The sequence below is a fragment of the Urocampus carinirostris genome, chromosome 8 (genome assembly GCF_059441175.1).
Source record: "Urocampus carinirostris isolate Australia breed hairy pipefish chromosome 8, RoL_Ucar_1.0, whole genome shotgun sequence".
In the NCBI taxonomy this organism is placed as follows: domain Eukaryota; kingdom Metazoa; phylum Chordata; class Actinopteri; order Syngnathiformes; family Syngnathidae; genus Urocampus; species Urocampus carinirostris.
The window spans coordinates 539,555-683,733 of NC_142356.1; the positions used below are offsets into that span (position 1 = coordinate 539,555).

At 41.1% G+C, this 144,179-nt stretch overlaps 3 protein-coding genes across 4 annotated transcripts in view; all 3 read left to right on the forward strand.

The window, feature by feature from the left end:
- Positions 1-16,692: 16,692 nt before the first annotated feature.
- Positions 16,693-80,178, forward strand: mxi1 (max interactor 1, dimerization protein). 2 transcript variants are annotated; one of them, XM_088341217.1, is made up of 6 exons: positions 16,693-16,973; positions 20,415-20,517; positions 36,025-36,054; positions 68,479-68,593; positions 70,297-70,477; positions 71,879-80,178. In XM_088341217.1, the coding sequence occupies exons 1-6, from the start codon at positions 16,772-16,774 to the stop codon at positions 72,040-72,042; spliced, it is 795 nt and encodes a 264-aa protein (XP_088197343.1). In that variant the 5' UTR covers positions 16,693-16,771; the 3' UTR covers positions 72,043-80,178. The 2 variants fall into 2 exon arrangements, with proteins under 2 accessions (XP_088197343.1, XP_088197344.1); XM_088341218.1 differs by lacking the exon at positions 16,693-16,973 and adding an exon at positions 19,757-20,326.
- Positions 80,179-107,650: 27,472 nt separating this feature from the next.
- Positions 107,651-119,604, forward strand: dusp5 (dual specificity phosphatase 5). Its single transcript, XM_088341219.1, has 4 exons — positions 107,651-108,156; positions 113,377-113,516; positions 114,573-114,792; positions 118,226-119,604. The coding sequence occupies exons 1-4, from the start codon at positions 107,793-107,795 to the stop codon at positions 118,606-118,608; spliced, it is 1,107 nt and encodes a 368-aa protein (XP_088197345.1). The 5' UTR covers positions 107,651-107,792; the 3' UTR covers positions 118,609-119,604.
- A 1,458-nt stretch (positions 119,605-121,062) lies between these two features.
- Positions 121,063-144,179, forward strand: part of smc3 (structural maintenance of chromosomes 3) — a 26,880-nt gene continuing 3,763 nt past the window's right edge. Inside the window, exons 1-26 of the mRNA XM_088341220.1 lie at positions 121,063-121,372; positions 122,089-122,164; positions 123,945-123,983; positions 124,057-124,124; positions 124,198-124,269; positions 124,335-124,414; positions 124,492-124,570; positions 125,587-125,704; positions 126,967-127,142; positions 127,252-127,332; positions 128,148-128,312; positions 130,049-130,170; positions 131,931-132,144; positions 132,250-132,353; positions 132,498-132,597; positions 133,719-133,879; positions 134,993-135,134; positions 135,205-135,355; positions 135,423-135,573; positions 136,736-136,889; positions 136,991-137,149; positions 139,128-139,235; positions 140,678-140,786; positions 141,763-142,010; positions 143,868-144,080; positions 144,158-144,179. The exon at positions 144,158-144,179 is cut by the window's right edge and continues 167 nt beyond it. Coding sequence (XP_088197346.1) covers positions 121,358-121,372; positions 122,089-122,164; positions 123,945-123,983; positions 124,057-124,124; positions 124,198-124,269; positions 124,335-124,414; positions 124,492-124,570; positions 125,587-125,704; positions 126,967-127,142; positions 127,252-127,332; positions 128,148-128,312; positions 130,049-130,170; positions 131,931-132,144; positions 132,250-132,353; positions 132,498-132,597; positions 133,719-133,879; positions 134,993-135,134; positions 135,205-135,355; positions 135,423-135,573; positions 136,736-136,889; positions 136,991-137,149; positions 139,128-139,235; positions 140,678-140,786; positions 141,763-142,010; positions 143,868-144,080; positions 144,158-144,179 — 3,127 coding nt within the window. The 5' untranslated portion in view covers positions 121,063-121,357. The remainder of the gene's footprint in view (positions 121,373-122,088; positions 122,165-123,944; positions 123,984-124,056; positions 124,125-124,197; positions 124,270-124,334; positions 124,415-124,491; positions 124,571-125,586; positions 125,705-126,966; positions 127,143-127,251; positions 127,333-128,147; positions 128,313-130,048; positions 130,171-131,930; positions 132,145-132,249; positions 132,354-132,497; positions 132,598-133,718; positions 133,880-134,992; positions 135,135-135,204; positions 135,356-135,422; positions 135,574-136,735; positions 136,890-136,990; positions 137,150-139,127; positions 139,236-140,677; positions 140,787-141,762; positions 142,011-143,867; positions 144,081-144,157) is intronic.

Genomic DNA, 144,179 nt, shown 5'->3' on the forward strand with positions numbered 1-144,179 from the left:
CCTATGACCATAGTGATTAAGGGATCCAACCACCCAACCATCTCCTAATTATCAGTTATTGAGGTAGTCCAGGGACATATCTCTACTAATAGTGTTTGATGAAACCTTTACACATTGCACTACAAAAATAACCAGAATGCATCAAATAAAGTTAAAACCTTGCACACTCTATTGCTCATTCCAATGATTATTTTTGTAGTAAACTAAAAATAAAGTTTTAAGTATTAAAAAGATATTTCGTACCACTGGCTGATAACTTTTGTTCATTTTGAGTATCATTTTTGCTATTTAAAATCAAAAACAATTTAAAAATAAAGCTGTAGAAAAATGAATAACCTGTATTACCTCCTAAGCCATGGAGACCATAAATGATGAAAATACTTAATAGAGTTAATTTAGGCAAGATAATCATTCAGACTTTTAAAAAAAAGTGTTTCCCTTGGGTCGCATCCCTCAGCCGAGGGATAGGGAAAAGGAGCGTGGCTCGGTTTCGCCACGTTTCCTGGCTAGGGAAACGAGGCTGTGGCTCTTTCGGGTCACCGTTGTCTCCGGGCAGCCGAGGCCAGCAAGAGATGAGAGAGATGCAAGTCGTGAATATCGTGTTTATAAATGGACACTTTGGGGTTTTAAATCTTCATTATACAGCCGGAGAGTCTGGTCACTTCTGCGGGTGGAGTCGGCTGGGGCATAGTCTCTACACTACATACTGTATGTCTCGTGATTTGTATCAGAGTGTCCAAAAACACCAACTCGATCTCAATGAACAAAACATGAAAGTCAGACCCCAGCTTATAACAGTAGCCACTCAAGTCAAGCCGTGAGTGGCGAGAGAAGGAAACGGTGAAAAGAAAGCAGATCGTGCCTTCATCAAAATTCCACTGAACAACACATTAAAAACAAAAATGCAGGATATTTTGGAATACAAACAAGTTTTAGCTGAACAAAACACGAAAGGAGGGGACACAGGGGATATATTCACGAGTGGATGTTCCAACACCAACTCGCTCTAACAGAACAAAAGGTGAAGAGGAAACCACATGAACCATTCCCACTCATGGGCAGAACGAGAGTTGAAACACGATGTCGGAAAACACAAAACGGCACAGGATATGTACTGTTTCTCGTTAAACAAACATGAAAGTCAGAGGAATGTGCTACATGTTGGTTCAACACCAACTAATTCTCCGAGAACAAACATGAAAGAGAGACGATGCAGAAAAGGTTGGAATTGAACTTCAACGGGACAAAACATGAAAGTAAGACCACACAAGAAACCCTCCTAAACTATATAACTATGATATGCTGTGACTGAACAAAACCTTTAGGAATACATGCAGAACATACTGTATTGGTAAACTATCTTGCTGTAACTGAACAAAACGTGAAAATTAGACAATGGAGGATATGTACCCTAACGTTGAAAGCACAATAACAGGAGTGCCATGACGGCGAGGCCGTGAAATACTGAAACGAGAACATAACATGAAAGTTTGATTGAAATTGTCCAGAGTGAATTGACGATCAGGTGCGTTCGATCATCGAAATTTCATGTTTTTGTCTTTTCTGCTTAAATCAAACTTTCTTCCCAAACCGGTAGACGGCTTTGACCGTGCATTCTTTTTACCTTTGCAACTGTGCATGTGACGTGGTGAGGAAGGGGGGGTGCGAGGACTAGTTTTCTGGGGGGTTTCATCATCTTTAAGGCTTTATGTGAGACCCCCCCCCCTCTCTGTCCCCGACCCCGTCCGTCCCGTCTCTCTTTAAAATGAACTTGATGGGAGGGCAACGTGGCCATCTGCGCCCTTTGTTAAAGGGGGCGGTCCAGGGGGGGGCCGGGGGCATCCTCCTCGTGCACAAGTAGCAAGTGAGTTGAGCATATTTCTCATCAAGTGTGTTTGCTCAATGACGCCCCCCCCCACGCGCCCCCCTCCCTCGGTGAGGAATATTCAACGGGGTCCTTTTTTTCCCAGAAGGAGCGTCCGCCTTGTCCTGGGAGTCGCCGAGTGACTCGGCGGAGCTCATTGTGTCCGCCCGGACCTTTTCTCTTTTTAAGATGGGGAGGGGGCCGCAAGAACCAGACATATTACCCCACCCCCTCCCCACCCACACACCCCAGATATCCCCACACTTGGTCCGATCATCAACGGGAACGCCGTGACCCTAAAATAGAACGCGGGCACAAAAAACTCGCCGAAAACACAAGTTATATTGGAACACGAGCTACAACGGAACAAAACATGAAAGAAAACCACAACACGAGAAGTATTCCCACGTGTGGACTGTTAAACAACAAGAGTGCCGTGGCAAGATTATGATGGATAGAATAGTCACACGAACTGGTGTTAACTGAACAAAACATGAAAGAGCGAAGACACAGCCTGTGTTGGAACACGAGTTGTAACCGAACAAAAAAAATATATAGCTAGGACCCTTAACGCGTTAGTAACTGAATCGAAAAATTAAAACAAGAAAAATTAGGATATATTGGAATGCTTGCTCTCACAAAACATGAACGGTGATTTTGACACGTGGATAGAGAAACAATGGGAGTGACATAACGAGACCATGAAATGCAATGCACGCACTCTAACTGAAACATGAAAAAAAGGCAACGCGTGTCGGAACACCAACTCCTTCTAACGGAACAAAACATGAAAAGAAGAGGTGGTCGGGAACCGACTCACTGAACAAAAATATTCTTTCGATGTGTAAAGCCAATAATGCAAGATATATAAGAACACGAGCTCTAAATAACAAAACATGTAAGAGGACGACGCAAGACACATTTCCACACATTTAAGATGATGAAGATGGATAGGAACACTAGCTTTAACAGAACAAAACATTAAAAGGACACAAAACAAGAAATATTTCCACACATTGGCATAAGAACGGGAGTGGCTCGGCAAGACAATGAAGTATAAAGCAGACCCACTCACTGGCTTTAACTGTACAAAACATGAAAACAAGACGGCGCATGATATATTAAAAGACCAGCATGAAAACATGAAAGAGAGAAGAAACTGCTTAACAGCTGGAACACCTGTTGTTGCTGAACAAAACATGAAATACAATGCAGAAACACGAACTAGTTAGTAACTGAAAAAAAGATGAAAGAAAGAGGACGCAGGATACATTGGACTCTAACGCTAACAAAGGAAAACCTGACATGAATTTGCCGTGACGAGACCCTAAAATAGAATGCAGGCATACTAACAAAAACGTTAAAACAAGATTACGCAGGATATGTTAAAAGGCTACAGCTATAATGGAACAAAACACGAAAGGGGGACAACACAAGACACATTTCAACACTTGGAAAGAACAACAGGAGCGCCCTGGCAAGACAACGAAGAATAGAGCTGACGCACTCACAAAACATGAAAAGGGGAAGACGCAGCCTCTTTTGGAAAACCTGTTGTAACGGAACAAAACAAGAAAGGATATAACTCTGCAGACTTCTTAGCATTATCTATCCAAACGGCTAATGTGGCCAGCTAATGCACTAACTGCCATATTCATGCTTTTTCTGGTTATGTTCTTTTCTTTCTTTTCTTTTTTGTACTGTAGCAATGTGAGAATATCAAAGGTGGGGCCCCTCATTGTCTGCGTGCAGAGCAAGTGGGTGAATGGAAAACCTAGTTTAGGGCCCAGGAGCCTCCGGGCCGCCATCCTTTTGTTGTTCTTCGTCAGTGGGGGCCCCGGTCTGGCTTCCGGCACGTCTCGGACCTACTTAGCGACAAACCGGCGAGGTTATCTTTCAGATAGCATTTCAAAATAAAATACTTTTTGAAATATGCTAATGTAATTGGGGGGGGGGGGGTAACTTTATTTTGAAGTCTAAATACGTTTTGAATCTTATTTTGAGCAGGTACAAGCGGAAAGTGCGAGAATTAAACATCACCGATTTTCTCCACGGTTTCCTTCTCCAGCCGCAGAGCTGCAGGGTCTGGCTCGCCGCTAGAAGCTACTGTTATCGTTGACTGTTTTTGCTTTGTCCTTCAGAGTCACTCGCCTTCCACAGTTGCAAGGAAATCTTGTAGTTTAAACATCAGGTGCTTTTCTGCCCACCCTTTCCTTCTCTAGCCTCTCATGTTAGCCAGTTGGCTGCCAGCTATGGCTCGCTGTTAGCTGCTATTGTGATAGTTAGCTGATCCAGCTTCTCCCTTGAGGGGCACAACCCTTCCACAGCTTCTCATAGAAGAAAATGTCACTGAGTTCCACTCTGGCATCTTCTACTTTTTACCACTGTTTCCTTTTTTAGCCACTTACATGAGCTGCCATTATTAGAGTTAGCTGCTCCCGCTTCATCCTTTAGTGTCACTCGCCTTTTGCAATTTCTCATGCAAGCGAAAATTGCAGCGTTTCACTTGGGCTTCTTCCACTCCAGAATCTTCCACTTTGACATATTCCACTTTTTCCTTTTCTAGCCACTCACATTAGCTGTTATTGTTAAAGTTAGCTGCTCCTGCTTCATCCTTCAGTGTCACTCGCCTTCCACAATTTCTCATGTGTAGGGATTTTTCTAGCTTTAATTTTGAAAATCATGCAGGCCAATGTCTTCTGTAATTAAGGCATCTTCCACTTGTTCTCACTGTTTCCTTCTCTAGCCAATCATGTCAGCCACTTGGCTGCGGGATATAGCTATTGTTTATGTAATCTGCTCCTGCTTTTTCCTTCAGGATCATTTGCCTTCTGTAACTTGTCATGCAAAACACTGTCTCTGAATTCTGTGATCAAAGCTTCTGGCGCTTTTTTCTGCTGTTTCCTTTCCCAGCCACTCAATTACTATTTTTACTGGTTGCTTGGTTGAATCCCTGAACCACTAGGGTCTTTAGGGCACCACTTCCTGTGGTGTGTCTTGGTGGCGCCCATCTCTCTCCAGGCCAGTAGTAACTCCTCCAGCTAGCCACTAAAGGTAACCACTTCCACCAGCTCTGACCAACTCCAACTATTGTCTCTTTTCAGCCGCTGCGGATGTCTCCAGCTTGTTCAGTCTTTTGTTCTTTTTGTTGAAGATGACTGGATTTCATTCTATAGTGTGTCTTCTTCCGATTCTTCCGCTACGTTCTAAACGACAACGACCTCTCGGGGTCAATTCTTACACACTGTCTCTTTAACGGATTTTCGACTCCGCCCACCAGTCGTCGGAAACAATATGTTGTGTTTTTTTCCGTAGCCGTAAAAAGCGGGATTCAAAGATCGCGACGAACGACGTCGAGTTGTGAATCGTCGCACGCTGTCCCTTTAAAACCCGGCTCAATAGAAAGTCCCGCCCCCGCGATGTTGCGGTGGGCGGGGCCGAGCCGGTCATGACACGATGTCCTCCGATTGGTTGCAACGGCGACGCAGAGTCAGGCGGTCGATTGTATTTTAAGAGCCGAGTGGGTGCAAAAAAATGACAGAGTGGGAGCTCTTCTCTGCCGAGTTGAGTCATTGTGGCATGAGTCAGTAATGCATTGCTCCAATTTTGAGGACACCTTGTACTACTTACACAAAATAAGCCGTTTTTAGGAGCGTTATGAAGAATATTTGCAGTTTTATAACAGTACTTTCGTGTGTTGTTTTTATTATTTATTATACATTTATATTATTTTATTTTACCAAATCCCAGGTATTTGAAGTCACTATTTGGTACTTCACTGTTTTTTGCTGTTATATAAAAAATGACATAGATAAATGATTGTAATTTTTCCGATATAAGTAGTATTTTTTAACATTTATGAGTGTTTTTATTTTCATCTAAATACACTTAAAACAATTCATTTTTATCTCATCTCGTCTCATTAGCCGTACCGCTTATCCTCGTTAGGGTCGCGGGGGGGCTGGAGCCCATCCCAGCCATCTCCGGGCAGTGGGCAGGGGACACCCTGAACTGGTTGCCAGCCAATGGCAGGGCACACAGGGACAGACAACTCATTCGCTCATTCACACCTAGGGACAATTTGGACCGGCCAATTCACCTCAAATGTATGTTTTTGGAACGTGGGTGTTTTAAGTCATTATTTTTCTCTTTTTGTTTGTTGTTTATTTCAGAATTGTAAGTCATGATTTCTCACTTTACTTGTAGCTTCAACTTGTTTTTCCATTAAAAAAAAAATAAGAATATTCATCTGGCAGATATAGATAATTGTGTTAATTTGATCTTTTTTTCTGTCATAAATAGTTCTTCAAATAAAAAAAATCCTTAGGCACTTGCATACATTTATGAAAATAAATGATTGAAATGAAATCCAAATTTTCTGGCGCAGATTCCTCCATTAAAAGATACAATTGAGTGTCATCTGCATAGCCATGGAAACTGATATTATACTTGCAAATAATGTCAATTTACGGAAGCATATAAATGACAAACGGGAGCGGAGCGACTACTGAGCCCTGCGGAACGCCAGATTGAATTCCCCCTGTGTAACTGCTCGGAGCCTTCGCTCGGAAAATGCTGCTTCACTCGTGATCCCGAGAGCCAAGAAGAAATCCTTTCGGGCCCATGTGCATTGGAATGCTCTGCCCTCTAAGATTCCTTCTGCAACTCTTTAAATCTAGGCCATTACCTTCGGTGTGTCACTGGCAAGTACAGCCTGGTGGTGCCCATCCCTTTCCAAGCCAACAATTGTTTCCTTCCGGTCTCGAACCGGGGACTTTTTGCGTGTCAGGCGAATGTGCAACGGAACTTGTGAATAGGGGCCAATAAACGATTGGTTTTTCAGTAAATAAGATTAAAATATACTATGTATACTTATTGTTTCATATATATCAGTATCAGTAGGAAAAACACTATTATTATGCGTCCCTACCGGTAAGGTTTTTGCGGTTCAAAAGGAAAAGTTGATTAAAAACGGGGCAAAATCAAGCGGGGCAAGGCAAACTAAGAGGTTTGGATGTTGAACCCGTGACCATATGGGAGCGTGGAGCCGACAACCCCCAGACAGGGGCAACATAACCCCCCGACTGTGCTCCGTCTTATCCTAATGGGATTGCTACGCCGCCAGTAGCCCAATCGTGAAAATCGTGAAATCGCCAACAACCCAAAAGAAAAGGTTTTGGGGGGAGCGGACCTGACCCGGCACTTTTCGACCCCCACCCAGACAAAAATTCATGCTCCTGGGGCCACAGTCCCCGTACTGGACCTAGGAGGGTCTTAGAATACTTCAATCCAAAACCATAAAAGTGAGAAACTGGATTCACAAGTGCGTCACAATGGATAGCCACTTCATAGCAACTGACAAAATATTCTCAACAGGCATAGCAACTAAGGGAATCATCATGAGGTTATAGTTACTGCATAAGAACTGGTAAGGTCCTCATAAGGGACATTACTCCTGCATGTAGATAGAAACATCATTTTGAGGACTAACTGCATAGCAACTGACAAAATATTCTCGACGGGCATAGTTGGTGTATAGCAACTGAGGGAATCATCACGAGGTTATAGTTACTGCATAAGAACTGGTAAGTTCATCTAAAAGGGACATTACTCCTGCATGTAGATGAAAACATCATTGTGAGGACTTACTGCATAGCAACTGACAAAAGTCATTCGCAGCTGGTGTAAAATGCTAATAAGTGTCCAAGAAAATGCATAGCAATTGCTTGTCAATGGCCAAGGCGATGTCGAGAGCGAGGAAAAAACAAGTCGATGGCCGGGACGGAGGAGCAAAAACGTAAACGGGTTCAGAAAAAGGTCGGCAACGGGAATCAGACGGAAAACAGAGCAGGATAGAGTCAGGAGTCACAAAAGCTTGCCTAGCGTGTAGCGTAAGTTCGCAAACGATCCGAAAAATGATGACAGGAAGGTGGGGGTTTAAAAAGAGGCAGGGAGCCAATCAGCGCCAAGGAACGGGCACAGGTGCCTTGCATCAGTAATCATGACACAAAGGACACTGCAACTGCATAACAATGGACAACTTCAGTCAAAGGACCCAGCAGCTGGAAAAACCTTCATAAGGATCATAGCAACTAACAGTTTTGAGGGAATGACAACTGCATTACAACTGATAACTGCATCAGAGGGTTGCTTTAAGCAACTGCATAACAACTAACATTTGAGTTGGATAGTTGGAAATGCATTTGCACGTAAGGGACATAGCAACTATACATTAAGAACAGAATAAAATGATCTTTAGGGACATGCAACATAATGACCGCAAAAACATAATAACTGTTTTTTCGGTGTGTGGAAAAAAACTCAGACATCTGGCAAGGACGCGACGGACGGGAATCTTCTACAAGATCTTCCTCGTACCTCCCCCCCATTTGACCCCCATGATTATGCCACCCCCTCATAAGTCCTTTGAAATGTCTTGCTCGTTCCTCGCCCTCTTTCCTCTGCTCTTTCATTTGCAAGCGGCCCCCAGGCCACCAAGAGGGGGGTGGGGGGGTGGGGGGCGCAGTTCAGTTGAGAAGGAATTTCTGCTGCCGTTCATCCGACAAAGCTCCGTACGCCCGGAGCGGCTGAAGAGAGTCAATCGTTGGGGTTGGGCAGATCTGTTTTTTTTTTTTATCCAATTTGTGTTTACTTTGAGCATTTTGCTATGGAGTTAGGGTCGATCAAAATCCCTCGGGACTCTCGAGTCCCAACGAAAGAGATGGACTTCATAAAAGCAGAAACGGAGAGCTTTTTCATTGCTTCCCGCGAAATCTTCCGTTTTCATCAATGTCAAACACTTGCATCATTATGAGACCGTCTCGGATTTTCTCCGGTTATTAGGCAACGTTCATCGCAAGGACTTTCCCTGGACGGACAGAAGCTCAAAAGAAGAAAAAAAAACAAAAGAGATCATCAAAAGAGGAGTGGTATTTCCTGAAATGGGCTTTTCAAAATAAAATATGCAACACATGTTATTTTGTCCGCGGTCCGAACCTGGACCGCAGTCAATACAGTATATAAAAAATGTCTTCCTTTCATGTTTTGTTCAGTTAGAGCTGTGTATTGCACCAGAGTTATATTTTATGGTCTTGTCTTCACGACACACTCATTATTGTGATATGTAAGTGTAGGACTGTTTCTTGTGTTGTCCCCCTTTCATGTTTGGTTCAGTTAGAACCTTTTTAATATTCCACAGTTATATTTTATGGTCTTGTCTTCGGGACACACTCATTATTTTGATATGCAAGTCTAGGAATGTTTCTTGTGTTGTCCCACTTTCATGTTTTGTTCAGTTAGAGCTGTGTATTGCACCAGAGTTATATTTTATGGTCTTGTCTTCACGACACACTCATTATTGTGATATGTAAGTGTAGGACTGTTTCTTGTGTTGTCCCCCTTTCATGTTTGGTTCAGTTAGAACCTTTTTAATATTCCACAGTTATATTTTATGGTCTTGTCTTCGGGACACACTCATTATTTTGATATGCAAGTCTAGGAATGTTTCTTGTGTTGTCCCACTTTCATGTTTTGTTCAGTTAGAGCTGTTTATTGCTCCAGAGTTATATTTCATGGTCTTGTCTCCTTGACACACTCATTATTGTTATAGGTAAGTGTAGGAATGTTTCTTATGTTGTCTCCCTTTCATATTTTGTTCAGTTAGGGCTATTTATTGCTCCAGAGTTATATTTCATGGTCTTGTCTTCACGACACACTCATTATTGTTGTATGTAAATGTAGGAATGTTTCTTGTGTTATCTCCCTTTCATGTTTAGTTCAGTTAGAGCTATTTAGTATTCCACAGTAATATTTAATGGTCTTGTTGTCATGACACTCAGTATTGTTTCATCTAAGTGTAGTGCTGTCTTTTCATTTTTTGTTCTGTTAGAACTGGTGTGTATTCCGACATATACTAGGATGTCTCGTGTGCATGTTTTGTTCATTTAGAGTCAGTTAAGGTTCTGATATTATGTTTGATGGTCTTGTCATCGTGCTACTCGTTATTTTTTTTTTTTTATTCACACGGGGGCATGTTTCTTGTATTGTCTTCCTTTCATGTTTGGTTTGGTTAGAACTACCTCTGCATTACCCCTCCCTTGACACGTTGTTCTGTTCAAGCCACTTAATGTTATAATATTGTGTTGAATGCCCTCGTTACAGTTCCACTCCCGTTATTATTCTATCACAAAGAGGAATTTCTAGTCGTCCTCCTTTCATGTTTCATTTGGTTAGAACCGTTTTGTACTGAAAAAATGTTGCATTGCCTTCATTTCATGTTTTGTGTAATTAGTGCCAATTAATGTCCCTACATTATGTTTCATGGTGTTGTTATGATGGCACCTTCTTTATTTTTAGATCCACATGAGGGAATATTTATTGTCTCATCCATATTTTGTTCTGTTAGAAATGGATGGTATTCCAACACACCTAGCTTCGCCTTGTCTTTCATGCTTGTTAGAGCCCTTTAATGTTCCCACACTGATTTAGTGTCTCGTTATTGTCAATCCACATGTGGGAATATTTACTGTCTTGTCCTCCTTTAACATTTTTTTCTGTTAGAATGGCTTGGTATTCCAACATATCTTGTCTTTATTTTATGTTTTGTTCTGTTTGCAGCCAGTCAGTGTGCCCTTCATTATATTTCATGGCACTCTCAGTCCTGGTATATATAGGTCAAGGATTGTTTCTTGTGTTGTTCCATTATTATATTTTGTTTCGTTATAATCAGTTGCTATTCGAACAGATACCCTGCATTGCCTTACTTTCATGTTTTGTTGAGGAAGAGCCATCTTATGTTCCAACACGAGTTCATGGTTTTGTTATCATGGGACTTGTAGTATTTGTCTATCCACATGTAAAAATGTGTCACGTCTTGTCCTAATTTCATGTTTTGTTCTGGTCTATTCCAACATATCCTGTGTTGTCTAATTTTATGATTTGTTCAGTTGCAGCAGTTTTAGTGTGCCTGCGTTAGATTTCTTGGTCTTGTTGTCATGGAACTCTTGTTGTTGTATTGTCCTTGCATGGGAGTGTTTCTTGTGTCATTTTTCTTCAATGTTTTGTTGCGTTACAGAAGGTTTGCGTCGGAATATAGGGTCATTGCTCTGTCCATACGTGAGGAGTATATTTCCCGCATCCTTTTAAGTTTTGTTCAGTTAGACATGTTGGTATTTCAAAATATCCCGTGTCGTTTCTCTCTCTCGTTTTGTTTGATGCAAGCGAGTTGGTATTCCAACACATCGGCGTCCTTACTTTCATGTTTTGGTCATTTAGATCGAGTTAGGGTTCCAACACGATGTAGCAGAGATGCATCCTCGTGCCTTAGATAGGGTCGCTTGGGTGTCTTAGAATTTTGAAGATCCTTGAAACTTCCTTGTTCTGTTTCTGGACACTATCCGATACAGATTCCTTTTCTGTCCATAAATCTTCTTTATGGGATCCACTTCTCGAGAACTCTTTTGTTTTGGCCCGTGCGTTAGGTGACAGCCCTGTGTCACTAACAAGGGTCGTCCCAAAGTGGCCCCTAGTCCTTAACCCTCAACTGCCCCCACCCCTTTCTTTTGTTGTCCTTTTGCAAGCAGATGATGTCATTCTTTGCCCCCGATCGGGCACAATAGAGGCTACACGATATTGACGCCGCGCAAACAAGTCGAGAACAAGCGCAGGTGCTCATGAAGCTCTCCGCGTTTCCATGTTTTGACGACTGAAATCGTCTTCGTTTTCATCGATGACATTATCGTGTATGTCGTTTCGAACTGGATTAGATGAACCTGTCATACAATCTAGCAACGTTCTCCAGACTGGGCAAACAGCAGCCCATGATTTTCTGGGCTGTGGTGATGACTCCCCGTAGCGTCCCCTATCTGCTGCCTGACATCATGATGTTGGCCTCTTACTAAAATGTTCCTCTCTTGTTTTGTTCCGCTGCTCTGTTGAAGAGTCGGCAGACCAGGAACTTCAATTTCAGCATGTCAACACGATTGGATCCATTTAAAGGTTTTGGGGAGCCCCCGGAAATGGCCTCGTTACGACATTAAGAATAATGAGTCATCTAAAGATAGTAAATCTTCCAAGGGCATGAAAATCCTCGCAAATGGAAGATCAGTTTCATTTTTAACCCCTCGTTCGGCATCCACCCAGTAACTCCTCTCTACCAACTCAAATAGCATCGCACCAAAGGTAAAACTAATATCGTTTTTCTTGAAGAGAACATTCAAAATAAATACACATGTAATTGAATACAGCGGTACCTTTACTTACAAATGTCTCTACATACACATGTTTCGGGTTAAAAAGTACCTGAATGTGGAAATACTGCCTCAAGTTACAAAGGCATTTCAGAACATAGACTATAACATCAAAAATACAGTACAATATGCGCTGCCCTTCGCTGGTCCCAGAGTTCTACCCGGCAACCCAGTGCATATAAGTGAATCCTGGCATGCTGTTCGTGTCCCCTTCTGGCTCTGTAAACGGTCTACAGTATGGTACCGCTACAAAGAGCTATCATTTGCAACAGACCCCACCAAAGACGTGCCGAAAAGTGGACAAGAAGAAAAGAAGAGGAAAAAACTTTTTCTGGCCGTCTAAACAAAGAGAGATAATAGAAAGGTATGAAAACACACACCGCCCTGCAGGAGGAGGACGCAGCCGTCGTTCCATTAGCCCCAGAACTATTCCATGAAGTCTCCGAATTTGTGGAAAAGATTCACCCAGAAAAACCCGACTTGGGCTATCGCTCATTACGATGATGTCTGCCCGGCACGTTTCCCACAGATTGTCAACAGCCGGCAAAACAGACATCGTTGGATCAGTTTTTCAAGAAACACTGCTGTAGACCAGTAAAAAAGAGGCCAGTTAAAGGGACAATCAAAATAATTTCCTTTATTCTTTGTTTTTTTTTTTTAGGTGACGTGCCTCTCGTTTTATGCTTATTGTGCGGTAATCTGATTTTAACGGGTATTTGTTTCATGTTCTGATGCTCTTTTATGATTTATTCAAGAAAAGATGTCATTTTTTGCGGGGCTTGGAACGGATTAGCGCATTTATATTCAAAAGGCGTCTCAACTTACAAACGGACAAATTACATTTCTAAGTAGAGGTATCACTGTACACATATGTTACAAATAAATAGTATTTATTTGAATGTTTTGAATCCAAGGTGGTTTGGAAAGCTTGAGCTAATAAGCAACGGCTTGTATCCCGCGCTATACGGCAGTTTCACTCTGCCGGGTCCATGTTCTGGGATAATGGCTAAACAAATAAACGCGACTTGAGGAGGTAACCCCATGGCTTCTTTTTGCCCGCTCAGCCTTTTCTAACGTAGATTGCAATCCGTCCGGCATCATGATCCACTTTATGCTTTTGTTCGGCCCCAAAGTGACTTCCTGCTTATTATCTCCGTTCCAGGATATTCTCGGCCCTTCCTCTTGATACCGTCTCCAAACAACACATTAGACGACCGCGCCACACCCACAACTCCATTCTCACCTTCACGTTCCCAGAAGGATTCCAACGGAGGAGGGTAGTAACGTGCTACATTTACTCCATTACATTTACTTGAGTACATTTTCGGAGTATTTTCAAATGACTATACTTTTGACTTTTACTTGTGTAGATTTGCAAAGAAGAAGCTGTACTCTCAGTCTGCTACATTGAAGCCGTTACTTAAATCCTCTCCACGTAAGTACACGTCTGTCTGTCTCTGCTAAGGCTGTTTATTTTGTCAGAGACCTCTTTTTTAAGTAAGACTTGACCAGTGACCCAAGCAACCACTAGGTGGCACTTGAGAGCAAGGTTAGAAACGTTTTTTTTATAACTGTACTGAATGTTTGCCCGCGTCCCTGCGTCCTAGACGCATGATTTTTGCTGGGGACACATAGTCTCAAATCAACGTGCGTCCCCGGGACGCAAATTTTTTGACAGAAAATTGTCATTATTACCCGATTACATTTTTTTAAACAAATATTTACCGCACTCCAAACTTTTCGTCAGGTAGATCCGGCAGATGTTGTTTTGGTCTCGCGGTTCGAGTTTTCGTCTGCACGCCAGGTTTTCTGTTTTCTTCTTGGTTGGGAAATTTTGTTTGCTTTGTGCCCACTTCTTTCTTTGCTACTACGTTCTTGGTGTCGTATATAATACCGTCCTTGTTTTGAGCATTGCTGCCTCTAGTTTCCGCCTCCCCCACATGGGTCCATCGCCCTAAACTTAACGCACACTTTGAAAACATGCTAAAGTTGCTAATAGCATACCAGACAGCATATGAAATACTGGACTTAAAATTAAGTTTCAAAACATTCATAAATAGGGAAAACATATCATGCCCCATGTTTTTTATATTTTACGATGATATCATTATTTTTGTATTCTTTTGTTATTTTATTTTTCAACACAAGGATATTGCTGGCAATATGAATTTCCCTACGGGGATGAATAAAGTATCTATCTATCTATCTAGACATCTATCTAGACATCTATCTTGACATTTAGACATCTATCTAGACATCTCTCTAGTCTTATATCTATCTATCTAGACATCTATCTAGACATCTATCTTGACATTTAGACAGCTATCTAGACATCTCTCTAGACATATATCTATCTATCTAGACATCTAGACTATCTAGACATCTAGACATCTATCTATCTATCTATCTATCTAGACAGCTATCTATCTAGACATCTATCTGTATAGACACCTATCCATCTATCTATCCAGACATCGATCTATCTATCTAGACATCTATCTATCCATCTAGACATCTATCTATATAGACATATATCCATCTATCTATCCAGACATCTATCGAGACATCTATCCATCTATCTAGACATCTATTTATCCATCTAGTCATCTATTTATCCATCTAGACATCTATCTATATAGACATATATCCATCTATCCAGACATTGATCTATCTATCTAGACATCTATCGAGACATCTATCTATCTAGACATCTATCTAGACATCTAGACATCTATCTAGACATCCATCTAGGCATCTATCTATCTAGACATCTATCTAGACATCTATCTAGACAACTAGACATCTATTTATCTAGATATCTATTTATCTTTAGTTCTTAATAGTGGGAGTGTGCCGTTGGAAATTATCCAATTTGTGTGCCTGTGCGGTCTAGCGTAGACTATCATTCATTCGGATTTAGTTTTACCGGGTAGATGCAACGACACTGACTGGTGATTTTATCAATGAAAGAAATGTGATTTGGCTCAAAAAAGGTTGAAAAGATTTCATTAGCGAGTACAATTCGAGCGAGGCCTAAATAGTTGTCGGGGGGGCTCCAAACGATCACCTAGGGGGCCGTGAATGAAAAAGGGAAGATTGCCTAGAGGAAAGAAAAAGAAGGAAGAAACAAAGACCGAAAACTGGCCCGATTCTGCAAGTTCCGGTTCCTGTTTTCCCCAAAGGTGTGTCCCCGCTTAAAAGTCGGCGTCCGAGCGAAGCCGACATGAAAGCAAAGCGGCCCGCTTTGAAGTTTCGGCGATCGGCAGCGGGGCCTGCCCGGACCGCTTCCCTTTGAAAACTCTTGGCTTAAAGGTCCGGCCACACCCGAGCGGGATCAAGGCTTCGTCGGCTCCTCTTGATCTCCAAAACCTTTACGGCGAAAACCACAGGAACTTGCTAGATATGAAATACAGCGGCAACTGGTGCAGTAGACCCCCAGGATACGGTGACCCCGCCTTATGACATGCTCACTTTATGGTGTGGGATATATATTTTTTTTTCATACTACATTTCACCCACTATATCACATCAACAACAAATGATTTTGCCTGCTCAAAAACTTAAAAATGACATCCGTTTGTTTGATCATAAAAATGCCGAAATGCTGAACTCCCTCCCATGATGCCTTTCTCTTCATTCATCACAGAATCTCGTTTGCTTGTTAAAGACTTTGCATCTGGGCGATAGAGTACTATATAAATGATATTATATTTATTAGCTACGAGTCCTAAGGCTTGGTGTGATGCTAAAAGGAGAAGCAAGAACATGATAACTATGGAAACGAAGCTTGCCATAGTCCAGAAAAATGAAGAAGGCACATGGCTGAAATGAATTGACGTGGGTGACTACTATTAAAGCCCCAATGTCTAATATTTGACCACTAGAGGGCACTGTGTTGTCTGGTATGAGCGAGAGCCTGTAATACAAGACACAGCGTTGGGGCATCCTGTCTGACAAACATGGCGCTGACCTTAGAAAGTATTTCAAAATTCTCGACCTATTACATTTTTTTCATGAAAATTAACAATGGTATGATCGTTTATGTATTTCTACCTAGAATTTGAATCAAAGTTTTTTTGTACCACTAAGAGGCCCTAAATAATACACACTTTCCCTTTAAAATGAGGAAGCAATTAAAACAAATGAATTTGTGAGGGAAAAACATTCCTAACAAGTGGAAGTATCAAAATCTATTTCAATTTTAATTTGTCATCTTCTACCTCGGCATCCACCCGGTCACTCCATAGTACCACCAGGTCAAATAACCAAAGGTCAATTAAAATGTATTCATCTTTGTTGTCTTTACTATTTTGTTATCTGAACGTTTTTATCTGGGGTACCAGGGGGGTTTGGATTGCGTGACGGCTGTTATTCGGGGGCCACCTGGCGCCCGCCGGCACCACGTTGATGACCCTGCTCGTGACTGACGTTCTGCTCAGGACGTTCAGCATTAGGACCATGCGGAGCTTCTCGACTGAAAGGGGCGGGACTAGGTTTTCTCACGCACCCCATTGGCTGCTGTCCACAAGAGACAGCCCGCATTCATAAAAAAAAGAAAAAAAAATCAGAATCCATCTGACACGAACAGCGTCCACTGGCACAAATCTCACATTTCTTTTCTCGAGGAAAGGAACGAAAGATACACATTTTTTTACATAAAATGTCGAAAAGTGAGCGGAGAAGTTTCAAAAGCGAGGACTTGTTTTTCTTGGATTCCGAAGCGTCCGTCTTAGACCAGCAAGACTTGGACATGTCCACTTGTCCTTTCGATGACGTCTTCCACTCGGACCCTATCGACACTTTTCTCAAAAATGTGACAGTTTTGCTGGAGGCGGCTCGATTTCTGGAGAAAAAGGACGGAAGTGAGTTGCTTTATGATTTTAATTCCACGCGTGGGTCGTCACGCCACGAGAAAGAGCCACTTGCTTCCACCGAGTTCGCGGAAAAGTCTAATGACAATGTCATTACAATGCAACAGCGACCTAATCACTATTTAATCATGCTGCTATCCACGCTGGAGCATTCACACGTGCACATTTCCACGCAGGAAAGAATCTTATTGATCCACGAAGAAAGTCAGGCTGCTTTGTTATTTGGGGAACATTGACAACAATGTAATAGCAACGTCATAACATCACTCTCTGCAATTCACGCAGGAGCGTGCACGCTTGCACGTCCCCGCGGTCCCAAACTCGCAGCCCGGGGGGCAATTGCAGCCTGCAGGATAACAGTAAGACATAGACCCCCGGAACTTTTTTTCCTGTGAGGGTCACGTACAGTCTCTCTCCTCTGATATAAGGGCCATTGCAGGACTGTAAACATGCATTGTTTTCCAGAAAGCCACAATCAAATAGTCCTTCGGGATTCTTCACCGAACAAAAGTCAGAAAATAAAGAATTGCACTATGTATTAAGTTATTCATAAACAAATGTGGGTTAATCAACTTTATTTTGGCCCGTGCACCATCCCTAACAGGTCCAAAATCATCTGAGTTTTCAGAGCCAGGGTTTTGGATGACCAATGATATAGATGACTTGAGAAAAGGCAGTCGATTTTATCTCATTATCACACTATTGTCATGTCACGGTATACAAAGGACGCTGCCCGTCATTGCCGTGGTCTGGGCTCATCTCTGAAGAGTGGGATGATGCGTTGCACCCAAAAACAATGGTTACCAAATGATGCAGGTGCTGTATCTGAGTGGGGAAGCGAACCCCTACCTAAAACAACGGCCTGGAAAGGGACGGGCAGGACACACCACAAGAAGTGGTGCCTCTAGTCATGCACAACAAATAACAATGTGATGACAACACCGTATTCATTGCAAAGCCGTGCTTACGCGTGCACGTCTCCACGCAGAGAAAAATCCGTCAAAGCTCCCACGGAAACATGTCATAATGAAATAACATAGTTCTCGTTGCAAATCCACGCAAAAGCGTGCACGACTCCCCGCATGCACGGCTCCGTGATCGATCCACGCGAGCTAAATGTGATGTATTGATTGCGAGAGTGCGTGCACGCTGGCGCCCACGCAGATGCGTCTGTGCACTGCGAGGCACTTTTCAGATGACGTCATAACACCCACGTAGAATAAAAGCCTCCAACACGCGTGGACGAACGTGGAGGACGAAGTGAGATAAGAAATTCATATTCAAAAATAATAGTAATATTAAAATGGTGTTGTGCGTGTATGTCATGATTTTTTTGTAAAAAAAATAAAAACGGGGAAGCTTCAAATGTTCTGAAGATTCCCTTCCCGGATTGTTTGTTTCCTGTTATTCGTGGGCGTGTCTTTCTGGCGTGCACATGGCGCAAAGTCGCTCTCTGGTTGGACGGAGGCGAGCTCAGCCCCCCAAGTCTATCAAAGGCACTCGCCAATCACAGACCCGCTCCGCTGTTATGTCACGTGTTGCCAGGCCTGGCTTTGTTTGGTAGCCCCGCCCCCTCCTCCTGCTGTCTTGTGGGATTTGTAGGATTTTCATTCGGTTAAAGATGGAGGTTTCAAGTTTAAAAGATGGGAATTTATTCCAAATAACACGATTTGTTCCCTATACATCACGGGTCTACGACAATTTTCAAGCTGAGAGCTACATTTAATACTTATTAGTGAATTAGTGGATAGATAGATAGATGTCTAGATAGATAGATAGATAGATAGATAGATGGTTTATTCATCCCCGTAGGGAAATTCACACAATTTGATATACATTTCTAAAATAATAACTTAACTAGTATTAGTTTTAATGTTGTTACTAGGTTAATTATTGGAAGTGGAAAGACGAAAGAGAGGATAAAAAATGAGGAAAAACAGAGGATAAAAGGGAAAGATAGAGAGAATTAAGTAACAAGAGAGAGAAAGCTGGGGCGGCAGTAGCTCAGGAGGTAGAGCGATCGTTTTAGGATTAAGGGATCCCAGTTCGAATCCCGGCTTGTCCGTGTTACATGTCGAAGTGTCCTTGGGTAAGACACTGAACCCCCAATACCCCCAATAAGCAGGTTAGCGCCTTGCATGGCTGCACAGATCACGGCCGCTATTGGGAAATGTGAAGCACAATGTAAAGCGCTTTGGGAAGTCAGTGACTTGAAAAGCGCTATAGAAATGCAGATCATTTCATTTCATTTCATTTCATTTCATTTCAAAGCAAGAGAGAGGGGAAATAAAGAGGAAACGAGAAAAAAAACACAGAGAAAGAAAGAGAAGGACAGAGTGAAAGGGAGAGAGAGAGAGAGATATGGAGAGAGAGAGATAGACAGAAAAGGTAGTAAGAGAAAGAGAAAAAAAAGGAAACAGAGACAGGGGAGATAAAAAGAAAGCAAGAGAAAGAAAGAAAAGGGATAAAGTAGAGAGAGAGAGGAAGATAAAAAGAAAGAAAGAAAAAGAGAGAGAAAGAGAAATAAATAGAAACAGGGTCAATATAGTAGAACAATTTTCATCTAATTATTATTTTTCTAATAAATATTTCTTAAAATAAGGAAAATAATATACTACCTTGTTAGATAAGCTACTTTTTGACCCTATTAAGATGATTTTGTTGCAATGTTTATGTTGTAAAAGGGAATGACTTACAATCTTTCCACAGATCAATTAAAATGTCAGAAAATGTAGCTCATTCTAAATATATATATTTTTGAAGAGTTGGTGATTTCTCACGTCAGTTTGAAACCACGTTTCCGAGAAAATCACAACGACCGGTGAGCTATTTTCAGAAGTGGTCACCGTTACCCGTGAACAGTAGCTTAAACGTCATTACCCAGAATGCCTTGAGTTCTCCCATCCACGCCTACTCGTTGTCCCCGCCTCCTCGTTGGCCAGTTGTGGAAAGCAAACAGAAGCGGAGAGGAAGAGAGCGCCAGTCGCTGGCTCATGTCAGCCTACCAAGATTGCATTTTATTTTTTTAAGTTATTTATACTTCTCTATTTTCTTAAAATATATATATCTCTCGCTTTTCAAGAGAACGTTTTGCACTTTGATACGCCACTTTGGACGTTTTCTATCGAGCGGGCAGAGGAACGGCGGTGGCTTGCTAGCTTGAGGTTTTCCCTGTCGAAGAAAACAAGATTTTGAAATATCGATCAAGTATTTCGATATTGCTTTTCTATCGCCGCTGTCGATGTTCAACGAGAGAAAGTGAGGTCAAAGAATGACGGCTGTTCAGCTTATGAATATTCAGCGACTGTTGGAAGCTGCCGAATATCTCGAAAGGAGAGATAGAGGTACAGTCATTGAAAGAAAGGAGAAGATGATTATTCGTGTGCATTTATTTTTGAAACATGACATAAACGTCTTCTTTTTCTTCAACAGAATGCGAACACGGCTACGCTTCGACGTTTCCTTCGAATCAGGACACAAGCTACACGAGGCAAAGAAAATTCCGGAATAAAAAGTTCAGTAATAACCACAACAGGTACGTGATGTCCTTTGTTTCCTTTACCATCAAACAACTGTGACTTGAACTCAAATGACGTTAGTGTTTGCACTTTAAAAGCTTTGATGATTTTTTTCTTGCGTCAACAACAGAAGCTTGCGAGGGTCACGTGACTTTAAGCGATCGCCATATTGAATGTCAAGTCATTTAAATTGGTATAGCTTTTTATCATAAGAAGTTTCAAAGGGCTGTACAGACTATTCATGACACCATCCCCTGATCTAAAACCTACATGAGTGCAAGGAAAACACTGCACGGCATCAGCAGATGTCATCAAACGTGTATAAATCATTCATAATCTATCGAATAGAAGTGTGTTTTAAGCCTAGAGTAAAACCGTTCTACTGAGGTTGTTGATCGAATCTCAGTGGGCAGAGCATTCCACAGCACCGGGGCCCGAATGGAGAACGCTCTGGACGATGGCAAGCTTCGTTTCCATAGTTATCATGTTCTTGCTTCTCCTTTTAGCATCACACCAAGCCTTAGGACCCATAGCTAATAAATACAGTACCATTTATCAGACATGGGGACTTGAGACTTAGTGACTTGGACTCGAGTCGACTCGAGTCGCTGTTTTTATGACTTGTGACTTGACTTGGACTTGGCAATCTAAGACTCGGGACTTGACTTGTGACTTGACTTGCCCAAGAAAAAAATACTTGGGACTTACTTGGGACTTGAAGGTGAAGACTTGAGACTTACTTGAGACTTGCACATGTGTGACTTGGTCCCATGTCTGCCATTTATACAGTACTGTATCGCCCAGTTGCAAAGTCTTTAACAAGCGCGCAAGGTCACAAGAACGTCCTCGAACCTCCGGATTTCTTCTTGGCTCTTGGTATCACTAGTAAACCACAGAAAGGAGCAAGATGCAAAAACAAATCGATCAGGGTTCTTCTTAAGTCTAGAATGGTTTTATAACCATGCCAATTGGTATATGATTTCACTCCCTCAATCTGCCCCTTAGGTTGAATGTTCTTTTATACAGCAGAGCCCTGGCGGCCCTGACGGCGTTTCCACTTTTAGGCGTAGAACATGAGTTGGTATGTTGGAACCACGCATTAAATGAAGAAAAGTCTGCTTAAAAATGCCGCTTATAAGCCTGCTCTTTAATTTTTTTTAAGGGGTAGAAACTGTAGTCTATCACTTACAGTGTTAATATTGGCAGCTATGCATCATTCATGTTGGTGGGATACCTAATAATAATAATAATTAATCAATAATAATTATTTGTAACAGTATAATATTGTAATGCATTTCTTCTTTTAATTGTACTGAAAATTGTCTTTGAAAGTCCTTCAAATCTGTGGTCTGTGTAGCCCTTTGAGACTCTTTGTGATTAAGGGCCAAACAAATATACATGACTTGGCTTGTACTGTCTTTATGTGGGCTCCAAGGCTTGCAGTGATGCTATATAGAAGGCACATGAATCCCTACCCTTGCAAATTTGCACGGCCATAACCAATTGATAAGCAGGACTATGATTAAAAATAAGAAGACTGTTATTGTTATGAAATATTCTAAGTGCATGACAATTTTTGCAGGTTGAAGGTTTAAAATCAGTTTCTTTTTTAATCCGCTGTCCTCATCTCATCCTCTTTTCTGCATTCACCCGTGAACTCCACTGTACCAGTTGAAAACTTGGACTAAAAAGGATTAGGGCTATAGTTAGAGACTAAGGTTTAGGCTCTTTATTTTAGGGTATAAAACTGAATTTATGTTCAGAATTTGTGTTTGGGCTAGTGTTACAGCTAGAGTTAGGTCTAAGTTTAGTGTTAAACCTATATAACCTGTATTTTTTGTTGACAATATCTCTGTACTATTTGTACTTGCGACATCCATTGCAGCCTGGTCATCCCTAAGGGGGATTGCCACGTGTGCGGTCCCTTCTCAGGGTTTCTTCATTTTCCTTGTGCTGAGGTTTTTGAATTTTTCCTTGCCCTCATGTTGGTTTCAGATCAGGGGATGGTGTCATAATAGTCTGAAATAATAGTCTGTGCAATAAACTGTGCAGCCCTCTGAGACTCTTTGTGATTAAGGGCCAAACAAATAAACAGGACTTGACTTGTTAGGAGTTTGAGCTCCATATTTAGGTTTATAAACTAAATGTAGGGTTTGGAAATACGTTTGAAGCTAGGGTTAGGGTTTGAAACAGGATTAGGGCTAGGGTTACAGGGAGGTGTTGGGCTAGGATTCAAAGCTAAGCTTTGGGCTGTAAGTTAGGGTTTTAAACCGATTTTAGGGTTCCGAAAGAGGGAGGGTTTGAAACTAAGGTTCCCGTTCTTTTGATTAGCGCTAGATTTCTTCTTTGAATGGTCTGCAAAAAGGAGCTTTGAAAGTCCTTAAAAGTTGCTTGAATTTGGCAATGAAAAGGGTGTACCAACCCTGGTTATAGGAGCAGTGAGGTTTCAATCTCGCATCTCACCATTTTCTCGTCTTCGTCTTATCGTTCATAAACATGCACGTTTGTTATTTGAAGACAGGAATGATGACATTGAATCCATTACGTTGCATTAGATTCTGCCTGTCTGTAACAACCCGTGAAGAAATAATCCATTCTCTCCCATTTTTTCTGCGTGCATTGTATGAGCAATGGATGAAAACACAAATTGAGGAGCCATCGGCGTGATGTTCTTGGGTGCTCAAGTGAATCCCTCATTTCATCACGGCACATCAAACGAAGGCCTCTCGCTCTCCACGCGTTAATATTAATGTGAGAGCGAAGCGCTCATTACTCATCACCGGCACACGATGCTACCCGCTCTTGCATGGCAACAGTCCTCAGTGCTTGTAAATGCTTGAAATTGTTGCCATGTTTATTGACTCAGACTCAATAGACATGTATTAAATGAAAAAAATGCAACTTTAGCAGGATTGACGTTCTTTGACTTGCATCCACCTTAAATACAATGTTAGCGTCAAGGGGGACAAATATAAATAATGAGAATGAAAATTAATAATTATTATTAACGATATGATAATGTATTATTTCTTCTTTGAACGGTCCTGGAGAAATTGGAAAAGTGCTTAAATTTGACCATGCAAAAGGTGTATGAACCCCCCGGGTGTTGATATTCAACCATGCCGTCAAATAGATACAAAAGTGGGTCGTTGGGCAAAAATATATCACAATTCTTAAAATCAAAATATTGAGGTTATCGCCATTTTTACAATTTTTGCAACGTAATAGCACATTTGCGACCACCTCCCCGCCCGTTCATGTTTTACTCAAAGAAAAATTTTGGAAATTTTCAAAAACAGATCTACTTTCAGACGGCGTTTAATTGATTTTTTTTAATCGAAATAAAACCGAACATAAGGCTTTAATGCAAAGACACTATCAATAGTCAAGTCGTGTTTGTTTGTTTGGCCCTTAATCATAAAGAGTCTCAAAGGGCTGCACAGATCAAAGACTATTGCAAAGTACAGACTATTATGACACCATCCCCTGATATTATCATGTAACCAAACAGTGAATAGTGAATGTGTCCTTAATGCTGCGACCAACTATGTAAGAATTTCTTGCTATAAGTGTGTGAAATATTAAAAAATATATATGCAATCAAACACTGTAGAGTAAGGGTCGGGAACTTATGGCTCTTTTTATGAGTACATATGTCTCGGAGATCAAATTCTGGACATGCAAATATTTTTTTTATGGCATTCCGATTCTGATAAAGGTAGAAACAAGATTAATGCGTTTGTAGCCGGCTTAACCCTAATAGTGAACTAGGTTCGTTCTAGTATGTAAAGGGAACAATCCAAGTACATTTTACAGCCAAGATGTCACATCAACAGACCCCGTTTTGACTATACAATGCTAAAGAATCCTGTATATGGGAGATCAATAATTAATGTATTTTCACTGTTGAGGCGCTTCGAGATCAAAACCCACAGAACAAACTGTAAACACAAAAAACACTAGCTGACCACATAAATCAATTTGATTGGGTGGAGCTATGCGCACAGCGCCGTCTGCACCGATGGTGAATACGCCAATATCCTCGTTTACAAAGTTTAATGTCATTTTTGGAAAAGAACTCTGCTTGCACCTCTTTTTGAAACCATGACAAAAATGAAGGTGAAAATGAGCCTCAATAATCTTAAGTAACTGGGAGAGAGACAAGTTTAAAGGGGTATATTTGTTGATTCGGGATACTGGCTCTGGCATTGTTTTTATTTCATGAATTTTATCAAATCCCCAAACGTGAAATAAAATGCACGGATAATTTCGATTTTGTCTGAAGAATGGATTTGGAGGTTTCGCTGAATTTTGTCTGAAAATATATGGCATGGCTCTCTCCCTAAAAAAAAACAAAAACATGATTTTACTGTTATGGCTTTCTGGGTCAAAGAGGTTCCCGGGCCCACTACAGTATTGATGTACATGGTATTGGTCCGAAATTGCAGGACGTCATTGAGATTTTTTGAAATCAATATTTAGATGGTTTAAAATTAGGCATCGATGCAAATTAACGAGCAATAACAGCTAGCGGCCATGTCATTGATTCCTGTATCAGCATGAGCAGATGAGGCCCATAAAACTGATGAAACTAGTTATCATTAACTTCTAAAGAACGTTAGCCACTCATGAATTGGCTAGCGGCTGTATACCGAAACTATGCTCTCCTTTTTCTCACATGCATGTTTAAGTCTTTGCCTTGCCATTGCGTTTTAATTTTTCATCTATCCATCGATTTTGTTATTTTTCTCAGTTTTTCCTCACATCACATTCATTCATAACCTGGTTATTGAAGTAATATTCATGACTCATGATCACGTTGTTAATGCTGCATGTTCCAAAGTCGCTTACAGGACACTTTAAAAATGGAATCGATGAGATAAGAAATGCTTAGTTGTGTTTTGCACAGTCATCTTATTCTTTGATTATAGTCTAATTATCAATATGTTTACAGTACCTTGGGTTGTTTTCTACCTGTGTGTAATAATGTTGCCGTTTAATATTTACATACACAATACATCCATGCATATTATCTTTTAATTTCAAGTTTCTCCAAAACCCATCATTTTGACAAAATGTTCCGCTACAACAAAAGTCTTTCATTTTTATAATAATTGTAAAAAAAAATAGTTTCAAGTCAAGTCGTGTTTATTTGTGACGCCCTTAATCACAAAGAGTCAAAGGGATTATTGCAAACCACAGACTATTATTACACCATCCCCTGATCTAAAACCGACATGAGGGTAAGGGAAAACTCAAAAACCTCAACATGAGGAAAACAACATATAATATATTTAACTTAAAAAGATGAAACCTATAATACAATCCCAAATGACAGCAAAATTATTAACCAGAATGAATACATTGGTTTACCTCCTGACCCACGGTGACCACAAATGATGATTAAAAATGTTAATGTTAACTGTACAGTACTTTATTTACACAGCCCTTTACAACGGTCCTTTTAGTGTACCAAAGTACTTTATACTGTCATTTTGGCAACATGATCATTTAAGTAAAAAATCAACAACATCAAGCTGGTCCTGGCGATTCATCTTTAAACATTTTCTACGGATGGTGTGCCTCAATTTTTTTATGAAAATAAGTGTGCCTTGTGTCAAAAAGTTGAAAAACACCGATGTAGGGGTTTAAAAAAAACAAAATAACCCAAAGAGCCGTTTGAGACCCAAAAGAGACGGCTCTTTTTAGTGAGCCGAGCCAAAAAAAACTGAAAGGGTTTTCTAAAAAATAAATAAAATTCAAAGTCTAATTGCTTCAAGTTAACTCCAGTCAAGGACGTCCCATTTATTTGTATAACCCTTAATGACAACATATCTCAAAGGACTTCACAGGCCACAACTCCACCATCTCCTGATCCCAAGTTTCGTTTTTGTTCATTTTTATTTGTGACGCCCTAAATCACGAAGAGTCTCAAAGGGCTTCACAGATCATTACACTATATTACACAGACTATTTTTCAGAATATTATCATACATTCCCCTGCTCTGGAGCCGACGAAAAGAGTAGGTTATTCATATGCTATAGACTAGAAGTGAAGTGAGTGAGTATTGTGAACTGAAAAATCTGAAGTGATAACTGATATGTATTACCAATAAACTGTGATGATTAAAACTGAATGAATATATAGATTTATTTGATATATTTGTCGCCGATTTACAATTTCAAACTCGATAAGACTAAATTTTGGGGAGCCATAGATCTCTGTTAGGACCCATAGATTTTTGAGCATGCGAGTCCCCGGGACCCATCACTTTTCACAGCTCTAATGAAGACTGTAATTCCTTTTTTTAAAGTACTATGCTCACCACTGGTCACTAAAGAAAACGCATGCCACGATAGTTAAAGTGACCTAGCCTATTATTAAGAGTTCAGAGGAAGGTAACCCCCCGGATACAACACGGTTCACTGTATGATGTCACAGAATCCACGACGATAAAATCATGGTAAATGACGTGTCGAGCAGAGCCCATTTAAGGACGGCGTCGTGTTATAAGTGGCGGCCTTATCTAACTGTCCTCACTTGACTAGCGCTTTATCGCATTGACCCACTGGTTGTTGGTGCGTGTACGTGCACGCTCTTGCACGGATAATGTAAGCGTAGCGCAGTCACCCGTGGCCCCCGGCCAATTCATTATCTGCTTTGCAGTATTGTTACGCCGCAGACACGTCGCTATCTCGTTCGGGACGAAGGGAAAGTCTTTGAGACCAGAAAGGACCGTAGGACTGCGGAGCCACTTCGATTGATTCCTTAATAGAAAGGACGCGGAGTGGCGGCCTTGTGGCATAAAAGGCCCATCTCTCAGACCAATAGAGACTGTGGTGGGACATCAGTTGTTGCTCCAGTTCCTTTTCCCAATGTTTTTTGTTTGGATTTGACCCTGGGCCATTTGTCGTCTCTCGCTTGATTTATTGTTAACAAAACGGAGCGCGCGGGAGATTGAAAGAAAGTTGATGTTCCGAGCAACCCCCGCATATAATAATAATAATAATAATTTCCTTGTATTGTCATTCTGTGTAACAATGTACACAGAACGAAATGTCGATTGCACCTGACCCGTTGTAGCGAGCCGATGCAGCCGCAGCCAACAGAGGGCGCCGCCGACCACTTTTTAAGTCTTAGGAATGACTCGGCCGGGGCGCGAACCCGTCTTAGGAATGACTCGGCCGGGGCGCGAACCCGAACCTCCCAGTCTCAAAGCGGGCGCCTTACCATCTAGGCTACTGAGCTGGTATATGACAAATACAGTGGAACCTCGGTTCTCGACCATAATCCGTTCCAGAACCCTGTTCGAAAACCGATTTGGTCGATCACCGAAAATTGTTTTTCCCATTAAAAGTCATGTAAAATCGTTTTAATCCGTTCCAACACCCTGAATGCTTAGCAAGAACGTAAACATGAAGCTAACCCAGGCTAATCGTACGAAAGATGACGCTAACATGAACGTGTAAAAATAAAAAAATCAGGTCGTTTACACGTCATTTAGCACTGGGGTCTCCACAACAAGTGGTGAGCGGTTCAAGGATAAAGAAAAGATTTATGAAAAGGATTTCTTACCTTCTTGTGGTCTGCAGAAGCCATGCTCTATTCCCTCAAAAGAAGGGAAACTCTCACACCTTCTTCATATTTTGCTATTATCTCTTTCTTAAATGCAATAGTTGTACGCACTACTCTTCTTTTCTCACCTGTAGCAACTTTGCTACTTGCACCGACCTTCTTCGAGGCATAATTAAGGGTTAAAACACTCCCTTCACTGCTTTTGAAAAACTAAAACAGAAAAGGAGTGCACGCTCACGTGACAACAGTTCTTCACGAGGGGTGGGGGCAATCTACACCCGTACGCCGCTCAGCATGGCCCCTAGCGTACCGGCGTTCGAACTCCGATTTTTTGAACGAAAAGCGAAGCAAGAATTTCTCGAAATTTTTGGTCGAGAACCGATTTGTTCGAACTGAGAGGCGTTCGAAAACCCAGATTCCACTGTAAATGAAAACTGCATTGCAGACGCATGAATCAAACACCTGCCATTTGGGTGTACCTACGTTATGGAAATGAAACATCTTTTCCACCCAAATTCTCCCTCCGGTACTCTTATGTAGGGGTGGGCATTACATTGTGAAGGACTTCAACAAAATTGTGATTCCCAAAAATTGAAAGATGGTTAGATGGTTTCTGGACCCTGACCTGGTTTTGCTTCCTGTTTTCGCTAACTGCTAAACAATTTGAGCCAGGTTTATGTGCATAGCCTTTAATTAGAAAAAGTCTCAATGGGCTGTACAGACTAAACATTACACTATCCTTTAAAACCGACACGAGGGCAAAGAAAAACTTCAAGTAGTTTGTGTGCGAGTTGAGCTTTTTTATAAAACGCAATGAAACAATGTTAAAGTCTACTCTCTCTGGGCACATGTTTATGATCATGTTTGATGGTTCAGGTGACTTTTTTTGTATTTGGTGCAAAGTCATTTGTTGTTCCCTTTTGTTAATTAGCGGTTGGGACTGTTTTTTTGTGCTGTGCCCACATAAACTGCATTCTTTCATTTCACTGAAATAAAAAGTAGCTCATTATTTAGCTATCAAGCGAGCGACCGGAGACTCACGTTTCCTCACTTGATCACTTGTACTGTGGCCGAAAATTAAAAGTTGATGCTCAAGCTTTGCACCATTGTCTGAAAGTAGATTTTTTATGAGGCCTAATTTCACACTGCTCAAGATGATTTAACTGAAATAAAAAGTATCTCACACACACGCGTCATTAATTGGCTAAAAAGCAAACTCCTACATCAGCTAGCTACCAGAGACAAAGGTAAGGTTTCCACTCTCGAAATCGCAAATAAACGCATAAAAACCACACTTACCCTTCTACTGAGCTCCTTCCATCCTCGTTGCTGACTCCATGTTTTGGTTTTAATGGCTGCCTCACCATGGCAGTGCTCCCGTGCCATATCACTTTTGCAGAGCTCGCAAGCGAAGCACCTATTTTGTTTGGTGAAGTGTGGAGTACTCACACACTTTTGCTGACTCGGGTCGATCCGTTTTCTTCGTTTCCGTCATGTTTCACGAGTTGTATTTACCCTAGTTTTCGAAAAGAGCGCATCGGTTCGCACTCTACTTTGTTCTGTTATATTCGCCGACTGCCGCTGCGTGTGACGTCTTTGGTTCGGTGACGTGCTTGGTTCGGCGACGTGCTTGCTGACGCATTGTTAGGAATTAAATATCAAAATGTAGCGTTTACCAAATTGTTCAAATGATTTATCTGACTCCATTAACCAAACACAACCTACATTCACCAAACAATGGGCGCTCGTTTCTTGATGTGAAAAGATGGACAAGAGACCGGCATTTCCACACGGGGGCAGATTTCATTTCTTAAACAATTAAACTAAGTGAACTCCATCGAATATGGCCGAATTAGTGTCGCTCGAGTGTCTGTCAAGCCTCCTCTCTCGATATCCCGCTTCCTTCTTTCGGCCCACATTTTTTCCGCAAGCTGGTGTGCCGGCTCCTCCCACGGCCGTGCCAGGAAAGCCCCCGCGTGGGGTCCACCTCCTCGCCTCGATGTCTTGAAAAACTCAAAACAGCAGAGCGTTTATCAAAACAATGCCTGCCGTCCTTCGTCAGAGTCCTGTTATCAAATTCCCCAGCCAAAGCATTCTGCATTTGGAACAGCGTGATCTGAAGCCCACTCAGTGAAAATCTTCATCGCACCCCTGCCCGCTGCTATCAATTAACAGCAGCTCGCACACCCCAACGGAGCTTTTATCGTCGCTGGCGACTTTAATCGGGCATGTTTATGGACTGTACTTCCCAAATCCATTCATTACGTGGACTGAGCAATTCGGGAAAAAACACTGGACTGTGTGTACTGTAAGATCAAACATCCAGTTGGATCCCCCATCTCTGTTTGTCCCTCACCCCCCTCATCACCCCCCTCCGGAGGAAGCAAAGCCTATTTACAACGAAGACAGTTAAAACATGTTCTTTGTTCCTTTATCTCTTTGTTTCCTTATCCTCACTGTAAATGTGGAACTGGAGTCGTCCAATTTCGTTGTCACAATATATCCCATGTTGTAACAATGACAATGAAGGCATATTCTATACTATTCTATTCTAAATGTAACTTGTATTTAATCGTATAAAATCCTTTATAGTAAAATGTATAAAATTCTTCAGTCTAAATCGTGCGACAGAAGAAATCGATGAACTCATTTGTTGCTTTTGATCATCAATTTTATTGATTCTTTGTGTTGCAGCCCTAATGTATAATATTAAAATTAGAAGCTGTTGCTTGTTTGACTCGTTATTGGGAAACCCGTCAACGTAAACAAAGCCTATTTCCTTTATTTTTGTTTCAGGTACAAGTACGGTCAGTACAGGTACGGGCTGTTGTACCTGTTTGATTCTATTTCCGAAAGACAATTGTAACCCCAAAAAGGTGGGCGGTGCCTTCCTATTTGTCTACTCTTAATAACTGTCAGTCATTGTTCTGAGTCTGAGCACAGCGTTGATGGCATTGTCATTTGAAATGCTCTCCCCTGCTACACTTGACTGCACAGTCTCTCTTGCATACCTAACGTCATGAAGGCTATTGGGGACATATGCTCTTTTCATTTCTCAATAATTCATATGGAAGAGATCGTTTCTTCGGAGGTAGACTCTTAAAATAATGGCACTCCTCTTTCTTAATGGTTGCAATAATCACTTATAGAAATGCACATTTATGAGGCAAGGCAAGTTGATTTGTATAGCACAATTCATACACAAGGCAAAATCAAAGTGCTTTACAGAAATGGCAAAAGGACAGGTTGAAAACACACAGTTAAAACATAGAAGAAAAGACATCGAAAATGTAAAATGTGTTTTTTTAAATGCATTAAAACCACAAAAGTGAAGAGTGCAGATAGAACCCTTTTATTTATTATTGAGCTGATAGTTGGTGTTCTTTCATCATCTCAAATGAACACATTATAGAGAAGTGCTTTTCACCTGACAGAACTTAAAAAAATGGGCACGCAAAAGCCTCCTGAGCATTTGGACACCCAGGTTTAAACTATGACGAAAACCTAGAAACAAAACAAAAACTACTTAACGCTCAAAGTAATCCCAAGAGAAAGTCAATAATAAAGTGATGGACAATTTACTCTTGCTGCTTTAATGTTGCTTGCTAGACTTTTGTGCTAGGCATATTAGAATTAGAATTTCTTTATTGTCGTCGATATCAACGTTAAATGGGAAATGGTCTGCATTTCTCTAGCGCTTTTCAAGTCAATGGAGACCTCCCAAAGTGCTTTACAATGTGCTTCACACTTACCCATTCACGAGTGAGTCCTCTGTCCCTGTGTGCCCTGCGACTGGCTGGCAAGCAGTTGAGGGTGTCCCCTGCCCACTTTCCGAAGATAGCTGGGATGGGCTCCAGCACCCCCGCGACCCTACTGAGGAGAAGCGGTGGATGGATGGAGGTCTCGTGTATTTATTTAATAAAACAAAAAAAATATATACAAAATGATGTAGTATGGCTCTAATTATTTGCCATCTACTATATATAATCTGATTTTATTTTTCAAATTTTGTCTTTGAATTGAAAATAAAAAAGAAAAAGGCAATTAGGTAAGATTAAAGCTTAATAGAGGGATGGATGTACCAAAACATTCTTACTCTACTAGAAGAAAAGGTTTGACATGTCAAGTATAATTCGAACGTTGTAAAACATCGTATGCAACGAGATTAAACGTGGCTCTGAAGGGTAAAACATGGTAAGACTTTAAGCAGAAAAAGAAAGATGCTAAAAATGTAAGAACAGCACGTAAAATACAAAGAAATATACATACACACTTTTGAAATTAGGGATGCATGATAACAATCCCGCCGATAGTTATCGGACCGATAACAGCCAATTCTGACATCACAGTTATCAGCCCGATAGGAAAAAAAATGATAGTCATAGTCACTCGACGCCACATTATAATCCTCAATCAGCCGACACAACTTGTTAGAAAGATTCAAAGCATTTCTGTTCCTCATTTGAATATATTTAGATTTTCTTAGAATAGCACAACTTGGTTGTGTCACCTCTTCTGGTAATGTGCACGAGGAACTGAAGAGACATGACTCACTGTTATCAACGCTACAATATTTCATCACACTATTTGTCAAAAAGAATCAAAGCATTTGTGTTCCTTATTACAGTATATTTTGGTTTCATCTAGAAGCAGTTGTACAAGTTGGTCGTGTCTCCTATACCTCTTGATAACGTGCGCAAGTCACTGGAGACACTCAATAAGTAGCTTTTAGCCACTCTTAAATATTCAATCAGCCCACACTATTTGTCTGAGATATTATAAGCTCTGAAGGTCCTCATTCGAACATATTTTGATTTTCTGAGAATAGCACAACTTGGTTGTGTCACCTCTCTTCTGGTAATGTGACATGACTCACTGTTCGTCACGCTACAATATTTAATCAGCCGACACTCTTTGTTAAAATGAATCGCCTCGTTGGAATATGTTGGGAGTTTTTCTATAAGTGGCAGCACGACTTAGTCATGTCTCCTCGCAACCTCTTCATTATGTGCACGAGGCTCTGAAGAACTCAGCCACCATTGGTCGCATGGCTCAGGCTTTTGTGAACTTTAGCCATGACACAGAGTTTTGTCAGGTCGATTTTCCACCCCTGCTCTTTCTTTCGATGTCCGCAAACAAGTGTCTTAATGACGACACGTTGACTTAATACACAACGGGTACATATTTGAATGTTTTGTACTACATTGCTGTAATATATCAGTTTCACTTGTAACCCTACAAGAAACCTCGACGGCCATTATTGGCCAAACCTTACCTCTGCCTGTAGCATTTGCATATATATTTTGATTTATTAGATGGATAGATAGATAGACAAATACTTTATTCATCCCGTAGGCAAATTCACACTTCCAGCAGTCTCCTTTGTTGTTTATGAACAGATGAACAGGATGGCCTCGGGGTGCTGTGTTGTAGTTTAGCCACAGCGGAGTGGATGAGGTCACACGCTAGGCCAAAAGTTGGACGTCCCTGCGGCAGATGGAAATACACCGCCTCGTGTTCACGTAGATAGCGAGTCCACATCCTCTCCGCTTCCCGCAGGCTTTTGTGTCTCTAACAGCGCTGAAGCCGGTAGCTTCGGGTAGCTCCACGTTATGGCTACATGGATACCGCTTACATTATTTCACTAGTTAAGAATAAGTGACCTATTTGTCTTCGCCAAGGCATGTGTGACATCACTTTCGTCATGTTTAGAAGTGACATGATTCAATCAACAACACACAAAAAAATCATATGGGCTTCCTTAACTCTCTGGTGCTCATCACAATATTTTGCGAGGATATTTATTTCTTACAAAGCAAGAATTGAGTCACGCTCTCGTCCCTCCAACACTTCTTGGAGACATGCTTACCTGAGCTGTATAATTTGATGGTGGTTGAAAGTGAAAACGAAGACGGACATCAAAAGAAGTGGATTTTGTGTATATTTTCATGTAAATGTAAATGGTCTGCATTTCTATTGTGCTTTTCAAGTCATAGATAGATAGATAGATAGATACTTTGTTCATCTCCGTAGGGAAATTCACACTTCCAGCAGTTTTCTTTTGTTGTTTATGAACAGATTAACAGGATGGCCTCGGGGTGCTGTGTTGTAGTTTAGCCACAACGGAGTGGATGACACGCTAGCCCAAAAGTTGGACGTCCCTGCAGCAGATAGAAATCTTTGTGCCCAGGGTTACACCACCTCGTCTTCACGTAGATAGCGTTTTACAATGCGCTTCACACTTTTCCCTTTTACACACTAACTAACCGATAGCAGCGTCAGCCATGCAAGGCAACTACCTGCTTTCGGGGGCATTAGTGGTTCAGTGTCTTGCCCAAGGACACTTCGACATATAACACGGAGGAGCCGGGAATCGAACATGTGACCTCTTGATCCCAAGACGAGCGCTCAACCTCCTGAGCTAATGCCGCCCATTTTTTTGTACGTCGCGTCGTAAAAAAAGGTTATCGATTGCAGTTATGGTGTATTCCTCCATAATTTCATCATGCATATCCTGTTTACATGCCTAGGGCAAATGACACATGTCACCACTCCTAGTTTGAGTGGATGGAAACTTGGAGACGGTGTTTTGTCTCCTTTCACTATGTTGTCCCACAAAGACCTTGTTAAGGAGCATCTCGTTCACATTGCATTATTAACGGTGCACCGGACCATGCCTGTTTCCTGCACATGTTCCTCACAAGAACATCCTAAAAACACACTCATGCGCACTGTCAACTTGATTCAAGTCACGGTTTGCTGTCCACTGAGTACTGTTGTGTATTATTGAGGAGATGATAGTGCTCTCCTTCTGCTTGTCGCATGATGTTTGATGACTTCTTGGTGCTCCACTTGGACTTTGATGAAGAATTTTTTTTAATCATCTTGATCTTCTTCAATGGGGATGTAGGTTATAGTTTATAGTCGTTTTTACGACTTACTTTTCTTGATCAAACCAACCTATACAAAATTCAGGTACCCCGTTAGTACCACTCGTATCGGATGCGATGTGAGGATCGCCAAGTGAAATTGCGGTATAGTGGAGGTACAAACACATGGTAATTAACTGATGCACACCAGATAAAAACAAGAAATAACACATTTTTTTATTGTATCCCCGGGATGCTCTGCATAATATTACACTGTACCTAAGGGACCGTTTAAGACTATCTTTCTCAATTATTTTCTGTCAACGAAGGAAGAAAATCTTTCGCCCGCCCCCAAGATCCTTTTTCCTTTATATTGTGTAAATTATAACCTTATCTTCTTTATTCCTTTATCTTCTTTGTTTTCTTTTATCCTCACTGTTAAATGTGAAACTGGAGTGCCATGTCCAATTTCCTTGTCACAATATGTTTCAACCCATTTTGTAACAATGACAACAAAGGTATATTTTATTCTATTCTATTCTATTTGTCGTGTTCATCATTTTTTATGGCGTCACTTGACGGTCTGCTCCACTTTGTATCCAACTTTGTTTCCACACTTCTTACTCGATGCTTATAGTCTGAGCTATATGCGCCGCGTGGAGGTTATAAGAAAACAAAAAACTGCCATTGAGAGTGCCACTGCTCTCTAGTGTCACGGAGGTGTTATTGCAGTTTAATTTTTGAAAATTTCATTCATCGACAAATAAACTTTGTCTTCTTAGATCCGTCCTATTCCACCTATTATTTCTTTGGTGATGTTTAGGTGGAATCGAGGTGATAATTCATTTCTAGCTATTACCTAGAAAATTTACTTTTCAGTGTGGATCGATAATTCATGCCCGAAGCGTAGGATTTTAGGGATGAGATGTTTCTCCTGGAGTGCCGCGTCTCATCTCCTTGAAAACAATGTTCACTGTTCCGTTTTAATCCTCATAAGCACATATATGACTTATATAGTATGTTTTTGAAATGACTTTAAGCATGTCTTCTTAACACGGATTTGTATTTTTCTCTTGCAGATCCACACACAATGAGCTGGAGAAGAATAGGTACGTGGAAGTTTACTCAAGTGCTTTCCCAGACTCGTTTTTTATTTTAAAAATATGCATTTTCTCCTCAACACCACCTCATAATCAAGTATAACTTTGTCCTTTAGCACCATTTTTGAGCTATTTAGAAAAAAAAACATGCAAGTATAAAACAGGGTATGGGCATCTCTATAAAAGTTCAATGATTGCTTTGGACAGTGGTACATGACACAGTTGGCTTTTTATACAAACAATAAGTGTCATCCTACAGCCCGAACATAAATCCCGTCCAATGTCCTCTCTCACGTACTATAAAACGATGGGGAGGAATTTGGTGGTTTCCTCCGAACAACAAACGAAGGTGTCGTAAAAGCCTTTATCCAATTTTAGTTTAGCACCCGCTTGGGCGCTTGCTGATGTTGACAACACGATGGCAAACACTATTTCACTTCAAGCTTTTTTTCTTTTTGCAGCAGGACTCAAGAAATAGTTTTATCCTCCAAACGAATACACTAAACCCCTGGAATGTGACATGAATCCTTTCTGAAGTGGGGATCGCAAGTTGAAAATGTAATCTAGCAGGGATAGAAACCTATGCTAATTAGCTCCAAAACCCTATACAGTAAGTATGAATGAATGAAAACTTTATTCGACCATTCAAATAAAAACAGAACAAAAACAAATAACAACAAAATAATGTTACATAATATGTTCGAAAAAGGGTAGTAAGAAGCAGATGCTTATATTCCCTACCCCTTCATCTTCCCTATTATAATGATAATAACAACAATAGTAATAATATTAATAATAACAGTTTTGATATAACAATAGCAACAATAACAACAAAGCTAACCATAGTTTTAGACTCACTATTCCCAAGCTCTCCTATCACCCACTTTCTTCATCTCTGTATTCCGCCAGGAATGTTTTTTATTCTTATATATTTTAACACGTGAATCGTTGGACATTGTTTGATCTGGTCTTGTCAATTGTTCCAAAGTTTGACTCCGCACACAGACACACACATACTTTTCCTGGTGGTTCTCACCTTTGGGATTAGGAATTGACGACAGCCCCTTAAGTTATGATTTCCCTCTTTCCGAATGAATCATTTATGGATGTTTTCTGGCATAAATTAAGTATGCAATAAACATGTATATGATTAAATAACATTACAAATAAATATACATGTAAAGGAAAAATTATATTTTATTTACCTTTTCTTTGAGGTGACCACGTCATGAAAATAACGATCGACCAATATGGGCTTTTCAGGGCCGATACTGAATAATGGTATTAAGAGGAGGCCGATAACCGATATTATGTACTGTAATCAGTGTTCATTTTACCTCTGAAAAGTGATGGGTCCTGAGGACTGGCATGCTCAAAAATCTATGGGTCCCCACGGAGATCCCCAAAATTGAGTGTTATCGAGGTTGAAATTGTAAATCGGCGACAAATGTATAATATAAATCTATACATTCATTCATATTCACTCGACGACAAGCACCACAACAATGACGTCATCTCGAAGCAACGAGATCTAAACAACAATGGCGGATCTGCAATTTTGTGTCAAATAGATTTGACACTATGCGTCCCCAGCAAAAATGATGCGTCTAGGGCAAACGAGAATACTGTGTAATACCTTAAAATTTGCCATAAGGACAAAAGGGGGTAGAGGGGGAGGGAGAGGCTCGGCTGCATCTGAGCTTAAAAAAATGCCGATACCAATATCTGTCAAATTCCCATGTATCACTGCCGGAAATTCTGTCCAACTCCAGTGAAAATATCGAAAGAGAGGGACACGGAATATACTATCACGACCTTGTGTTTAGATCAGAGTGCGAACCCTCACTGTGCTCACCAGCGAGTCTAAATGAAGCTTGAAGTGAGTCAGTTGCATGTGACAGTTTCCCCGCTCATCCCCGTCTTCTATGTTGTCACTACCTTGTCTTCCGTCTGGAGGGGTTCTAAATCCGGCACCGATCCGGGTTATTAAAGAATAGCGGCGAGCCCTGTGTTTGTTAGGGGATGAGAAAAGTGCTCCAACACGTGTGCACGCTCCGGCTTCAGGCTCACCAGACCAAAGATCAAGCCCCCTGTAAGCGGCTTTTACGAGCCAAGAAAAGCTTACCGGGCGTCACGTTAATCGGGACAAATGGTCCCGGTTTGGGACGGGGTTTGCAGCGAGGCCTGCGTTTGCTGAGCAGGGAACAGAAACGGTGACTCAGGCTTTGTCCCGCTTAACGGTTCAGGCCACCCCGAGGCCCCTCGCAACAAAGCTCCCTTCACTCTGCTCTACTTAAAGGTTCCGAAAGAAAGTCTTCGGGTTTTTGGACGAGCAGATACGGGTTCATCAGGACTGATGCCGATAACGATTATTAGTACGAACAGGATAACTGATATTTGTAGTCGACATTTATTTGCTGTAGTCAAGGGTCGGGAACTTTTTGGACACAAAAAGCCACAGTAGTAAAATATTTTTGTAAAAATATCACAAAAAACTGCAAACAGAAATGTATTTCCATTCAGCGCTTGGGTGCGTGTGAGACTGAGACGGGCTACATGTCCAGAGATCCACCCCACCGCTACTGCTCACCTAATCAAATTGCTATGTGCGCTTGGGCAATGTTCCTGGGTGTTTGCCGTTTGTTCTGTGGGTTTTTATCATAAAGTCTCAGCAGTGAACATACATTATTTTGTGAGCTTTCATATAAGGTACAGCCAAAACTGGATCTGTTGGTGTGACACCTTGACTGTGAACTGTAGTTAAACCTTTTAAATACTGGCCCGAACGGCTTGTATAATCAGCGTGGCTTTGGCTATGCACACACACCAAACTTGAATTAAACCTTATCAGAAGCGCAACATCCCGAACGAAATGATTACGAGTAGCACTTTATATCTGAGCCACATGTACTCACAAAAAAAAACATATCTGGGATCGCGAACCTTGGGTTCTCGACCACTGCTGTCATGGATCCAATACATCCGAAAAGGCAAAAAGTCCAGTCAAGCAGATTCTCAATAAATGAGAGTGTTTCAGCTCCGCTAGGATTTTTTTGTTCCTATCTTGTAAGCCGGACTCTTTAGAATCAAAAGTCTAAGCCCAATACACTCGGGTGAACAACCCAAGCTGATACATATAGCTTACGGAGGGCATGTCCTGAAAGGGAATGGGATTAACTGCTGGCAGAAAAAACGGGGATTATGAGTTATTCTGACAAGTGCACTTTCAAAGGAGATGGATTACCACATTCAATTTGACTCACTTTTTTTGGGAGGAGGCTAACAGAAATAACCTTTTCTCCTGAGAGGGTAAAGAGAGGACACAGATTGAAAAAGTTGAAGATTCGAGAGCCATTTGAGGACGTTGATAAAAGGATAACATTTTCCAGTAGGTTTGTTTTCTCAATGTGATCGGCCATTTAACTGTAATATTCATCCATATCAGTAGGTGGCAGCAGATCTCCTGAGATTCGATCTGCAACCTCAGTGGAAATGTTTAAATCTAAGCTTAAAACACACTTCTACTCTATCTGTGTGTCTTATTTGCCCTCATGTAGGTTTTAGATCAGGGGATGGTGTCATAATAGTCTGTGGTTTGCAATCATCTGGTCTGTGCAGCCCTTTGGGACTCTTTGTGATTAAGGGCCAAACAAATAACCATGACTTGAGGTTTTTGAGTTTTTCCTTGCCCTCATGTAAGTTTTAGATGAGGGAGTGGTGTTATAATAGTCTGTTGTTTGCAATCATCTGTGGTCTGTGCAGCCCTTTGAGACTCTTTGTGATTAAGGTCCAAACAAACATGACTTGACTTGAGGTTTTTGAGTTTTTCCTTGCCCTCATGTAGGTTTTAGATGAGGGGATGGTGGCATAATAGTCTGTAGTTTGCAATAGTCTTTGATCTGAGCAGCTCTTTGAGAGACTCTTGATTAAGGGCCAAACGAATAAACATGACTTGACTTTAATTGAGTACAGCAAAATGTATTTATTTTGTTCGCTTGAGCTGTTTAAGATTGCGCTTGAAAATAAAATCAAAGTAAAAATTGGCGCATCGTTTTGCTGACTCTAAATATTATTGTTATTATTTTGACTAAAAATAAAGTAAGATCATAGTACAAAAAACATTTCGTTCCACCGGCTGATAAGTTTCGCTCACTTTAAGAATTATTTTTATTATTTTTCTACAAAAACACTCGGATTCCATTAGCAAAACAAATGGCTAGATATATTAGGATTAAGATATATTGTTTTCCTAAATGACGACAAAATTATGACCCAAAATGATATTTATATATTGTTTATAAACTAATCAAGTTACACATTAAGTGACACATTAAGTCAAAGGCTTTCTTTAGCCCCTGAGATTATCTTGCTTTATTATTGTATTACACACCAGAAATTGTTGATTATTATTTTTCACTGTATGTTACTTCTCGTTGCACTCTATTTTATTGTAGTTGAGTGAATAAGAGAAATTTGCTATTCATTTTTCCTTTGAACGGGTTTTGGTAACTTTTGCTATGGAATCTCCTGGGCGGAGTTTGCATGTTCTCCCCGTGCTCGCGTGGGTTTCCTCCGGGCACCCCGGTTTCCTCCCACATTCCAAAAACATGCATGTCAGGTTCATTGGCCGGTCTAAATTGTCCCTAGGTGGGAATGAGCCAGCGAATTGTCTGTCCCTGTGTGCTCTGCGACCAGTTGAGGGTGACCCCTGCCCACTGCCCAAAGATGGCTGGAATGGGCTCCGGCACCCCTGCGACCCTAATGAGGATAAGCAGTGCAGATAATGGATAGATAGATAAAGGGGTGTTTTTTAAGGTGTGCCTTATAATCCAGAGCATTTTGTGACCGGGGAGATTCTGTAATTGAGGGAATTCTTACTCAAAGTTGTTGTTTTTTATTTGCTGGCCATTTGGTTGGACCTGCAAAGTACAAGAGGGATAAGAAAGGAGATGCTTCAAAGAATGACAATCAATATAGTTCATACGCTGTTAAAACAATGACACCTGTTGGTGTGAGTAAAATATTGGCTCGGGAGCTGCCAGAACTCGTGGCCATGTGCAGCATCTTCTATATTTAACATCATGTTCCTTGTGGTTTTTAATGGAGACTGCCGGTGAAGATGGGGAGGATAACGGGCCCACGACACCGAACGGATGCAACCTTTAAGCACATTCTCACAGATAATGAAATGGATAACACGCTCGCTACTATAAATCCTTGTTATTTTGAGTGTCCCGGGAAGTTCTTGACGGATTGTCCTTCTCTTCTCCGTTTTTTTTTTAAAGGCAGGAAAACAAAAACAAAAGAACCTTGTGATGTCAAGAGCAGTACATTATCCCAGAAGCTTTTTGTTGATTAGCTATCAGTTGGCCAGTCCGATTTCCACACAAAGAGACTCTGCCCTTATTAGCGCAAGTGCCAGAATCGATACGCCAGGAAACAAAAACACAAAGAAGTCTATTAGCGTTTGCTGATTGGTCGATTCAAAGTAAATATCATTTATTAAAAATACGGTTGGCCCGACTTCTTTTTTAAAATACATATTGATTTATTGATTTTGTCGGGTAGGAATTTGCTCGTAAAAATCACATAATAACATTTCCCCAAAACCCCAAAGCAAAAAATCGACCGTGACAAGTTGAAGCCAAAGACTTTGAGGAAATAGCATGATATGAATCATTTCAACTCATTAACTTGTCTGACATGGTTATAACAGTTGTTTCTTAGTCAATTCAGAATCAATCGCATGGTTTAAATCCCAATATACAGTTGACGGTTTCCGAGGGAAATGGTAAATGGTCTGCATTTCTATAGCGCTTTTCAAGTCAACGAAGAGCTTTACAATGTGCTTCACACTTACCCATTCACACACACACTCACACACCAATAGGGAGTCAGCCAGGCAAGGCGCCTACCTGCTTATCGGGGGCTTTAGGGATTCAGCGTCTTGCCCAAGGACACTTTGACATAAAACACGGAGGAGCCCGGATTCGAACCTGCGATCCCTTGATCCCCAGACGAGCGCTCTACCTCCTGAGCCAATGCCGCCCCTTGAATTACAAGAGTTGCGCGTTCCAATGATATGTGTGGCATGACCGATTTCAGTGACTGGATACATCGTACAGACTCGACTTTGTTGATAGATAGATAGATAGATAGTTTATTCATCCCCGTAGGGAAATTTACACTTCCGGCAGTATCCTTTTGTTGTTTATTAACAGATTAAAAGGATGGCCTCGGGGTGCTGTGTTGTAGTTTAGCCACAGCGGGGTGGATGATGTCACAACCCAGGCCGAAGGTTCGACGTCCCTGCTGCAGATGGCAATCTTTGTGCCCAGGGTTACACCGCCTCGTCTTCACGTGGATAACGAGTCCGCCTCCTCTCCTCTTCCCGCAGGCTTTCTTATCTCTAACAGCGCCGAAGCCGGGTAGCTCCACGTTAGCGTCCGGGATGCTAGACGTGAGCCAGGTTTCCGTAAAACACAGTAAACTCCACTCCCTGTACGCTTTGATGTTTGATGTTTAACAACGGCGGGCTGTTAAAAGGTTAATGATGCATTTTCGGGGGGGGGTGTTGTCGCGATTTATAATCCAGAGCAGTTTATAGTCTGGAAAATACAGTTACTAAGTCGCAAGCTAGAATTTCCAGGAAATCCAAAACGTCTGGGTTCAAACGATTCCACCCAGGAAGGCATCTCCGACCCTGCTGAAAGGCAAGAGCCTATTTATTGACTTTCCGCCACATTGTGGCATGAAAACATTCCGTCTGCGTTATTGGAAAAAGAAGAAAGTTGCTGTTGCGGGGACTACTCTGCTTTTTCAATCTCCTTTCCTGGAACGGATGCTCCCGTTTTCTGCCGAACTAAGTAAACGCGTCCCATAAGAACGGTGAAACGAGGCAGAAGGAGGGAAAAAGGGAATGCTCGCACGAGGAACCGGGCTCAATTAGACTCAATCTGACTACGGCTTCTATTTTTAGCTCGGAAGTTGGCCAACGGGGAGAAAACACTTCTCGCTGGCTTTTGACCAATCGGAACGCTTCGTCGGGGACCAATGAGAGCCTTGTGACCGACCGCCAATACGAAAAGGTCAAAAAGGATTCATGGCGGTAAAAATTCAATGACTTTTGTGTCAAAAGAGCAAACTATTGCATTGTTTAATGCGGGGTCTCAACCTCCGGGCCCCCGAGATCATAGTTTGAGGCCTTTATATGAAAGTTAAAGGGACAGTGTTTATTATTTTTCCACCAGATGTCGCCGGAAGACAAAATACGAAAAGAAGAGAAATAAAAAAATAAAAACAAATAAAACAAGAAAACAAAAATTGATTCAAAAAAAGAGGGGACATTGAAAAAAGGAAATGACACCAAAAAGTAGAACTCAAGAGAAAAAGGAAAAAAAGAAATGGAAAAAAAAAAAAAAGTCCAGTTGGTTTAAGATCAGGGGATGGTGTCATTGTAATCCTGTGCAGTCCTTTGAAACATCTTGTGATTAACGGTGGCACAAATAAATGGGACTTGACAAATAAAGAAAAAAGGAAAAGAGAAAGATGGAAAATATAAAAAATTGAAAAGAAAAGAAAATTAAAAGAAAAAAAAATGAAGGAAATAGGGGGCAGCACGGCGGCGCAGTGGTTAGGGCGTGTGCGGCACAGTTCTGAGGTCATGAGATCAAACCTCCTGTGTGGAGTTTGCCGGTTCTCCCCGTGCTTGCGTGGGTTTCCTCCCACATTCCAGAAACACGCACGATAGTTTAATTGGCCGGTCCAAATTGTCCCTAGGTGTGAATGAGCGAGTGACTTGTCTGTCTCTATGTTGGCAACCAGCTGAGGTTGTCCCCTGCCCACTGCCCCAAGATAGCTGGGATGGGCTCCAGCACCCCAGCGACCCTAATGAGGACGGATGGGTGGATGAAGAAAATGAAAAATCAAGAGAAAATTGATTTTTTTTTTTCATTTTTGTCTTTTTTCTCTAATTTTAATTTCTGTCTTTCCTTTTTTCCTTTTCTCAATTTTCCTTTTTTGCCTCCTTTTCATATTTCTTCACACCAATTTTTTTTTTGTCTTTGAGAAAGGCCGGGTAAAATTGGAGAAAAAATGGTGCTTTTTGCTCACCTTCAGCCTCTGCACTACACATGCGGCATCTAGTGGAGAAATATAAAACTCTGTCGCTTTAAGAACAGTAAGGATGTTTTTATCGGCGTTGTTTTTGTGGAAAACCCCATCTGGCCCAACCTCACCCAGATCATGGCTTCCAGGGCCCCCAACTCAATTGAGTTTGAGACCCCTGGTTAACGGTTTTCATGTCAACTTTAAAGAAAAAGTCTGACCCAACGGTTTGATGCAACCGAAAACGAGTGTTACAAAGCTCAAGGAAGAATACAAACTAAGGAGACTCCTGAAGTGACCAAACCACAACTTTTTTCTTATTTGATTTCCCAGCCTTTTGCCAGGTTTTTCTTTTTAGGGAGTATCCTTTCTTTCACCCCAAATTCAAGCTCAATAAGAAAATTCAAGTATCTATAAGGATTTCAGGAACCCATACAAACCCTGTATTTTGTGGCACAGTCAACATCAGGACGCAAACGGGGGTCATTTGCATGTTTGACATTGGATAGACCACGGGTGTCAAGCAGGCGGCCCGTGGGCCAGATCAGGCCCGCTAAGGGATTGAATCCGGCCCGCGAGACAACACTCAGAAAAGCGCAAGAGAAAAACAAGCTGCAGGTTGAAATATGTCCACTTGATGTTGCCAAAACCAGGTGCCTCCAACAAAGACACTGTATTTATTTCTCTTTCGCTCTCTCTCTTTTCCACCCATTTTCTCCCACTCTCTGTCTCGGTCTCTTTCACCCTCTGTGTCTTTTTAACTTCTTTTGCTCTAACTTCCTTTTTTCCTTTTCTCTTTTTTCCTACCCTTCGCCCTTTCTTTTCTCTCCTTATTTCTCTTTGGATTTCTTTCTTCCGCTCCCTTTCTTTCCCCCTCTCTCACGACTTATCTTTTGTTTCTCACGCTCTCTTCCTCTCTCTCTCTTTCTTTGTCCCGCCCTCTCTCCTTTTCCCTCCCTCTTTCTCTTATTTTATGATCCCTCTTTTTCTTTCTCTTTAATCTACTAGTCCGGCCCACGACAGAATGTTTGAGCTATCGTGTGGCCCCCAAGTTAAAATGAGTTTGACACCCCTGCTATAGCATATGAATAACCTATATTTGATGTTGACAGTATCAGGTGATGGTGTCATAATAGTCTGTAGTTTGCAATACTCTTTGTGATTGAGGGCGTCACAAATAAACAGGACTTGACTTAAAAAGTGCTTGAATTTGGCCATAAAAATGGCGTACTGAGGAAATGACAATAAAAAAAGAGCCTGACTGCCTCAGCACAGGAATGACATTACATTTGGATTACATACATGGTGGTGAACGTGATCAAATACCTCCCGGTGTATTATTCTAGCACCACCCCCAAAGCCAACATCTGGTTAAATCCTTTTTTTTTTTTTTCATTAGGCGGGTTTTCAAAACCCATCCACATTAGCGCTCTAATCCAAAGCCGCTGCCTCGCAGCCCCCTCGGGTCACTCGGAACCAAAGGGAAAAGTTTGAAGATTGCATCCAATCGGAGCGGATGAAAAAAAGGTGCCATATTGATGAATAGGATTCCTGTCGCGTGTTTGAACACGGCGATCGGAGGTGCGGGGATTATGGGATGACCCAATATCAAATCGCATCATCTGATGACAAAGGAGATTTGTCTTTTATACGCAATTGTTTTCATAACATGCTGGTTTGTTGTCGTTTTTGAAGGCCTAGACCCCGTCTTGTTGTCGCGGCCTCCCTTTTGTTTGCGGTCGGATTAAAAGGCAGTATGCACGTGCGAACTAATCCACGGGTTAGTGTCGGCTTCCGAGCCCCGAGTCTCTTTCGTGCAGCCGGGACGGATTCTCCTCCCCCCGTAAGGGAACTTTGCACGAGCGTTTCTGTGTAAGCGCGTGTATTTGAGGGAGCATTTGCTGCTCCTTGGTTTATTTGTGGCACTTTTTCATATTAGTCCGTGGTTCCTGCCAATGCACTGATGCAAACAATCGGGAACAAAATGTGTCAGGTTCGACCCAACACTTGTAACAAAAACCTGCATACAAAAAGACACCGAGAATTGTGTACGGTTTTACTTGCAAGGGAAGTGAACGGAAAACTGCTTCAGTTCCAATCCTCCAACTCACTCCAAAGCAGATTTTCCTCTGCTTGCCTTTTATTTAGAAAAGGAACACCCTAGTTACAATGTGGTTTCAACTGCTAAGGGGAAGGGGTGTGTTTGAAGGTTAAATGTTCCAATTGAAACAAGTTCTTGCACAACAACTTATTTGAAATGTGACTGAATAACTCTTCACGCTATCTTCAGGAAAGAACCTTGGCCTGCAGTCAAATTTGTAACTGTTTCATACCGGTTAGTTCTTGCCAGGGTGCAGTGGAAAACTTTTGCTGTGAGAATCATCCTATTTTGTAAGCACAATATTTCAAGCAAACATATAACACACATAGATTATAGTAAAGTTGAATAACTTATGTACAAAATGATTTTCGTGTTTGATAGATAGATAGATAGATACTTTATCTATCCCTGTAGGCAAATTCAAACTTCCAGCAGCATCCTTGTGTTGTTAATTAAAAGATTACTAGGATGGCCTCGGGGTGCTCTGTTTATAGTTTAGCCACAGCGGAGTGGATGACGTCACACGCTAGTCCGAAAGTTCGACGTCCCTGCAGAAGATGGAAATCTTTATGCCCAGGGTTACACCACCTAGATAGCGAGTCCGCCTCCTCTCCGCTTCCCGCAGGCTTTCATGTCTCTGTCTAACAGCGCTGAATCCGGGTAGCTCCGCGTTAGCGTCCGGGATGCTAGACATGAGCCACGTTTCTGAAAACACAGCAAACTGCACTCCCTGTACGCTTTGAAGTTTTTCACCAGCACAGCCAGTTCGTCGGTCTTATTCGAACACCTTTACCGTGATCACGGACGGTACCGAAGACTTATAACGCCGCTAGCCGCTTAGCTAGCTCTGGCTCTGCATCCACAATAGGGCCCCCTTGGCATTGAATGCTTAAATTAATTTATTCCAACAGTTGAATGAATGCAGTTTTACACCTGAATCAACTCGCCACCCTATGGAAACAATGAGTTATGAAAAAACGATGAGTTTTGCTTTCCTTTCAGCCTCACCCAAAATGTTCTTCCATATCATGAAACTCCGTTAGGGATTGAGGTCACAACTGCATCAGAAAGGCTTTTGAAGTCCTATTGGCAAACATTGACATCAACTCTAATTCCTGTACAATTATTTGCAGTTTGCAGAGTACACATATACATATATATATATATATATATATATATATATATATATATATATATATATATAACCCATTGGAGCCCTTTACTTAAAATAAGAGTTGACTTCAGTGAAATGTGTGCATGAGCGTAAAAAGCTGCTCACCAACAATCTAGTTTGCAACCTCAGTTTAAAACCTGGGCGAGCACGTTAACGAATAGAAAACTTTCTGAATAGGGTTTAAATGAGTTGTTAATCCAAATTTGCAAGTTTAACATTAGGCATGAATGCAAAGATACTAGCTGCTAGCGGCTGTGTCCACAATGCTAGCATTAGTATATGTAGTTTCAAGGTCGTGAATCTGTTACTATCAAGGGATGCTAGTAGCTAAATATAAGATGGACGCTGTTAGGAATTAAATATTAAAATGTACGGTTTACCAAATTGTTCCAATGAGTTATCTGACTCCCTTAACCAAACACAACCTTCATCACCTAACAATGCGCGCTCGTTTCTTGATGGAAAAATGAACAAGAGACCGGCATTTCCACACGGGGGCAGATTTCATTTCTTAAACAATTTAACTAAGTGAACTCCATCGAATTAGCCGAATTAGTGTCGCTCGAGTCTCTGTCAAGCCTCCTCTCTCGATCTTCTGCTTCCTCCTCGGCCCGCATTTTTTCCGCAAGCTGGTGTGCTGGCTCAACCCATGGGCGTGCCAATGAAAGCCCCCACGTGGGGTCCCCCCCTCGCCAACACCGAGCGTTCATCAAAACAATGCCTGACGTCCTTCGTCAGAGTCCTGTTATCCAAATTCCCCAGCCAAAACATTCTGAATTTGGAACAGCGTGACCTGAAGCCCACTCGGTGAAAATCTTCATTGCACTCGATAAATGTAACTTGTATTTAATCGTATAAAATGATTTATAGTAAAACGTATAAAATCCTTCACCGCCAAAGCAATTTTATTGGATTACTATTCTAGAAAGTTTATTTACATCTTTTATTCAGAATTTGCATGATATAACATGAGGCGTTAATGCAAAAACACTCGTATTAGCAGCTAGTGGCCGAGTCTACGATGCTATCGTCGGCGTTAGTTTATTAGCTTGAAGAAACTCGCATTAGTTGCAAAATAATTTAGCGTTAAATTGAATTGACTTGAATCGTCTTTCTTGTAATTCGTGTCAATGTTGTGAAAGATCGTATGCAGCATGATCCAAAGTGATGCTAATGGCTAAAGTGAAGTTAACCACCAAAAAATAGGTTAATGCGGCTGGAGGCTTTTATTACATTTTGAATTCAAATATGCACGGCTTAATATCGTAAAAGAAAGGCATCGGACATTTTAGAAAACTACTTTCTGGAAAAAGTTTCAATTATTATTATTTTTTAATCAAAATTTGCATTAATGCAAAGATATTAGCAGTTAGCAACTTGCGTGCTGAATGCTAGGATTAGGTTTGATAATGAAGCTCCAAGAATATGGCATGACCCGCAAACATTTTTAAGCGTTTATTTATAAAGTTTTGCTAGCCGTTGCAAAATGAAATGATCTGCATTTCTATAGCGCTTTTCAAGTCAATGACTTCCCAAAGCGCTTTACAATGTGCTCTACATTTCCCAATAGCGGCCTTGCAGCCATGTCAGGCGCTAACCTGCTTATTGGGGGTATTATGGGTTCAGTGTCTTACCCAAGGACACTTCCACATGTAGCACGGACGAGTTGGGATTCGAACTGGGATCTCTTGATCCCGAGACGAGCGCCCTACCTCCTGAGCTACTGCCGCCCCCCAAAAACAATGCTATTGGCTAAGGCGGTCAGCAAAAATATGCGGCCCTTTTCCTGGCATGGTTAGTCTGTGCCTCGCAGTCTTGTATTTATTTATCCATCCGTTTGCGTGCGTTTCGTTTGAGTTCATAAGGTTTTTCTTGGAAATGTTATTTCGGCGGCACTCGGCATTGCTAAATCCGTAAAAAAAGTCGTGACAGGCTAGCGTTTGGTGCCCGTGGCTCGTTTCCGGGCAGATTAGCCGACACGCGGCGAGAAGTGCCCCCTCGCCACCACCCCCACTCTCTACATCTCTCACCCGTTCCATCTCGCGCCAACTCTCGCTGTTTTGCTCCCATCTGTCCGGATTTTGTGGACCAGCCTGCAGAAATGATTCCGATGATATAATCTTAACAGGGAAAAAAATGATGGAATAGTATTGAAATAGCCTGTTGTCTTTTTTTAGTAAGCATCGTTAATGACGAGATTAAAAGTGTCCTGAAGGATTTCAACGAAAAAAATGGAATTAAAAAACAATATTAGATATTTCTTAAGTAGCGCTTGTAGACTTGGTGTAAATTGTAAGTGCATCAGAAAAATAGTACAATGGCACTATTTGTACAATAAGAATAAGAAAATATAATTATCTGTGTGTCTTCGTATTTGCTTTGCTTCCATGGTTATCATGTTTTTGCTTATCCCTTTAACATGGCTGCAATTCTTGGACCCGTAGCTAAATGAATCCGAGTTTTTTTTTTCACACTAAATGAAGAGAGAGGAAGCGGGCATTGCGATTGGACCCATAGCGAATAAATTCAAGATTTGGAACTGATTGAAGAGCAAGGCATTGTGGGAGGTAGTTCAGCCAGCAGCCTGTCGGCCTCCTTACGATGCTGTAACGCAAACCCAATAGCTGAGCAGAATCCTATATGATTTTGACCAATAGCTGACTGTAATCGTAACCCGCCGTACGCACGAACATCGTTTTTATTTTGTACGTTTTTGTGCATTTAAAAGAATTTGTTGACGCATACGTGTCAACCTTTTTACATTTAAAAGCGCTAGATGTTCACTCTGAAAAATATTTGGAGGTGTTTATTTACACATAAAGACTTGGTTTTGCTTCAAAATAAAGCACCTATAGACTAAAATACTAGTGCCGAGTCAAAGCTTTTGTCGTTTTTAATGGGAAAAAAGTAATAGTATAACGCATAAAGCGGTAGTGTTGGTAAGGTATGTTGATGATGTTTTATAGAATGGAAACTGCTGTAACAAAGGGCCATAAACACATAGTATTTCCCACCGTAATACGGAAAATATCGTAAGCCAGGAATCAGGGCTGCATGTTTTTGAAAAAAAACCTAATTGCCATTTTTCAGACCTCTATTGCAATTTTGATGCGATTTAGAGAGCGGCTGGTTAGGTACACGCTAGCATCATGTAACTGCGACTTCTGAAAGCTCCATGTGGTCACACATGGAGTGGTTTCCAGCAAGTAGTAGCTCCAAGTCATCTGTTTCATGGGGAATGGATCTGGCGTGATTAGCCACGTTCGACAGTGGTGGCTTAAGAGTTGTTAGCCTAGATCAGTGTTTTTCAACCTTTTTTGAACCAGGGCACCTTTTTTTTACATTGGAAAAATTTCGCAGCACACCACTAACCAAAAATCTAGTAAAATGACACTGAACAGTATGTGTAATTCCAATTTCATTCATAATACCCCCTGTTTTTACAGCACAGACACTTGACAATGACATCATATTTGCAGATAATGATTCATAAATGTTTTATAACATTTTAAATTTTACAAAGTGACATTGGATCATTTCTCACGGCACACCTGACGATCTCTCACGGCACACCGGTTGAAAATCACTGGCCTAGATGTTAGCTTTCCCTTTCGACCGCCTCAGTCGATTCCCGGACCCATTAACAATCCACGGAGCACCCACTAGTGATCAGCATTTCTTTTCTCAGAGTCTGATTTAATATATGAATTTCTACTCAATGTAACGAGACGCTAAAGCTACGACCTTTCCCGATTGTTTTGGTGGCCATTTTTTCAAGGGCTGTTTGACTGGAGGCTTTTACTAGCCTATCAGAGTCACACACACACACACACACATTTTGCAAACTTTCCCCCGGTTTTATTGGCTAGTGCCATTAAAAGCTGCTTCTGATTGGCCGGCGCTGTTAAACCCCGAAATGTGACTATTCTTGTTGGCCACACACTTTACTTGAAAAAAAAAAGTGTCTTGCCATCACGCTATCGCCCTTCGTCACATCGTGCTATCGATACGATTTTGGTTCATAGTGCAGCCCTACTAGGAACGCCATAACCCAAATGTCTACTGTATAGGCAAACAGGCGGCCCGCGGGCCAGATCAGGCCCGCCAATGGTTCAAATCCGGCCCGCGAGACAACAGCGAGAGAAGCGCGAGAGGAAAATGAGCCGTCGTTGTAAATATTTCCAGCGGATGTCACCCAAGCCAGTTAACACTTGCAAAACAATTGTGGTCGTATTTCCCCATTTCTCTCCGACTCACTTCTTTTTTATGTAGTTCCCCCTCTTTTTCTTTCTCCTGTTCACTCTCTCTTTCTCTCTTTTTTTGTATTTTCTGTATTTCTCTCTCACTCTTTCTTTTTCTCTGCCTTGTTCTCTTTCTATTTTCTCTACACTTTAATTCTCTTTCTTTCTATTTTTCTCTTTCTCTCCCTTTTTTGACCTCTCTCTCTCCCTCTCTCTCTCACCTCACTTTGTCTCATTTTCTCCTGCTGACTCTTTTTCTTTCAGTTGTTTACTTCTCCTATTTTTTTTATCTTTCTCTTTTTTCACTTTCTTTTTCCCTATATTCATTTCCCCCTTCATCTCCATTCATACCTCTATTCTGCTCTCTTTTTCTCCCTATCTGTTTATAATAATAATAATAATAATCACTCTCTCTTTCCCTCCCTCTCTTTCTCTCTCTTTTTCTCCCCCTCTCCTTCTCTTAAACTTACTAGTCCGGCCCCCAAGAGATTTTTTGTATAGCATTTGTGGCCCCCAGCTAAAACCAGTTTGACACCCCTGGTGTAGGCGTTTGTTATGTCCCAGTGTGCATTTCAATGATGATTCTCTTCCAATTTGATGAGCTTGCAGCCTAGTCTTACATCAACGTGTACGCTAGCAGGCAAATCCAGAAGTTTTGTTTTCATATTGAGAACTTTCCACCTCCATCAATTTGCGGTGTAAGCAGATGTGGCAGGACCGGGCTGCTAGTTCTTAAACGACTGTTGGAGCGCTGCAACTCCAACAGTCGTTTAAGAACTAGCTCCGGGTTGTGTCGGGTAACACGTGACCGCGTGCGCTCATGTGAGCCAGAAAGGGTGAGAAAAATCTCCCCCACCTCCCCACGCTGTGAAACGCAGTCACTGAAAAAGCGAGTGGGGGATGCGGAACCGCAATCCCGCACCGGGGTAATCGGCTCAGGGAACGGGAACGTTGTTTGCCTTTGGAATCCCTTCTAAAACCGGGCCGCTTATTCTCAAATTCTTTACAATAATTGTCGTTATATCGAGGATTTCCCGAGGTTTAAGTCGGTAGAGCGCTGGACAAGTGCTGCGCTGATCGCAAATATAGCAGAGGTGGGCACACTGTGGCCCGCAAGCCAGGCTTTTTAGTCAAGCTCGCTGAACCCCTTAGCAAAAAGTATAGAAACGCCACCAGTCTTGAGAAAGCCCTCATATTCTGTAGAAAAAAGTCAGGTCACAATCATGAAACAATCATCATATAAAGTGCAACATATCGGCATTCAGAAACGCTAAAAGAAATTAAGAAAAAACACCGTAATGGTCAATAAATGTTACTTTTATATAGCAAGTGCAGGGAAATACATATGGAATCACTCTATCCTCTGGAAAAAAATATGGAATTAGTGCATTTTGAGTAGATAATAAGGACACACCCAGTCAATTCTTTAATTGGGCACTTGGCTTGGATGAAGTCTGCTCGTTAGTCAGCAGTTAAATACAGTGCAGTTACCACACCTTGGAGGGCTCCTGGACTAAGTGGATTGGCAAGAATCATGTCCCCAACAAGAGGGATGAGACCAAAGACAGGATTGTCAAACTTCTTGAAGAAGATAACTCCACTCGTATGGTTGCCAAAGATGTGGGCTGTTCACAGTCAGCTGTATCGAAGATTTGGACTAAGTACAAACAGCACGGGAAGGTTGTTAAGTTCAAGCATACTGGTAGGCAAAGAAAGACGTGTAGGCGTCAAGACAAACAACTAAAGGCCTTATGTCTTGAAAGAGAAAATGCAGAACAAGACAAATCAATCTGCTTTGGACAAGGTGATGATGCTGGAACTATTGTTTCGTGCCAGTCCAGTGAGATTTACAGAGGGAAAAATATCAAAAATATATTTTGAAGCTATTTCTTTTTTTAAATTAAGTAAAAAAAAAAAATGTTGGAAGTATAAAACTGATATTAACTCAAAATAGCAAAAATAAATGCATAAAATACGTATTACGTATTAATTTATATCATTTAAACATCATTAAATATTTAAAATGAGAAAAATTCTCTGCGCTTCTAAGATAAATAGTTGACATTTTTCTTTTTTGCTTAAAACAGGGGTGTCAAAGTCAAATGGACGGAGGGCCAAATAAAACATTTGGCTACAAGCCGAGGGCCGGACTGTCCAATCTTTACTGAAACCAAGATTTAACCTACTGAAAACACAACAAATATATTACAATATGATTGTATAAATAAAGCAATATTTTCTTATGACTCTGTCAGTCATTTTTAATTTCAGCAGGCACAAAATACAAATGTCCTTTATATAAAAAACTCATAACATATCTCATAACAACAACTCATAACCATTTTCTATCATTCAATCATCTGAAATTATTCAAAAGAAATATTGCCTCGAAATACAATAAAATAAAGTGCAAAATTCTCTTGTTACTTAAAACCAATAGCAATCGACACACTGGACCTCATCTGTCCTGCTCAAATGTACATTGACTTTCCTTTCTGGGCTTTCTCTGGGTTAGTGTGAAAAAAAGGAATTACTGATTAACAAATAATAACAATCAAAAGTCATTTTCTCTGCTAAATAGGAGACAATTTTATCAAAAGACCGTTGTCCACATCAAGATCTATTTTCCACGAAAAGCCGAAAAACAAGAAACACTCCCGGGACAGAGTCGGCAAACAAAAACAACATAGTCAACATAGACAATAAAGCTTTAAAATTCCCGAGGGGAACAACAAAAAACAAGACCTTCTTTATGTGCATATTTAACTTTTAAACTTGAACGGAGTAAAAACTTCAAATGTGTAATTGTACGGGAAACATTACTGTATTATTACTGTATTTACATACATTTATATACAGTACTGTATTACTACAACTCTACATTACTTGTTTGAGGCGTGTGTTTTGTTTCATGATGCCGTCTAATATTATACTCTTTCATCACCGCCACACTTTCTCCACATAGCAGACACACAGGTTTTCCAGCTACCTCCGTGAACATGTACTCCAACTCCCACCTTGTTTGAAAGCCCCGGTTTTCAGTGTCCACCTTCCGTTTAGCCATTGTTGATGGGTATCTGTGGGCTAATTTTTGCTGTTATGCTAATGACTGCTGCTGATCGACTGCTGAATAAATCAAACCGCCTCCCGCTTTGCTCCCGCTCGGCGCGTCCCCGTTGCATTGTGGGAAATGTAGTATTCATGCGTACTGCGGGCTGCTGGCTTGCAGCGGCCTGCGGGCCGGATCTAATAATATATTGATATCGTCACGCGGGCCAGGTAAAACCCTCTCGCGGGCCTAATGTGGCCCGCGGGCCTTGACTCTGACATATGTGGCTTAAAAGAACACTGTGTAACCACTAGATATATCTTTATTGTGTAACAGCAACCGAAAACAAGTGCTAAACAGCACAATAGATACATTTGTTTGACTTGCGACCACTCAAAATATTCAGTGGCATCAGACCCATCCATACATATATCTTTTTATTTATTTAGGATGCCTTAGACGGACAACGAAAGCAATATTGTGCTAACTATTGATGTATCTAATATGTTGCAAAAATCTGAACTGAAATATTTGATATCATGTCATTAGAGCCTTAAATATGTCAATAAATCTTTAGGATTATTTTTTGGGAACATTCATTTTTTTCGCAATGGCAATTTTGACAATGTTGTCCCTCTTGCAGTCCTGGAGCCAGGATCTGGCACCTTCTTGAAAGTCAAGTCCTGTTTATTTGTTTGGCCCTTAATTCCAAAGAGTCTCAAAGGGCTGCACAGACCACAGATGATTGCAAACCACAGACTATTATGACAGCATCCCCTGATCTAAAACCGACGCGAGGGCAAGAAAAAACTCAAAAACCTCAACATGAGGAAAATGAAGAAACCTTGAGAAGGGACCGCACGTGAGATCCATCTCCCTTCCAGGATGACCAGGCCAAAATGGATGTTGCAATAATAAATAATCCACAGATATTGTCAACCTAAAATATAGGTTATTCATGTGCTCTAGAATAGAAGTGTGTTTTAAGCCTAGATTAAAACAGTTCCACTGAGTTTGCAGATCGAATCTCAGGAGGAAGAGTGAAAACGGATTTTTTTTTTTTTAACTCGTTTCTTTCTTTTTGTCCTCCGTATTGAACTCCATTATCACCCAACACCGATAATTACTTCTTGGTCGTCACCTTATAGTAACATTTTATTCAAAGTAGCCATTTGTGCTAATCTGTAACAAAAAAGCGCTCTCAAAAAGCTTGCAGTAGAGCGTGGAAGCTTTGTGGGACCGATTGCAGTCACCGTGGCAGCAAAGCATCATGGGGGATGAATATAGGAGCCGAGGTGGCCTTCCCCACTGCATGTATATTGCATGTTGCCATCTGCACACGTTAGCCTGCTTTTTCTCCGGAAAGAAACATTTCACATGGGATTTTTTTTTTTTTTACAGTCAGAAAAAATGCTTAATATTAATATTGAAGCACTTCAAATTCTTCTTCTCAGGCTTTTGCTATCGAAAAAATGACAAGAGACAAAGTTGATCATCCACGTGAAGCTCATTTCTCATTGTGTCACGATCACGAATCGCTTTCATAAATCAGTTTATAATTCACTTTAGGGGGCCGACGTTGACGTGTACTTAGAATAATAAGCGGGTAAAGGGTCAGATTGGCTCTCCCCGGAGATGAAATTCAATTGGGTCAAAGTGTGTGAGAGTGTTAAATGGTTTGGAGAGCTTGCCGGGAGGGGGTGGGGGTCTTTGCCTCGGCGTATTGAGTCCTTTCTGGCCCGGAAATGTGACCGTGCCTTTAAGAGTGGAGCCCGTAATAATGTCGGCCTGTGAAGTTATCTATTATTTATATATTCACAAGTTTGGAATCTAGGGCAAGCTTCGTCAAGTTTTGCTTGGAATAAGCAGAGGCGTGCTTTGCTTTTTCAATGTTTTCTTTTTGTATCGATTACTACTGATTTTTGCAAATCGTATTTATATGAGCGTGTTTTAAACTCTGATGAAGTTGTTGAACATGTTTGAAATTGTCGCAATGGCCATGTTTCTTGGAAGTGTGACTTTATAGACCAAGCAATAAATTGAGATTTTTGTTTACATTTTGTGTGCCGACACGCTTGTTCTGGTGGCTTTTCATTATAGCGTTCTCTTGTGAAGCGTCCCCTACTGGTCGCTCTGTAGAGGACAGCTCTATTTAGAAAACCAGCTTTTTTGGACTCGGCTCACTGAGGAGAGTCTGCTTTTTCGGCTCCCAAGCGGCGCCTCGTATTTTTTTTTAAATGATATATTATCAATAATAATAAAACATAATGCACCAAATCATTTAGTAATTACTAAAGGAGATCCCTGCAATACATGTGAAATAGAGATTACAATTTTCACAGATCTACAAACGAAATTGTCAAATACAAAATCAATTTAGCTTTTTACACACCAAACAGATTTAAATTCCAACAACAACAACACAAAATACCTAAATAAGCAAAACAATAAAATAAAAAATACAATTATGAATTCCTCAAGCGCTGTAAATAAAATAAATGAACTATTTACAATTCTATTCCTTACCAATTTAGATACAGATCCTCTGAAAAGCATGCAAAAAAATATAAATTAAAATAAGTAAAACAAAAAGCAAAAGATCAGCCGTCTCCAAGATTGGAAGATTGATTGCATTCTGCTACGGAGCAATCACTACCATTAAAATGAGTCCCAAATTTTTATGCTTTTCATATATACGGTCCTTTCTTTCTTTTTGTCCTCCGTATTGAACTCCATTATCACCCAACACCTATAGAGCCCTTTCTGTGTTTGTAGCCGAGCTGCATATGCATTTTGAGGCAGAATTCATGTCAGTTTACAGCAACCCATAGACAGGAACGGCTCAAAATAGCACAAAGTATGCGCTAGCAGCAAGAAAGCGACTTTATTTTCGTCATCAAAGTCAACAACAAATCCATTCTTTTGAACGGGGCTGGATTTCTTCATATGGCCTTCTTGAAAGTGGTTGAAAAGTGCTTCCATTTGGCCATGACAAAGGTGTATTATTACTACTTGTCTTTTTCTTATCCGATGAAAGACAATGGCACTTCTTGTGTCTTTCTTTATCTCTTTGCCTGCATCTGCGAGTGTGCTCGCCCTACATATTTGTGTCGAGAAACGATAGCGGAGAGCAAGAGGAGGCGAGCTGTGACAAAAAAAGATGTTCTCTTCTCCAAGAGAAGGTAGGCAGCTCTCGTATACGTTATGAGGAGGTAAAAATAACAACGAGGGATCCACCGTTGTCATCGGGCCGGGAGTTATTGATCCCATAACGGCCTGATACCAAGTGGCACTTATCGCCCTGATACAAAAAAAAAGACCCGATATTTAGTCAATAATCAGCTGGCACGACCTATTTCTTGATTTTCTATAGAAAGCATAGCACAATTTTGTGTCGTGTCTCTTCTATACCTCTTCATCGTGTGCACCGAGCACTGGAGACCTCGCCCTCGCCGATTATTAAAAGATAATAAATCATCAGCATTAATATGTTTTTCTGATTCTAGTCAGAATCAGAAAAGGAGAAGAATCTTCGAGGTCAATGGAAGGAGACCAAGAGAAAGGCATGAGTGCACCGATGGCTTGTGTCATGCCGTCATGAAAATGCCCACATGCTATTGGCGGAACTGCCTCCCACGAGCCTTTCTGCTTCTTCGTTCCGTTTAGAATTTCGTGTTACTGGTTTTTGTACCGTATTTATTAACTAACAATCGCAAAACCAGCAGTTATGCTAAAGGAAGCAAAACATGACAAAAATGGAACGGATACTTCCAATGATCAAGAAATATGAAGATAGCACACAAATTGCAACCCTCACAAACTTGCGTGGCTGTAAACAATTTGGACTTTGTTTAAAAATAAGGAGACGATGAAAGCGAGGAGATCTTCGAAGGGCATGACAACCCGAGCAAGTTTTAGAATCGGTTTCATTTCAAATTTGCCATCACCTCTCCTTTGCATCCACCTGGTGCTAAAGGTAGAACAAATAATCCATTTTTATTTTACATTCATAATGTTTAATCATACACATGTACAGTGCACATTCCAAATTGTTTTTATGTTTTCATGAGAAGGAAAGGAAATGATTTTGAGATGAAGTGTTTGAGGAGTATGTTAGGAGTGACAAGATTGGATAGATTGAGAAATGAAATGGTGAGAGACAGAACTGGAGTCGTCGTGGAACTGAGCAGGCGCGTGGATGAGAGAGTACTTGGTTGGTTTGGACACATGGAGAGAATGGATGTGGAGCAAATGAAGTAAATGGAAGGAGAACCAAGAAGAAGGCCGCAATTGACGTGGATGGATGGTTTCATGAGTGCACTGCAGGAAAGAGGTCTAAATGAAGTGGAAGCTAGAGCTCTTGTTGGTGATAGGAATGAGTAGAGAGGTGTTGTGAAAGGATAGTGGAATGTTTAGAACGGGATGGGCAGGGCAACCGTATGATGCAGCAGGGGTAAACCAGCAAAAGCTGTCGGGCCCTGCTGTTGAACAGAAGAGTGTGTCGCGTCACCACGACCCGAGTGACACGGCCGCTTTCTGGTGTCCCGTTTCATCCGGAGGGACGAAAGCGTGACCGACTTGGGTCCCGAGGTTCTTAACTTGTTTGGGTGTTTGGGCATTTGGGTTGGCCATGGTCCAAAAACATTTGTGTGTGTGTTTTTTGCTACTTTTTCCCTCAATTATTGACTTTGTTTTTGTATGTGTTTTTCTTGCTGTGGGTCACCCCTCTCGAGGGATACGACCAGAATAGAATTTACTTTTATTGTCATTCTTTGTAACAATGCACACAGAACGAAATGTCGATACACCTGACCCGTAGCGAGCTGATGCAGCCAAACAGGGCGCAGCCATTTTAGTCATTAGGTGACCAAACCCCCGCAATGCCGAGCGCCAAGCAGGGAGGCATTGAGTACCAATGTTGTAAGTCTTAGGTATGACTCGGCCGAAGCTCGAACCGGCGACCTCCCAGTCTCGGAGCGGGCGCCCTACCATCTAGGCTACCGAGCTGGTAGGTAGATAGATAGATGGATAGATTCTAGTCATAAATAATTCAATAAAAAGAGGAGAGAAAGTCTTCTGATACTTGTCATATAAATTACGATGCTCACTTTAGGCATCCATTTTGTTCTCGTTTTATTTGAGAAATATTTTTTTTAAATATATAGACATAGCAGGGGAACCCTGCTGATCCGACTCAGATACTGCACCTTCATCATCTGGTCGCTGTCAGTTTTCAGTGAAAAGCATTCTCCCTCTCTTCAGAGATGAGTTGCACCTCTGGCTTTGATTGGCAGCCGTGAACAGTGTTCTATCTAGGGCCTATTTTAGTCGACACACACAAGGAACAGCCGCGTGGAACATTTTCACGATACCTGATGATCGTTCACGTCATCAGACGGGAGTTTTTGTAACGCTCGCTTGTCTTTTGTGACTATAAATAACTTTTTGATCTTATTGAGGATGGGCCAACCCTGCTAACTATAGCCGATTTGCTAATAGTAGTTATATTTTAAGGTTTCGGTACTCTCACCGGCAGCTGATACCCGTAACGTATGCCCTCTACTGGACGTTTTACAATCGGAGACTAAAGATTTTTAATTGTTTAAAGTGGAATTGTCTTCATTGTCAGTGATAACAAGTACCGTATTTTCCGAAATATGAGTGGCAGGTATTTTTCCAGTCTAATTGTGGGTGCGACTTATACTCCTGTGAGAAAAATTTTAACACAGCATCATAATCTGAAATCTTTGCAAGTAGAGACGGGGGCGGCAGTAGCTCAGGAGGTAGAGCGCTCGTCTTGGGATCAAAGGATCCCAGTTCGAATCCCGGCTCGTCCGTGTTACATGTGGAAGTGTCCTTGGGTAAGACACTGAACCCCTAATACCCCCAATAAGCAGGTTAGCGCCTTACATGGCTGCAAGGCCGCTATTGGGGAATGTGGAGCACATTGTAAAGCGCTTTGGGAAGTCATTGACTTGAAAAGCGCTATAGAGATGCAGATCATTTCATTTCATTTCATTAGAAACGCATTTTGAATGTAAATGTGCTAATCCGTTCCAAGATCCTTTGTACAGTATGATATATTTTTGAATAAATCGTAAAAGAGCATCAGAACATGAAACAAATACATGGCGATCTACTCAGAACAGGAATCCAACGAGGATCTGATTCTTCATAGAGCTTCACATCAAGGTTGCGGTAGGAATTGGATTATTCCTTTGGTCTTGAGTGTGGAGTACTAAACTTTAAGAATCAACGTGTGTTTTTAGCACATACTCATGGATTTGGGCTACCCTAAACTGGAGAACATTCAAGTTGTGTTTATTTTTGCTTATTTGCTGAACCCTCTTGTCATTCATCTGAATTGTATTGGTGTAATGATAGTCTGTAGTCTGTACAGCCCTTTGAAACTTCTTGTGATTTGGGGCGTCACAAATAAACCTAAACATATTTTGCAATTAGTATTTGCGATACTTTATTTATGTGTTGTTCAGCGCAGTGTATTAAAAACCTTGGTGGGCCGTACGTGGCCCGCAGGCCGGAGTTTGCCCGCGTCTGGACTACAAGATAAGCTATCTGTCGCAGGGCTCGGAAGCCTCGGAGAGAGCCTCTTCATTGATTACGGGCTGACGGCCTTTTAACCTCTTTGCGACATGTTCGAAGATAGTCGCGGCAGGAAAAACCTGCATCCGTTTCCAGCTATTTCTACTCACTTGTTCCTCGACTGACATTTTTTTTGTCCTCGTCACTGTAAACACAGCGTCCTCTTCCTGGCCAGACATGACTTGCGGAGAAGTTCATTTATTAGAGTGTTCTTGTTCAAATTCTGGCGCAAATCCAGAAAAACATCTTGTATATCGTTGATGGCGCTCCAACGAGAGGCTTGTCTTTCCAAAAAGGACGGCGCCAGAACTCCGTGTACTTGGACGGTACGGACTGTATCGAGGTGCCAAGAACGGACAGGACCGGCATCTGAGTCTTTAATTATGACCTGGAGTTGGAGAAGACCACATTCACCTCTAGTGGATGTGTCCGTCCGGATTAAAGTCGTGTTTATAGTCAAGTCATGTTTATTTGTGACGCCCTTAATCACAACAAGTCTCAAAGGGCTGTACAGACTACTATTATACTATCAATTATAATATTTGTTACACCAAAAACGAAGAAAAAGAAACTATTAAGAAAAAAAAATTCTACTACAGAAATATTACATAACAACAAATGAACTACTTCGAAAATACTGATTCAGGCATCTTCAATGTTTTTACCAACGTTTTATTGTCAAGACAAGTCAAGTCATGGTTATTTGTGACGCCCATAATCACAAAGAGTCTCAAAGGGCTGCAAAGACGATTGCAAACTACAGACTATTATGACACCGTCACCTGATACTGTCAACATGAACTATAGGTCATTCATATGCTATAAAGTAGAAGTGTGTTTTAAGCCTAGATTGAAACATTTCCACTGAGGTTTCAGATCCAATCTCAGGGGGAACAGCATTCCACAGCACCGGGGCCGTAATTGGAGAACGCTCTCCCACCTGCGGATTTCTTCTTGGCTCTTGGGATCACAAGTAGACCGGCATTTTCAGAGAGGAGGCTCTGTGCAGGAACATAGGGGGAAATTAAATATGAAAGATATGAGGGAGCAAGTCCATGTATCCATTATCCATCCATTATCTGCACCGCTTATCCTCCGTAGGGTCGCGGGGGTGCTGGAGCCCATCCCCGCCATCTCCGGGCAGTGGGCAGGGGACACCCTAAACTGGTTGCCAGCCAGTCGCAGGGCACACAGGGACAGACAGTTCGCTCGCTCATTCACACCTAGGGCCAATTTTAGACAGGCCAATTAACCTCACAAGTCCATGGATGATTTTGTATAATATGTTAAAATATTAATTATCTTTTGCTTTTTTTACATCACAAAAAATGTATCCTCTATCAATCCAGTATGTGGTACGCAACAAAATACATGACAAAATAAGACTAGATAAATACCAAAATAAATGACCAAATGTCGCGCGGATGTAGATCACCCGATTAGGAACCATGCCTCCGGTACTTTTCCGCATGCTTTTGAACTGCTTGACATTTATTATTGTTAATAATATAAATAATTTTGTTCCCCTTTGAATTCAAAATTGATTACACAAACTTTGATCAGGGATGTCAAACTAAGTTTGGCCCTGGAGCCGGATCCGGACATTTTGTTCTGAGGCAGGACCTATCAGTAAAAGAAACTGCCAATTTTTAGCTTTGTTTTTCATGATTATGCTTTATCATTCAGACTGGATTAGTAACACACCCTACATATTCACAATAAATTGGGAATCAAGATTTTCATGTTTGGCATTGAATTTTTTAACTTGGCCATTTTAAGAGTTGAGTAAAAGCAGTTATACACCTGAACCAATACACCACGCTTTACAACACTGCCCTCTAGCGGCCAGAGTGAGCATTATTTTTGCATTTATTTAAAAAATCTTAACTTTTGAAACACGTGGCTTTTTTTGAGATATTTAGAAATTTATGGTAGGCCAGGCCAGTTTTAATCATTTGACACGTCTGCTGTACTTACTATTTTCTTTAGTTCAGGCTAGCCCTATGCTAGCATGCTACAATTGAGTTTGAATTAGAATTGTCACGGATAACACCGCCATGAACCTTGTTTATAGGGATATTAGATGTGGCACTACAGGATAGACATGTCATAAAATACTAAATAAATAAAATAAATAGGTCAATATTTTCAAGCTAATGTTTGAAGACTGGCTGAGATTCTATCTCGATCGGCTTTTTATGCCGGCACACCAAATGAAAACTGTAAAAATGCGATATTAATATATAAAGTGATAAGTAAAGTACTACTGATAAAAGAAATGTTGCCTCGGTGCTCTTTATTTCCCCCCTTTGTTCCTTTAAGTTTTTCCAACGCATATGATGAAATGTCGTGCTCATAAACAGGAACTTAAAAACAGATATAAAATGAAATGTATTTAATGTTTAACATGGAGATGTCTGCATCTCTTTCTTCATAATCCAAATGAGAAAAAAACGATTGGTCTAATGCATCCTTTTTGCATATGTGTTGGATTTGAGACCGTTAGTAGACACAAACATCAGTCAATATACCAATTTTTTTAACTCAATGTGGCACTAGACTCAAAAGGTTTTCCCATCCATATTCTAGATGCATCTGAACAATAATAGAAGAAAAGCAGTGCAATGACATTTAGCGCCATATTTCCAAAATGAGAGTCAAAGGATAAATTCTAAATACTGATTTATCCGTACATTGCGAGTTGTATCGTGTTTTTCACTGTCTTGTGTGCTTGTTTAGGGTGGTGATTGCCCTGGGGAAGAAACTGTCTCTGATTCCATTAGTCCTTGTTTTAAGGGACACGGCGTCTGCCAGAGGGCAGCGGGTCTAAGACGGGGGGGCCGTAGTTAAAGGAATCCTTTAAAAGGTTGTCGGCTCTGCTGCAGTATTAGAACCTGCAATAATCCTCCATACTAGGGAGAGATCAGCCCATGATTTTCTGTGAGGTTTCGGTGTGTTACCCTAGCAACGTCCGGAATAAAAAGATCCGTGTTGGTTATGAATCTCATATACTGTATATACTTGATATCTTGTGTTTCATAACAAAAATCTCCATGAGCTCCTCAGTTTTCTCAGAAATCAGTTCCCAGACTTGTGCTAGCGTGCTGCAATCGATGTTATCCTCTTTGACAATTTTTCGAACTTATTACATTACAAAAGTTACGTTGGACGAGCCTCTCAGAAGTCAAATAGGGGCACGGAGGCAGACAGATTTTGTGAGGCCCCCGCAAGTCGAAGATAAGGCAAAAGACGCCAGACAAAGAAAGATAGCCATCATGCTAACGGCCAGCCAGCCAGACCAGGAACATACCTGGCGTGCGTGTCTGCTGAGCCCCAAACTTTGAGAGTCGCAGATCCTATCGCCGCACCTCCTCCCTCATTCCGTCAGCGCTCCTATTTACTCCTGTCGCGTTCCAGTGCACCCGTACTCCTGGGCAATGTTCCCTCTAACTTTCCTCGGGTCTGAGCGTTCACACAAAGTGGGTGGGCAACGCTTGAAACAACAGTGAGCAACGGCAATCCCAAGTGTGGCAACTAAGTCGTGATCAAACAAGTCCAAAACTTGACATCAAGAGTTTCCGGAAATGTAAAATGATTTTTCACTTCTCTCCGTTATTAAGGACAAATTTCATGGGGAAAAAATGGCCTTAACACTCTTAACTGAAGGCGGAAGACAAATTGTAAATGGTATGTTGACATTGATTTGGGACACAGGATTTGGCATTATTATCATTTCATCCACTTGATGAAATCATCAAATGACACACAGTGAAATAGAATGAGCTTTTGTCTAGAGAGCGTGTTTGGCAGTTTTTTTTCCATTTTGTCTGAAAAGATATGATGCGGCTCTCTCAATTTCTTTTGAAAACATTTTTTGCTTTTATGGCTCTTTGGCTCAAAAAAGGTTCCTGACCCCCGCTTTAAAGGGTGGCTGAAAAAACATCTTATTCCACATCATGACGTAAAAAACGTAAGGTGGGGACGCCGTTATTCTGGGGGTCTACTCAAATAAGCAATGCAATTGCCCTTTTTAAATGCTTTTCAATCTTGTCTTTACGATGAATCTGTCTCGGAGCTCCCGAGTGGGGGTCACTAACACTCAGCCCCCCCCAGACTCAGCCCTGTTAATGGAGCGCTGATTGTGTTATAGCCATCATTATCTCTCTTTATCTGACAAGTGCGCCCCATTAGCTGGATAGATGTCACCCCGGGCCTTCCCCCAGTCGCCCAAATGATGGAACGTCGGCACCGGTGAAAGGTCCGGGAAATGCCGTTACACCTTTCGATGCCTTCGCGGCACCGCTCAAGGAAAACCTATTTGTTATGGAGATGATGCGAGTAACCCCGTGCCGGACGACGCTCATAAAACCGCCTAGAGCGGGGGGCCGAAACTCTCGGCCCGATAGTTTAAGGCCCTCGCCTTATTATGAAGGTTTAGCATATTATATTATATTATATGCTGGTTTAAGATCAGGTAATTGTGTCATTTTGTAACTGTAATCCTGTGCAGTCCTTTGAGACATTTTTGTGATTAAGGGCTATATAAATAAATTTGACTTGACTTGATTAGTGCCGCCCACAGGAGATTGATACGGATGCTACCGTGCTAATTAATTAGGCAGGACTGGCACTTGCGAAAAGGTTCATTCGCAAATGCAGCTAACAGTTACAGTGCATGCGGGATTCAAAAAAAAAAGTGAGATGGAGAGAGGGTGAGAGAGGGGGGAAAGAAAGAGGGGGAAAGGAAAAAAGAGGGAAAAATGAGTGAGAAAGGGAGAAAGAAAGCAGAAGAAAGGAGAAATAGAGAGATGTATAAAAAAGAAAAAGAGAGACATGGAAAGTAAGAGAGACATAGAAAAGAGAGTGAGAAAGAGGTAGAGAGTAGGGAAAGCAAGGGAGGGGAGAAGTAAGGAGTAAGAGATAGTGAGAAAGAGAAAAAGATAGCGGTAGGGAAAGAAAGAGAGGGAGAACATGAGTGAGAGAGCAGGAAATAGAGAGCGAGAAATAGAAACGTAGAAAGAAAGAGAAAAAGAGACATGGAAAGTAAGAGAGAGACATAGAAAAGAGAGGGAGAAAGAGAGGGAGGGGAAGTAAGGAGTAAGAGATGGTGAGAAAGAGAAAGAGGGGTAAAGAAAGAATGAATGAGAAAGGGGGAAATAAAGAGAGAGTAAGAAAAGGAGAGGGAGAAAGAGGAAGCGAGAGAAAGGGGAAGAAAGGGAGTAAGAGAGAAGAAGAAAGAGAGATAAATAGATAAGAAAAACAGATGTTGAAAGAAAGAAATAGGGAATACAAGGAGAAAGATAAAGGAGAGAGAGAGAGAATGAGAGCACATGCACTTCTGAATTATGACATTTTTCTACTCACTTATCCACTTATGACTGATTTCGTTCTGATTCATTCTTAATACGGTTACTTTCTTATCCTTAGATCTTTTTTTCGTGCCGAAAGAAAAGGGACAAGAAGAACGAAATGTTTTTATCTTGTGGAAAAACTTGATGCACTTTACCTGGACCCTCACTCCCGCGGCCCCCAAGTCAATGGCGACTCTGCCGATGCAATCGCTTCGACTTTAGGTTTAATGACAATGCTCCGATATCTGGTAGAGTGCATGATGTTATGTCCCGAGGTTAGCATAGCGTATCTGGCATCGGGGTGCTAAAGCGCAGATCTTCTCTATCACCTCATTAGCGCTCAACTGCGAATGGGTCCGCATCTGAATTTAGCCTTTGAAACGGTCGCTGCTTTGCACTTACACGAGAAGAAGGAAAAGCAATTTGGGGTTGCCGGGCAACTTGTTTATTTGTCTTAAAGTACATTTTGGTGCCACGACTCCTTTGGTTTCTATGGAAACACCCCCAAAAAATTGGATACGACACGAATCCCTTCTGAGGTGGGGATTGTAAGCTGTAATTGTCTTACGACCGGGGTCTCCGAAGCCCCGGTACTCCAGATAAAACCAATAAATTATCGACATTTGCCTCCACTGAGTACTACTTAAGGGTAATGCATGTATCATGGTCAAATACCATTATAAATGAATATACATGTAAAGGAAAAATGGCATTTTACTTACTTTTGGCGTGACTCGGTTTGAGCTGGTACAGTGGAGTTGGTGGGTGAATGCCGAGAAGGCATGAGACGGTGGATTCCGATCGAAAAGGATTTTATAACTTCCACCCAAGTGGTTTGTGGTGCCCTTCAAGGACTTGTTTGCTTTCTTCATACTCTCCTGATGGTTGATCGATTCCAGCCATATTCCTTACCAAGGGGTCCCGTGCAGCCGCCTTGGTATTTTTTAGTCATTGCAAGCATTGTTTCCATAATTATCTTTTTCCTTCTCCCTTTAGCACCACTTTCAAAAATACAGTATTGTTATTGTCGACCCACGAAGCATACAATATTCTGAACCGAACGAAGAGACAGAAGGACATTGTAGTTGAGCCAATGGCATATCTGCAACGGTAGACCGGTATTTGACGTTGACCAATAGCAGACGTGACTTGTCGTACAGGGCGGCAGTAAAACTGCAAAGTTTGTGTTTTGGAAACGTTTGGGCACGCAAGATATTTAGGTTACAAGGTGGGAAATTTTGGAAAGAAGAGCCCAAAAAAAAAATCATATTCTATGTCCTAACTTGAAAAGATCGTACCCTAGGGATGCCGTAACTGGGGGGGTCTATTGATAGATAGATAGATAGATAAATAGATAGATACTTTATCTATCTCCGCAGGGAAATTCACTCTTCCAGCAGTATCCTTGTGTTAAAAATAAAATAATAAAATATATAGAATACAAAAATACCCAATGTAACGTGTTGATATAGAGTATATAAATAGTGCTACATAAAATACACTCTGTCATAAATATAGGGAGGGTAATATGCAAATGAGGGGATGGGGTTTGATGTGGGCTTTTACTCCCCCGGGTGGAGTTAAAGTGCTTCATGGCATGAGGAAGAAATCATCTCCTCAGTCTGTCCGTGGAGCAAGACTGTGACGGCAGTCTGTCGCTGAAGCTGTTCTTCTGTTTGAAGATGATGCTGTGTAGTGGATGTGATGAATGGTCCATGATTAACCGCAGCTTTTTTTTATTGTTGTTATTATTTTTCTTGTAGCGTTTTTCTGCAACGCACACATTTAACAAAAGCTTTTTTCCTCAGACGGGCTCACCTGCGGCTGTGTCTGGAGCGCCTGAAGGCCCTCATCCCGCTCGGACCCGACTGCAGCCGTCACACCACCTTGGGCCTGCTCAACAAAGCCAAAGCACATATAAAGGTAACCTGGTCCTTGAACGCACCACGTCTCAGAATAAATGGGGTTTGTACGGGTGTTTGAAAGCCTTGAAAAAGCGTGAATTTCAATGGTGTGCTTTCAAGGTGAGAAAAATGCTTGAATTTTGGGTCAAGTGCTCGAAAATGCTTGAAATGGTTGCCATTGCCATGTTTTTCGGCAGTCTGACTCTAGACTACGCGATAAATGAAAAAAATGACACTGAGGAAAGCTCACGAATGGCTCCTCACCTTTTTTTTTTAATTTATATAATTGATGATAATAATAAAACATGATGCACCAAATTATTTAGTAATTAATGATTTCCTATGTTTTGCAGGGGACCTCTGAAAAAACACATGAAATATAGAAATATCAACAGATCTACAAAAAAATTGGTCATATACAGAACAATTTTAGCTTTTTACACACTGCACAGATTTAGATAGATAGATACTTGATTCATCCCCGTAGGGAAATTCACACTTCCAGCAGTCTACCCCGTTGTTTATTAACAGATTAACATGATGCCCTAGGGGTGCTTGTAGCGGAGTGGATGACGTCACGCTAGTCCAAAAGTTCGACATCCCTGCGGCTGATGGAAATCTTTTCTTTGTGAAAATCCAGGGATACACCACCTCGTGTTAGCGAGTCCGCCTCCTCTCCGATTCCCCCTGGCTTTCGTGTCTCTGTATAGCGGCGCAGAAGCCGGATAGCTCCGGGTAGCTCCGGGTGGCTACACGTTAGCGTCCGGAATGCTAAACGTGAGCCACGTTTCCGCAAAACACAGCAACTGCGCTCCCTGTGCGCTTCGATGTTTTCCACCAGCACTGGACGATCTTATTTGGTAGTGAGTTCGCATTTTCCATGATTACGGATGGTACCGAAGACTTATAACGCCGCTAGCCGCTTCGCTAGCTCCGGCTCTTCTTCCACGATAGGCCCCTTCATCACGCCGGCACAAGAATTCTTCAGGGCAAGGAGTTGATTCCTCGAATAAACGCATTTTTGTGCGCTAAAACCCATGTCCATAGGATAGAAGTAATCCATAGTGTAGTTGTCAAAACGGGAAGAAAAACACCGAAGATAGGAGCAGACAATAAAACAATAGGGCAGCTGCTGGAAAAGGCAGCCGCTCGTGGCGGCGCCGCTTTGATCTAATTGATTTAAACTCAAACAACAACATAAGATCCCTGAAAATTAAAACAAAGTAGAGTTAAAAAAGATGAGAGATAATTATGAATAGGTAAGTCCGAAAAGGTGGGTATTGAGTCCGGATTTGAAGGTGGACAGGCTGGCCAAATCCGGAGGTTAGGTTGTAATGAGTTCCAGAACTAGGGGGCAGATCGACCGAAAGCTCTACTCCCCTTGGAGCCGAGGCTAGAGATAAGATCCGAAATAGCAAGATGAGATTGGTCCAACCCCCCCAAAAAATTAGGCTTTTTTTCTTCTTCTTTTTTTTATTCGCCGTGCCCAATTTGAAATGATGAAAACAAAAAAATAGGAAGAAAACTCTACTAGCATTAGGTAAAATATTATATCAGTTGAAAAAAATCTATGAATCCAATTATTTCTGAGAGTAAAACCACAAGCATCAAGTCAAATATTTATTGATTTGGTGGGGGGAAAAAACACATTCTCAAGAAATTGCAAAAACAAAAGTCTCTAATTCCATCTGCCGGGTTAACGAATCCGCTCACTCCCTGCAGAAACTTGAAGAAGCGGACCGGAAGAGCCAGTACCAGCTGGAGTCTCTGGAACGCCAACAGCGCCACCTACAGCGCCAACTGGAGCTGCTGAAGAGCGGAGGCGGGGCCTCCGAGGGCGAGAGGATACGCATGGGCAGCGTGGGCTCCGCCCTGGGCTCCGAGCGCTCCGACTCCGAACAAGGTGATTCGCTTCGTTTTGGCCTTGCCCGACTCTTTCCTTTTCTGGTCACGAGATCAGCCTTACGTTAAAGGCCCAGTGTGTATGATATAGCAAATATGTCCTTGATTGAAATCAAACTCGTGATTAAAAGAATAGGCAGGGTACTTATCTCATAATCGGGATTCTTGCTGCTACGGGAGAACGAATAAATCTTTTTTCCGAGCTAGCTTGTCCTGGTATCGCAAACAGCTTAGCCCCAAATGCGATGGTGTGACTGTTTTTCTCTGTTACCTTCTCTACCACTCCTGTTAGCCGCTTGGCTGCAGGTTCAAATGAGCATATTCTAAAAAAGTGTCATGATGAAAATGAAACTTTCGTATATTTTAGATTCATTGCACGCCAAATGAAATATTTTAGGTCTTTTTTATTTTTATTTTAATATGATGGCAGTGCGCACGGACGCAGCGGCTCACGGTTCTTCAGCTAATTTTCTTTTTATTACCGTTCTCTTTTTTGCTTTCTTTTCTGGACACATGCGTGGCCAATAATACCTATAGTCGGGAGGAACTTATACATTTGGGTCTGTGTGCAAATTTCGACTTTTTGGGCACTTTTTCTACCACCTTTGATATCCCGCAAGAAATACAAAGGGTAGCGGGATGTCCGTGGCTGGCCCACCCACTTACCAAGCGGCGGAGACGGGGTAGGGATCGCAAACAAAAGCGGGGCTGTCGCTCGGGCCATGGTGCTAAGCTAAGGGAGCTACATCAGCGAAATGGCAGAGAAGGACACGAAGATCATGGAATTGTGCCTAATTCCACCAATGTTTCTTCATTGATTTTGCCTGTCAACACGCCCGAACAGTAACATCTTGTGACGATTTCTACAAAGATTTCAGCTATATTTAATTCCCCCTTTGTTCCGGTCCGGAGCCTTTGCTCTGAAAACGCTGGTTTACTTGTGATCCCAAGATCCAAGAAGAGAGCCACAGGTTCAAGAGCGTTCTCCGTTCAGGCCCGGGTGCTGTGGAACGCTCTTCCCCCTGAGATCGGATCCGCAACCTCTGTGGAAATGTTTCAATCTAAGCTTAAACCACACTTCTATTCCATAGCATATGAATAACCTATATTTTGTGTTGACAGTATCAGGTGATGGTGTCATAATAGTCTGTGGTTTGCAATCATCTGTGGTCTTTGAAGCCCTTTGATACTTTATCTGAGTAAGGATGTCACAAATAAACATGGCTTGACTTGACTTTAATATTAAGGAGTTTGGCATACAGCTGAAAATTCCTATCTCAAATAATTATCATGAAAAGGTGCTCTCATCGAGCTACTGAGTCAAAGAGTCAACTCTACACCCGTGCAACCGATTCCCGATGCTGCAATCGACGTTTGATTTTTTTATGTTTTTGTTCGGCAGAGGAGATCGAGGTGGACGTGGAGAGCACGGAATTCTCCCAGGGCGAGCTGGACAGCCTGAGCACGGCGAGCACCAGCGACCTGGACGACCACAGCAGCCTGCAAAGCATGGCGAGCGACGAAGGATACTCTTCCTGCAGCGTCAAACTGGCCTTTTGCTCCTAAAACTGGCCCCGCCCCCTTTGACGTGTCCCGCCCTCCCGTCTCCACGGTAACCCGCCACTATCGGGCTCGGTGGCTAGCTCGCGTCGACGTTAGCCAGGAAAGCAAACGCCGCTAAACCGACACAAATTTTGATGGAATTTGATCACGGTATCTTCTTGGAGCCACCGTGTCACTCCTTTTTAGCGCACTCCCGATTTCCAGGTCATTTATCCGAACCGCGCGTTTCCCGACAATCGGGGCCGACCGGTTTGTGTCTTTCCTGACGCACTTGAATGGCCGACTATTTAGGTGTCGGGGACCACCTATGGGGAAGACCTTTTTCCATAAATGACCTCCCTCTTTGGTGCTCATGCCCATCGAATACGTCTGATTTTCCAAACATTTCAGCGAGCGATATGACTAGGGATGCACCGAAATGAAGATTTGGGGCAAAAAACGAAAACGAATGAATAAATCAATAAAGGGTGGCCTGCCCCACTATTTGAGAACTACTGTTTAAGCTGCAGCGCTAATAATTGATTCAAAATCAGTTTGCTGCGGACGCGATGGGAATCGAGCCCGGATCGCGGCCGTGAACGCGCTAAATCTTAACTTCTGGACCACCAGTGGACGTACATGACAAGACATCAGATTTGATCTCATGTAAATGTAAATAGTTTGCATTTCTATAGCGCTTTTCAAGTCACTGGAAACCTCCCAAAGCGCTTTACAATGTGCTTGACACTTACTCATTCACACACACACTCTCTCACCGATGGCGCCTACCTGCTTATCGTACCGGAGACGAACCGCACCGTAAAAATGGTGTGATAATGACATCATGTCTAATGCCTTTTCATATGTCATCTTTATCACCGGTGGTTCAGTGGTTAGGATTTGGGGTTCCCACTGCCGCGGTCCGGGTTTGATTCCCCAATGTTGCAATTCTGGCTAGCAATATTTTTCGACCGCTTAATCATTACACAAATACGGTAAAACCTTGTGTCATACACCCACCCAACTTAGTTGTTTTTTTTTTTTACCACATGTTGTACTCGAGTAAATACTGTATTACTAATTCATAAGTCTTTCGTTTATTGAATTCTCGTAGAACAACCACAAAAAAGTCATTCAAATACTTAAAAAATATCCGGTGCAAGTGACACAGACGATCCAGAATACAAATCCAAAAAGTCCGTGTTGAGTGTTATAGTGAAAAATAAGTCGCTCGTAGCTGCTTCTCTGCACAATCTCACATATCTCCAGGGTTTTTGGGCGTCTAATGGACAGGAGAGTGAATAGTGACATTTGAACGAGATGATGAGGATGCAGTAGTTAGGGCAGTCAAATGCAACAACACTTGTATGTTTGCCAAAGTGAAATCATTTCAACTCTCCTTCCATATAGCTTAGCAGCAGCTCATCCGTTTCAGGGGTGAGCACATTTGACTGGCACACACAAATGTACTGTTTATGAACTGTAGTGAGCTAGCGTGTTAGTGTTAGCACGTAAACGTTAGCCAAAATCTGACATGGAAGCAGAGGGACACGCAGCAACCTTTGAGAAAATGTCTTGCTGGTAAAAACTTGGCAGGGGTTAAGGTCTAGAATGAAATAAGCAGCAAAAACTCTGCCCCAAGTGAAAGCCAGCTTCACATGGCTCGCCCTCACTCTAGGAACAGAAAATTCTCTTATTATATTATTTTAGTGTTCAAAATTTGGTGCATCCCTAGATATAGAACTCCTTCTGACTAAAAAGACAGTACTCGTCTAAACTCCCGAGTAGCATGAAAACGTCCAATACTACTAGTACTTAAAGATGTATATCTAATATTCTCTTCATAAAGTAATCATTGATGACGTGAGATCCATTTCAGCATTGTATTTTTCTATTCCCTAAAGCAGGGCTCACCAATCTTTTTGAAGCAAAGAGGTTTTGTTATTGATTAGCTTGAAGGGCTAACAATTTGATATGAAATTCCTCAATAACTTGGAAGCTGTCATTATTAGAAGTTGCGTTCAAAAAGACATAAATCCATTATAGGCCCATATAAGAATTGAATTTGGAAGAATTGAGCATGTATTGATTATAACCGATAAATTGAAATCAAATTTCCTAGAGAATCGCACTGACCTCTTACAGGTGAGCGATATTCTATACCGATCTTCAAGTTGGTGACCCCTGCTCTCGATGTTCTGGTTGCAAAATGACCACAAGAGGGCAGCCTAAGCTCCTCAACTCACTCTTAGCACTGCGTCGCCACCAGGTGGCGCCAAAAACGCATCGTAAGCCACTTTACAGCCCAAATTCCGAAAACCGAATCTATTTTCCTAGTACAGCCGAATCTGAATGTGTCATTTTTGAACAACACGCTCGCAACCCCAAATGCACTTGAACGAGACGACGGGGCGCTCCGGCCTCCGGAAAGGGAACGGCGTCCCGGCGGTCGACGGCGACGAAAGCCAGGGTTCGTACGGGTGCTTGAAATCCTTGAAAATGCTATCGTTTGACTTTTGTCAAGGTTTGAAAAGTGCTTGAATTTGAGGTGATTTTTTTGTAAATGCTTCAAATTCTTGCCATGATTTTTAGGTTAGGGGTTCGGCTTGGCTTAGGAGGTAGGGTTTGGCCTTCAAATAGGAGTTTTATACTTATTTTAGGGTTCCAAAAGAGGTTTTGGGGTTAGGGTTAGAAATTTAGGTAAGGGTGCTGAAATGGGGTCGGGGATGGTGTTACAGCTAGAGATAGGTGTAGGTTTAGGATTAGGAATTATGTTAGGGTTCTAAACTGAATGTAGGGTTCCAGAGCTAGGTTTGCAGTTTGAAACGGGGTTAGGAACTTGGGTTTGGGCTCTATATTCGGGTTCTAAACTGTGAATGTACCGTTCCAGAATAGGTTTAGAGCTAGTGTTACAATTTGAAACAGGATTACAGCTAGCGTTAGATGTAGAGCACAGGTGTCAAACAGGCGGCCTGCGGGCCAGGTCAGGCCCGCTAAGGGATCGAATCCGGCCCGCGAGACAACACTCAGAGAAGTGCAAGAGGAAAACAGGCTGCAGGTTGAAATATGTCCACTTGATGTTGCCAAAGCCAGGTGCCTCTCACAAAGACACTGCACTTGTATTTATTTCTCTCTATCTTTCCTTTTCTCCCACTCTGTCTCCATCTCTTTCACTCTCTGTCTCACTTTTTCTCTTCCTTTTTTCCTTTTCTCTCTTTCTCTCTTCCTATCCTTACGCTCTCTTTTCTCTCCTTCTGTCTTTCTGTTTCTTTTCGGATTTCTTTCTTCCTCTCCCTTTCTTTTCCCCCTCTCCCAAGACTTTTTATCTCTTGTTTCTCACGCTCTCTCCCTCTCCTTTTTCTTTCTTTGTCCTGCCCTGTCTCCTTTTCCCTCCCTCTTTCTCTTATTTCTTTATTTCTTTTTGTTTCTCTTGAATCTACTAGTCCGGCCCCCGACAGAATGTTCGTTCCATCGTGCGGCCCCCGAGTTCAAATGAGTTTGACACCCCTGATGTAGAGCTAGGATTTGGGCTGCAAGTGAAGGTTTTAAACCGATTTTAAGGTTCCAAAGTAAGGCTAGAGTTGGGGTTTGAAACTAAAGCTTAGGCTCTGGTTATTTAGATCAACGCTGGATTTCTTCTTTGAACGCTACTGGAAAAATGGACTTTGAAGGTCCTTTAAAAAGTGCTTGATTCGGCCCCGCAAAAAGCGTACGAACCCTGGAAATCCGTGATCCCGTCGCCGTCCGCTTTGTCTCCAGCCGTAACAAGCAATAAAAGTCCACATCCTTTCGTCACCGTCCGCTAAAAGAATCAAAGTCATCTTTTATTATTTCTTCCCTCCTTCCTTTGTACATAAAAATAGCGTCATCAATGAAATGTTGAAATATTTGAAAAGGAAAAACAAAAAAAGGTAGAGCTCATGGTTAGAAGTTTTTTGCTGACTCGTGTTTCTGGTCCATATATGGAAGTGGGGTGGGCGTGGCTTCCAGACTTTTCACGGATGATATTTTCCTTTTTGGAGCGCGTGCATGTGCGTACGGCATTCCGGGTCATCCCTCCTTTTTGCAAAAAAAAAAAAGAGAAGTTAGCCATCCCGACTCCACTGGCATTAAGAATTGCACTTGGCCCGCTTGATCTTATTTTGAAGGAAAAGATCCTTTGAATATTATTTATTCCTCCGTCCTTTCTAAAACAGACCAGGGAGGATCCTAACTTATTTTCACCCTGTCTTACTTTGAATTCCTTTTTGTGCTTATTCCTTATTTGAAGAATGATGTCTTTTGTGTTTTGGATTGGGATTTATCATGTGTGTGTGTGGGGGGGGGTAAAGTCATCGTAGACATATAGGAATAGACACAACCAGGCGCGCTCTGCCGTACAAAAAAAAACCCAAATTTGGGTGGATCTGACCCTACTTCTTTTGTTGTTTTGCAGAAACAACCCACTCCCCCGAAAACCTATTCGTTATACAAGTAAACATCTGCGACATTTTCTTTAGAACGACCTGAAAATGTCGTCGTTTGGCGTCAAACCGCCCGAAAAATTGGGTCAAATCGACCCAAACCAGTGTTATGTTCAAGTGTGTTTATATATTGCTGAGTTGAAATCATAGGATGGACCAATGGGGGGTTGGAGACGTATAATAGGTAACCCAAAGCCAGATAAACAATTCTGTTTCACCCTAAAAATCTAATCATTTGAAAATAATAACAATAGAGATTGCTAGCAATCATAGATGAGCCAGAAATTTAGCAACGGTATCTTTTCGTTACATAGTCTGAAATCGAATTAGCCTGCTACCTATAAAACCACAACATCACAACTAGCTAGCAGTCATAAATGAGCCATCAATCTAGATTTATGATCTTTTTATGACATAAATCTTGATCTTGAAGCTAGCCATCATAACTGACCCCCCCTAGTACCTAAATAAAAAAAAAGAATCATTGCTTTGCTAGCAATCATAAATTTAGGGTTAGGGTTATAAATCTTGTAATCTTTTAAGTACACAACTGAATCAAAGCTGGCATTCATACATTCGGAGCAAAGAGTAATCCAAAATCCATCCGGTTTTCCTCATCGGCCGCCATTTTGATCAAAATGTTACACAAAATGACGTTACTTCCTATCGTCGTCGTGTCTATTCCTGTATGAACGTACCGTAGCCTTCTTTATTTTCTTTTTTGTTTTCGATGTTTCACGGACGGACACTTGAAATGTACGCGACCCCGAAGCTGCTCCTAGTTGCTGAGCCTGTCTTGTTTGGCGGTTAGCCCCGCCCCCGATTGTCAAAGGGGGCGGGGCCGCCGCCGCGGGCATGTGTCGAGCCAGCTACTACCCAAACCGGGGTCCTCGAACGCCACTTTCCTCTTAGCGGAGGACGGTATCCTCTCGACTCCGTTTGTTTTTGTTTTTTCGTTGCTAACACGTGTCTTACGCTGGCGGGGATTTGACCAAAAAAATAAAAAAATGATGATGAGTTTGAGGTCGTTTTGGCCACTGAATTTGAAACGGGTGTCTATGCTTTTCAGAGGAAATGCCAAAACCACGTTCTGGCGCTTGCTTTTGTTGCGTTTCCGCAAAAGAAATACAGCGGTGTCTCAGCTTTCGGACTTCCAGGTTCCGCGTGTTCAAATCAACATCCGAGTCGCGAGACTAGACGGGTAAAAACGAGCCTTGGTTTTATTACAATAAAAACTCATCAAACTGAATAATCTGGACTTGGATGTATGGTTTCACGAATGACAAAATGGCTGACAATCACTTTTATACCAGGAGGGTGGATGTTGTCAAAAATGAAACTAGTCAGTGTAAAAATCACCAAAATCTTTTGAAGGGGTTTGATGATTCAAAAAGAAAACAATTGTAATTCTATCTTTTGAGTCTTTTTAAGAGAGTCTGACACAGAGAACCACAGTAAAGAAGCTGGCATCATTGGTATGATGCAACTTAAGCAAATAGGAAGTCAAACCGTCCGGCAAAGGGTATCACCATGAGAAGAAAATGCCATGATTCGTGTAAATGGAGCTTCTATGGAGGTCGTTTTTGAATAGGAGTGATATGTTTTCGTATCTGCTAACACACGGTCTCGGATCCGATACCTCAGCAAAACATGAGGAAAAACAAAGGACGCTCTGGACAAGAGTGGCACTAAAACATTTTTTTATTCCTAGTACTTTATTTACCATGAAATGGTCCTTGATTTTTGTTGGCACACCGCGTTAATAATTACGATAGGCCTCATGAGGCACACGGGCCGTAGTTTGCCCACCCCGTAATCCTTCACCGCTTGCCACCAGAACGATGACAATAAATGTCTTGTTCACTTTTACGCACTTCTCAAACAGCTCTGTCAGTTGCGTGCGCCTTTTTCTTAACTCTCCCGGACACCAACGATGCTTTTATTATTACATATACGAACGGTAATTGACTCAACGTTTCAAAGCAGCCATGGCCGGATTTCAAAGTAAAGCTCTTGTCAACTTCCTGTCGCTGCCCCTACCCAGCTCTCGTTTTTCCGACAATCATAAACAGCGAGAACCAGTGTAGAACCCGGTAGGTGGACCGTCAAAGGGGGTATGGAGGAGTGCCTCATATTTTTTCCATTCTACACTAAACTTTCAACTCATATTAACTTTTGTATTCTAAGCGACTTCAAAGTCAAGCCACACAGAATCCCTGAAAAACAAACGACACCATAAAATAAAAATCAGAAATATTCACTTTTCAGTGCAATTTAAAAAAAGTACAAAAACTTTGAACAAGTTACAATTCAACTTCTAACCAAAAATATAAATTAAAAAATCAATTCAATAGAAGAAAAATATGACTATTTTTTCCTGAATATTGGCATTTAGGAACACAAAGTGCTCTGCTTTGAGGGACCGATTCAGATTCTTCTGACGGTGATTGACGATGCATCATGTTTCGGAGCCATTAATACAGGGTTGGCTAACCTGGTCCTCGAGAGCCTCGTGTTCTTGGAGTTCCTCTGCTCCAATACAGGTCCTTCAATTCACCTGGATCAATATTAAACTCCCACACAGATTGCCAACAAGGGGAAGAGAAACTTCTAAAACATACGGGACATGCGATTTTCCAGGAGCGGGTTTGCCAACCCTGCATCAATGTCGAGTCCAAATAATGAAATGATCTGCATTTCTATAGCGCTTTTCAAGTCAATGACTTCCCAAAGCACTTTACAGTGTGCTTCACATTTCCCAATAGCGGCCGTGCAGCCATGTAAGGCGCTAACCTGCTTATTGGGGGTATTAGGGGGTTCAGTGTCTTACCCAAGGACACTTCGACATGTAACACGGAGGAGCCGGGATTCGAACTGCGATCTCTTGATCCCGAGACCAGCGCTCTACTTCCTGAGCTACTGCCGCCATATAAGGATCATTTTGTTTTCATTTCCTTTCCTTTTTTTGTTCTCTGTATTGCAATTTCTCTCAAACCTTTCCTGTGCTTGTTTTATATTATAAAATATTCAGTTTCGTGCACAATTTTTCTTTCGGGCCAAAACTTTAATATTGGAATAAAGGGGATAAAATTCAAATTGTTATTTTGTTCCCCTACACTCATATTTAACAAACAACCAATCAGACAAAAGTGAGTCATAGGACAAAAAAAAAAAACGATTTTTCAGACCCTGACGGGGACCAATTAGCCCTGGTGGCCTGCCTGAGACTTTCAATAGTATGGGAAACACTGTGTAGGATATCGCAACAATATTAGCAATTTACAATGACGATGTCATCTGCAACCGGTGACCGAAACCATCCCAATACAAGTTTGAGACCATGGCCGGGGTTTTTTTTTTTTCAGTACGGCAAACACCGGATAACTGTTCAGTAAGTTCTGGAAAGCGAAAGGGTCCTCCGATTTTCGGTGAGGTCAGAGGCACCGCTGTATTTCCATACGGGTCAAAAACAGGAACCGGAACACCTCGAATTGAGTATTTTGTTTGGTGCGTGTGAACTGAACTCCCGGAACCGTTTTTGGGACGGGGTCCACACACGGCACCCTGAAAAGGACGGGAGTCCCCCACGAGGGTCTCGGGGCGGCCTCCTCTGTAAAAGCTGCACTCCCATCCGCGTGTTTTTCTTGTCGTCGGAAATGCAATACTTGGAATAAACCAAGGAGATTTTCAAACTCGATCCACGACTCCACGTTTACTTGACGGCTGCTTTCGATTTCAGTTCCATTTAGGAACAAAAATGTGAAATATGTGGGACTGTCTCTGAAAATAAGATTCTTAAAGAGAGATGTTTATTGTCTGTGATGGGGAAAAAGGAGAAAATGATCCTCCATTCTGGATTCAACTGAAATACTCGACTTTATTTTTTTCTCACATTGCTTATTATGTCTCAAAGCTTACTCGTTTATTTTTCTTAAAATTCCAATATTTGGGGATGGGAGTTTTGAGTCATGATCTGCAATTTCCAAACAAGACGTGTGATATTTCTCTTGTTTCAAAATGAATTTGTTTTGTCATGAATTATTGTTGAAATATTACAGAGATTTCTTCTTCTTTTTCTTGAACATGGCATGGTTACAAACAAAGTTGGGATGAGAAAGCTAAACGATACAAAATCAACAACATTCAAGGAAACTAGAATCTCAGCAGAATTGCGTAGAAAGAGAAGAACGATAACAATTTGAATCATCAGGGCATGTTTCATTCGACCCAAGGGAAAAAAACCTTAAATATATGGGTCAGTTTTCTTATTGGGTACCATCTTGGATGGTCACTTTCATTCAAAAAACCTCAAATATTGGATAGATCTGTAAGAGGGAGGGGCAGCACGGCGGCGTAGTGGCACTGTTCTGAAGCCCGAGATCACACCTCCTGTGTGGAGTTTGTATGTTCTCCCCGTGCTTGCATGGGTTTCCCAGGCACTCCAGTTTCCTCCCACATTCCAAAAACATGCATGTCAGGTTCATTGGCCGGTCCAAATTGTCCCTAAGTGTGAATGAGCGAGTGACTTGTCTGTCTCTGTGATTGGCTGGGAAGCAGTTGAGGGTGTCCCCTGCCCACTGCCTGAAGATATCTGGGATGGGCTCCAGCACCCCCGCCACCCTACTGAGGATAAGCGGCGCAGATGATGGATGGATGTGAGAGGGACCTTCAAACTAGAAAAAGACACGTATTGGTCCAGCGCAGAATAGAATACTGTAAAAAAAAAAATTTGCCAATGACTTCACATCACATGACATAGGCCAAATGCGTCCCCTGTTAGACTGCATAACGGTAATAGGGGGGACATTTTACGATGAAGTTGGCCTTAAATATTAATGTGAGGAAAAAATAGTTAGTACATAATTAGTGTGAACGATTTTTTAAAATGTTTATGAACCATTTTATCAAAATTGCAAAAATATATCTGTTCCCTTAATAAATAAGCGTAACAGGGTGAACGTGCTATGCTTTTACTTATCAGTAAACAAAACCATCATAAAACATTGACAAAAGGTTGATGAAAGAGTAGTACTTATGACATTGGTCCGATGTGTCCCCTGTTACATTGTATAGCAGTAAAAGGGGGGACATTTTATGTTTAAGTTAGCCATTACTACCAATGTGAGGAAAAAGTCAGTACATGGTGCTAATTGTGAACGATTTTTAACATGTTTATTCACCATATAATCCAAATTACAAAATAAAATTTGGTTCCCTCTATGAATAGATATAACTGGGTGGACGTGTTATGCCTTTCCTCATCAGTAAACACCTAAAAATTGCTAGGGTGCTACCCACGTCTAGCATCTCGGACGCTAACGTGGAGCTATCCGGAGCTACTCGGCTTCAGCGCTGTTGGGACAGAAAGAGACACAAAAGCCTGCGGGAAGTGGAGAGGAGGTGGACTCGCTAGCTACGTGAACACGAGGCGGTGTAACCCTGGGCACAAAGATTTCCATCTGCCGCAGGGACGTCCAACTTTTGGCCTAGCGTGTGACCTCATCCACTCCGCTGTTGCTAAACTCCAAAAATATTGTGACATCAGAGATTACACATTGGGACGCGACATATTTTCGAGATTTTAAACCAAAAAAATGCACTAATGATCAAAATTGACATTAGGTGATGAATGTTATCATCAAGGCTATACAGAAATAATGATAAATCATGAATTGATCTGATTTTTCTCACTTATATGTCAGTCAAACATGACTGGGGACAACGTGTTTGTGTACTTGTTCTACAATCGGAGTCATTTATTTAAAATGATATTAGCCTGGTCATGGTAGTTAAACATACAAGAAAATATTGTAAAAATAGCTTTTGGCTCATTTTTACACAAAAGATACCATTTTATGTCACTGGGACTTAAATGACACTGTATATAGGAATGACGCTTCTACAAAATCTAACATGGCAATTGTTTATCGTATTTAAAGATTTAACCCCCAAGAAACTCATTTTGAAAGGTAGGTGACCACATCTTTTGTGGATAAAACTTTGGCCCTGTTTAAAAAAATATGTATTGATCTTTCCTCTTTTTTGTTTAGAAAATCACAAAAACGCTGTACAGAATATTAATTATGCTCGCGTTTTGATTATTTTTGCGCATGCGTGAATTCGTCCTCGCCGATTGATTTCTTCTTCTGTGGTGCATCGTTTAATCTTCTCTAAATTCAAAATGTATGCCGGTCGTTGGAGTTGCTTTTTCTTTTCATTTTTGAAGAAAAAAAAACGACAGCGTGTGAGGTGAGTGGCCTGAATTCAATGTTGAAAATCAAATACAGAAACGACTTTAAAGAGAAAATGTTTTGTTATATTCTCACCGTGTTTGGGTCACAGTGAAGTACGCTTCTACGGAAGCTCGAGAGTGCCATAATTCAATTGAATTGAACATATCATTGAAATTGCCCTTTATATGAAAATTCAACGATCAAAAATGTCATTTAAAACTGCCATTTTAGAATCAGTAAAACGTTTCAATTCAAATGTTTTCATCATTAAATGTGACATACTAACCATATAAATGTATATGAATATATTTGAAGCCCAGTAGGTTTTTATTTGAAAACGTCATTTTGCTCAATGTCCTTTTGTATTTCCGAACGCCAAATGCTGTTTTGCCGATTTCTGGTTTGACTTTTGGCCTTCACTTTTATCGTCAAACTTTCAAATTCGAAGAAGACGAAAAGTGACAAGGATACTTGAAAAATGGATGTAGTGACGCCGAAGAAACACTAGATAGCAGTATCGCCCCCTGTACTGTATAATTTCCATTTGGTCTTTTTCTTTCTCTGGCTCTCTCTGTCTTTCTCTGTTTTCTCTTTTCCTATTCGTCTCTCTTTTCTCTCCTTCCCCATCTTTCTTTTTCCTCTTTCTTCTTTTTTCTCTTTATCTCTACGACCTTCTCTCTTTCTCTCTTTCTTTATTTTTCTTTTTCTTTCTCTCCAATCTACCAGTCCGGATTTTTTTTCTTCTAGCACGTGGCCCCTAAACTCGAATGAGTTGAACGCCCCTGTGTTCGAGGTTATTCAGTATTTTATTTCTTTATTGTCAACAGCGCACTTAAAACAAGTTGAAGTGACGCTAAAAAGCCACGAGATGGCAGTACAGCCCCGTCCGTCAGCCATTTCCATTCGTCGTGATCCTATAATTTATTGTTTTGACTTCAAATTCTTTCAATTGTGCTGTAGACTATTGGAGAATATTTCAAGTTGCTTTCTAAGAAATATGATCATTATATTCCAGGTTCTATTTATTTCGAAACCATTTTACTGTATACGGTAAAGCCTTTTATTTGATCAGACCGCGAGAATGTGCGGATTTAAAGAGACAGTGTGTGAAATTTGTCGCCTCCTCACGATTAAAAAAAAACTAGATTTATGGAGTAAAAAATAATAGCAGTTAGTATATAAAGCAATACTACATGAACTATTTTACAATTGTGCATTTTCTTTAAATAGTGGGTTGAGAAACTGGTATTTTACATGAGGATCATTCGGAGGGAGCTGAGATGATAGCACGCCATCTAGCTGATAAGGGAAGCTCTTTTAATTTTTAGCCTTTCCACTTTTTTCTTATATTTTCTTTGTTTCTTTTCTTTTGTTTTTCCCTTTTTCTTATTTTTCTTTACTCGCATTTTTCTCTTTTTCCCCCTTTTACTTTTGTTTTTGTATTTTTTTTTCCTTTCCTCTTTATTTTTCTTTTGTCTTCACTTGCATTTTTCTTTCTTTTTTCCCTTTTTCTTTGGTCTTGTTTTCTTTCCTTTTCGTTCTTTTTCCTTTATGTTTCCTATGTTCCCTGTTTTTTTTTCTTTTCCCTTATTCCTCTTTGATTTTGTCCTTTCCTTTCTGTGTTTCATTTTCCCTTTTCCTGTTTTCCTGTTTTATCAAAACGGCACGTTTGCGTTCACTTTCGTCTCAGTAATTTGTGTTTCTTCTCTGTGCTTCGTAGCGCTCGTTTTAGATTGTACAACACCATGCAGTGTCCCCTAGTGGTCAAATATTATTTATACTCTTGATGTCTTTTCTTTTTTTAAATAATTTGAATGTCACAAAAAGGGTGATTCCATTTTGTGTGATTCGTTTCCAATTTGCAGCCATTTTTCATTACTCAAGCAACATGGGGGGTTGCTTTGAGTCCACACGACCCCCTCCCCTTAAGACCCCCCCCCCCACCACCACCACCACCACACTTCCTTGATGACTCATCCTCCTGCGCTCAACGTGAGTTGTTGTGCAGGTCCCGTCTTAACCCACTCTGACAATTATAGGCCGGCGAGTCCTGAGGAGGGGGCCGGGGGTCCCCGAGGGGTTTCCAGGAGGGAAATAACATGTAGGAAGGGGGCCAGAGGCGGTCTAGTGAGGTCACGACATCAACAAGGGTGAGTCATCGTCCCCTAGGCCGAGGGTAGGCCACCCAAAATCTGAAAAGAGCCATATTGGAAGCGCCCTATAATGATATAATATTAGCTTGTTAGCCTACTATCAAAATGACCCTGGATAATGATGCACCACGTGACACAGGGACGTTACCAGGGGGGCCACCCTCAAGAAAAGTGGATGTAGTGATGAGGGCAGTCTGGGCTGCGCATATACTACACACCCCTTACAGGACTGTGTGTCCTTCAGTCCCCACGGAGGGAGCAGCCCCTCCTAGTGGGTAGATGCTAACCCGTGGTGTCCGGGTTGCAAATCAATAGCTCATGTGACAATAAGCGAGTGAAAATGTCTAGGTGTGGGGACGTGCATGTGTGTGTGTGTGTCGCGTCATGGCAACACATCCATTTTTTAGAGTGCTGGGAATTTCGTCTCTTCATCTAGAACCGGATATTTCGGCCCAGATCAAGACACGGCTTTTCAGATCGTTCTTCTTGCTCCAGTCCATTTATCCCCAATTATGATGTAACATAATGCGCAAAATGACACAAAAAGGGGGAAATGAAGAAATAAATAGATAACAATGAAAAAGAAACAAAAGAAGAAAAATGCATAAAAGCAAGAAAAAAGGGAAATGCTAAAGAAAAAAAACTAAAGAGGGGGAAAAAAAGGAGAAAAGGAAAAAAAATCAGGAAAACAACAAGTAAAAGGGAAAAAAAAGAAGTAAAAAGCCAGGAAAAAACGAAACAAGACAAAAATGAGCAGGAAAAAAGATGTGAGAAGCTCGGAAAATAGAAACAAAAGGGAAAAAAAGAAATAGAAATAGGAAAAAACAAAGGAAAAACAAAATTTGGGGGTCCTTTTGACCAGTATAATAATTATAATAATTCTAAAGCTAATTGTGAAACTCATCCCTGAAAAACTCTAGAACCATAACTTAAATATGTTTTCTTAAGTAGGCCTCATTGTGACATTTTACACAATACAGCGATCCCTTGTTTTTTTCGGGGTCTCGGTCCAAAAATGTCCCCCAATTGTCAAAAACTGCAAAGTAGAAATATTTATTGATTAGAGCTCAGTGACATATAATTATACAAGTGTAGCAAAATAAAAACTATGAATCTACTCACAAAAACCAAGACCACAGAATTGTAGTTGAACGGGCGGTCAATTTGGATCTAAGCAGACACACAAGCTGAGTGACGAGACTTTTTCAAAAAACCGTTTGACAGCTTGTGCTGTCGGCGCAGTCCTTAAATTCTGGATTCCTGAGCGGAGTCACGTGCGGGTGATGAAGAACAGGAGGGAAGGAATTGACCTGTTTGGCTTGAATTGGGCTATCGTGGGCGAGGAATCTCCAGTTTTGGTGAAATTCCAACTCGGCGGCCCGGCGGATGGCAAAATGGCGGACGGGCGTGCGGCAGAAACATCACGGCCATGAGTCGCCTTAGCCCGTTTTCATGCAAGACGACGAAGGTGAGATGTCAGACAGACCGCAGCGAGAAAGCACCAGACAATAGCGAGACGGCACCAGACAACACAGAGACTTCACGAGACGATAGAGAGACAAAAGCCAGGCGATGGCAAGATGTCACGAGACAATAGTGAGACATCACGAGCCAATAGTGAGATCATCGTGAGACGTCACGAGACATCAGCTAGACTTCGCGAGACGATAGCGAGGCGTCCTGAGACGATAGCAAAACAGCCGATAGACATATCACGAGCCGATAGCAAGACGATGACCAGACGTCACGAGTCAATAGCGAGATGTCACGAGACCATAGCGATATTATAGTGAGACGATAGTGAGATGTGACGAGACGTTAGCCAAACGTTAGCAAGACAGCACGAAACGATAGCGAGATGATAGCGAGACGTCGCGTGAAGTCACCAAACAACAGCAAGATGTCAGCAAGACAGCACGAGGCGATAGATGATAGCGAGACATGGCGAGAAGTCAACACACAATAGTGAGGTCTCAGCGATATGGTAGCAAGACAGCACGAGACGATAGCGAAACAGCACACGACTTCACGAGATGATAGCGAGATGTCAGCATGACGCACGAGACGATAGCGAAACCGCATGAGACGCTCGGCAGATGTCGCGAGATGATTACAAGATGTCACAAAACGATATCAAAATGTCACGAGACAATAGCAAGACGTCACGAGATTACCGTGTGATGATAATGAATCAATAGTGTCGTAATAGCGAGACGTCACCAGACAATAGCGAGATGTCAGTCGAATGCAGCGAGACGGCAGGAGACGATAGTGAGACAATCGCGAGACATCACAAGACAACACGAGACATCAGCTAGATGTCCCGAGATGATTGAGAGATATCACGAGACGTCGTGATTCAATAGTGAGATGTCACGAGACCCTAGTGGAATTATAGTGAGATGATGGCGTCGTAATAGCGCGATGATAGGGGAGACAATGGTGAGGTGTCACAAGAAAATAGCGAGATGTCAGCGAGACGATAACGAGACGATATAGAGAAGATAACGAGATAATAGTGAGACGTCGCAAGGAGTGAGCAAGAAAGCACGAGACGATAGCGAGATGATAGCGAGATGTTGCGAGAAGTCACCAAACAATAGCGAGATGTCAGCGAGACGTCGGCAAGACCGTATGAGACAATAACGAGACAGTACGAGATGATAGTGAGACGTCGCATGGCAATAGCGAGACATCAACAGACAAGAGCAAGATGTCAGCAAAACATCAGCAAGACGATAACGTGACGATAACGAGACAATGACGAGACCTCCCTGTGACTTTTGAAGGTGCCAAGCGATGGGGAAGGGTTTCCAGAAACGCTCATTGAGAAGGTCTAGGTGACCTTTTGAAGTTTTGGAACGGCCACCAGTAGGCGTGGCCGGGATGTGTCGTCCACGCCCGGCATTCCCATTTCCAGGTCTCATTTTTGTCCCTGATGCCAATTCAGCAGACGTTGGCCCTCAACCCGGCACGTATTATATTTCTTCTTCTACTGTTAAACTGAAGTTGCTGTTTTGTTTTTTTAGATAAGAAAAATCACATGAATAGAGGAAAATCTTCAATCCATATGTATGAATAAACAGGTCCGCACGGTGGATGAGTGGTTTGCGGCGCAGCTCTGAGGTCATGAGATCCAACCTCCTGTGTGGAGTTTGTATGTTCTCCCCGTGCTTGCGTGGGTTTCGCCGTGCACTCCGGTTTCCTCCCACATTCCCAAAAACATGTCAGGTTCATTGGCCAGTTCAGTGACTGTCTGGCAAGCAGTTGAGGGTGTCCCCTGCCCACTGCCCGAAGATGGCTAAGATGGGCTCCGGCACCCCCGTGACCCTACTGTGGATAAGCGGTGCAGATCATGGAGGGATGAAAAATACTGCATATATATCTTCCAACCTTAGGTTTGACCTACCTCCTTTCATTTTTTATTTCTTTATTCCTTTTGACATTTTCCTACTTTTCATACTTTCCTTTCTTCCCACCTTCCTTCCTACCTTCCTTCTTTCCTTCCTTCTTTCTTAACTTCATTCCATGCCTCATGGCTTCTTTTCTTCTTACCATCCTTCCTTCTTTCTAACTTTCCTTCCTTTCTACCTTCCTTTTTTGTACTTTCCTATCTTCCTCCATATCTTCCTCCATATATCCTTTCTTCCTTCCTTCCTTCCTACCAACTGTCCTCTCTACCTAGCAACCTACTGACATACAATCATATCATTCCTATTTTTCTTTCAACCTACCTCCTTTTGTCCTACCTTCCCTCCGACCTACCTGTCTACATTCTTTCTTCCCTCTGTTCTTTCTTCCTTCCTTCAATTTTTCCTACCTTATTTCGACCTACCGTCTTTACTTTTGGCCTTTCGAATTTTTTCTTTCCTTCCTTCCTTCCCATCTTTCTTCTTATATTTGTTCCTACATTCCTACATACTATTCTTTTCTACCTTTCTTTCCTTCCTTCCTTCAGTCCTTTTCAAATCACCTTCTTTACTTTTTGCTTTCTAATTTTTTCCTTCCTTCCTTCCTTCCTTCCTTCCTTTATACTGCTCATCCCTCTTACCTCCCCCAGCTACCTTCCTATGAACTATAGTTTCTACTTTCCTTCCTTTCTTACTACCTTTCCTCCTACCTTCCCTCTGTCCTTCCTTCTTTTCATCATTCCTACCTGCTCCAGTTCCCTCCTATTTACTATTTTTCCTTTCTTCCTACCTTCCTTCCTTTCGCCCTTCCCTCTTTCCTTCCTTCCCAAGTTTTCTAGTCTATCCCAATCTACGGTTTTCCGGAAATACTCGATCCTCTTTTCTTTTTGGAAGCGCCTTCTCACGATGTCTCGGCGCTCGGAAGAATCTTCGTCTCCCAAACGGATGATGGGAGTCAAAATATGTTCCGACGATGTGTATTTTTGAAGGAGTATAAATGTAGAAAGGGGTGAGAAAGCTGGGGGAGGGGGGCGAAAGATGACTCACCCTAGCGGTTGCCGCGTATGTCACGAGACGAACGGCATCTCCTTTCTCAACTTTTTTTTCCCCTCATCACTTTTGACCAAATATTCGGAAAAGTACTTTTAAAGGGACAATGTGTATTCTTTACACTCTGGATTTTAGTCATACGCGAAAAATACACCAACAATCGTATAAACTTTTATTTTTTAATATTCGTTGGTTGAAAAATGGTGTCATTATTTGACATAACGTGAGCCTCCTCCTCCATGTTTGCCATGATTTGCCAATTGTCCTCACCTGCGCTCAGTTGTTTAGCCCCAGCTGCCACTCCTTCCCCAATTCATTTTCCTCCTATTTAAACACGTCATTCTCATTCACCCTTTGTCAGTCCGTCAGCAAACTGCCGCACATCCGAGGCAAGCATGTCTTGTCCCGTCCTGTCCCGTTTCCTGCTCCACCGTCCCCGGCTTCCCGATCGTCTCCGGTTACCTGACTTGTCCCGGTCTCCGTCCACAGTCTGTTCTCCTGTCCCGGCTGCCCGACGCGCTTCCGTCCTCCGGCCACGACCCTTTATCGAGGGCTTCCTGCTCCTCCCGCCCAGCGAACACCGGATCGCTGTTTTTTTGTTTCCCCGCACCTGTCTTCCTCGATTTTGTGTGAAACGTTATGCGCTTGGGTCTACTACCTGTTCTGGTTCTGACATGTTTGTGAGAATCGTCTCCGTCTGACATTTTGCACAATAACGCCAAATAGAACACGACCAGAAAACGACTGAAACAATCGATGACATCGACTTGGATTGTCCATCAACATCCGCCATCTTTGTAGTTTTTTCATATGTGTGAATCATTGTCATTAGGCCCGTTTGTGACATTTTCTCCAATAACGTAAAATCGAACTCGATCGAGACGATCGAAGACATTGACTCGGAGTGTCGATCGCAATACGGCCATCTTTGTGGGTTTCTCTCATTTGTGTGTTCCTTTTTTCCTATCTTTCTCTGTACCGTCCTTCCTACCATCTTTTTTTTTACCTTCCTCCTTTCTGTCCTCTTTTCTTTCCTACCTTTTCCCATCCTTTCTTCCGACCCCTTCGTTACCGTATTTTCTTTCTACCTTACCGTTTTTCTTACCTTTCTTCCCCTCTTCCTACCATCCTTCCTACCCTTCTATATACGTACCTTCCTACAAATCGTTCTCCGTTCAAACGAGACGATTGAGGACATTGATTTGCAGTGTGGATCCAAATCCGCCATTTTTGTCGTTTTTCTTGTTCTTGCGGTCCTTCCTGACTCTCATCCTCTTTACTGTCCTTCTTACATTCAACCTACCTTCTTTCCTTCCTACCTATCTTCCATCCATCCTTCTTCCATCTTTCCTTTCTACCTACGTGCCTTCCTTACTATCTTTCTCTTTAAGTCCTTCTTACGTTCTACCTATCTTCTTCCAACCTCTCTTCCTACCTTTCTACCTACGATCTTCCTAGTGACCTTCTTCCATCCTTCCTTTCTACCTATGTACCTTCTTTCCTTTCTACCATCCTTCCTACCTTTCTTCCTTTGTACATTCCTACCTACCATCTTTGTAGTTTTTCTCGTTCTTGTGTTTCTCCCTCGCTATCTTTCTCTTTACTGCCAATCTAGGTCCTACTGATGTTCCTTCCTTCTTACTTTTTACCTACCTTTCTACCTACAATCTTCCTAGTGACCTTCTTCCATTCTTCCTTTCTACCTACAGACCTTCCTACCCTCCTACTACCTCTACCATTGTACCATCCCAGCTATCTTCTTCCTTCCTTCATTCTTCCCAACTTCCTTAGAAGTCAAGTCAAGTCGATATAACCGAAACGGTGGACGTCACCGACCGGAAGCGTGAATCCCGGTCGGCCATCTTTGTAGTTTTTCCGTTTTTTGGGAAGGCCGCCCCTGTTGCTAACTCACGTGACGATTTTGGTTTCTCGGCGGAGAGGATTTGTGATGGCCGCACTTGCGCGGCGTCCGTGTTGATGTTTGGACAAAAGATGAGTCACCGGCGCGAGATGATATCTTGGCTTCCGTCCTCTTGACTTCTCTCTCTCTGTTTCTCTCTCTCCATTATTCCGCTCTCTTTGTCAGTAGCAAATTGTCTCTCGGACACAAAAAACAAGCGTATACTATACGATGGCTGGCTCTTTTTCTGAATACGAAAGAAAATGGCACCCTAAAGAAATGGATTCACTCGAAGAACATCAAAACACCGATTATTCTAAGGGCCTATGTTTTCCGGGTATTTGGTTCCGTTTTGGGGATGATCTATTTTCATTCCTTTGAATAATTTTCCGTTTTTTCCCGCTTTTTGTTGCTTTTTCGAGCGATTACTTTTCCGCTTCTTTTTTCAGTTTTTCTGAATTCGTTCTTTCGGTTTTCTAAATAGTTTTCCTCGTTTTGAAAAAACGATTTTGTCTTGAGGTTTTCGGATTTTGTTTTTTCATGTTCTTTTATCCCATCCGTCTGATTCTTTTTTGATTTTTCAGAATCATTTTTAGCTTCCGTTTTTCAAGCTCATCTCTTTTTAGGGATTGTCTTCTGTCAGTTTGTTGTCATATTATTTGTGTTTTTGGAATATTATTTTTTGTCCTTCTCGAGATGGATTGTTCTTGTTTTTCTGAATCCTATTTTTGTTTTGTTTTTCAGTTTTTTCTTTACAATTTTTAAATGGACTCATTTTCTGTTTTTAAATGTAAATGACAATGTTAATGGTCTGCATTTCTATCTCGCTTGTCCCAAAACGCTTTACAATGTGCTTCATACTTTCCCCTTTTACACACTAACTAATGCAAGGCAACTAGCTGCTTATAGGGGGGGCATTATGGATTCAGTGTCTTGCCCCAGGACACTTAACACTTAACACGGAGGAGCCGGGAATCGAACCTGCGACCTCTTTTGGAGTAAATGTGTGTCTGCACAGCCCCCCGCCCCCATTTTTTTTCCGGAATATTTATTTTCAATTCTGTTTTTAGAATAATCCATTTCAACTGTGAACCGGTTGTTTTTTCCAAATATTTCTTTCTGAAGATTCTTTGGATTTTCATTTTCTAAATATTATTTCACGTTTTTCGGAATTCTTTTCTCGTTTTTGAGAGCATCTCTTCTGTTTGTCAGAAATATCTTTCTTTGTAGTCGTTTTTAAAGTTGCTCGACATCAAGCAGTCAAAAGGAGGGAAGAAAAAGGGTTTCGGTGGAATTTCAAATCCTCCACCTGTCGATAAGTAGAATGCGATGTTGTATAGGAAACGGGAAGTCGGGCTTGTTGGTCCCATTTCCCTTCCTCCTTTTTTCCATTGACTTCCTCTTTTCTGAGTGAGGAGGGACCTTTTCTTTTTCAACTTACTTTTTGCATGCTGTAATCATGAGGGAGCGCTTTTTTCGATAACTTGGAGTTATGTGAGCGAAATAAATGTGCTCTCGAGGATTTCCAGTGGAAATGTGAGCAACCATTCATTTTTTTAACCTCTATTAAACATGTTAGTCTCGTCATAAATTGTAGGAAAATGAAACAAAGGAGATTGTTTTTTCCTAAAAATCACAACACCAAAATGTTGCTGCAAACAGTCACCCGTACTGCAGAGATCAGCATAAACGGCAAGATGAAGGGCGGCATTAGCTCAGGAGGTAGAGCGCTCGTCTTGGGATCAAGATGTCGCAGGTTCGATTCCGCGTTATATGTCGAAGTGTCCTTGGGCAAGACGCTGAATCCCTAATGCCCCTAACAAGCAGGTGGGTGCCTTGCATGGCTGACTCCCTATTGGTGTGTGAGTGTGTGTGTGTGTGTGAATGGGTAAATGGTCTGCATTTCTACAGCGCTTTTCAAGTCAATGAAGAGCTCCCAAAGCGCTTTACAATGTACCTTACACATACCCATTCACACCCACACTCACACACCAATAGGGAGTCAGCCATGCAAGGCACCCACCTGCTTATGAATCAAAAATCAATACCAATAATGGATCATAATTTCTCGAAAAATGTGTTCTTTAGTCACTGATTAGCATTATAACTTTTAATCTAGTCAACTTACTTAATATTTCATTCTTTATTTGAGCTATTTGTTATGTCTATATTCTATTCTACGACCACAAAAATGATCATTTGTCAGACAAAAATGGTGGACGTTTCAGATCATCTGAGAGACCTAATTGTGTCCTGACACCGTCCTTTTAATATGTTTTTATCAGCTAAATCATTTAATTGACAAAGCTACCTTAAATCTATTTTAAACGCAACACTTAACAATGAAAAGACATTACAAATGGGGTCAAACGTGGAGTAGTTCAATACTATATGAATTCCATTCCATTTTCTGGGTCGATTCGGGCAAAATCGCCCAATCTTTTGGATTGTTCTAGAAAATATATTTTTGTTAAAACAAGAGATGATTTGTATCATTTAATATGTCAGTGTGAAGACCGTTTGGGAGCTCTTCATGGACTTGAAAAGCGCTATAGAAATGCAGAACATTTTCCATTTTGGCGATACCAGGTGCCGGTAACAGAAGGAACCACGATGGCCGGTATCGTGGCAAGCAGAATATCCGAAGAGAACGGACTAAAAAACTGGAAAATGTATTTTTATTCACGTGTGCTTTTGCACGCCCGCTAAAAAACTGAAATCTAAGAGTCGGGATATTGCAAAAGGAGACGGAGTCCTGGGAGTGTCCCAACAATAAGAAGGTTGGTGATGAAAGGAGCCAAGAATGCCGGCCATTCCGCTCAGAAATTCCTGGGCTGATAAACAATGTGTCGCATCCCTCAAATATTTATAGCTGATGAAATTCAGCCCGAGGAAGGGGCCGGCTCACTCGGATTGACAATTTGCTTTCTCGTTGTTGATACGAAATCGGGCAAAGGAGAGGAGTATTCGCTATGACATCATCCGTGCCAAAGATTGGATTTCTCTTTATTCACAATGATTTCATTTTCATTTCATTTCTTTCTGTTTTCAATGATTTGAATGGATTGGATATTCAATGATTTTCATTAAAATCATAATCATTTTGTTGGTTTTAGCTTTCATATATGTTCTTTTCATGCATTTTAATTCATTAAAATGGATCTATTTTTATTTGATTTAATTTTAAGTTTTTCAAAACAGATCAGATCTACTTTATTGTCATTCTTGTACACATGTATACAGAACGAAATGTCGATACGTCTGACTCGCACGATTTTCCTTGAATGTACAGATATAAATATGCAGTATTGAGTTGGAGTATTGAAATACTAAATAATATACAAAATAATGATAGCTATGAATACTTTACAGTAGTGCAAAGAGTGCAAGAGGAGCAGCTGAACAGATGTGCAAAATGGGCAGTCAGGTAAACAAGTCACTATACAATAACAATGGAGTACGGTAGTGCAGAGGAGAACAGATGTGCAAAGGAGTGTCTAGGTACAAGAGAACTGCCAGTAGTGCAAGGACAAAAAAACAAAACAAACAAATGTACAGATTAGCAGCCGGGTAGGCTTGCTATGTGTGTGATTGAGCGTTTCACAGTCTAATGGCATGATTTGATTTTGTTGCATTTTATTAGTTTTATTTTAATTGAATTTAGTTTGCTATAATTGTATTTTTCGTCGACGGTCATTTGTGTGATTTGATTTTGATACGTTTGAATTGTTTTGTATTCAATACATTTCATACATTGAATTGAACGCCATTACTTTTAAATGAGTTTTCATTGAATTCTTTTTAATTTGTTCTAGTGTTTGACTTTATTCGTGTTTAATTTCATTTATAGCCATTTTATTATTTGATTTTCTTTTGTTTGGTTTTATTTTAAATGGGTTTTTGTTGCATTCCAATTTTTGTGTTTTTATTTGAATGCGTTTTAATCTGTTTCATTTGAGTTTATCACCTTTTATTTTGTAAGATTTTATTTCAAACGCATTCTTATCGTTTTATTTTGTTTTTTTATCATTAACTTTTACCTCAATTTGCTGCAGTTTATTGTTTTATTTGCATGTAGTTTCTTTTATTTAAATGCCATTGTTTTTGCATATTGTTTCTTTGATTTTTCTCTTTTATTTGAATGCATTTTGTTCCGTTTTATTGTATTACCTTTTAATAGGTTTATTATTTCAAATGCATTTTTATTGTTTCATTTGTATTCATTTGATTTCATCTGAATGCTTTATAATTTGTCTGGTTTCTTTAATGTGTTTTGTTTATTTTATTTTCATTTGTTTCATTTTATTTCCCTTGCATCTTATTTATTTGTATGTATTATGTAGCCATCTATTTTTGATGTTTAATTTATTGTGATGTCATTTATTATATCTTAGTAAGACACATCATATTGGGGATTTTCCACACCAAGATGTTTCTCTAAATATCTTTAGTCATAAAAATGTCTTCTCTTTTCATTTTTACGTTATGGTACATCCGAACTTACCGCAGTATGACTCGATCATTCTCCGAGTGTTTGTAGCGATGACATTTTGGAATCCTCGGCCTCGGGATGTGTCATCTTTGGAATCTTATGTATGGAGAGGGCAAAGCGGTGAATCGCCTGCTGGAAACGCCACCTTATTTGGACGTGGCCGACACCCAGGAAACACCTGTGCCACCGACGGAGGGGGTTGGGGGAGGGGCTAAGGTATCGGGACAGGAAGTGACGTCACGCCTTCCTGTTACTTGCGAGGAAAGAAAGAAAAACAAAAAGTCACTTCTTAAAGCTGCCTTGAAACGAGGGCCTTTGCTCTCATCCCGCCTTGTGATATCATCTGCATTTTTCTTCTTCTATTGTGAAATTGTACTCGTTTTTTTCCTTTAAGTGGTGGGCAAGATGGGGGCGCACCGGTTCAGATTCTATTCCTTATTTTAAATATTTGGTGTCATTATTTTCTATTCTGAAATGCATGTTTTTTGCCTGGAGCAAGCCCATGCAAGCACGGGGAGAACATGCAAACTCCGCACGGGAGGTTCGATTTCATGACCTCGGAACTGTGCCGCACACGCGCTAAACACTGCGCCGCCGTGCTGCCCTACACAACAAAATATGTGGCAAAATACTGGCAACCAGTTGAGGGTGTCCCCTGCCCACTGCCCAAGGATGGCGGGGATGGGCTCTGGCACCCCCGCGACCTGGATAGATGGATGGATTATTTTCTATTCTATTCTCTCAGTGTTCATCATTTACATTTCAAATAATAATCGTTTTAAAGTAATATTACTTTTAAATGATTTCCCCATTAAAAACTGTATAGTCTATTTTAAGTATTCATTTAAGATCACACCTAAAATACCAAACAAAATCGACCATCTTGCGAGTTGGACAATTTTTGTCATTAGATTCTTAAAGCCCCAGTTTGTCATATGCGACCACTAGATGGCAATGTTGGCTAATGCGAACGCAACCCAGTGCCACAGCAAGCAAGAAAACGGCAGACAAATATGGCGGTGACTTAAGTAGGGAAAAATATTGATTTTTCATTTTAAATAAAAATGAACATTGGTATAATAGTGTCGTGATTACCTAACTGGAGCCACCTGAGGTAATCAGCTGGTGTGCTGGAACGCGATTTCCTGATTGGTGGAAGCTTTCTACATAAGCTGTTAGCGTCCAGAGATGGACGTTCGAGTGTACTCCTCGTTTCCCTGAGTGAGCCTCCAACATTCAAGTTTACGATCTACTCTTCCGTCCCGGCCACCGACTTACCTGCTACGTTACTCGTCACGCGTTTTCACCACGGAGTTGCCATATCGTCCAAAGAGGCTGTCTGCTACCAAGAGACGACGTCCCAAGCCTGCTCCACCGAACCTTGTCCAAATAAATCCTTTAACTGACGCTATTGGATCCGAGTGCTTGTTCTGGTCCATGACAGAACACTCGAACCAAAAAATGGATCCAGCGTCATTTTTTCCCACCTCCGAGAAATGCGGAGATGCCGAGCAGGAATCCGCGCTACAGCGCCTACTACATACCGAAGGCGCGGTACAACAGATCGCCCATGACGTATCCACACTGGTCCGGCAAGTACAACGTCACCAACAATTTTTTGAGCAACAGTGCGAAGCTTCCCCGGCAACACGACCACAAGATCCGGTTCCGCCTCTTTCTGATCAGGTCGGCAGTGTTGAACCACGAGTAGGTTCGCCAGAGAGATTCAATGGAGAGCCCGCCCAGATCCGCCCCTTTCTCATAAATTGCCGATTAATTTTTGATCTACAACCGCGAGCCTTTGTGAACGAAAAGACGAAGGTGGCCTATGTAATAAATCATTTGACTGGCAGAGCCCGCCTTTGGGGAACAGCAGAATACGAACGAGGGGCGACAGCATGCACCTCTTTTAGTTTGCTAAGCCAGGAAATGATTAAAGTATTTGATTCTGGTTCCTCATCAGTCGATGCTGCTCGTTCCATCTTGAACATCCGCCAGGGGAGACGCTCCATTGCCGACTATGCTATTGACTTCCGCACTCTAGCAGCCCAGAGTCACTGGAACGAAGAGGCGCTGGTCGACGCCTACCTTCATAGCTTGTCCGGTTATCTCAAAGACGAATTGGTATCCCACGCTCCTCCGGTAACTCTTGACAACGCTATCGAACTGACCGCCCGGATCGACCGTAGGGTCCAGGCAAGACGCCGAGAGAGAGAAGATCCCAGCCAATCCATCACCAGGCAAAGTCAAGACATGAGTAGGATACCGAACCCCCCAACCACTTCTACCGCACCTCATGAGATGATGGAGGTGGACCGCACCTTTCTCTCCGTCGAAGAGCGCCAGCGAAGGCGTTCCGAACGGTTATGTTTTTACTGCGGCGGCCAGGGACATAGGGTGGTCAATTGCCCGTTAAAAGCCAACGCTCGTCGGATATAGGGGACGTCCGATTGAGCTCGGCTTTAGTATCGTCCCCCAAGACTGATAGACCTGTTCTCCGGGCAAATCTCATTATTTCCGGATCATCTCAGCCCTTCCATGCCCTGATCGATTCTGGCGCCGAAACAAATATCCTGGGTTTGTCACTCGCACACAAGATGGGGATACCTGTTAAAAACCTTCCTAACCCGGTATCAGCTCGGGCTTTGGATGGTCACCTATTAGGCACCGTATCCCAAATAACTGAACCCATAGAACTACAGTTGTCTGGAAATCACAGAGAGAAGATCCGATTTCATTTACTTCACTCCCCTAACCAACCCCTTGTTCTGGGTCATCCTTGGTTGGTGCAACACAACCCCCATTTCGACTGGCGCACTGGGTCGATACTTGAATGGGGCATGGACTGTCACCAAACCTGTCTGCGAGCCGCTCCTTACCCAAATCATCCTGTTTCCACGAGGGCCCCACCCAATTTGTCCAAGGTCCCAGCCTGTTACCACCACCTACGGGAGGTCTTCAGTAAAGCTAAGGCCTCTTCCTTGCCCCCTCATAGACCTTATGACTGCGCGATTGATCTCCTGCCTGGGTCCGCTCCTCCTCGGGGCCGCCTCTACTCCCTGTCCATTCCCGAGAGGAAGGCCATGGAGGAGTACATTTCCGATGCCTTGGCGGCTGGTATCATTCGACCCTCCTCTTCTCCTGCAGGGGCGGGGTTCTTTTTTGTGGGAAAGAAGGACGGGTCACTCCGGCCCTGTATAGATTATAGGGGCCTTAATGAAATCATAGTTAAAAATCGCTATCCCTTGCCTCTGCTTGCCTCTGCATTTGAGCTTCTACAGGGGGCCACGATCTTCACTAAACTTGATCTGCGCAACGCCTACCACTTAGTCCGTATCCGGGAGGGTGATGAGTGGAAGACAGCATTCAACACACCCACCGGTCACTACGAGTACCTGGTAATGCCGTTCGGATTAACCAATGCTCCAGCCGTTTTCCAATCCTTGATAAATGACATTTTACGAGATGTGCTTAATCGTTTTGTTTTTGTGTATCTGGACGATATCTTAATTTTCTCAAAGTCCCTCGATGAACACCGAAAACATGTCCAGCTGGTTCTCCGTCGTCTCCTAGAGAACTCTTTATTTGTCAAAGCAGAGAAGTGCGAGTTTCACGCCAAGACAGTCTCGTTCCTGGGCTACATCGTGGCGGAGGGGACCCTTCAGATGGATCCTGCGAAGGTATCAGCAGTCACCTCTTGGCCTGTCCCTGAGTCTCGGAAAAAACTCCAACAATTCCTTGGTTTTGCCAATTTCTACCGGAGGTTCATCAGGAACTACAGTTCGGTGGCAGCTCCTCTCACGCTTCTTACCAGCCCTAAAGAGCCATTTCGGTGGTCTTCCGAGGCTAATGCAGCTTTCAACCGTCTAAAAACTCATTTTTCTACGGCCCCCATACTCCAGGTGCCTGACCCTGCGCGCCAACTGGTGGTGGAGGTGGACGCCTCAGATGTGGGAGTGGGTGCTGTCCTGTCTCAGCGGTCTGACAAGGACCAGAAGATGCACCCGTGCGCCTTCTTTTCCCGGCGGTTGTCCCCGGCCGAACGCAACTACGACGTGGGGGATCGTGAGTTGTTGGCCGTCAAGCTAGCCCTGGAGGAATGGCGACATTGGTTGGAGGGGGTAACGGTGCCGTTCATAGTTTGGACTGACCACAAGAACTTAGAATATATTAGATCGGCCAAGCGGCTCAATCCTCGCCAGTCACGTTGGGCCCTGTTTTTCACCCGCTTTAACTTTACTCTGTCCTACAGACCCGGATCTCGTAATGTGAAGCCCGACGCGCTCTCCCGGCAATTCCAGAATTCCAATGAAACACCTCAGGATCCCGCAACGGTCCTTCCAGCTTCCCGTATGGTGGCAGCAGTTTCCTGGGATATCGAGTCCAGAGTCAGAGAGGCGTTACCCGATCAGGCGGGCCCCAGCTCCTGTCCCGAGGGTCGACTATTCGTCTCCGAACCCTTACGGTCCGAGGTCCTCCAATGGGGGCACAATTCTCACTTTTCTTGCCATCCGGGGTCGGCTCGGACTCACAGTTTCTTGTCCCGACGCTTCTGGTGGCCTACCATGGCCAAGGACGTTAGGGAATATGTCTCCGCCTGTCAAGTGTGCGCCCAGAACAAAGCATCCCACCAACGTCCGGCCGGTCTGTTACATCCACTTCCGGTTCCCCGCCGCCCATGGTCCCACATCTCCTTGGACTTTGTGACGGGGTTGCCAGTATCCGAGGGGATGACGACTGTACTAACTATCGTGGACCGGTTCAGTAAGATGGTCCATTTCGTGGCACTACCAAAGCTCCCCTCCGCCAAGGAAACTGCATTGATAGTCCAGCAACATGTGTTCCGCCTCCATGGCATCCCTCTGGACATTGTTTCTGACCGGGGTCCCCAATTCTCATCCGTGTTTTGGAAGGAGTTCTGTCGTCTGTTGGGTGCCTCAGTCAGCCTCTCATCAGGGTTCCACCCTCAATCCAATGGTCAGTCTGAGCGAGTGAACCAAGATTTGGAAACGGCACTTCGCTGTATGGTCTCTAGTGAACCGTTGTCTTGGGCTCGGCAATTGGCATGGGTGGAGTATGCTCACAATTCCTTGGTTAGCTCCTCCACTGGAATGTCCCCCTTCCAGTGCGTATATGGGTACCAACCCCCTATGTTCCCTAGTCAAGAAGAGGAAGTAAACTGCCCGTCAGCTACGGCGAACGCACGCCGTTGTCGGCGAACTTGGGCTCGTGCTCGGGCCACACTCCTTCGGGCAAGCAAGGCTCATTCTGTCGGGGCTAATCGACGGAGGAGTCCTGCTCCGAATTACCAGGTGGGCCAGAAGGTGTGGCTTGCATCAGCTGATCTTCCACTGAAGGCTGAGTCGAGGAAACTGGCTCCTCGGTATCTTGGTCCGTTTCCTATAGTAAGAATTATCAATTCCTCAGCAGTCCGTCTCCGTCTACCAAGATCTATGAGAGTGCACCCCACGTTTCATGTCTCCCGAATCAAACCCGTCAGCCAGAGCCCATTGGCACCCATTCCACCTCCTCCCCCGGCTCCACGCTCCTTGGACGGGGAGCCTATCTATACAGTGCGCCGCCTGCTCCGCTCCCGACGCAGGGGTCGGGGCTTCCAGTACTTGGTCGATTGGGAGGGATATGGTCCGGAGGAGAGATCATGGATTCCCAGCAGGCAGATCCTGGACCGATCTCTTGTGGCAGAATTCCATCGACTGCATCCTGACCAACCAGCGCCACGCCGTGGTCGTCGTCGTAGGTCCAGCGCTGCTACCCTTCCACCGGCGGACCCACCCGCTACCGCCCCTTCAGATGCGGACGAAGGGGTGTCTATTCACTCGGAAGAATTCTGAGGTACTGTGCTGTTTGTTCTCAGTTTACCTGTGGATATTTTTTTTTTGTTTTTGTGCGCTGCAAACGGATTTATTATCCGTCCCCGGGGATCGCTGGTGTGATGATGACCTTCCGGGGTTCATCGGACGACCTCTGGGCCCTCCATTTTGGATTATTGGTGATGTATTTTGGATTATTCGTAACTGGCCTGTGATTTTTGTTCCTTGGATTACCGGTGGTTCCATGTGACGTGTTTTGGATTATTTATTATTATTATTTTTTTTTCCCTGGGGGACTTCTGGAGCCGTCCCTTGAGGGGGGGGTTCTGTCGTGATTACCTAACTGGAGCCACCTGAGGTAATCAGCTGGTGTGCTGGAACGCGATTTCCTGATTGGTGGAAGCTTTCTACATAAGCTGTTAGCGTCCAGAGATGGACGTTCGAGTGTACTCCTCGTTTCCCTGAGTGAGCCTCCAACATTCAAGTTTACGATCTACTCTTCCGTCCCGGCCACCGACTTACCTGCTACGTTACTCGTCACGCGTTTTCACCACGGAGTTGCCATATCGTCCAAAGAGGCTGTCTGCTACCAAGAGACGACGTCCCAAGCCTGCTCCACCGAACCTTGTCCAAATAAATCCTTTAACTGACGCTATTGGATCCGAGTGCTTGTTCTGGTCCATGACAAATAGTTCATGTATTTTCACCTAATATTCAAATCAACGTTTTTTTTTTTTACTGAATGTAATTTTCTTGTACCACTAGGAAGCATGACATATTACACACTGTTCCTTTAAGAAAACTGGTTCAAGATCAAATCAGCTAACTTCTCTGTGTATTTTCTCGAGTGGGGGCGGGAACCGGTTCGACTCCTCCCGGATAGGAATCGAACACGTCGAGGAGGCAACCGAGACGCTCCGTTGTGGCGTCGGAACGAAAGTTCATTTAGGGAACGTCGAACGTGAAGACCGAGGAAAAAAGGGGCGGGGCAAAAGAGGGCCGAGCGAAAGCCGGAAAAGGACGGAGCGACGGGCAGAAAGAAACGGCGCCCCCTGCCGTCTCCAACATGGATTTTATGACATGAAGGAGTACGCCCGCTCTGGGGAAGGTCAAAAAATTCACGAGAGTGGGGTTTAATGTGGGCTTTTACTCCCCCGGGTGGGGTTCAAGAGCCTCATGGCATGAGGAAGAAATCATCTCCTCAGTCTGTCGGTGGAACAAGACTGTGACGGCAGTCTGTCGCTGAAGCTGTTCTTCCGTTTGGAGATGATGCTGTGTAGTGGATGTCATGAATTGTCCACGATTGACCGCAGCCTTTTCAGTGCCCGCTCAAAAATGATATAAACGCATCAATGCTTCACGATATTGCAAAAGAAGTGCAGGAGTGGCGAAGTGGGCTTAACAATGAGAAGGTTTGTGATGAAATGGGACAAGAATGCTGGCAATTCCTCAAATGGATTCCTCTGCAGGATACGTCCCTCAAGGATTTCGATCGGATGCATCCGATATCTATTCTTTGGCAGCGCAGCTTCCCTTTATTCGTGCGAGTCGTTTTGAGATTCCCGGCTAAATGTTGCATTTGAGGGCCGCGAAGACCTAGCGTCCAAAGAGAGCCCGGCAGAGCGAATCGCTTCATCGTTCCAATCCGTGAATTCGGACTTCTTCCGTGCCAAAAAGGACAAGTGTTGGCCGCAAAGTCTGGTTAGACATAGGCTTGGTACGAAATCCTTGACAATGTTTGAATTGTATCCTTGGAACTGGTTTCTTTTTTCTTTTCAGTCATGTTGCGACAAACAAGGCGTCACCCATTAAACAAATCGCTTGAAAAGAACAAATGCTGTTTTTTCAAGGTTTGGAAAAGGCTTGAAATTGAGGTGAAGAGCTTGAAATTGTTGCCGTGTTCCTTCGATGAGGTGTTCTAATAAGGGTTTTAAACTTACTTTTATGATTTCAAAACAAGATTGGGGCTACAGTTAGACACTCGGGTTAGGTTGCTTACTAGGGTATTAAACAGAATTTTGGGCCTGGGATAGGGTCGGGGCTAGTGTTACAGCTAGAGTTCGATGTAAGGTTAGGAACTCCATGTTAGTGTTCAAAACTGAATGTAGAGTTCCAAATTGGGTTTAGAGCTAGGGTTATGGTTTGAATCGGGGTCAGGGTTGGGAGCTAGGGTTTGGGCTTTAAATACGGGTTTTGAACTTATTCTATGATTCCAAAACAAGATTGGGGCTAGTGTTAGAGACTTAGGTTCGGTTCCTTACCAGGGTATTGAACAGAATTTTAAGGTCTGGAATAGGGTCGGGGCTAGTGTTACAGCTAGAGTTCGATGTAAGGTTAGGAACTCCATGTTAGTGTTCAAAACTGAATGTAGAGTTCCAAATTGGGTTTAGAGCTAGGGTTATGGTTTGAATCGGGGTCAGGGTTGGGAGCTAGGGTTTGGGCTTTAAATACGGGTTTTGAACTTATTCTATGATTCCAAAACAAGATTGGGGCTAGTGTTAGAGACTTAGGTTCGGTTCCTTACCAGGGTATTGAACAGAATTTAAGGTCTGGAATAGGGTCGGGGCTAGTGTTACAGCTAGAGTTCGATGTAAGGTTAGGAACTCCATGTTAGTGTTCAAAACTGAATGTAGAGTTCCAAATTGGGTTTAGAGCTAGGGTTATGGTTTGAATCGGGGTCAGGGTTGGGAGCTAGGGTTTGGGCTTTAAATACGGGTTTTGAACTTATTCTATGATTCCAAAACAAGATTGGGGCTAGTGTTAGAGACTTAGGTTCGGTTCCTTACCAGGGTATTGAACAGAATTTAAGGTCTGGAATAGGGTCGGGGCTAGTGTTACAGCTAGAGTTCGATGTAAGGTTAGGAACTCCATGTTAGTGTTCAAAACTGAATGTAGAGTTCCAAATTGGGTTTAGAGCTAGGGTTATGGTTTGAATCGGGGTCAGGGTTGGGAGCTAGGGTTTGGGCTTTAAATACGGGTTTTGAACTTATTCTATGATTCCAAAACAAGATTGGGGCTAGTGTTAGAGACTTAGGTTCAGTTCCTTACCAGGGTATTGAACAGAATTTAAGGTCTGGAATAGGGTCGGGGCTAGTGTTAAATCTAGGGTTAGGTTAAGGGTTAGGAACTCCATATTAGGGTTCAAAACTGAATATCCATGGTTCACGGATCCCTTAAGCGCATGGGTCTTCGGGGAACCAATGAGGACTCGACTTTGGACAGCCTTCTCCACTGTCGACGGTCCCTGGCTTGTTCTTGGGTCGGGGCAACGTTGGCACCAGTCCATTTCTCAATGTTGTGGGCCCAGTTCTTCTTCTGCCCCCTCTGTGCCATGGAGAAGGATCTGGGCCAGTCCTGATGATCTGGTGGCATGACCATACTCCTGAAGTTTGTGCCTGCTCACAGTTGACAACAGTTCTTGATAGGTGCCCTCTGATGGTTTGCTTTGTCACATGGGCTAAGTAGTGGATGCCTAGAGGTTTCCTGTAGCAGGTGAAGGATTTTATACGATTGAATACAAGTTACATTTATTGAGTGCAATGAAGATTTTCACCGAGTGGGCTTCTGGTCACGCTGTTCAAAATGTGGAATGTTTTAGCTGGGGAATTTTGATAACAGGACTCTGACGCACGACGGCAGGCATTGTATGGAGAAGTTGTTTTGTTTGGTCCAGTCAGCGGGACGCTCTTCTCCGACATGGTGGGGCCCACGTGGGGGCTTCCCTGGCACGCCCATTGGAGGAGCTGGCACACCAGCTTGCAAAAAAAAACGTGGGTTGAGAAAGAAGCAGAAGATCGAGCGAGGAGGCTTGACAGAAACTCGAGCGACACTAATTCGGCTAATTCGATGGAGTTCACTTAGCTAAATTGTTTAAGAAATTAAATCTGCCCCCGTGTGGAAATGCCGGACTCTCGTTCATTTTTCCATCAAGAATGGAGCGCGCATTGTTAGGTGAATGTAGGTTGTGTTTGGTTAATGGAGTCAGATAACTCATTCGAACAATTTGCAAACGCTACTTTTTAATATTCAATTCCTAACGCAGGTCATCTCCATAGCCTGGATTGTCTGTCCCAGTTTTGCTGTCAGCGTCCTAGTCACCAACGCTTGCACGAATCTGATCTTTGATTCACTGCTATGTTCTCGTCCCCCCAAATGAGTTCAAATATGGCAAGTGCGGCTACGGTTTGAGCCACCCTGGCCATGATTTCTGGTTCGGACTTCTCTGCTGAGATGACAGCTCCGAGATATTTCAATTTGGTGACGGGTTCTAGCTCTCTGTGGTTGATGGTGATGTTTGTGGTGGTACCTCGGGGATTCCATGTAGGATTCCAAAATAGATCTAGAGCTAGGATTACAGTTTGAAACAGGGTTAGGTCGAGGGTTAAAGCTAGATTTAGGTTTAGGGCTAGGAACCCTATATTAGGGTTCTTAGTGATGTAGGGCTAGGTTTAGGAAACTAGGGTTTGGGCTTTAAGTTGGGATTTGTAACCGATTTTAGGCTTCTAAGAAAAGGTTTGGGCTTTGAAATGAAGGTTTAGGCCCCGTGTTCTTTTGACGGAGGCTGGATTTCTTCTCTCAATGGTACCGTAAAAATTTGGCTTCAAAAGCCCTTAAAAGGTGCTTGAATTTGGCCACGAAATAGGTGTAGGAACCAAGTTCATGTCTTCTGATGATACCAATTTGTCAGAGTGTATACGAAACAATCAAATCATTGTCCGAGTGACTTCATCCGGCCCATTTGAGGTCACTCCCACGAAACGCTGTTTGTGGGTCACCGATGATGCCTTCAAGGAAGTCTGAAAATTGGAAACATCCCGTTTGGATCATGAAGAAGAATGCAAGCAACAAAGAAGGCCGAAGCTGAGAAATGGAGGATTTTTCTATTGCCGGATTTTTTGCTCATTTTAAAGATTTGAAGTACGAATGAACACATTATAATAAAAAACCTTATATTGTTGTACTCTTTTTGTACTACTTTTTATTTGGGGGGGGTGAATCTTATTTTTTTTATTTTCAATACTGTATTTTTTTAGTTCATATGTCAAAATTAATAATGAAGAATAAAATGTATCTGTCGGAACAATCATTGAATCGTTAATTACTAACTTAGTTATTTTACAAAATGTTTCCAATATACTTTAGCGGTTGATTTTTTTCGCTAATTTTATATATATAAAATATATGATATATAATTTTTTTGCTGGGGGGATGTTTGACATTTTATTTTACTGTACTTACAGTAAGGATTTATTTTAAATAAACAAACTATTTTTTAATATAAATCAATCATTTTTATTAATGTTTTTTAAAGAACATAGTTTTTTGTTTTTTTTTTACTTTTTTACTTTTTTTTTTCGTTGTTTCTTTTTTAAACACAACCAAAAATATTAAAAATTAAAAACAAATATATAACTGCAATCAAAACAATATTATTTTCTTGGAATTTAGTCATGATTTTATTTTTATTACTATTGTTAGAAAGATACCAAAAACCTTCATATAGATCAATACAGTTTGAAAACGAAGCCATTTTTTGGAGAGTAGAATATTGTTTTTCTTTTTTTCTTCACTGTATTTTATCTTGTTTTGTAAAAAAATATTTGAAATGGTATGGAGTATGCACAATGTTTTCCTTTTGATAATAATTACTCTTAATAATTATCTTATTTCTTTAAAATACAGTTCTGTATTTTACTTTTTATTTAAACATATTAATATCTGCAATTTTTTTTCAAATCTGGAAAGCTGATTTCTATCATTTTGCAAGCGATTCTACATTTGTATTTTCTCAATTTTGTTTTCTGCTGGTGAATAAAAAATCTTTTGTTCGGTTTGCCGAAAAAGAAAAACCTGTCAGAATGACTCAGCAAAAACCACAAACCAAATCTCAGGTGTCCCTCACCCATTTTTCACTTCTTTCCATTCCCACAATGACGCGTTAACGCCTCGAAAGTGATGCGAGAAAACGGCAGATGAGTAAGAGTTAATCAATAGTGGCGTTCGTCACTTAGTGGGCGGGATTACGCGACTGACGTCACCCTGGCTGGGCGAGGACCACGCCTCGCCACTGTCCATATATGGATGCCGACGTCACTCTCATTCAGTAGAAAAAGACGGGACCGGAATCCCCTCGGAGGAAATGTAGAACCCGGACTAACAGGGCTCCTCGTTCGCCCCCGAATCATTTCTGGCAATAATCATCATCATCATCATCATTATCATTCTTCTCTTCCAATATCAAAATGAAAGTGTCCAGCATCGACTGCCGCCGCCTGCGCAGGATCATCCGGAAGCAGCCCGGGACTTTCCTGATGGTGGACTGTCGCCCTTATCTGGACTTTAGCCGCTCCAGTATCGAAGGTTCGGTCAACGTCAACCTCAACTCGGTTCTGGTCCGGCGGTCGCGCGGGGGCCCGGTGCCGCTGCGTTTCGTCATCCCGGACGAAGCCGCCCTGCTGCGGCTGCGCCAAGGCGGCCTGGCCGCCGTGGTTCTGCTGGACCGGGGAACGTCTCACTGGAGGAAGATCGAGCGAGAAAGCCTGGCGCAAATTGTCCTCAACACGCTGAAGGAACTGGCGGGGAGGACCAGAGTCTGCTTCTTGAAAGGTAAGCAAAACGATCCAAAGACGTCGTGAATGGACTGTCGCTCGCGGGCTACATTTAGATCGACGACTGTTTTCTACCCCATTTGCTCCACGCTGGACCCAATTCGAATCCTATAAAGTAAATGAGCTCTAAAAGGTCCAAAAGACATTGTAAATGCATACCTGTCAAGCTCCACGGCTGCATATCCTTACAAACTGTCGCATTTTCCCTTACAAAATACGAAATCATCTTACACCAGATTTTGTTTATTTATGTCGTTTAACATGTTATATTGTTCATGTGTTTCCTTATATCATATATATTGTTCATTAACATTTTTTTTGTGAGATACCGAGTTGCTCGACACCAATGAGGTTTATTATAAAAATAGGTTCAAAAATAAAGTCGCTTGGACGTTCACCGTAGAAGGAAAAAATACATGCAAATAGAATTAAGTAGAATTTTTTGATTCAATTATGAATTCATTTTCTTTATTCAATGATGTTGGTAATATACTGATTAAAGGGATAACCACAAACCTGTCTTTTTTCATTTTCTCCTTTTATACTTACTTGTTTTTTTAACTTATGTATACAACATCACCATTCGTCATAGAATGCATCAAAGCAAGTGAGCCGTATGAGAGCCGGCTCTCTTTCATGAGTTGAGCCGAAAATGCCGGTTCTCTAAAAGAGACGGACTTCCTTTTACTACACAACTACCACGGAATGATGCATGATGGGAAGTTCCCAGGCGTAAGACGCATGCGCACAGTTGTTTGCAACGGGAAAAACGATACCGAGATAGAGGCTACCGCGGCCAACTCGTTTGACTTGATTGATAGTCGCTGTATACCGGATAGTAGCCATCATTGACAAATTTGCGTTTTTCCATACAGATTTTCTCGTACGTCGTAAAATGAATAATAAATGTACTTTGTACGGCAAAAACGTACAGCTTGACAGCTATGTAATTCCATCAAATAAATGAGGTCTAAAACGGTCCAAAAGACGTCGTAAATGGTACGTTCGGAGGGTTGAAAACCCAACAACTACTGTTTGTTTCTTCTGTATTGAACAGCTCACCTCATTGTCATTCATCTCAATAGGTGAAATTATTTGACCAAGGGGCCAATCCTGGAGACCTATCCGAATTTTGTTACATTTCTTTTGAAAATGATTAGTCTCATCATATTGGTTTTAAAACACTCACATTTAAAGCAAACTATAATAAATAAATAATAATAAAAAATAATAGTCCCTCTTTTAAGCTCTGCATTTGATATTTTGTTTTGTAGTTGTATCTTTGCAGTGTTTCTGCGGTTGGTTTTGTAGTATTTTTTGTGGTATAACTGTATCCTTTTGTAGTATTTTTGTACTAATTCTGCAGTAGTATTTTTGTTGAATTTCTCGAGTAGAAGTGTTGTATTTATCTATTAAAGGTGTTTCTTTTTAATCTGTAGTATTTTTGTAATATGTTTGGGCTATTACTGTAGTTTTAGTTTTGCTGTATATTTGGGGTATTTCCATTGTAGTCATTTTGTAGTATTTATATAGTAATATTTTTGTTGCACATCTGTAGTATATTTGTAGTATTACTGTACTTTTATCTTCTAGTATTTTCCATAGTATGTTTTGGCTGTATATCTGTAGTATCAACCCAATTTGCTCCACATTGGACAACTCCCTTAATTTTAATTGATCTTAATTTTAGACGTCTACTCATTCAGGTCTTAGATGGACCAGTTCCACGTCCAAAAGACGCAGAGAATTGTCTGTCCATCCTTTGGGGTTTACATTTGTACAAGCTAAATACGAGAACTAATATATGTATTTAAAGACTCCATTTTTCAAGATATCTGGTCTAAAAAGGAGCCTATTCAGCCCCGAATCTACCGTCCAAAAGATTTGATGAATTGTCCCGTTTCTTGGGCTAAATCTGGACCAGGTAAACACAAACGACTATTTCTGAATTAACGTCGCCCACATTAGCTGGGCTAAATACTACCTCGTTATAGGCATCTATTTTGGGACAAAATCGGGTCTAAAATGGACAAAAATCAACACCCAAAACAACTCTTTCCCCAATCTTGTTTTGGAATGATAAAATATGTTTAAAACCCTTATTAGAACACCTCGCCTAAGGAACAGCAAAAAGTGAATTGCACTTTTATCGGGAACTGAATTTTAAAGGGTAAGCGAAAACACAAGTATTTATTTTTTAACTCTATTTGATCACATTGGATAGTTTAAACACAATTCTAGGACTAAATCAGGTCTGAAACGGACCAGACTTGGCCCCAAATCCAACAATGAAATGTTGGTCTATTGGAGGCTAAATGTGGACAATCTAAACCTAGACCTACTCATTTTTTGTTTTTTTGTAAACTCAATTTGGTCCACATTGAATAGACTGACATCAACCTAATTCTAAATGTCTATATTTGGACTAAATCAAGTCCAAAGCACAATGAACCCAAAATCTATCCCCATAGAGATTGTAAATGGTGCAATGTTTGCAGGCTAAATTTGGTACAATAATAAACAAAAAAAGTATTTTTGATCCGATTTTGTCCAAATGGGATGGGTTATACTACATTTCATGAGAGCTTATTCTAGTCCTCTGTTTTGGGACAAAATCGGGTCTGAAACTGACCAAGTCCAACGTCCCCAAAATGTTTTGAATTGAGCATCTTTCAGGGTCTAAATTTGGACACCCTGACAACAAACAAGAACTATTTTCTATTTACAATAACTATTCATTGCACTATTGTTACAATGCACTATTCTTCCTCATTGAATTCTTATTCTTATTATAATTTAGGACAGTTTTTGAATCCTTACGTTGTTATGATATTTTTATCTATTCATCCTGATAGTCTTATCTTTTTTGCCTTTAGTCTTTATATTACATGTTTTAGCCTGGAGGCTCATGTCTAAACTTGTTGGATACAATGTTTCACAACCTAGTGCTAAATAATAAATACTGTCCCTTTAAAGGCTTTCGTCAACCCAGTCTTGCATCCATTATAGAAACTGCTTTAAAATGTATATTTTCAAATCAAATGATTCATACAAATTAATTTGGATACTCGTTTAATTTTAGTAATAGAGTCGGCCTGGATATGGACCAGGCCAGCAAGGCCACACTATTTTTTTACTTGTATATTGTCGATGGTCATCCTTTTGATTTTTTTGTTTTACATTATACTTTTATTATCTTATACCTTATTTTTAATAGTCTTGTTTGGGAATGTTACATTCAGTGCAGCCTGGTCATCCTAATGTACGGTCCTTTCTTAAGGTTTCTTCATTCTCCTCATGTTGAGGTTTTTGAGTTTTTCCTTGCCCTCACGTAGGTTTTAGATCAGGCGATGCTGTCATAATAGTCTGTGGTTTGCAATAGTCTGTGCAGCCCTTTGAGACTCTTTGTGAAAAAGGGCGTCACAAATGAACAGGACCTGACTTGACAACCTCGGAATGAATGACGATATAGACGATTCTAATGCAAATTCTATTTTTTGGAACCCATTCTGGTCCACATTGGCTTTGCCAAACACAACCTCGTTCCAGACATCTATTTTGGGGAATAAACCAGGTCCAGAATGGACAAAAGTAGATTTTTTTTTCTGTTGGGTGCCGGGTGGGAAAAATACTTGCGACGATATTTGGCTTTTATGTGTCAATAGGCGAAACGGTTGTGTTCATTCCGAAAAGTTGACTCACGAGAAGTTCTTGTTGTCTGTGAGAATGACTCATGTTGCCATGGAGAAAGGACAAAAACAATTATCGAAATCAATGCAGCAAAAAAGAGACGATGTAAGAAATATGAAACGTTTGTTTGTTTGTTTTTTAGAAGGAACATTGTTTATGGTGTAAATGGCACCGCATTGGTGAGTGAGTGTTGCCGGCGTATTACAAAAAAAAGTCAATCAACAGAGTGTACGAATGAGTCAGTGCCCAAAAAAAAACAAATTGTGAAAGCGACTTTCGGTAGTATGGAGGCGGAATGCAAAAAAGAGGGGGGTTAGGGGTGTTATTTTCAATTTTTCCAAGTATTTAAGTTTTTTTGGGGTGTGTTTTTCTGAATTTGTCTTTATCCCCAAATGATTGTATAGGTTTTGGCAAGTTTTTGTTTTTCAGGATTTTTTGTTTCATTTTTTTTCAAAATACTTTTTGTCCCTTTTATGTTCTTCCCTACTCTTCTGAATTTTTTTTCATCTTTTCAGAATTTTTCTTTTCAAATTTCTCAGAATATCTTGAGGGGGTTCCGAAAGTATTTTGCAGTTTTTGGTGCGAATATTTTCTCGTATTTCTAGAATTGTCTGTTTTTCAGGATTTGTTTTCTTGTTTTTCAGAATTCATTTTTGTTTTTTAAAAAATAGTTTGTAATTTTTTGGGGGGAGTTGTTATTTTTTATTCTGAATATTTTTCCTTTTAGTTTTTGGGATCCCCCCCCCCAGTTTTCCAGATTTTTTTTTCTTTTATTTTGAATAATATTGTTCTGTTTTCATATTTTTATTCTAATTTATCTGAAAGTTTTTTTTCTGGAAAAAAAGAAATTAAAAATGTATTTAAAAAAAAAACTATTTAAAATAACATGAACTCAATAAAACAAAAATGATCATTCTGAAAAACGGAAAACACATTTTAAAAACAGAGAAAAATGTTCCTGTAAATATATACATACATTCCCAAAAATAGAGAAAACAAATCAATAAAGCAACTAAAATAGTCTGAAAGACAGAAAACAATTATGAGTAAAAGATTTATTTTTTAAATAATTCAAAAAAAATTAAAAAATTGGTAAAACCAAACAAAAAAATTAAGGGCAAAATCTGAAACAAAATTAAAACAAAAGAAAAATGAGAGGGATTCAATCACAAACTGATAGAAAATGTTATTTAAGATGGAAAAATATTACTCCTAAAGATAAAATAATAAAAAATATATATATTTTACTGTAACAATACATAAAAAACATTCTTTTCAAGCGACTCCAATTTGCCCGTGTATCAAAACAAGATCTGGTAACGGATTGGCCTGGTCTGCAACAAGGTGTTAATAGCGCCTCCGTTTCCGCCCGTGGCCTTGACATCAAGCGAGCGCTGGTGAAAAGGATTAGCAAGCTCCTGTAATCAATGGCTCTCTTATAATCCCTCTATAATCCGCTCAATCTCTTTCATAAACCGGCCGCTTCCGCAAGGTCTTTCTTATCACGGCCATTGGCTTTTTTACGCAGGAGGTTACGAGAACTTTCGCTCGCAATATCCGGAGCTTTGCACCCGGGCCCAGAGTTCCGAGCCGAACGGGACCGAAAGCGAGAAAAGAAGCGGCGGCGGCGGCGAGAAACCGGCTCAGCGCAAACCGGATTACGATCAGGTGAGCAAAACTATTTCTATCCTGCTTTGGATTTGCGCACCTTTGTACCTGACGCCAGCCATAAATAATTAGAGTGGCGGGCCTCATCCAGTTCGACTCAAATCAAATGAGGAGCCAATGAAGAGCTCCCAAAGCACTTTACAATGTGCTTCACACTTACCCATTCACACACACCCATAGGGAGTCAGCCATGCAAGGCGCCTACCTGCATATCAGGGATTCAGTGTCTTGCCCAAGGTCACTTCGACATATAACACGGAGGAGCCGGGAATCGAACCTGCCACCTCTTGATCCCGTGACGAGCGCTCTACCTCCTGAGCTAATGCCAACGTGATGTATAGGTCATCCATGAACTATAAAATAGAAATGTGATTCAAGTCCAGATGGAAAATGATATTATACTTGCAAATAATATCACCTGTTCCTATTGGAAGCATGTAAATGCTGAAAAGAAGGGGGCCGAGTACTGAACCCTGCGGAACACCACAGATAACACTAAAGGGCACAGATGTCATTTCACGGTCTCAAATCATGCATGAGGAAATAAATACACATGTATATGTCTGCATGTATATTTCATTTTATCAAAAGACCGTTTCATTAAATTGTTCATATGTTATGTACGGTATCTTTTTGTCAATTTCATTTTGTTTCTTATATTATTAACAATTTACTTTTTTTCACATTTAGGATTGGATTTTATTTATTGTATTTTTATTTCGTTTACTTACATGTCATTTTTGAAAATTATTTTATTTATATTCAATTGGTAATGCGTTTTATTTATTTTGTATTCATTTTTTTTCCCATTATGTCTATTTTTTTAACCTCATTTTATGTTAGTTTTCTTTTTGATTCTATTTATTTATTGTATTTTCTTTTTCTGAATATACTTTTATGTGTATTTTTTTGTTTTCATCATAGTTGCAATTGTACTTTTTTATTTAATTACAAGATATTTTTATTTAAACCGTCTATTATTCATCTCTTTTTTTGATTTGAAAAAGTTAAGTATATAAACGATATCATCGACGGCGCGTCTTTTGCGTTTTTCAGGGCGGACCGGTGGAGCTGCTGGCTTTTTTGTACCTGGGCAGCGCGTACCACGCCTCGCGGCAGGACGATCTGGACGAGCTGGGAATTACCGCCTTGCTCAACGTGTCGCGGCGGGACCTGCGGCCCGCCAAGGGCCGATACCGATACAAGTGGATACCGGTGGAGGACAACCACGTGGCCGATATCAGCTCGCACTTCCAAGAGGCCATTCGCTTCATCGGTAAGATGCCTTGCTCATTTTCAGTAGGGCGGAGGTTTTTGGATTTCTTTCCATAAATATTTGTCAGCTTCTGGTGGAATAGCTTGTCGTTTTTCTCAATGTTTTTTTTTTTGTTTTGTTTTGTTTTTGAAAATATTTTTTCTGTTTTAGAGGGGGAATATTTTCTAGGCCCTTTATAAAATATATAGTTTTTATATTTGTAATCATATCTTATTGTCATTTTGTTTCAAATTTTTGGGGTGAAAAATATTTGTTCTTGGTTTTTGGGGAAATATTTTCTAGAACATTTTCTTTCTGTTATACTGAATTTTTAAAAATATTTTGTTTTAGTTTCAAGGGAATTTTGTTTAATTTTCCCTGAATGTTTTTGTTTCTAATTTTTCTGGATCTTTGTTTCAATTTTCCAGGACATTTTTTTCAAATTTTGTTTCTGAAAATGTTTCTCAGTTTTCTGTGGAATATTTTCTAGTTTATCATAATAACTGTTTTTCAGAATATTTTGGTTTTGTTTTGGAAATATATATATATTTTTTTCAATTTTTTCAAATACTGTTTTTTCTTTTTGTAATAGGGCAATGTTTTTTTAGTTTTTCAGATTATTTTTTTTCCAGAATTGTTTTTTTCAGAATTTATGTTTTGTTTTCAGTTTTCAATTATTGTTTTTATGAGTTTTCTGAAATATTTTTTATATGTTTTTCTAAAAATATTTTTATATTTATTTCACTATACTGCATTTGTCCTATTTGCGACGGAGAACATACTTTAATAAAACGTAAACGTACGCTATCGTCCGGCGAGTTTTGAGGGTTCGACCCGTGTAGCCGTCTGCGGGTGTTTGGGGTTTACGTCTACCTCCTAATTCCTCGTGTTCGTTTAATTTTTTCTCCTCCGAACATTTAACAAGGATCGTAAAAGCATCGTCTCGAAGCGTTTCTTTCTCGTGTGAGATGATGATGTAGGCGACTCCTCCGCACAGGTTTTTATTTTTAGATGGCGTCTGGGCTCGCCTTAAATCAACCTGGCTGGTGCCTGACAGACCTCATTCAGGAATACACTATAGCGTAATCACTTTAGTCTAAGCCAATCACGGTCAAGGGCGTGGGCCTTCTGTCTCCGCCTCCTTGGCCTCATCTCCAGTGAGCTAACTAAACTAAAAATAAAAAATGCCCGATTGATTTTTTTTTTTCCCTTATGTTTGTTTTCACATTTTGAATTTAGTATTATGTGCTTTTCATTCTTAGTAAATGTATTTTCTTTCACATTTTGTTTTTTCGTAACATTTAGTAAAAGAATCCTTAATGATTGCAATTTTCTTATTATGACATATGGAAGGAAACATTGGAATTTTAATCATTTCAATTCATATTTATTCTTGAAAAAGTGTGTTTTTATCATTTGAATTATTATTTCGCATTTTGTTTTTGCACTCATTTCTTGATTATTTGACTATATATATTTAGTAAAGCTCTATTTTTAGTCTACTTTAATAAGAAAATGAATCCCTCAATCCTCTTTTGGGAAGGAATCATTTATTTTTTCGTCTCCATTTTGGACTTTTTCTTTTTAGTATTCAGCAGTTTCTTCCCTGTACTTTTCATTTCTTTAATCATTTTTCTTGTTCTACTAGATAGTTGAGTTTCTCAGTAAAATTAGAAAAATACTTTTCATAAAACAGATGGAATATAAATTGGGAAATATTTTATTGTTTCAATTCATTTTTCATGTATTTTCATACCTTTTAATACGTGACACACTGTTCTTTATGAATTACTTCTAAAACGTGTAAAAGTAAGAAAATAATGACTCAATTATTGACACAAACAGGAAATAGGAGATTTTTTAATTTCATTTCAAGACGAGTATTGTGAAGTATGAATGTCATGTTAATAAAAAATGATTTTCTATGTTTTATGATGAGTTAAAATAAACCTAAAAATAAAATAAACACACATTAAGGGTAGGAGGGGTTGTTTTCCTCATTTGAAAGCAATTATTAAGAACGCTTTTGTATTTCTGAGTCAATGACATTGTAGTTTTAACGAATCTGTTTAAATTATGGTGACAAAAATACAAATCATTTTGAAAACATATATGTATCAAAAGGAGCACCATTTTTACTTTGACAAAGAATGTCTAAAGAGTCATTAAAGTTGAAAAGACACTCAAAATAAGGAGAGAAGACATCAATGGATTTTGAACGTGGGAGGACAGAAACAATCACGTGGGAGGGTTTATCAGTAGACAGCCGTTGCCTCATTTGTCTCGGTGGCTTCCTGTTGTGCATTGTTTTAGTCCCGCTTACGTAAGGCTAAAGCTAATTGCACCCGCCGCTAGCAGCTTTAACCTACATTTAGCCAGCAGGAGCTTGAAAGTAATTCGACTAAGCTGCCCAGTTATTTCGATTCAAGCGGGCTGATCGACACTTCCGCTTACAGGAACGATAAATCCTTGCCATATTTTAATGAGCGAATCGATGTTCCTTACTGCCACTTTATGATTTTGACCACTAGATGTCGTTGTATTGTATTGCGCATCTGTCGTGTCATTTGACTGGTAAAAACGAAAAATATTTGACAATGGGAAAAAAAAAAGAAATTCTTCCTTTGGTAGATAATATTGCCTATTTTCAATATTGTTTTTCTTTTTTGTAAGTACACTGTTTTCTGATTTGCAGATGGAATTTTTTATTTTTATTTTATTTGCAGCGTAATCCATAATATTTAATAATGCTCAGGTTAAGTTTCCTTTTTTATTTCCTTATTTCTTTAGTATACGAACTAACAGATAGAGGTAAGATCTTAAGGGCAGCATGGTGGCACAGTTCTGAGGTCACGAGATCGAATCTCCTGTGTGGAGTTTGCATGTTCTCCCCGTGCTTGCGTGGGGTTTCCTCCAGGCACTCCGGTTTCCTCCCACATTCCAAAAACATGCATGTCAGGTGAATCGGCCGGTCCAAATTGTCCCTAAGTGTGAATGAGCGAGTGAGTTGTCTCTCTCTGTTATTGGCTGGCAACCGGTTGAGGGTGTCCCCTGCCCACTGCCCGAAGATAGCTGGGATGGGCTCCAGCAGCCCCGCGACCCTACTGAGAATAAGCGGTGCATATGATAATAATAATGGTAAGAGCCTGAACGCAACCCAAAACTCGAGTTGGGTCAGGCCTAAAATGCCAATCGACTGCTAGCTAAAACCTCATGCCAGTAAAAAACACAACGACCCATTACCGGTGAGCTATTTTCAGGACCAGCCCAGGGGCCATTCAGGTTTTATTAGGGGGCCACCTGGTGCTCGCGGGCGACACATTAGTGACCCCCTTATTATGTCGCATACAATTAGCACTTTGGAAATGCCATTTATTATTTTCTATACGTTGTGATCGCCCTTTCAAAATAAAGCGCCGGAAATAACGTCAGACCCGGTGTGTCCTTCCTCCAGACGAGGTGAAGCAGTCCGGGGGCAAGGTCCTGGTCCACTGCGAAGCGGGCATCTCTCGCTCGCCCACCATCTGCCTGGCCTACATGATGAAGAACTTGCATCTGAGACTGGACGCCGCCTTCGACATCATCAAGCAGCGGCGGGCCGTGGTCTCGCCCAATTTCAGTTTCATGGGGCAACTTTTGCAATTCGAGGCCGAGGTCCTTTCCGGCGCCCCCGGCCGCTTCGCCGACCCTCAGCCCGAAGCCCCCTGCGTCCCCGAATCGGCTTCCTTTTTCGCCGGCAAGAACTTCGAAGCCTCCGTCTTCACTTTTCCTACCTCGTGTCTCAAGTCGCCGGGCCGGCGTCCGATACAGCTGAGCCCGATGACGGCGCTGCCTTAAAGGGACCGTGCGTGATATTTTGGGCCTCCTGAGGGTTAAAAAGACCAATAGATCGGTTCTCCTCAATTTTCTCATGATCCCCTTGGAAGAAGATATGAGCGTGCCACTGCCCCCTAGAGTATTGGAGGTGCACTTGCACCTACAAAGGTCAAACACGCGCTAATTGAAGAGCCTTGCGTCCCCCCACCATTAGAAAAACACTGGTTTATATCAATGGTCAGCAACATTTTCCATACCACAAACCGGTTTAATGTCTGACTATATTCTCGCTGCCCGGCCCAAAAATAGTCGTAATTATTAGAATAGCAATACTAATTCCTTACCAGCCCAAATCCACTTTGTAGTCACTAGACCACTAGGGATGTAGATTACATTGGAAAAGGCATCAGATTGAATCAGATTTGTGATCATGATCACACAGTTTGTACTCACAGTACCGTGTTGTACAATGTTGGCACTGTGAGTATAAAAATGCCGTTTCCTTTTTCATCTTTCCTAGTGGATGTGGCGCTTTCACCACCGCGATCCCGGTTCGATTCCCGTTGCATCAAATGTAAATGAGGTCTAGATGAGGCTCATGTTATGTCAAATAAATTCACATTTCTTTTATTAGTAGTTTTAAAAATGCACGTATGATAGTTCTTGTCATTTAACTTATTGTTTAAGTCAACAATAAATGGAGGGGTTTTTTTCCCACTGAGAGGCGCTAAATAAAACGCATTGTCCCTTAAAAAAAAGAACTGTGACTGCTTGTAGTCTTACTTGAAAAAAAGACGTGTTCAAGTGTGCCTGGTGTGGAAACCAGAAGAGCAAAACGGACCGGACAGGAAAAAGTCCACAATTCTTATCGACCTGCAATATCCGTACACGCCTTTTAGGTTGATAGCTCCCAAATACTGTCAGGCATCTCCATCTAACTTATTTCAATTATTATTATCATTTTTTGCAATAATGTTGTTGTTGACGTGTTGAATAAAAAAATGGAAGAACCTTTGAGTCTTGGAGTTGTGTTGAATGAGTTGGAATCAAAGTTTGGAAGCATTCCAAATAAATAACCTTTATTTACGCCTAAAGTCAGCAAATGACCTCTTAAAAGTACTGAATGTTAGTGAAAATACTGAAAGCATGATGAAGGTATTGAAAAGTACTGGAAGAACTCTAAAGAATCCTGAAAAGAGAAATGTATGAAATGGTACTAAAAAGTATGAAGAAGTGCTCAAATATCCTGAAGAGTATGAAAAAGTACTCAAGTATGGAAAAAGCGTTCACAAATACTGAAGAGTATTGAAAAAAAAAAAAAAAAAAAATATATATATATATATATATATATATATATATATATAATGTGAACAAGTACTGAAAAACATTATTTAAGTCCTGAAAACTGTTTAAACATAACAAAACAACTCCGTATGAAAAAGTACTAACAAGTACCGACCACTATTGGGAAAGTACTAAAAAGTACTGTGAAAAATACTAAAAAGTTAAAAAAAAAATGCTGAAAAGTATGAGAGTGATAAAATATATTGAAGAATATCTCAAAAGTATGGAAAAAGTGCTAACAAATATTAGAGTATTAAATAGAATGAATACGTACTGAAAATATCTTAAAAAAGCACTGGGAATTATAAGTACTGAAAAGTATTAAAAAGTGCTGACAAATACTGACCAGTATTGAAAAAAATACTAAAAAGTATGAACAAGCACTAAGACGTATACAAATTCTGAAAAAGAACTCAAAAGTATGAAAAAGTGCAAACAAATACTGAAGAGTATTGAAACACTGAAAAGTGTGAATAAGTATTAAAAAATATGAAAAAAAGTATTAAAAGGTGCTAACAACTTCAAAAAAATGGACAAGCACCAAGAAGTATAAAAATGTGAAAATGACCACAAAAGTATGAAAAAAGTACTAAAAAATACTCAAGAGTACAAACATACTGACAAGTGTGAACGAGTACTGAGGAAAAGTGCTAAACAACATTGAAAAGTTTGAAAAAGTACTGAAAAATACTGTTATAATGTTATAAAAAAAACCAAACAGTATTAAAAAAAATGTAAATACTGAAACGTATTAACAAGTACTGGAAAGTATTTGAAAAAGTATTAAAACACGTGAAAAATGACTCAAAAGCATAAGAGAAGTTCTATAAAGTAATGGGAGTTTTCGAAAGTATGAAAAATAATAGCATGAAAAAAATGCTTACGGGTACTGGAGTTTTAAAAAGTACTGAATAGTATTTACGTATTTTTTTTGTATTTTCCATAGACAATAATTGATTAGTTACGTTGAATGGATACATTATATCGAATTATTTATTTCTTTTTAGTTAAAAGTAGAACACACTGTATTACTGTTTTGAGTGACGTCACTTTCGCGCCTACAAGACCGTTCGTGGGTCGTTACCACAATTACAAATGGGGATATATTGACACCACTGTCTCTGTTATCATTCATTTCTGTAAAAACAATTTCAAAAATGTATTTTTGATTAAGTTAAAACGACAGACTTATCTTGAAAAATTGACCTCATATTTTTTGCTGATGTTTACAACTATCACCCTGTTTTCACATTTTGGTATGCTCCATTTCATCCCCGGTCCCCGCCGCCATTTTCCATGTTTTCCTCTATGCAATTTTAAATGCTGAAAAATAAAATTGGAAGACTTGCGGGCTTCTAATTCACGTTGACTCCATTTGGTGGAGATAAACAGGTTTCGGACAAGAAGACGCCCGACTAGGACAATAATGTACATCAAACAGGTAGGCAAGCGTTGCCCGGTTACTCGTTCCGGTCGAATGCTAACGATGCTAGCAAGGCTAACAATGCTAGAAATACTAACTTGCAAAATGGACGTTGCTATAGACACGCAGATTTTCGTTATTTTTCGTTGTAGAAAAATATATCCAGATACATTCATTTCAAACAAGCGCCGCGCTGTAGTAAAATAGAACTCATTAGCCGAAGGTTCTTGACTAGAATTACCCGCCCCCTTTTTGAGGATGCTAAGCTAAAGCTAACAGCATCCACCAACTATGCAAATCCATCCATTATCTGCACTGCTCATCCTCAGTAGGGTCGCGGGGGTGCTGGAGCCCATCCCAGCTATCCTCGGGCAGTGGGCAGGGGACACCCTGAACTGGTTGCCAGCCAGTCACAAGGCACACAGGGACAGACAATTTGCTCGCCCATTCACTCCTAGGGACAATTCGAACCGGCCAATGAACCTGACATGTATGTTTCTGGAATGTGGGAGGAAACTCATTCAAGCACGGGGAGAACATGCAAACTCCACCTAGGAGGTTCGATCACATGACCTCAGAACTGTGCCGCACGCGCGCTATCCACAATCAATCGCGGGGGGGGGAAACAAATCCATATTGGCCACAATACTTCAAATACATCTTTATTCCTTTAAAACGGAATAGATTCAACACGTTTGTGTAGTTTCCAAAAACATGTTTTGGTTGTTGTGCAGGTCATCATCCAGGGGTTCCGAAGTTATCGGGACCAAACTGTGGTGGACCCGTTTAGTTCCAAACACAATGTCATTGGTGAGTACTGGCTCGTTTACTGTCCCCTGGGTTACGACGTAAATACTTTGTGAGTTGGTGATCGTAAAAGGAAAGGGAAATTGTCGTGTAACTGCGATACACTTTAAATGGTAAAAATGGTAAAGTCTGCATTTATATAGTGCTTATCAAGTCAATGAAAACCTCCCAAATCGCTTTACAATATGCTTTACACCTACCCATTCAGACACACACTCACACACCAATAGGGAGTCAGCCATACAAGGTGCCTACCTGCTTATTGGTGGCATGAGGGATTCAGTGTCTTGCCCAAGGACACTTAGAAATATAACATGGAGGAGCCGGGAATCGAACCTGCGACCTATTGATCCCAAGACTTCAGTTATCAATGTGTTCTGAACTCCCTGTTTCCCAGAGAAACACATCAATGTATCAAATTACCATGTAGTAAGGACTACTGATGTGCATGTACTTAATTAACACTATGAATAAATATACAAATTGGGGGAAAATTACATTTATCTTTGGTGTTATGTGACTGGGGTTGGTACAATTGAGTTAGTGGGTGGATGCAGAAACTAAATTAAAATATAAACTCACTTGTGTGGATTTTCATGTCCTAGAACGTTCCCTTGCATTAATCACCTGCTTCTTTTTTATTATTTATTGTGTTGACCATTTTTCGGTTATTGCCAATATCCTAAATGATTTGTGTGCATAATTTGTCTTTCTCGCTATTTTCGTGTTTGGTTTGATGGCTGTCATCGTATTGCTTTTCTTTTTAGCATCATTGCAAGTCTTGGGACCCATAACTGAAAAAATAGAGTATTGTATTGCCAACTCGCAAAGATTACTAATTACAAGAGATTGAGAAAGGCATTGTGATGGAGTTTAGCCAATTGTAATTTGGCATTTTTACGATGCCGTGACTCAAACCAACAGCATACCAGCATCTTATATTACGCTGACTAATGGCAGGCAGGCATTTTAGAGATTCAACTCATCTTACGCACAAAAACTGCGATATTTTGAATTTTGTACTTTTTGGGGGCACAGGAAAGTATTTGTTGTTGATGTGGTATAGTGCGGAAAAGGCTGTATTGAGGGTCTGAAAATATAGTTTACTTGGCACGAAGAGTGCAAACATTGTAAGGTGGGGACATAATATTATGGGGGCCTACTATGTATATGTATCAAAATCTGTGAGAAGTGGAAGCTGTATAAATGTGTGTGTGTAACTAATATTATAAATGTTAAATAGGGTCGGGGTTTAATAAGTTTAACTCCCCATTCCTCTATTTATCAGATTTTCTTCTTATGTTTTGTCTCTAGTAATGATATAGATATACTAAACATAATAATGCTATAGTTTGCTAGGATTTGTATTATTTGGTTTTCCAAAAAGTTCATTTATTCTGGTGTGTCCAAAAACTGATGTCATTTGTAGGATGTCATAATTTTAAACCAAGTAAGTGACCATGGATTGTGTATGGTTCCACGCGACAATTCTCCTTTTGATGCGCAGTGTCAGTTACAGATTTATCCTATAGCAAAAATGGTGATGATAATGAGGAAGGAGTGACTGTGCATCAACAGCACCTGGAGAATGTATATTCATGAGGTGTTTGTTACATGTAAATACACAAGAGATGTAACTGTAGGACACAATTATAAGGATTAAATACGCCTATGCTTCTTCCTATTCCTTTCTTGACATGTTTATTTGTAGTTGTGTTTTTATTTATTTTTATCGCGTTTGATTTCATTCATTCATTCATTCCTATTTCTCTCCCTCGTTCAGTTGGCCGAAACGGATCAGGAAAAAGCAACTTTTTCTATGGTGAGTAGGTCACTCCAAATATTAGTCATGATCTGGCTACAGCTGCTGTTCATTGATTTTTCTTTCACCCTAGCTATTCAGTTTGTGCTCAGTGATGAGTTTAGCCATCTCAGACCAGAGCAACGCCTCGCTTTACTCCATGTAAGAAATCACAAAAGAAACAAAAGCTTATTCATCGTTCCAATATAATTGTTCCTCGGTTGTGTTCATGTAGGAGGGGACTGGTCCTCGAGTCATCTCTGCATTTGTGGAGATCATATTTGACAACTCTGATAACCGGCTACCGGTAAGACTGACTGGAATGAAAGCATGTTTTTGAAACTTTATAAACTGCTTTTGGGTCCCCTCCAGATCGACAAAGAGGAAGTCTCCCTTCGTCGAGTCATCGGTGCCAAGAAGGACCAATATTTCCTGGACAAGAAGATGGTGACGTAAGTGTTGGTGTAATCACGGGAAAATTTTGGCCCGATGAGTTCACGTGATCGCATGTTTGGCGGCGTTTGTGCAGTAAGAATGACGTCATGAACCTTCTGGAAAGTGCTGGCTTCTCCCGCTGTAACCCCTACTACATCGTCAAGCAGGGCAAGGTGAGAAGGACTTACTCATCACATCAGAATGGCTTTCCGAAGAGATGTAATGTTGCATATTGCAATGCACGTGTATATCAAGTAGACCTGAGCGACATGACAAAACTTGTTATCCAGATAAAATATTTATCGGTCAATATCGATAAATATCGAGATAAATATCACTTGTGTTTTTTTTCCTTTCACATTTTATGCCTTAAGTTTTGCGCTTGAGTGAAAGTTGACAAAATCAGATTCTGCTTTAAATCATCCTTAATGTCAGAATAAAGATGGATGGTGACAAACTATTACACATAATTTCACGAATATGATCAACATTAAACAGGGGGTCTTAGGCGGCACTTTTTTTTTTTAAATCAGATTCCTAAGTAACAAATACCTCCAAACAACTGAAGATGTCGACTCTTTTAGCATGCTTTGAATGGGCCTGACTGGTGTCCTTGTTCTATTTATCGCTCATTTTGGCCATGTCAAAGTCGTTTCGTGTTTACTGTGTGAGCCGCTCTACCACCATTTCTTGGCTGGTCCTCGTCACCTTCTTCCTCTCCAGAATTTTGATCTCGAACTTCCCTTTTAATTGCATAAGCGTCCCCATTTTTTCCACTGATCGGGTGGTGTATTTACCGTTTAAATGATTGCCTCCTAGTGAATGTTTTTATTATATATTTTAGCAAAAAGTTATACAACGATAATTATCAGTCTTGTTTTTTGGCCCAGGCCTAATTTTAAGTGTATTGATTTGATTTACCTTTTGTGACCTGTGACATTACTTGAGCTGGTACAGTGGAATAGCAGGTGAATACACAGGGAGGGAGAAACTAATAAACTGATTTTAAAATTTAAACTTTCAGTTTTTGAGCATGTGAAAGATTTTGTATTTGTCAATATATATTGTATAGTGGAGAAAATTCTGCAAAGAGGGTCCAAAAAAAAGTAAAAATGTTGTAATGCGGGGGACTCCATATCCCAGTGCTCCACTAAATATTTAAGTATCCTTATTTGAATGTTTAATGCAGATCAACCAAATGGCCACAGCACCTGACAGTCAACGTCTGAAGCTGCTGAGGGAGGTGGCCGGAACAAGAGTGTATGATGAACGCAAAGAAGAGAGTATTTCGCTCATGAAAGAGACAGGTGAGAATTCCTTCGCAAAATAGGTTATGAGGTCAATATTCCTCGCTTGGAGGTCTGGCTTTTCTATAGGTTATTAATGAGCTTCATACACGATGACTCAAAGCTTTATTGTCTATTGTATAGCTTCCCCTAATGGTGAAGAAATACTTTGATAATTGAAATGAAGCAAAATTAATTCAAATGGTACATACGTTTTTTTTTTACTATCTCATCAACATGATTTCAGTTTTAAAAACTTGCGACGATATCACAACTTGAAGAAGCCGACATGTTTGGTCTTTTCCCACGAGCTGCTCAAGTTGTCCGCTTCCACCAGCTCTGACCAACTCCAGAAATTGGCCCTTTTCCGCCGCTCCGAGTGTATCCAGCTCGCTTGGTCTTTGGTTTTCGCTCCCGATGAATTAACAGCTGTTTTCATGTCCTGTTGTTGGCTGAAATCACACGGGAAAATATGAAATCGGGCTTCCGAATTTCTCGAATTGTGTCCTTCGGCTTCCGTAGTGTGTCTTCCAATCCACTCCCTTAAGCACAATTCCAAGCTACAACAACTTCTAGTGATGATCTTTTACACAGTTCATTATTTTGCTTCCTTTCCTACCAAAATCCTTACTATAGTTTAATCATGTGAATGTTCCTTTTTCTCATCAGATGTATTCATTGCTATCATTTACTCCAATTTTTGTTGTTCTTTGAACTTGATTTTCAAAAACACAATTCCCCTGATGAATAATTGTTACCAGGTCACATCCCTTGGATCAGGGTTCCCCTAAGGTTTTAAAAACTTGAAAAAGTCTTAAATTTGACAATTTAAGGCATTGAAAAGGTCTTAAATTTTGTCTACACTTCTGAAATTTAACTCTCAAATGTCTTAATATTTACACTCACCTGTGTGATAAGGCTAATAATTGTATAACAAGTGAACTAACAAAAATATGCAACGTTGTTTCATAAATTTATATTTCATTTTCTCCGACTTTATCGATCTCTCACCAATAAATGCAACGTGTCAGTCGGAACATCCAGGTTTCTGCTTTTTCCATAATGCAGCATTATGTCAGAGTACCTTTGGGATAAGAAAGTGTAGGTTGAACCCATTGAAGTTGTGTGATTAAAATTATAACTGGGTTTTGGCTGCACCCAGGGAATGAGTGGAAGGGGTCGCCGCGTGGTCACAGAGTTTCATTGGATGTGGTCTTGGAAAAAATCTTAAGTCTCAAATGTTAATGAAAGAGTCCTTCAGGAATGACACATGCATTTATCAGAGGGGAAAAGGGAGAAGATCAATGAGCTGTTGAAGTACATCGAGGAGCGCCTGCACACTCTGGAGGATGAAAAAGAGGAACTGGCTCAGTACCAAAAATGGGACAAGATGAGAAGAGCCCTTGAATACACCATCTACAACCAGGAGCTCAACGACACCCGGGCCAAATTGGACGAGGTAATGGGCAACGCGTTTGTTTAACTACTTCAGAGTTTTGTGCAGCGAATTGAGTAAGTAACAATCTACTAAAATGTATTTTCCTATATTTCTTGGATCTTTTTTTCAGCTGTCTTCCAAGAGAGAAACGTGCGGAGACAAATCCCGACAGTTACGTGACGCTCAGCAGGACGCCCGGGACAAAGTCGAGGTAAAGAATATCAAAAAAGAACACATCAAACAAACACCCTGAATAAAGTGTAAACAAGTGGTTTTTATGAAAAGTTATGAAAAAATTTTGCCCACACAAAAAAGGAACAAGAGGTTACGGCTGACGTAAAAGCGCCTGCAACATTTTGCACGAAATTGTAGCGTTTGCCCGACTTGTGCAAACTAAAGTAGCAAATATTCACACTCCTACAACCAGCTGGTGATGCTTTGACAATAAAGGCTTTTATGTGCCCGCGAGAGGAAAATGAAGTGACTAGCCGCTCTAACAATAAACATGGTGATAGAACAGACGCAACTAAAAAACACAAATGTTCCTAATACAGTAGACCCCTGGGTGACTACATTTTTCTGTTTGGAGGTTGGAATTGTGAAGTTAATATAGCGGGGTGTAGAAACCTATGCTAATTGACGAATGCGTTTCAAACCCTTGGTACCACAGAGGAAAACATCCATCTATCTACACTGGTGATATCCCGTCGGGAGGGGTGACCGACAGCAAGACAAACACATACACCTAAACAAAGAAAAGAGAAAAGTAGCAAAAACAAAACAATTTAACCATGACCAACCCCAAATGCCCAAACATCCAAAGAAGTTAAGCACCTCGTTACTTGTACAACAACAAGGCTATTCATTCATTTCGGACTTTCAAAATAATTTCATGTTGATGTGATATAGTAATTACAAATCCTTAAAGGGGGGCTTTTCTACACAGTAATAAGAAAATGTCGTAAGGTGTGGTCGCCGTATCACAGGGTTTACTGTATTCATCCTTTTTCTTCTGACCTCTTCCAGGAGACCGAGCGAGTCGTGCGAGAGTTGAAGTCTAAGATCTCAGCCATGAAGGAGGAGAGAGAACAATTGTCTGCCGAGCGTCAAGAACAGATTAAACAGAGGACCAAACTGGAGCTGAAGGCCAAAGATCTGCAGGATGAGTTGGCAGGCAACAGTGAACAGAGGGTATGGAAGCCTCCGTCTGCGTCACACACACCCATCCTCTGCATCACCGCATGTATCTCCACACTGTCAGTGTTGTCACGTGCAGACATCCTTTTTCACCCCAAGTCTAGCATGTATCTAACAAATCATTTTTCTAAACCTGCATAGAAATAATATTACAAAAAGTATTGATTTTTTTTTTATAACTAAGATTGTGATTCAAGAAGAGGAAGCAGCAGGATGCATAAATCCCAATGCACATCTTAACCGGCGATGGTTTGTGTGCAGAGCTGCTATGACTCATCGTCAGTAAGGCCCATGTGTACGAGAGGATCCTCATAAATAACAGCTTTATTGGCTTACATTTTTTAGATGGCCGGTTGGCGGGGGCTCACTATTCACCAAATGTTACTGGAGCAAAATGAAACGTGTTCCCTTCTGGCTGCCAGCAGCGTTGGTGGAAAAGAATATCAGGGTTTTTTGCATGGGTGACTTAAGGGATATATATATATATATATATATATATATATATATCCCTTAAGTCACCCATTTTATGTATGTCTAACTTTGCTTATTAGTGTTTTTTCTGCTCATATAATGTACAGTAAATTAGACCGAAACACTCAAAGTACAGTAGTAGCATTGTGTGAAATACTTTGCATCAAATAGCGTTTGTATACATTTTTATTATGGTACCAAGTATGTCAGTGTTTTTCAACGTTTTCTGAACCGGGGCACGTTTTTTTACATTGGAAAAATTTTGCGGCACACCACAAACCCAAAAAGTTTAAAATGACACTGAACAGTATGTTTAATTACAATATAAGTTATAATACGCCCAGTTTTTACAGCACAGACACTTGACAATGACATCATATTTGCAGAAAATCATTCATAAATGTTACATAGAATTTAAAAAAAAGTGATGTTGGATAATTTCTCACGGCACACCTGACCATCACTCACGGCACACTAGTGTGTCGCGGGACAGTGGTTGAAAATCACTGCTGTAGGTACCTGATGGCATGGTTACATAGTGTTTATAAAGTACCATCTCATACAATTATAATATGTTAAAAAAGTCATACATTCTGTATTCATTACAAATCATTTCATTTGTTGCAAGGCTTTTATAGCTTTCATATTGCTCATGATGGTAAAAACTCAAATATTTCATCTCAAAATATTAGAATATCATGAAAAAGTAAAAGAGTAGGCTGTAAGCCACCACCAGCCATATTAAAATGAAAGGGCTTGTAATGTTGCACTTGATTTGTCATCAATCCGGAATTCAATTGAATTGTCTTTATTGTCATTGATAACAGTGTAGGGAGGAATGTTTGCAATGAGATTAAACAAGGCATTGTAAAAGACTTAAAAGAGCAAATAAGAGTGTCAGGATAAATAGGCAAACCCTTACAATCTAGAGAAGTTGTAATAATTTTGCAATGGAAATAATCCATTGTAACAATAAAGCGTTAAAAAGTAGTGCAATTACATTTAGCAGCAAACCCACAATTGATTACATTGATGTTTTTAGAATTGCATCCATGAAAATAAAGAATTCCATCACAATATTCTTGTTTTCTGAGACAGCCCTGTATATGCATGCTTGTATATGTATTTTTTTCCTGTATTTATTTGGTAATCTTTTTTTTTTATCCAAGGAAATCCAACTGAACACAGTCGAGATATTCGTTTCTATTTAAATATGAAAGAGCAAGCACAGGAACTAAAAAAATGCTCTACATTCTTAGAAACGTCTTCTGAAAGAGCGTCAAAAGTTGCTGGAGAAAATTGAAGAGAAGCAAAAGGAGCTGCAGGAGACTGAGCCCAAATTCAATATGGTGAAAGAAAAGGAGGAGCGAGGTATCTCCAGGTAGGGATGACTCATTCACCATGTTAAGAGGTCCCTGAGCAACTGGGGAGGAGACCTCATTTGATGACTCAGTCTTACAAATCTAAATGGATTTTGATGCTGGTGACAGGCAACTGTCAATGACTTTAAAGATAACCTAATGGATGGATTATTTTGTTTCGTTGACTTTAAAGTTTTTTTATGTTTGTCAAGGTACATTGTGTAATATTCGACCACTAGATGACACTGTATTATCTAATTTGAAGGAAATCCAGTGCCAAATGAGCACAGCTTAGAGCAAGATGCCGGACAAACATGACAGCAATGACTAAATATGGATTCTGCTATGTAAAATAATTACAAATTTCTCAAACTCTGATTTTTTTATCTTAAAAAATGACATCGGTATGATAGTTTATGTATTTTTACCTATATTTCAAATCGACGTTTTTTGTTGTTGTTTTGTTTTTAACTGAATGAAGGTTTTTTTGTACCACTAGGACATTGTTCCTTAAAAAAAAGTTTTTTCATATTAACAGTTCTTTTGTTTCTTGTTTCTTTTTTTAGCATATAATTTAACTTTATTTTTTATGATTTTTAAAGGACTGTGGAAATCAGGTAATATCTATCGTTAAGGATAACATTTTGCAATAATTAATATCAGTATGATTTATTTGATCATTTTCTCGTCATTGAATCAGTTCATTACTGATTCTACTTTCTTTTTCCTTGTTTTTTTACTTTGTGTGCAACACATCACAGATTGAAGAGCTTTTTAGATATGTAGATTTGAATTGAAACATATCTTATTGGCAAGATGACTATATTTTCCGGACTAAAAGGAACCTTTAAAAAAGTATATATAGGTTTCAATGGACTACAAAGTGCATGAAATTAAAACTACTCTAAGAGCTTTGGGTGCCTAGAAAAAACAAATCTTTTCCGGTCTATGGGGCGCACCTACTTATAAAACACTTTCAGATTTGGGTTTTTTTTATAACCTGGAAAATACGGTCATGAGTTAATTTCCAATTTGATTTTTTTGTACTTTGTATGTAACAGATTGACGAGCTTTTTAAATAACGTTTATTTGAATTGAAACGAATCATACAGAATGTGTTTATACGAGAGTAGAATAGAGTTGTCTTTCTTGTCATTGATAACATCTCATCTCTCATCTCATTAGCTACACCGCTTATCCTCAGTAGGGTCGCGGGGGTGCTGGAGCCCATCCCAGCAATCATCGGGCAGTGGGCAGGGGACACCCTGAACTGGTTGCCAGCCAGTCGCAGGACACACAGGGACAGACAACTCACTCGCTCATTCACAACTAGGGACAATTTGGACCGGCCAATTCACCTGAAATGCATGTTTTTGGAATGTGGGAGGAAACCGGAGTGCCCGGAGGAAACCCAGGCAGGCATGGGGAGAACATACTAACTCCGCACAGGAAGTCTGGAGCTGGATTTGAACCCACGCAGGAGGTTCCCGAGACATGAACTGTGCCGCACATGCGCTAACCACTGCCCCGCCGTGCTGATAACATAGTTTACCTTATTTACGAGATTGGAAATGACACTACTGTATAAATAGGTCAGAAAATACTTTAAATTTAAAAAAAACATAAGAATATCAGGATATATAGGCAATTTTTACACGGTGGGGTTTGCAGACTGGCCTAGATTGCATTATCACTGTGTAATATGAAGGCCTACCGGTGAAATCGTTTTCAAAACAGTTGCCTTAATACCCGACAATGTCCACTATTCATTTCCATTCAGGCTTGCCCAAGCTACACAGGAGAGGACGGATCTTTATGCCAAACAAGGGCGTGGAAGTCAGTTTACCTCCAAAGAAGAGAGGGACAAATGGATCAAGAAAGAGTTGAAATCTCTGGACCAAGCCATCAATGATAAGAAGAGGCAAATTGCTGCCATCAATAAAGATCTGGAAGATACTGAGACCAACAAAGAGAAAAACTTGGAGCAGTATAACGTAGGAAATCATATTTTAAAAATATTGTTGTACATGAAACAAACAGAAAAGGATGTATACAGCGAAGATAAAACCTTTTTCTGCTCCAAATGCCTTTTCTTTTAGAAACTGGACCAAGATCTCAATGAGGTGAAGACCCGCGTCGAGGAGTTGGACAAAAAGTACTATGAAGTCAAAAACAGGAAAGATGAGCTGCAGAGCGAAAGAAAGTAAGACTGACTTTGCTCTCGTTACTTAAAAGTTGGATAGACAAAACGGAGGTCTTTTAAATTGTATTTTGTCATCTGCGTGCATCAACTTAAGGGTGCGTGCTTGAATTCACGAGTATAAGAGTTGAGGTTTGTGTTCTGCAGCTACCTGTGGCGCGAGGAGAACGCAGAGCAGCAGGCTATGGCGGCCAAACGTGAGGACCTTGAGAAGAAACAACAGCTCCTTCGAGCTGCCACGGGCAAGGTTTGTCACTCATCCACATGCCGGGCATGCTACTTTCAAAAAGTCATTAGTTGTAGTTACTCACTACTTCTTCCTAAAACGTACTGAGTTAGCAACAGAATTCCTCTATAGTAAAAGTTACCAGGGAAAGTAACTATTTCTGTTACTTTAAAAAAAAGTATGTCACAGAATTAGACATTTTCGGAGCAGTATTCGAGTCAGAACAGAGAGGTATCTGTGTTACACAACCTTGTATTATTTATTGCACCTCACCAGCAACAAATATATGCTACACTTGAAGTGCAACAAAAATAAACCGTAAACGATATAATAAAATAACAAATCAGCATGTACATATGCACGCACAAGAACGTACGTATACAAGCCTCAAAACGTATGTAAACATGCACTAAAACATACGTAAACAACAAAAAGGCATTTAAGTTCTTGAACACATACATAAAGAAGGTGTTATAGAAGAAGTAAAACTGTTGAAAGATCCGCTACAGCAAGCAATCTATCGCTCCCTTTTATATAAGTATATATCTTTGGAGCTTTTAATGGACAGTAGAGTCCTTAGTGACAAAATGGGAAGTAAGGGATTGATGTTAATGGTGCAGTTACGGTAGTAGAAGGAGCCATAGTAAATGAAAAGTGATATGAAATTCTCCTTGCTGAACTGTAGCAAGCTATCTCTTTAGCATTGGCACAAAAAGCGTAAATTTGGCATGGGCAAAGGGGACGTGTCTCTACCAATACTATGTGATCACTTCAAAAATATGCTCCGTCTCCCACACCAATGCCATGGCAAACTTACGCCCTCGAGTTGGCACGTAAACATGAGTCAAATTTCGGGTACAGGATAACAAAAGCGCAAAAGCAGAGGGACACACCAATTGTTGGGAAAATATATTGTTTGTATAAGTTTGGCAGAGCTGCTGTTTTGACTTCAATGTTCGCAAAATAGAAAACAAGAAGCCAATTTACGCACAAACCCGCCCTTTGTGTGAAAGCCAGCTTTGCATTAGCTCGCTTCCCTTTGACTTAGTTCCTTCGGGAGCCTTTTTTTGAATGTGTTCTTTCCGTGCCAACAATTCAGTGCATCTTGCGTGAAAACATTGTGTTTTTGTTTTTTCCGCCAGGCCATCCTGAACGGCATTGACAGCATCAACAAAGTCTTGGAGCATTTTCGCCGCAAGGGCATCAACCAGCACGTGATCAACGGCTACCACGGCATCGTCATGAATAACTTTGAGTGCGAGCCGGCCTTTTACACTTGCGTGGAAGTGACTGCCGGGTCAAGGTGTGTCATGTTTAAATTCAGTAGATGAGAGAAAGGAGGAGGAAAGGGGGGGAGCGAGTGAGAGCTGCCCGTGAACTCGGCTTTAAAGCAAAGCTCTCGCCAGCTCCCGTTACCCAGTTTTAAATATATTTCATCGGCTGATTTATTTAATAAAAAAGTCGATACCGATATCCGTCAAATTCCCAAGTATCGGTGCCAATAAACGGCCTGAACGATAATCAGTTGACCTTTAGTTGGAACTCTGATATAGTAATTACTACTTATTTGAATCTACGTGTATATGATTTTAAATTAAATTAATTTACATTTGGTGTGATGTGACTTGAGCTGGTACAGTGGAGTAGCGGGTGGATGTAAAGGGGGGGGTTAAAATGAATAACTGTTAAGAGTTGTTTCATACTTTTCTTGATTAAACTCCTTATTTTCAATTATAGTGCCGACTGCGATTGGTTACGGCCATGAAACTTGACGAGGGTAGTGATTTGTGTACCTTTTTCGTATTCCTTGATCATCGCAAGCCTATTTCCATGTTTATCACATTTTTGCTTCTCCCTTTGGCATCACTGCAAACGAGTGACCCATAGTGAATACAGTATTGTATTGCCTACTTGCTAAGTCTTAATGAAGCTTACTAGATTTGGAACTGAATGAATAGTAAGGCATTGGGGGTATAGGGGGTATATTCAGCCAATAACAGACCAGTATTTTATATGACGTCGACCATTAGCAGACAGGCATCTTCAAGACTTATATCGTCACACACGTGGACTTGGCAAAGTTTAATTTTTGTATATTTTTGGGCATGTAAATATTTAGTTGTTTTATCCTGTGTCGTGGGGAAAATGAAAAGTATGTATCTATGGCTTGTTTGTTTCATTCTTATTTTATTGTGGTTTTGATATTCTGTGTACAGCGACCTGAAAGACGCTTTGAAATCAAATGTATTCTTATTATTATTATTAGAAAAGAGGGGCGGTAAAAAAAAATCATTTCACCCTGAAAAGCGGGGGTTTCTTATCCCAGAGGTCTACTTTAGAGTAAATGTTTCCTTTTAGTGGACTGTCCTGGTCGTAGTTTCTAGTGTGGACGTCACTAACACGATTTAACTTTTAGACTGTTCTACCACATTGTGGAAACCGACGAGGTCAGCACCAAAATCCTCATGGAGTTTAACAAAATGAATCTCCCTGGAGAGGTCACATTCCTGCCACTAAGCAAGCTGGATGTCAGGGACACAGCTTACCCAGAGACCAATGTAAGGAAATATTGTATTTTCACTTAAAACTGTGTGGCGATTCACCCGCGTTACTCTATCCTCGCTTTAGGACGCCATTCCGATGATCAGCAAGCTACGCTACAGCCACAATTTCGACAAGGCTTTCAAGCACGTCTTTGGAAAGACCTTGATTTGTCGCAGCATGGAGGTTTCGACACAGCTGGCCAGAGCTTTCACCATGGATTGCATCACTCTGGAAGGTAAGGCGGAAAATCGGAGGCGAATGGGCAAAACGTAATGAAGTCTGACATCCGTTCGGCTTTTCAGGTGACCAGGTGAGCCACCGCGGAGCTTTGACGGGAGGCTATTACGATACCAGAAAGTCTCGTCTGGAGCTGCAGAAGGACATGCGCAAGGCTGAGGAGGAACTGGGAGAGCTGGAGGCCAAACTTAATGAGAACCTGCGCAGGAATATTGAACATATCCTTTTTTTAATGAGAAGCGAGGCGAAAGGACACACACCAGCAAGTCACGTGACTCCCATCGCGCTCTCTGACGATTGCAGCGGTGAGTCATCGTCGACATCAATTATTTAAAAGCTGATTGTTGTTTTGGCTCTCTGCACCTCTGCTCTGTCTGAGCGTGACATTGTTCCGATTCACCCCTCCCGTCACTTCTAGTGAGGTGTCAGGCCCGTCTTTTTTTTGCTGAGGCTCAAAGAAAAAAGGAAGTCAACATATTTCAGCAGATTTACAATTGTTTTATATTGAATTTCCCTATCTTTATTTTGTATTGAAGAAATTCCTGGTTTAAATCAATAAGTCGAATATTGTCCTTATGGTCATTGACTACCGCATAGTGGTTCACAACGACATCAGACTCCAGGATAAACATGTAATAAAAAAACTTATATTTACAAGGTTTTGCCTAATGGTTCACTTAAGTCAGGGGTCTCCGACCTTTTTCAGGCTCAAAGCTACTTTTTGCTACTCATTTGCGCAAAGTGACCCCAGTTTGATACGCATTACTAAAATAACAACTCATCGTGTGAAAATATGACAATAAATATATAAAATGATAAATAAAGTACTACCGTGAAGCTGTTAAGGGGCACCAAGTTGGATACCCCTGACCGAGGTCATCAGTGCATCAGACAATATTGCAACAAGGAATACTGCAATGACATAAGCAACACATTTTCCAAATAAGAGTAAAGTTTTAAAATATAGATACATAGTTTTCTTTACAGTGAATTTTTTTTCTATAACACAGTACACTTTTTATGGTCTTGCTACTTCACATTTGGCTAATTGGTCTCTCCGCTTCTTCTTTTCCTGATGATTAAAATGACTATTTTATGCAGTTATTTGTTCAAAAAACAACTTTATACAGAACTTCTATAAAAAGAAAGCTTTGGTCGGTAAAAAGGATTTCTTTGAATTCAGTGTATAGCCTAATGTGTAATAGTATTACATAAATTAAGGTTTTTACTGTTCAGATTTCGCCTTCTTTATGGGTACTTCCCGTGATAAATGAAGGTTCACTGTACTTCGGCAAGATAACCGTTTCAGTTTTGTGCGCTTGTTTTCAGTATTTATAACTCATTTATCATGATTGAGATTTCCTTAACACGTGTGTTTACGAATCAACAATGAGATTGATCAGCTCATGAACCAGATGCAGCAGATCGAGACACAGCAGAGGAAGTTTAAAGCCTCGCGTGACAGCATCCTCTCAGAGATGAAAATGCTGAAAGAGAAGAGGCAGCAGTCGGAGAAGACTTTCATGCCAAAGGTGACCTTGTAGCGGCTATTCTAGGCCAAGGCATAAGTGTTTCCCAATTAATACATTATTTGGGCTCAAAAGTCACGTTTTCTCTTTTGTTTCTCGTCTAGCAACGAAGTCTTCAGAGTCTGGAGGCCAGTCTTCACGCGATGGAGTCCACCAGGGAGTCTCTAAAAGATGAATTGGGAACAGATTTGCTGTCCCAGCTTAGCCTGGAGGACCAGAGGCGTGTGGACGACCTTAACGACGAAATCCGTCAGCTCCAGCAGGTAAGGGGACAATCTAATACTTAAATCAGGTCTTCAGGTTTATTAAGTTCAATCAATAAGTTGCTGTTTTCTAAGTCATACCAGTTATCCTGCTGTTAATTATGTCAGAAATATACAGTAAAGCCCCATTTTATGACATGAATCTGTTCTGCGGTCAGGGAAAATAGACCTATTGTAATTACCTAATGTGTTCCAGACCACCGGTACCCCATTTAAAAACATTCAAATAACAATAAAATATACTCAGTTCTACTTATGTGGAATAAAAGTTGTATAAAATTAAATAACATAATAAACAAATAGACATGTTAAGGAAAAATGAAATTTCATTCACCTTTCACTTGAGCTGGTCTAGTCGAATAGTGGGTGGATGCAGAGAGTGGGAGAAGGAGACGGTAAAAGTGGATTCAAAATGAATCTGATTTTAAACCTTCAACTTGCAAGGGTTGTCATTTTCCTAAAATATTTAATAGTTCTAATGATTGATTGGTTATGGGCATGCAGGCTCGGGTCGCCATTCATGTGTCTACTGTGTATTTCTTGATCATTGCGAGTTATGTTTCTAAGGTTATGTGGTAACTTCTCCCATTAGAATCACTACAACGCTTTGGACCCATAATAAATACTGTACAAAATTACAGTATGGTATTGCCAACATGCAGTATTCATGACCAAAATCTTGGCCTATTTAATGTAACATTATTTTTTTCTCTTTTAAGTCTTCATTACACGTTTGTCTCTGAATGCCACGTCTCATTTGTCGTAACCACTGATCACCATGTTGCTATCAATGAAAACAATGACAAAATTTAAAGTTTTTAAGATGAATGGAGAGAGAAAATGTATTGTAACCATTAGGGGTGGGACACTATTGTTTGGTAATGATTCAATTGTATCACGATTCTGAGGCGTCGATTCGATTTATATCCCGATTCTCTATAATTACGATTTTACGAGTATTGCGATTCGATATAATTAACGATTGCGATTTAAATCATACACTTGTAGGACAAGAAACCATAAATGATGTTCAAACAATGCAGAGCAGTCTGTGTCAGTCAGTCCAGAAGCTTGACATTTATTTCAACTGAGATAATAAGAATATAACATGTACACTGTGCAAGAGGTTAAGAGCTAAAACATTTCATGAACTGAAATGTCAACGTCTTCCAAGGAAACAGTATAAAAACTGAAATGTGTCCATTTTTTGAATTTGAAACTTATGGGCGAAGGCCTCCGTTCTTGTTGCTCGCCTTCTTCCTCCATTTTCCTCTTCTGTTTCATTTCGCGCATTTTTACGTACTGGATACCTCAAAAGAATCCATTCCCTGGACAAATGTGAATTTTTAAAATCTCCAAAAATCATATCAGGATATGTACATCAATCGATGTGTGTAGTAATAATGCTGTGACGCAAACAAATAGCAGACCACTATTTTATTTGACATCAACCAATAGCAGACAGGCATATTAGAAACGTAACTCGTTATATGCGCAAACACCGCAAAATTTCACTTTATCCATTTTGGGGAGTACAAAATAATTTGTTCTTAAAAATGCTGTAAAGAAGGAGCAGAGAAACCCATCATTCCACACGGACGTGGTAAGCCGGGGACACTGTTTCCCAAGGGTACTCAAATGATTTTGAGGGCCTTGAATTTGTCATTGTCTTGTTCCTGCTGCTGCTTGTGCTTTCAAATGACCTGGGTGCAGATAAAGGAACAGGCAGCAGCTGTGTGTGGGTGGTTCCTGTGATCTTTTTTTAATTATCTGCGCCTGACTCGTGTTATACAACGGCACCCACACAACTCGGCTTTTCATGCATGCATTTGCAGTGTTTACGTTCCTGGGTGACGGCTGACGAGTAACGTCATGTGCATCCGGCTGAAATTAACGTTATTGAAGTAGACCACCGCTTTTTCGGTTGTCAGGTAAATTCAACGCTGATTTTGTTTCTGTTTTTTTGTGACACGCACAGGATAACAGACAATTGCTGAACGAGAGAATCAAATTGGAGGGCATCATGACCCGAGTGGAGACGTACCTGAACGAGAATTTGAGGAAGCGTCTCGATCAAGTGGAGCAGGTAAAGTCATGCCAATATGGAATTTTGTAACCCTGTGCACATTGAATTGTGTGACATAGGGAACATAGATCGAGTTATTCTTGTCACCAGGCATTTTAGTCCTCTCCATTTTATTTTATTTGCATGCGATTCAAAGACATGGATTCAAGCCTTCAGATGAACCCAAAAACATATTCATGACAAATACAAAATAATTATCTATTTAAATGCAGTTTTGGGCACGTTACTTTAAAAAATCATTTGTAATAATTACCTACTACCAAAAAGTAACTGAATTGCTAACTAAATTACCCTAGAGTAAAAGTAACTAGTTACCAAGGAAAGAAACTATTTCCAGTACTTAAAGTTGTTGTATGTCAAAAATTCTCTAAGCAGTATTCAAGTCCGTGGAATAGAGAAGAACAGACGGCTAGTTAATGGTCTGCATTTTTATAGCGCTTTTCATGTCCTTTAAGACCTCCCAAAGCGCTTTACAATGTGCTTCACACGTCACCCATTCACACACACAGTCACACACCGATAGCGGCAAAAAGACATTATTAAAAAAATTGGTCCCATACGCATCAAGCGAGTGGCTCTCGGATGGATTCAAATTTTTTGAACCGGGAGGTAACAATACATGAAAATGGCAGAGTTGACATCTGGATACTTGGACATCTGTTGTGGAGTACCACAGGGTTCGGTCCTCTGTCTAAAGCTATTCAATTTGTATGTTAGCTATATATTTGATGTTTTAAAACTATTAAAATTGGTCATATATCAGATACAAATAAACAATATTGTCAAAGTACAGAGAGGAAGAAAATGGGGTCTGAATTACATTAAGATTAGAACTATTAGATGGCAAATGGATGGTTTAAGCCAATCATTTTGTTAGAGAGGCTCATAATATTTATTGCACCACATATATACTACACTTGAAGTGCAACATAAAATAAACATAAAAGAACAATATTTATGTACATAACCACACACAAAAAGACATGTTTTTGTGCACGTAAACGCGCACAAAAAAACTTGCATAACGTGCTGCTTTTGACTGTCAATTACAGTAACAGCGATTTTTATGTCCAATACACTAAGTTTTTGTTTGTCCAAGTATTTGAACTTTTCTGAGCATTCAAATATAGAAAAACAGACACTTCAAGTGCAACAAAAATAAACAATATCATGTTCATAAAAATGCTCAAAAACGTTGGTAAACACATAAAATGTACGTAAAGACTCATCAAAACGTACGTAAAAACACTCAAAAATGTACATTAGCGCACAAAAACGTACATTACACACTCCTTTTGACCGTCAGTACGGTGTTTTAACGGACGTTACTGAAAAAACTAACGCCGTTACGTAATTGTATTATTTATAACGCCTTTATCCCAGACACTGTTTACATGTAATCCACTGTGTTTTCTTTTCTCTTTTGGAATGTGTGAATCCAGGAGCTCAACGAGCTCCGAGAGACGGAGGGAGGCACCGTACTCACAGCCACGACGTCCGAGCTGGACGGCATCAATAAACGGGTCAAGGAGACGCTGGCCCGATCCGACGGTACTGATTGGATATAAAACTCCGGTTTGATATGATGAGTAATACGATGGCTCACTCTCAATCTTGGTCTTACATGTACAGTAAACCCCTGGGATACGGCGATCCCACCTCACCACGTTTTTTCAGACCCTTTTTTTCAGCATTTCCCTAGTATTTGTTATTAAAACCTATAAACGCATAACAAACGATTTTGTGTGGCCAAATGGTGTCGTCCTTATCTCAAGTTAAGTCTTTAAGATGTAAAATGCTTGGTTTGCGTCACAGCATCATTAAAAATCCGATAAGTTATGCTACTGGCTGAACTCCCTTCCACTACGCTTCTCTATTCATTCAGTTTAAAATCCTGTGTGCTTCGTAAAGACAACGTGAGTCAATGTTTTTCTGACAATATATATTTTACAATGGGTCCCAAGAATTGCAATGATACTAAAGGTATAAACTTGATCATGGAAACTAAGCCTGAGATTGTAAATAATACAAGAAAGCATGCTAATCGCTACCCTCGCATTGTTTCATTTTAATCCCATCTTCTCACTCCCCTCCTCTGCATCCACCCTCTAACTCCACTGTACCGGCTCAAGTCATGTCACACCAAAAGGTACACGTATATCAAATATCAGTTTTTCACATGTCACATGTATATATATATTACACATCGGTTTTCCAGAACGCCGACTGCGATTGTCCTTTGTTGAACTAAGAAGCCTCCCACATTAAAATCTAGCACAATTAGGATTACAATATCAGTAGTACTTAATTAGTAGTACTTAATTCTATTTTGTTATTTGAATCTTTCTATCTGGGGTAACGGGGGTATTAAATGCATTATCTGATTACAATAGGTTTCTACCCCTCAGAACAGATTCATGTCTTATCCTGGGGGTCTACTCTATTTAGTAAACATTTTCAACTATAATACATTGACGGATTATCCTATGAACCTTCAAAAGTGAAAACAACCGATATCATCCTCTAGAGCTGGACTCTTCGGTGGACAAGACCGAGACTGAGATCAAAGACCACATCAAAAGCATGGACCGTTGGAAAAACATCGAAAAGGAGCAAAACGATGCCATCAACCATGACACCAAGGAGCTGGAGAAGATGACCAACCGACAGAGCATGCTGCTCAAGAAGAAGGAGGAATGCATGAAGAAGATCAGAGAGTTGGGCTCGCTGCCTCAAGAGGCTTTCGAGAAGTACCAGACGCTCACGCTCAAGCAGGTAAGGGCACTTCTTCTGGGTGTATATTATTCACTTCACAATATTTCATCAACACAGTAGAAAACAACCTCATAGCAATATGCTAGAATGTGTGTGTTAATCATCTAGCACTATTAGCACACCAACCTAAGCTTTTTGCCTACTTGAATACTTGAATTTTTCTGTAATGAAAAGGGTTGATTCCTGAAGCGGCAAAGAAACAGAAGCTCCCCTGGTGAAAAAGACCCAAGGCCTTCGCCCGCCCACTCGTCCACTCACTCAGTGACTCACATAAGAGTCACTGCTCAGCTTGTTACCTCTGGGGGCTCAAACTGCGAAGGAGTGCACTCGGCTGCAACTTTATTAATGTCTATCATGTCGTGTGTACGTCTCCTTTCATGACAATCACCACACTTATCCAGTAGCCCACAAAATCACTCCTAATTGCTTGTGGGCTTTGACAGCACAAACTGATGAGTGATGGGATGAACAATGTTCCTCTGAGTCCATTCTGCAAATTCATGGATTTTAAGGTCAAGGGGTTTTCACACTACAAATGGTCTTACTTGTTCTCTCACTTGATTGCAAAGAAGACTCAATCTGACTATAACTCGCCTAACATACTAGATTTGACCCAGTAGAAATCCATAAAATGTTATTTTGCTCAAAATTGGGGGGTTCTCTCAAGGTTTTGACAAAAACTTAATAGGTTACAAATAGAAATGCACCATAATTATCTGGCCGACATCTATCTGATAATGTAAAAATCTCATGTCACGGTTATTGATAAGGATAAAAATAAAGCAGATAATTGAAAACCATGCTATAATAAATATTCTAAGAACTCATGTTCATCATGAGAATAGATTTTGATTTTCTGTAGTAGCACAACTTTGTTGCCTCCTCTCTGCATCTCCATAATGTGCGTGAGACACTAGGAGAGCAGGGCATCACTTGTTTCATTGCCCAGGATTCGTACATGCTAATAGCAATTAAAAGATTGAGTGACAACAAAAAGGTGGTAGAACTTCCAGTCTCTTTTGTGGTCCGTCCGATTGTGAAAAACTGAATATGTGGTTTGAAATTGAGATGTTTTTATTGTCATTATACAAAAGTAAAACAAAATTGGAGGGTTTCCCCTTTCATTTTAAGAAAGCAATTAAGAGACTGTCAGGCTAGTTGCGTGCTAGCATTGGGTGTCCTCGAAATGAGCCAGACCTCTGTAAAGATTAAAATAAAATTGTCCGGAATGTAATGGTTTCCCACAAATTGTAGCTTCAGGTCATTTGTTTCATGACCGAATGGACCTGGCGTTTGGCGAGATAAAGGGTCCGCAGCGGTGGCTAAGAAGAGTCTTTAGCCTGCCCTAGCATTAGCAGTAGGCTGGACCAGTAGCACGGCTCTTGCCTTCTCACCAACCAGTCTCTTCTGGAACCCGGTGTCCCCAGAGTCCGATTTAATTGTTTCATTTATTTTCAATGTAACGAAACGCTAAAAGCGAGTGGTTGCTATGCTTCCCAGTTTTTTTTTTTTTTTTTTACTGATGCAACGTCTGTCCGCTGTTAAGCTGGTGTACAGACAGTCACACCCACCCAACAGAGAGTGCCCTCCTTAATCTGTCCCCACGGTGTGCTGTCTAACAGAACACAATGCACAATTCAATATCAATGACAATAAAGACGGAATTCAACTTAAGATTTGGAAAGGAGAGAACCAGTGATAACTGAAGCACAAAGTAGCAAGGGGTAGAATTGTACGTGTACAGCTAAAATAATGTCAGTTAAGAAGAATGAATGATATATTTTTCTTAGCCAAGGCATGTGTGAAATTGTGTCTTGATGATCTGGGATAACACGATTCACTCTTTCCCTGGGTTAGTTGTTCCGTAAACTGGAGCAGTGCAACACGGAGCTCAAGAAGTACAGTCACGTCAACAAGAAGGCCTTGGATCAGTTTGTCAACTTCTCCGAGCAAAAGGAGAAACTGATCAAGCGTCAGGACGAGCTGGACCGAGGTTACAAGTCCATCATGGAGCTCATGAACGTCCTGGAGCTGCGCAAGTACGAAGCCATCCAGCTCACCTTCAAGCAGGTTGGCTTTTTTTTTTTTAGTCTTTTTGGTGGCCTACCCTATCGACCGTGGTCTTCACTCACTCGCCCTTCTCCCAGGTGTCAAAGAACTTTAGCGAAG

Excerpts from the sequence above, each read along its gene's own strand:
- mxi1 (XM_088341217.1), top strand. The coding sequence starts at position 16,772 with ATGTCGAAAAGTGAGCGGAGAAGTTTCAAAAGCGAGGACTTGTTTTTC. Across the intron at positions 16,974-20,414 it reads TCTGGAGAAAAAGGACGGAA|AATGCGAACACGGCTACGCT; the intron begins GTGAGTTGCTTT and ends TTTCTTCAACAG. Across the intron at positions 20,518-36,024 it reads TTCAGTAATAACCACAACAG|ATCCACACACAATGAGCTGG; the intron begins GTACGTGATGTC and ends TTTCTCTTGCAG.
- dusp5 (XM_088341219.1), top strand. The coding sequence starts at position 107,793 with ATGAAAGTGTCCAGCATCGACTGCCGCCGCCTGCGCAGGATCATCCGG. Across the intron at positions 108,157-113,376 it reads CAGAGTCTGCTTCTTGAAAG|GAGGTTACGAGAACTTTCGC; the intron begins GTAAGCAAAACG and ends TTTTTTACGCAG. Across the intron at positions 113,517-114,572 it reads GCAAACCGGATTACGATCAG|GGCGGACCGGTGGAGCTGCT; the intron begins GTGAGCAAAACT and ends TGCGTTTTTCAG.